This window comes from Pelmatolapia mariae, linkage group LG7, assembly GCF_036321145.2.
Source record: "Pelmatolapia mariae isolate MD_Pm_ZW linkage group LG7, Pm_UMD_F_2, whole genome shotgun sequence".
Classification (NCBI taxonomy): Eukaryota; Metazoa; Chordata; class Actinopteri; order Cichliformes; family Cichlidae; genus Pelmatolapia; species Pelmatolapia mariae.
Genome location: NC_086233.1, coordinates 43511307 through 43654302, shown reverse-complemented (window position 1 = coordinate 43654302; position 142996 = coordinate 43511307). Strand labels below are relative to the sequence as shown.

The 142996-nt window shown below is 39.8% G+C and overlaps 8 protein-coding genes across 22 annotated transcripts in view; 3 read left to right on the top strand and 5 right to left on the bottom strand.

Moving 5' to 3' along the window:
* crabp1a (cellular retinoic acid binding protein 1a) overlaps positions 1-910 on the bottom strand; it is an 18640-nt gene extending 17730 nt beyond the window's left edge. The window contains exon 1 of the mRNA XM_063480984.1: positions 517-910. Coding sequence (XP_063337054.1) covers positions 517-586 — 70 coding nt within the window. The 5' untranslated portion in view covers positions 587-910. The remainder of the gene's footprint in view (positions 1-516) is intronic.
* Positions 911-5328: 4418 nt separating this feature from the next.
* Positions 5329-14227, top strand: skic8 (SKI8 subunit of superkiller complex). The gene is made up of 11 exons (XM_063480982.1): positions 5329-5432; positions 5773-5822; positions 5917-5944; positions 6657-6762; positions 8627-8799; positions 9802-9950; positions 10199-10292; positions 12491-12584; positions 12762-12854; positions 13284-13362; positions 13977-14227. Exons 2-11 carry the CDS (start codon positions 5811-5813, stop codon positions 14064-14066), a joined length of 918 nt encoding a protein of 305 aa, XP_063337052.1. The 5' UTR covers positions 5329-5432; positions 5773-5810; the 3' UTR covers positions 14067-14227.
* A 929-nt stretch (positions 14228-15156) lies between these two features.
* Positions 15157-21220, bottom strand: slc25a44a (solute carrier family 25 member 44a). 3 transcript variants are annotated; one of them, XM_063479218.1, is made up of 6 exons: positions 21172-21220; positions 20703-21009; positions 19691-19798; positions 17958-18653; positions 17630-17757; positions 15157-16814 (listed from the first exon to the last, which is right to left on the bottom strand). In XM_063479218.1, exons 4-6 carry the CDS (start codon positions 18589-18591, stop codon positions 16623-16625), a joined length of 954 nt encoding a protein of 317 aa, XP_063335288.1. In that variant the 5' UTR covers positions 18592-18653; positions 19691-19798; positions 20703-21009; positions 21172-21220; the 3' UTR covers positions 15157-16622. The 3 variants fall into 3 exon arrangements, with proteins under 3 accessions (XP_063335288.1, XP_063335291.1, XP_063335290.1); XM_063479221.1 differs by having other exon boundaries at positions 19719-19798; XM_063479220.1 differs by lacking the exon at positions 19691-19798 and having other exon boundaries at positions 15158-16814.
* A 2382-nt stretch (positions 21221-23602) lies between these two features.
* On the top strand, positions 23603-41152 carry ireb2 (iron-responsive element binding protein 2). Its single transcript, XM_063479217.1, has 22 exons — positions 23603-23743; positions 27614-27700; positions 27979-28144; positions 28399-28536; positions 28686-28922; positions 29251-29320; positions 29470-29653; positions 31189-31328; positions 31900-32071; positions 32161-32261; positions 33361-33477; positions 33591-33750; positions 34610-34745; positions 36086-36170; positions 36251-36407; positions 36686-36810; positions 37115-37219; positions 37319-37461; positions 38344-38491; positions 38745-38867; positions 38987-39172; positions 39406-41152. The coding sequence occupies exons 1-22, from the start codon at positions 23719-23721 to the stop codon at positions 39514-39516; spliced, it is 2916 nt and encodes a 971-aa protein (XP_063335287.1). The 5' UTR covers positions 23603-23718; the 3' UTR covers positions 39517-41152.
* Positions 41153-41337: 185 nt separating this feature from the next.
* Positions 41338-46195, bottom strand: LOC134631173 (sorting nexin-1-like). Its single transcript, XM_063479231.2, has 4 exons — positions 45887-46195; positions 45572-45652; positions 45401-45472; positions 41338-44275 (listed from the first exon to the last, which is right to left on the bottom strand). Exons 1-4 carry the CDS (start codon positions 46070-46072, stop codon positions 44225-44227), a joined length of 390 nt encoding a protein of 129 aa, XP_063335301.1. The 5' UTR covers positions 46073-46195; the 3' UTR covers positions 41338-44224.
* A 2815-nt stretch (positions 46196-49010) lies between these two features.
* Positions 49011-58553, bottom strand: LOC134631169 (sorting nexin-1-like). 3 transcript variants are annotated; one of them, XM_063479227.1, is made up of 16 exons: positions 58276-58553; positions 58054-58185; positions 54910-55714; positions 53989-54131; positions 53248-53323; positions 53076-53119; positions 52734-52875; positions 52558-52636; positions 52274-52349; positions 51875-51988; positions 51553-51646; positions 51042-51247; positions 50730-50873; positions 50415-50495; positions 50244-50315; positions 49011-49118 (listed from the first exon to the last, which is right to left on the bottom strand). In XM_063479227.1, the coding sequence occupies exons 2-16, from the start codon at positions 58174-58176 to the stop codon at positions 49068-49070; spliced, it is 2250 nt and encodes a 749-aa protein (XP_063335297.1). In that variant the 5' UTR covers positions 58177-58185; positions 58276-58553; the 3' UTR covers positions 49011-49067. The 3 variants fall into 3 exon arrangements, with proteins under 3 accessions (XP_063335297.1, XP_063335296.1, XP_063335298.1); XM_063479226.1 differs by having other exon boundaries at positions 58054-58553; XM_063479228.1 differs by having other exon boundaries at positions 53989-54128; positions 58054-58553.
* Positions 58554-58571: 18 nt separating this feature from the next.
* On the top strand, positions 58572-73173 carry sv2 (synaptic vesicle glycoprotein 2). Its single transcript, XM_063479230.1, has 13 exons — positions 58572-58667; positions 61021-61104; positions 61817-61978; positions 62489-62651; positions 63772-63893; positions 64815-64978; positions 65071-65151; positions 65821-65919; positions 69052-69140; positions 69445-69572; positions 70126-70221; positions 71038-71197; positions 71370-73173. Exons 1-13 carry the CDS (start codon positions 58574-58576, stop codon positions 71551-71553), a joined length of 1626 nt encoding a protein of 541 aa, XP_063335300.1. The 5' UTR covers positions 58572-58573; the 3' UTR covers positions 71554-73173.
* Positions 73174-73682: 509 nt separating this feature from the next.
* LOC134631162 (AP-3 complex subunit beta-2) lies at positions 73683-132298 on the bottom strand. 11 transcript variants are annotated; one of them, XM_063479211.1, is made up of 29 exons: positions 132051-132298; positions 116018-116093; positions 114740-114814; positions 114355-114450; positions 113177-113337; positions 111747-111813; positions 111155-111337; positions 107225-107422; positions 104133-104230; positions 102512-102566; positions 102328-102399; positions 102168-102230; positions 101929-102061; positions 100817-100926; positions 100436-100612; positions 96946-97132; positions 95249-95379; positions 91021-91059; positions 90175-90289; positions 85694-85865; positions 85387-85552; positions 84878-84965; positions 84230-84339; positions 83878-84106; positions 82837-82921; positions 81365-81462; positions 80361-80381; positions 78044-78182; positions 73683-76938 (listed from the first exon to the last, which is right to left on the bottom strand). In XM_063479211.1, the coding sequence occupies exons 1-29, from the start codon at positions 132161-132163 to the stop codon at positions 76788-76790; spliced, it is 3408 nt and encodes a 1135-aa protein (XP_063335281.1). In that variant the 5' UTR covers positions 132164-132298; the 3' UTR covers positions 73683-76787. The 11 variants fall into 11 exon arrangements, with proteins under 11 accessions (XP_063335281.1, XP_063335276.1, XP_063335277.1 ...); XM_063479206.1 differs by lacking the exon at positions 132051-132298 and adding an exon at positions 125368-126049; XM_063479207.1 differs by lacking the exon at positions 132051-132298 and adding an exon at positions 125368-126049 and having other exon boundaries at positions 95261-95379.
* Positions 132299-142996: the final 10698 nt, after the last annotated feature.

The following is a 142996-nucleotide window of genomic DNA, read 5'->3' as shown; positions in this document are numbered from 1 at the left end:
CCTGCCTCGGCGCTGCCAGCGTGACTAAACACTGCAACACAATTGAATGACCCAGTTAAACTGGTCTGAACCTAAACCATCACAACTATCAGTTAAGATTAAGAAGGGTGAAAAAAAAAAGAAAAAAGAACAGAGGCAAGAGAAAACACTGGGCTCCAGAGACCTCCCCTGGCATTAATGCATGCCCTACTTAAATGCTTAACATGAATAATGTTGTGCACCCCCCGTTTTCCTCCCCATGTAACAATACAACGTCTGTTTAGGGTGGAATTTAGCATCCACTGTTTCTTATCTCCCTTAAAGCCAAGGGATTCCCTGAGGCAGCATCTCTCCGTTCTCTGCCTCCTGTTCCCAGGCAGCTTCTCCGAACAATATGATGTTGTCGGAAGTCAGGAATGCCATTCCCAAAGAACAAGAAAAGCCTTTTTCCTATATGGGCATGATGGATAGTCAGCCTTGCTCAGGGATGTGGCTCTGGCTGTGGAGGAGACAGAGGGAAGGATAGAGAGGGCTTACCTAGAGCTTTGAGAAGTTCATCAAAATTCTCGCTCTTCTTCATCTTCCAGGTGCCGGCAAAGTTAGGCATGTCTGCTGAGGCTGAGGCTGAGTGCGAGGGCTCCAGAAAGAACCTGTTCCACGCTCTGATGATCTCTCCTCGCTCTTTGCTCTCTCCTCTGTCTCTCTTTGACTCTTTCTCACCCTCCTTCTCCTTCGCTGTGCTCCCGTGTCCTCTGCTCTGGACTCAGCCTCCCGCTCACACTGTTAACACCCAATTGTTTCTGTTTCTTTATTCACACAGACAGACGCTCACTCACACACACATACACACACACACACACCCCTGCCGCTTTTTTCATCCGTGTGTCTCGGTGTGCTGGATGCTGGATGTCTTCAGCTCCTTTTTATTAACTGTCTTTAATGAGAGGCAGTGCAGGTCCCTCCCCCCCTCCACCCACCGCCCGGACGCTCTGTCCCACTAATACAGGAGAACAAGACTGGCACGTCTGCTCTCTCTGGGGATCAGGAAGACTAAATTCATTCTTTTAAAGGGTATTTATAGACCAGCGGTTTGTCAACAGCTGCATTAGGAGTAGCCATAGTGTGAAGGTTTGCTTTCATAGTAATTGACAAGCTGGATCCAAAGGCAGAAAATATATCAGGTCACAGGTTTTATTGATTTTGAAGACAGATTTTTGTGCACTTCTACAGATCCTGTGAAATATTAGGTTAAACCGAATGAGCTTAAAACACATCGTGAACCACAAACACAGATCAAAGATTTTCCTTATTGCTTCAGATAGTTCTTGTGTAATCCCCTCGCAGGCTTTAACAAACAATGTATTCATTATGCATTCTATTGTAATGCATTAATTATGTATTAGCTTTTGAACTTTTGCCTTTTCCAGTCAGAAGTGTGTTGCTGTGAGAAATCTGCTCACATGAGGAAGTAGAACAACCCCAAAAATTGACTAAAAGTGAAAGTTGATGAAAACAGATGTCTGTGTGTCTCTCTAATGCTAATGATATAAACTAAATAACATGAGGGAGTGAGTGGAAATTGTCAGGGTGTGGAGAGAGTGCTGGATCATGAAAGGCCAAAATGCTGTAATATGCTTCCCAGGCAAATGCTGCCTCCATAAATGCAAGTCTCTCTCAGCCAATCATATACAAAATTTTGGTCAGGATGTGACTGCGTCCCATTTTCATGCATGTATGTATACCGATCCGCCACTTCATTAGTAACACCTTGTGATTGCCTTCAAAACTTTAAATTATTCCATGGCACAGGTTCAACAAGGAACCGGGAAAAATTCAGCAGACATCGACTCTCAACATTTCTCCAATCGTCTGCTGGGCATTTTTGGTGAGCCCATATAAATTGTTGCTAGTGAATAAAAATATTCTGACTGTAAAAATACTTTGCTGTTAACAAGTGATTATTGAGAAAGACTCAAAGGTGTCTTGTCATTCTCCTTTTACCTCTGACATCAACGAAGCATTTTCTCCATTGCAACTGACGCATTGCTCACTGGATATTTCCCTGTTCCAGATCCTTTTCTAGAGGTTTTTATGTGGGAAAACACCATTCGAATGGCAGTTTTGCAAAACTCAGACCTGTCCATATATCACCAACAGCCATGCCATATTTCAAGTCACCTAAATCTTCTTTCTTCCCCATTCTGATGCTCAGTTTGAACTTCAGCAGGTCATCTTGACCTGCCTAAATGCACTCAGTTGCTCTCATGTGATTGGCTGATTAGATATTTGCGCAGGGGCGATCGTGGCTCAAGAGTTGGGAGTTCGCCTTGTAATCGGAAGGTTGCCGGTTCGAGCCCTGGCTTGGACAGTCTCGGTCGTTGTGTCCTTGGGCAAGACACTTCACCCATTGCCTACTGGACAGCATGAGATCATATACCAATTAGTTATGTTGTCTAAACCTAACCAAAGAGCAAAAGTAAAAAGTTAATGTGAAAGATACAGTGGTCCCATGCACACCTCTGTCGACTTGCTGGAAGTCACGTATTTGTGCCATTTACAAACCAGCACTCATGTGGTGGATGCATGTTATTGTTGTTTACCCTAGAAAAGGTCCTCTGAAGCAGCACAGCATTATCATGTCCCTACAAACTGCTAACTAAGCAGTGTTTAGTCCCTAAACCTTACCAAAGGATGAAAGCAGGAAAAAAAATTTTAAAAGTTAGTGAGAACAAAGTGCAGTCCAGACAAGACATCAGCCATAGCTGTCCAATTCATAAACCAGCAACTTGTGGCACCACAGTCCCTCTAACCCTCTTGTTTGGGACTTGGTGGTCTCTAAATGTGTCCTGGTAAGACACAGATACTCTGATAAAACAGTTTTACACGACCCCTCCAGGATATATAATCTATATATACATATACAAAAAAATCCACTCTAGCCCCTGCAGGTGGTCTATCCCTCAGGTTCCCAGGCTTCTGGTAAATGACCTGAGCTTGAGGGTCCTGCGCAGTATCTTAGCTGTTCCTGGGACTGCGCTCTTCTAGACAGAGATCTCAGATGTTGTTCCTGGGATCTGCTGGAACCACTCGCCCAGCTTGGGTGTCACCGCATCTAGTGCTCCGGTTACCACTGGGACCACTGTTACCTTCACCCTCCACATCTTCTCGAGTTCTTCTCTTAGCCCTTGGTATTTCTCCAACTTCTCTTCTTCCCGATGTTGCTGTCATTCGATATTGCTACGTCTATCATTATGGCTGTCTTCTTCTGTTTGTCTACCACTACTATGTCTGGTTGGTTAGCCATCACCATTTTGTTGGTCTGGATCTGGAAGTCCCACAGGATCTTAGCTCAGTCATTCTCAACCACCCTACCAGGCGTCTCCTATTTTGTTCTTGTGCTGCCATGATTAGTGCCACTGTGCTGCCTTTCAGTCCAGCTTTGTTAGCCACTAATAGGACTTCTGGATGTCAGCCACTTCCTCTATCTGCTGGTGGTACATACTGTGCAGGGGCCTGTCCTTCCATCATGGTTCCTCCTCTTTCTTGGGTTTCTGCTGCGTGAGGTATCACTGAGCATGCGGTTGGTTGGGGCCATCTTTCTGATGCATTCATGGATGTTTGTTGTCAGACTTGATCTCTTTTTAAATGTAAATGCCACTAATTTTATTCTCTGTTTTCAGTCCACAAGAATTAATAGCAGTTTATTCTTTCCTCGAGACTAAAATAGAAACTCCTGTCTTCATCTAAGAGAATCTTGATCTGATCTACAAACAGGGTTAATAGTAAATTCAATAGACGGATGAATGAGTGTTTTATGCTGCTCTGCTCTTACAATGCTTCGTTTTGTCATGTCAAACATAATGACAACATCGCTGTCCTCCTTCCAGTACACCACATGCAGCCATTGCCACAACAACAGGTTCATTACCCGCCATTATTACTTCCCTGAAAATCATCTATGCTGAAAATAGCTGCATCATTATTATTGCTGCATCAAGTGCCTGAAGAAAAATACATGTGTGCGTTCCAGTTGAGGCTGAGAGAAAAGAATCCAGGTCCACACGTTGTACTGTATGCAGCGTGTTTCAGGTTTAATACTGAAGGCACGGATTCCTATTTGCCGATGTTTGCTTTCCCCTTCTTCTGCATGTATGATGAAGCCCCCCTACAATAAGAGACTGTCCTATAAGTCTATGTCCGTGTTTCCAGTTGTCATCGTCACAAATGTCCAACATTTTAAATATGGTTGAACAAACAATGAAGCAACTGTGACTGGCAAAGAGATTTTTAATTTACTTTTTCTGCATTAGTGAAAAGTAAGTTATAACATTATATCATTACATTTGTATTTTACCGTGTTGTCATTTATTCATACATGAACCTTATAGGAGCCCACACTTAACTGTACATTAAAGATGGAAATATCCTCTGTCTGAAAACTAAAACCAATGCAGAAGAGCTTTAAACCTGCATCCTTTATAATAGCCACTAGGGGTGACTCTTGTGATTTCAGGAGTTCATAGAAGTTTACTGGGAAACAAACCTACTACTCCTGTGACCTATGACCTCTTAAACAGCTTTTCCAATGGGCTCCATTACCAAATTAGAGTCTTACTGAATAAAACATGTTGTTCCTTTAGTCCATTGTGGTCCCCATTAGTGTGCAAAAGGACAGATAAATCAGGACTAATATGGCAATTGCTAAAATGCTCAAGTAAAAGAATTCAAAAAAAGGACTTGATATCAGAGCTGCTACATCCTATAGGTACAGTCTGAGTTTATTCAAGAAAAAAAACATCCTTTGCCGAATATATCCACTATCCTTCGTCTGCACATTTCCAAATTATCTGAGCTTTGCCTCTCTAATTTTGTCTCCAACCTGAGCTGTCTATTTGATGTGCTCATTTCTAATATCGTCCTTGCGATCCCAATGCAAATCTGACATCTTCTACAACTTACATGCAAAGCCACATTATTGTAAGCAGGTCTCACCACTCTTAAGGGTTTTTTTTTGTTTTTGTTTGTTTTACTGCAAACACTATTTAAATTAACTTTAATTTCAGTTTTTACCAGGAAATAAAAAACTGGATACAAAGTCACAAAACAGATTTGGACTATCAATTTTTCTGACTTTGTCTCAAAAGAAAAAAAACTGTTATCCTATGACCACAAATGACCTGTTATTGTGCAAATTTTAAAATATAAATCCCCTTTGCGTTTAAATTCGTATTCAATATGAAAATAATACCCATTGTTTTTTTTAATTGTATGAAGTTCTTCTCCGCTAGCGGCGATAGCGAGCTCTTAAGGTAGAAAAAAGTTAGGGGGGGGAAATGATGCAGAAGAAGAAGTCGGCTGAAAGCGGAAGTTACATCAAATGTTATTATGGCGTCTCACATGTAGCTTTCCTAGCCTCTAAAATTTAATAAAACGTTGTATAAGGGATTTCTGAGGTACGTATTATCGCTTGTATTGCCGCAGTTAGCAGGTTTACACAGTTAGCACATCTAGCTCAGTTTACTCAGCTGTAGCTGACAGGAAGCTGCATTTCATCGCATCGTTAAGCCGCAGTGATACAGTAACCGCTGGTAGACAGAGCTAACAGGCGTTAGCATCAGTTTTTGCCCATTAAGTTCGTTTTTCTAGGTCTTCAGAATTGGGTTAAAGTAGTAGGACTTTAATTTTCGACTGTCCCGGCGTCCAGTGTGTGCGTTGGAGGCTAAATTCATTGCCAGAGTCCATTATTTCAGAGGTTATTTTGGGTTGCTGCCACTGACTCTCATTTAATCTTAGGTTGAAGTGAGTGTAACTGGATATCCAGGACCAAAACAATGAGCACTCAAGTAAGCAGTAAATACAACCAGCCTCATATTTTCATGATTTCTTGTTGTTTTTCTCCGCAATTAGAGTAACTCTAAACTTGTGTTTTGATTTCAGTACAGCATTTTGTTCAAGCAAGAACACGGTGAGTAAACATGCTGGGTCCCACTACGTTATGAGTTATAATATAAGAACGAGTGGGTTTTTTTTCTTTCTTGACAGTGTTGCAGTCTTTATCACGTTTTTTTAAACTGAAAATTGTCTGTTTTATCCAATAGGATATAGTCATGTCATGAAAATGAGATTGTCAAGCCTACCAACAATGTCACTAAAATCTTACGTAAATTTTGCCAGAAGACAGTCAGTCTGCAGCAGTCTGATATCTTATTATTGTCTCTATCTTACAATGCTAAGCTGCTGTTGTGATTGAGCACTATGTAAATAATATTGAATTGAATATCTGCTGAATGGTTCAGTGGGATCATGTTGGTAATTGCATGCAATCAGTTTCTTATATTACGATGATTAATTGTGATAAATAAGGAAAAATACACATCTGTTGCTTTCTGTATAGATAGAAATTCACATTTAATTGTTATATTCACATTTGGCAACCTTCCTGTTCTATAGGAACATAGCCAGAATACCACTCTCTCGAGTTGTGCATATTGACAAAGACACATTCAGACTGATGACAACATGCTGGGAGTCTGTCTGCATTGATAAATCAGATCCCAGCTATTTGCAGTTCTTCAACAATCTCTCTAAGAGTGATTGCAGTCACTCTCCCTGTTGTCATCGTAAAGCACCCCTTTGTTCACATTTATTTAATTTTTTCTGCATTTGTTTCCTCTCAGCACACGATGATGCCATCTGGACAGCAGCGTGGGGTAAAAGTGAAGCAGACGGCTCAGAAACCATCGTCACAGGCTCACTTGATGACATGGTGAAAGTCTGGAAATGGTATGCATTTTATTTAGACGATACTATTGCTGATCACACGTAAAACACTGTACTAACCTTTAAAAAAAAAGAAAAATCAGAAGACATTTAAAAGCCAGTTTCCAGTTTGCTTAAATTCACTTTTTCTGCTCATCACTTTAAGAGCTTCTCTGGAGTTTATTTGACTTGACACGATCTAATAATCAGAGGTGGAAAAAGTAAAGACATTCTGTACTTAAGATATTTGTGTTACAAAATACTCCAGGAAAGGTTGAAGTACTGATTCAATTTCTTCTTTTCTTCTTTCAAAGTAACAAAGTAAAAAGTTGCTCTTTGGCAGATGTTTCTACCACATATTTTTATGCAAAGCTAAGTGAGCCTTGTACTCTATTAATGTAATAATAAAATATTAGAAGATGGGAATACAAACTTTAGCATGATTTCTAATTGTACTCAGTTTGAAATAGAAGAAAAAGAGAGCTATTTTTTTAAAATTTCCTTGTTTTCTGTTGCTGCTTTGTAGAGGGTGACTTTGCCTCTGAACAGGCAAATTAGCACAGTCAGGGGTTAAAGTGGGGTTTTAGCAGGTGGAGGAACCCTAAAATTGGGGAAAAGAATCACAACTCAAAATAATTTCTATTGAGAGCTCCAGTAGATTTTCTTAGTGTACAGGCTGTGATCAGCTGATCTGTGCTATTAGTCCTCTGTGGTTTACTGCTGTTTGTGGCTGTACACAGCTGAGTTCCACAAGATGTCAGCAGATGTTTCAAGAGTTTTCCTGGCTGATTTCCATCCTCTACACTGACACAACACCGTTTACTGTCTTTACATTAGACTGTATAAAGTTGGTATGAAGGTAGAATTTAGTGAAGGAGTCTCAGCATCATCAGTTTAATTTCAGATTAACCTCTGCTGCCCTTTATGTAGCAGAGATATACATAAGGTCACCATGAAACCAAAGCCACTGTGCACCAGACACACACTTTAAATCGTCACTGTACAGCAAACAGACCTGTGTATCCTGCACTAACCTGCAGAAGATTTTCATGCAACCTTTAAATAGCACAGTTAGTCTACTTCAGTTTGTTTTGCAGCACATTTCACAATATGAAAAAACATGATGTCACATGTGCACGAGGTCTTAAGCTTTAAATGAGCAGCCCTTACATTTAAATCTGACCTCTCTTCTTCCTCTCCTGTCTTGTCTTTCTTATTTTCTTCATCTCTGAGTGAAGTTAGCTCTCATTCAGTCCCTGTGAAGTACAGCAGCTGGATCTTTAGCTGCAACACACTGTGAGAGAAACTGCACACAAACAGTTTGTGTGTTTGCTGATGTTTGTTGAGCTGATAGAAATGCTGCATTTGAAATTACCTGACACTTAAAAAAAGTCAGTCTCTTTATGCTCCTCTTCTGTAGGGCTAGCTAGATGCCGAATTACCCCAACCACAAACTTATGGACACCTGAAGTTTTGGTGTTGTGCCAAAAAAACCCACCACCCACTTAACCCCTGACTTTGGCACATGTCATCTCTTTTTATGCAACATCTCCTGGTGATTAAGACACAAACAGAACTGCCTGTCATGTGTCACTAATTAGTCTCAAATCAGTTTGATTTATGAAGGCCCGCAGTAACGTGAAATTATTACTAACCTCAGATCCGTTAAAGCAAAGCTAATGAGCCTGTTTTGAAAATGTAAGGAGTAGAAAGTACAGATATTTGTTTAAAAATGTGGGGAGTAAAAGTAAAAAGTAGTCAGAAAAAAGTACTCTACTCAAGTAAAGTACAGATACCTGAAAACTGTACTTAAGTACAGTAATGGAGTATTTGTACTCCATTACTTCCCACTTCTGCAAATAATCTCAGTGTCGTGCTGTCCGTGCAGGTCAGATGAGAAGCTGGAGCTGCAGTGGACACTGGAGGGCCACCAGCTGGGGGTGGTGTCAGTAGACATCAGTCACAATGGGGCCATCGCTGCCTCCAGCTCCCTCGACGCACACATCCGTCTCTGGGACCTCGAGTCTGGGAAACAGATAAAGTCGATGGACGCTGGGCCAGGTAAGACCCGACCTCACACACTTTGTTTGCTGCTGCCTTTTTTACCACTTGGCACTTAAGTGAGGTCACTACAGAGCAAACTGTTGCCCAGTTTATATTCAACAAACGTGCAGAGGATGGTAGCTTGCCTGCTCTGCTGCGCAGTCTATACACGTTTGTTTCATTTTTTTGTACACTCACCTTCCAGGAACACTTACACCCAGAAATGTCCGCTCTGTTGTGTATCTTCAGCCCAGCTGTTCTTCATCTAAATGCCATGTCACTTTACATTAGTGACACTCTGTTTCACTCAGCAGGCGGTTCTATTGCAGACTTCTTCTGTATTCCCTCCTTAAGACAATTTATTTTACTGTTCTAACTCTTTGTTTCCTTGCTATTTTTATGAATTGATGTTATATTGATTGGATTCTTTAATGATCTTTACGTTAGTGAACAAAGGGCTCGTTTGGTTAAAAGTAGAGTTGTGAAAACACCTGAACCTGTGACACAACGGGGCCGTCGCTGCCTCCAGCTCCCTCGATGCACGCATCCATCTCTGCACTCATCCATTCAGGTCCTGTACAGATAGTGTGAAGGTTTAGAAACTGCAAGAGTACTCTTAGAGCTTTTTCCCATATCATTTTAATAAAAGTAATCCAGGCGCCAACACTTAATTGGTTCTTCCTCCACCACTTTGATAAAGTTCTCCCTTTATCAAAGGTTTAATAAAGCTTTGGGCAGTTTTTCTCACACGTAGCCCCGGAGCAGGAAATAGTTTGACCACATTTGCAGTTTGGGAATACTCGGTATAATCTTAGTTCCTGGGTTAACAGTGTAGCACGCATTAAGATGCACTTTGCCAGGCTAATGTTTGATCTGCTGCTTTTGTATTTTCATGTTGATGGTGTTTGAAAAAATCAGGGTTGTAGTTCATTTGTGGAAATGGCAAACAAAGAGCATTGTGGTGATGCCCAGATTTAAGCAGTTTTTTTGGTTTTAATCTCTCTTTGCTCTCCTCTGTAGTGGATGCATGGACGGTGGCCTTCTCACCAGACTCCAAGTACATTGCCACAGGAAGCCATCTTGGCAAGGTCAACATCTTTGGTGTAGACAGCGGAAAGAAGGAATATTCTTTGGACACGCGAGGAAAGTTCATCCTGAGCATAGCTTACGTAAGGAGCTGTAAATTCTGGTTTTGGTCAGCTCGGTGGTGTTTTGTCAAGCTCAGTCTCTGAGGGACGAGATGTCACCGCTTTAGTTTTCCAGTAACTCATCTTGATTTGCTCATTCACCACAGTGTATCCCTTTGTTTTACCTCTTAACTCATTCTTTCCAGGGCCAAAGGTTATATGTGATCCAGTCTCATTTCGCTACAGTTGTTACATGTAAAGTAATCAGTTTACTGATCCTTGCTTCTCAGAGCCCAGATGGCAAGTATTTGGCCAGCGGAGCTATCGATGGAATCATTAACATCTTTGACATCGCCACTGGAAAGCTACTCCACACGCTGGAAGGTTGGTTCAGTCATCAGAATTCATTTTAAAAGTAACGACCAATTATTTTCATTTCATCTCGTTACTCATTTTGGATGAACTCTGTGAGTCATCACGATTATGATGACTAACACTAAAAATAAGTGTTTATTTAATGATTTACTTTCCTGTTTGGCCCTTTATTGCTAAGAAATTGCAAAACAAGTTTCAGAAGCCAGAAATGACATATTCCTACTGCATTAGGGTTAGGGGTACTTAGACCTCACAGGTATGGGCCTAATTTATAGTAGGGACAGTGAGGCTATATATGTCCCTGTTGCTTTCTTTCAAAGCATGGCAGTGGTGGCATCATGCTCTGGGGCTGTTTTGCTGCCAGTGGCACTGGTATATTGCACAAAGTGGATGGAATAATAAATGAGGAGGAGGAATACCTCCAAATTATTAATTTACATCTCAATGTAACATCTGTATGGTCAAAAGTTGGACACAACCGGGTGTTCCAACAGGACAATGATCCCAAACACACATCAGTACTGGTTTTGGGATGGATAAGGCAGGCTAACATTAAGCCTCTGGATTGGTCTTCCCAAAGCCCCGACCTCAGCCATATTTAAAATTTGTGGACTAAAAGCAGCATTATAAGCGAGGTCAATGCCAGGAAGCCAACCAGTGAACGAAATGAATATTCAGTTTTAGGGGTGGGTTTTTATAATCGACTTATCGATTAAAATCGATTCTGGCTTGGATAACGTGAAATCGATTCATTAAAATCCTGAATCGATTTTTTAATATAAATTTATTTTGCCCGAAATGCCAGAATCTCAGGTGAAACCTCACAAAATTTCAACAACCACCAAACAGCTAAGACAGTAAATGAGAGCAGGAACACAGATTCTGCACAAGGACGTAAACACACAGCGCGGACCCGCGGATCAGAATCAGTGAGATGTCGCCTTTCTCACCTGACGGCACGGACACGGTCGGGGCTGAAAGCCGACAGCTCGCTGATTCTGATCTGTCGGCGGGTCCGCGCTTTGTGTTCACGCCCTTTTTGCGCTGATTCTAAAGCTGTTAGTTTTATCTCTCTCCAAACAATATTGACCGAACCAGCAACAAAAGAAGATCCAAACTACGCTTCACATAAACATCGTCATGAAATCACTCTGACGTTTACTGTTTTGCTTCCACCACGATAAAATCACACTTCATGCACAGCTCTCTCTGTACTTCAAGAACAGTTTCCCGTCTAAAAATCTGTTTTCTGCATTATTCGCTTGCTTGTTACGCACAAGTCTACTGTTGTTTACAGCGCTGTCGGCCGCTGTTTTTTTCCGTTTTACTTACTTCCGAAAAGAAAACCTAATTTCTGCCGTTCAATACTGAACAAATTTAAACTTTTTAAAATTATGCAAAATGCTCAGCCATGTCTCTAATAAAACCGCTGTAACGTCAGAGGTAACGTTCATATGTTGATTAATGGTTTTCTTTCGTTTTTGATGTACTGCAGAATATTTTTATAAAATCCCAGGCCAGGAAAATCACCTTCATGTTTTTCTGTGTTTTATCTTCAGCTACTTTGACACAAAGGCATCTGCTGTGACGCTCACACCTTTGATAAAGTCTTGCGTGTGTCAGCTTCCTTTTTATAGATACAAAAATATGTAAATGTACTGATCTGAATTATAATACTTCTGACTGTCAAAATTTCCCAGATTCAAATCGAATTGAATTGAATTGAATCGAATCAATCAAATCGAATTGAATCGAATCGGGACCTTGTGAATCGGAAACGAATCGATTCTAGAAATCAGTGACAATACCCACCCCTATTCAGTTTGTCTTTGTTGATTGTCAGCACTTAAAACAATGATAGAAAACACAGGAAAGCAGGATATCTCATATAGAAACGCTGGCACAAGGAGTCTGTGAAGGTTCTCAGTCATCCAGGTCATCGTAGTCAAAGGAGTTTGCAAAGAAAAGCGTCTGGACTTCTTTAAGTTAACTTCTTTAAGTTCTTTCTGGATGATAAATAACTAAACACAGTTTAAAATTTAAAAGCTAAACATGATTAAATATTTTTTTAAATTGTGGCTAAACAGTGAAGGAAATGCAGACAGCATAGTCTTAAGAATAAAAAGGGCTTCAAAGTTTTTAAATGCATGTCACAAAGATCACCAACATGTGTGAGGACTCTTACAGAGTGTTTACCATCTCCTCAGGTCATGCCATGCCCATCAGATCCCTCACGTTCTCCCCGGACTCCCAGCTCCTGGTGACAGCTTCAGACGACGGCTACATCAAAATATATGACGTGTGAGTTTGGGAGCTTCTTCCAGACAGCAGCTTTAACTCTGTACATGATATGAGTTCATTGATCCTGAAGGACATGGACTTAAAGCTAGCGCTACTATTACACAGCAAAGTTATGGTATAATAAAGATTACAATGCATTCTGTTTGCTTAATTAACTTTGCTGGAATCACTTCACAGGCAACACGCCAACCTGGCCGGCACACTAAGCGGCCACGGGTCCTGGGTTCTCAGTGTCGCCTTCTCTCCTGATGACACTCATTTTGTCTCAAGGTAACATGAAGCTCCTCAGATGGTAACACAGTGCTAGTTTATACCCTGATAGTTAAAAGCTGCACTTTGGTATAAAACAGATGGAAAAATCACATCTGTTATTACTTGGAGACATCGTGTGATTTAGAAGTTCTGCCTCCAGGTCAATATTTTCTACTTCATGTTCACACAGGATAAATAAAGTGACGATACTATTCAGGAAAGAGACTTGAAACACTATGCTGTTGTGCATGTGTTTGAATATAATGGCAGATCCACCCTTATCAGTTGTATGTCAGGGATTTCAAAGTCTGTTTCCTCATTCTGCTTTCTCATGCTTTGCTCTCGTGTGAAGCTTTAGTCAATGAAAGCTGTTTTTCAGTTTCCAGCTCACAATGCCGAGCCAAGATAAAATCTGTAAGATCTTCGAATTTCTCCCCCCCTTTTCAGCTCGTCTGACAAGAGTGTGAAGGTGTGGGACGCCGGCTCCAGAGCATGCATCAACACATTCTTCGACCATCAAGACCAGGTGACTCTGCGTTTTTTCCTTTAACGTGTTAACAATCAAATTCAAAGTAAGAAAATCCTGTTACTGTCAGTTAAATCAATATGCCTGGTGTCATCCAGCAGCCCGTCACGTGACCTCTGTCTGATGGTTGAGCTGAGGGGAAAACCAATAAGCCTGGCTGTCATTAGATCTCTGGTTGACGCCTGTGGGCAGTTTGATCTGTTTTCCAACAAAGCCTTTAATAAAATAGCACGAGTCCTCAGGGAGGACATCAGAGGCAGCTGCCATTTTTGTTTTTGTGACGGCAAAACCAGAAAATCTACAGGGACAGTTTGCAGCCAATTAACTGCTCAGCTTCACTTTGTTCTCTGCTTAGACGTTTGTCTTTTTAACCTGTTTGCTCTCTTCTGATTCATTTCTGCCTTCTGCACTGCTCAGTTAGGGTCAGGCTGCATTTTTTAGATATTTTTAAAGCTTGCATACACACACATGCACTTCAGCTTAAAAACGGTTAGGAAAACTGAAGTAGTGTTAAATTATAGTACAGTATACAGGGCTGTTGTGGTGTGCGTTGTCATACATATGCAGTAAAGGTGCTCAGAGCTGCCCGTTTTGATCAATCCTCCTCTCCACAGGTGTGGAGTGTAAAGTACAACAGCACCGGCTCAAAGATCATCTCAGCTGGGGACGACCGTGCCATCCACATCTATGACTGTCCCATGTGACGAGACACATCCAGGCTGAGAGAGGACCTCCACAGCTGTCAACTCAAATCACTTATAGAAATTGATAATAAAGGGAGGGAGGGATTAAAGCTGTAAATGTGATGGACTGTTTTGCACCGGCCGAGTGCGGTCAAATAAAAGGGTTGTTTTTGTATTTTGGCGTTCATCGCATTTCTTTCAGAACGGAGCGCTCTCTGTCATGAATCAGTTTCATGGCAGTGTCCGATTTGATGTGATATTTTTATTCATATATGAAACCAGAATTTTGAAACGGAAAATAGGCAGCGTTAACAGTGCAACTGATGACCTTAAACAATCCATCGATAGATTATACATAAAAGATAACGTCACCTTATTTGTTAGTCAAATCTAGTTGTGAAGCCTTGAGCTGAGCATTTCTTTCATCACCTCAGGGCATTTGAAACCAACTGCAACACTGCACGGTCAGTTCAGTAAGGACTTGTAAATCACGATATAGGCATACCTAAAGAATAACCTGCTTTTATTGCTCTTTTTGACTAAAAATGTACAAAATTGTTGTATTCAGTAAGGCTTGAAAGAGGCGATTAAGACCATGAACTTAACAAGTATTAGCTCCGAAACAGCTTCTGTTTTCTTACCCAGGAGCTACATCCACCTTTTAGATATCCTTTACTTAAAATAGTATATAAAGATAAAAAGCTTAAGTGCTTTAAGATTTCTTCTACTCTTTATAATGAAATAAAACTTTTTTTTCTTTCGTTGATTCAATTCCATTATTCATGTGTGGAAATGTACTCATTGCTCAGTGAGTTTGGCAGCTTCATCATGTCAAAATCGTTGCTTTTGTTAAACTACCAAAGTGACAATCAGCAGACTTTTGTCAGCTCCCCAGTTCTGCTGCTGGTTGCTCACTGAAATTAGTGGATGAACTCTACACTTCATGGACCACCATTCATCATTCATCTTCATCCTTTATCCTGCAGCTCTGACGTCACAGAACCTTCTGGCAAAGGCAAAAAGAAACGCACGTTTGGAGAGCAAGCAGACAGGAGGTTATAAAGCTCCCTCTAGTGGGAGAAATTGTGTACTACAACCACAAAACAACACCGAGCCTCACCAGCCACTCTGGTGAATCCAAGTCCTTTATTACTTTTCACCAAATGTCCACAGGTACTCAAAGTTTTTTTTACTGTTCATATTTGGCAGGTAGAAGGTAAATATCTTCCATACAGGTAAAAGTCCACTTTATGTGCTTTTGTGATACTGAAGGACATGTTAAGTCCAATTATTCACAGGAACACCATATTTACACTGAAAAACAATGTTTGCAAATGCTGAAAGAGTTTATTTTAAAAAATAAAATAAGGGTACACAGTATCAGGTGTTGCTGAGACGTGGAGGTTTTTGGGCAGTAATTAAGTCAATTCAAAACATGGCAGCTTTAATCGGAGCATCTCAGCTTACCTCACACTCATTAAATGACCTGTGAACTCTGAAGGCATTTACATAGTTTAGTTTTTGTTTGCTGGTGTGGTGCCAATGCCTTTACTGACTGCTCTCATTTACCAAACAGCAAAATGCCACCTTCTGTAACTGAACAGCAGCAGATTTGTTCCGTATAAATCACATACAGGATTACCACAAAGAAACTACCAGATTTCCATCTCTAATGTTGGTCTAAAGCTCTCCTCACACCCACTTTTGCTTCCTAGAGTCAACCTACAAGAAACCAAAAACAAAAAGCAGAAACTCTTTTCACCTTCCTGATTGGCCCAATCAACATAAACACACATAAAATTCACAATGAAACCTGCACAACCGACTCCACAGACCGCCGGCACATAAATGTCAGCTTACTGAAAGGAGTTAAAAGTAAGCTGCACATAATTATAATAGGCCAGGTTTCACAAGGACCTCTAGACATAAATATAACTGTAACAGAACACTGAGCACATTATAGTTTGGGAATTCTAGTTTGAATTTCCACTCTTGTGTATAATCTAATGACATTTGCATGTTATTTAGGCTTAAACTCCGTAGAGATCCTTTACACTGTTGTTGTCACTGGAATGCGCTCTGGTAACAAGCTCTCTTACGCTTTTTAGTAGAGAAACTAGGCCATTTGTCTCCAGACTTTGGCACACTGAAATCCCCCTGCAGAAATATATTTGTTTTGTTGAGCAGCTCAGTTTTAAAATATGAATTCAGCCAACATACTCCAGCTAAAGAACAAGTAAAAACCCTGATTTTTCTGCATATGTAATCATAAAAAACAAAGACATGCCATATAGGAGCAATCAAATGTAGCATTTTCACGTTTCAGTGGATTTTCTAAAAGTAACCATGATTTCCTTTTTGAAAAGAGTTTAGTTTTGGCAGAAATATTGGTTTCACTTTTCACTTTACGTTCCGCAGCAGCAAACAGAAAAAAAGACAAGATAAGAAAAGCTGTAGTTCCCTAGCGTACCTACAGACAAACATCGCTTTTAAAATGACGCGGCTCCATGTGGCGCCTGTTCAAATCTCTGAGCTGAAGGCTGCTGCAAAGCGAATCTGCTTCCCTCCTGTCTGTTATCACCAGTGTCTGGACTCGATCAGGTCAGCTCGCAGGCTCAGTCTCTTCAGAGTCTCGTATCCGACCACAATGAGCACTGACGTGGGCGTGGAGGAAATGACGCGGGCCGACAGCCCCTTGGTCAGCCCGTACGCCCCCTCCTCCACCAGCAGCTGCTTGAATGTCCCAATAACAGACGTTCGTCCCTCCACCTTAAACAGACAGGACACATCACCTTTGCTAAGTGCAAATAAAACTTACCGTGAGGTTTAAACTCACCAAAACAACAACAAAACATTATTAATGCCTAATTTATGCTTGCTGCTGCAGTATGGATTGTGTCAGAATTACTGATTTGTCAGTAGCTCAGAGACTCCCAGACTATACAGAGGAACATGCTTTAACAACTTTCTGGAGAAAACTTTGAAACAAGACGCAAAGAAATTTCACAGATTTTGTCTCAGAGTAGAGCTGCTGCTCCTTCATATTAAAAGAAGCCAGTCGAGGTGGTTTGGGCATCTAACTAGGAAGCCTAAGGATGCCTCCTGGATACCTCCTAGTGAGGTGCTTCAGGCATGTCCATAGAAAAATGAAGTTCTACATAGAGTTTGCTGACAAGTTCAAACAAAAATGTGTCACACAAAATCTTTATGTTAGTCTGGTCCACACTGAACACTCAACCAGTCACCCCATAATGTTTACTAGTCTTTGTAGCATTTAGTAGAGAAAAATAAAGGATTCTGGTTACATATTTATCATACTTCTTCTTCTCTCACTACTAGAAAAACTCAGTTTGGTCACTCACTCACTGTGCACCATTTCCACATAGCCTCAGGCATTACAAAGACCATGCGCTAATGAGCTGGCAGCGTGAAATCCATTTTTTCTGGATCACACTTAAACGCATATTTGTGTTCTCGCATACAGCTCTGGGAGGTAATGTCTTGAAAAGCTCATGGATGCAGAGGACCTGTGAAACAGCTTTTAGCTTTAGTGTCACGCACAGCTGTGGGTTATCTGAGTTTACCTGGACTCTTGCACGAACAACATCCATGGGGTTGGTGATAGTAGAGGCGGTTGCTGCTGCCATCGGTCCTGCAACAGCCTGCAGAATCAGATGGGGGCACTCACTTGGTGCTAATAGGGATAACTGCTCTGGGAACACAAAAGAAACAAAGTAAACAGCGTAAGGCCAAAGCCGTTCATATCCACAGGTTTTCCTGATCCAACTGTTGAAGCTGCGATCTTCATTAGCAGCTTCCTGCCCACTGAAGACATCCTTCTGACTCTCTTGTATGGTTTTGTTTTTATTTTGCATACTGAGTATTTTACATGATGCTTAAAAAGTGACCTACCTGCATAAAAATGATAAAAAGGCCACCAGAGTGCACTGTTCGGGATGTACGTGAGCAGCGATGCCACGTAGCCCCGGTAAAATCCTCTGAAGCCATCGGCAGAAAATATCTGCACCGTAATGTCACGGGTCTGTCCGAAAATCAGTTTGTGCTTCGTGGTTGCAAGACCCACTTTGGGTTTGGCCTTGAAGCGTGTCAGGTGCTCCCCTTGTCCTTGCATCATCAGATGCTGTGACACTATGTCTATGGGCACGGTGATGGTCTGAGCCACCAGGGACGCCATCCCTCCTGCCACCACAGACTTCACTGTGTTGCTGGGCGAGTACTGGTTCACATACTTGCGCACCAGCTCGTAGGTGGTGATGTAACCCTGTCCCGCGATCAGGGTGAGCGTATTGACCATGAAGCCACGATAAAGGCCGCGCACACCCTCCGTTCGGAGAATCTTGCAGAAGGCATCCAAGGTCCCTGAGTAGAGGCTCTTCCCCTTCTGTACTTGCAGGCGGGTGCGGATGACGCTGGCTGGGTAGACGGTGGCCCTGGTGGTCAAGGTCATGAAGACACCCAGGGAGTAGAACTTCCTCTTGTCCAGGTCCTCCCATTCGATAATCTGGATCGCACCTTTCTGCTGCATGGTGCCGGCCTGGGCAGCGACGCACCACTAAAGCTGCAGATCAGCACTGATCACCATCCTGCCTGCAAGAACCAGAACCACTCACCATTAAAAGTCCTGCAGTCAGATAAGAACACGTATTTGTTCATTCAGAATTTAGACCCCAGATTACTGATAGGAGACATAACCATTTCCTCACAATTTCATGGGAAAAAACAAAAAGTAACAAAAGCTGCAACTGCATTTTGGGACATTACTTTTAGTGTGACTGTTTCATACACTTCCACTGAAAATCAACTGAGAAGAGCTCGAACAAGTGAATATCAGGTACTTTTTCCTTTAAAAGGAGACCTATTCTACTTTTAGCCACATGCCTCTGGCTGTGAAAGCAGCTATCCCACTGGCGTGCTGTTCTAACCTTTCACCTCCAACAGGCAACCAATCAGAAGAGTTCAAAAATAAAAATACTGGCAGATGCCAGTGCAACCCCTCAGCCTCCTGGCAGATGCATCTATGTACATTTTTCTTGAGTTTTGTGTTCACGAGATTTTCAGAAAATTTGACCTCTGACCTTGACCTAGAAATAGAGGTCACCAGTATTCGAACCCCACCAAGATGTTTAGTACATGCAGCTATAATATTAAAATCCTTTTTTCTTGAGTTATTATGTTCATAAAGTTGGGTGTTCACGCCACCTTGCTGGCAGGGTGAACACAGTACCCCCCTCCGCCACGAAAGGTTGTTCACAGTTCACAGGTGATTTCCTTTAAAAAATAAAATGCTGACTTTTAATGGTCTGGGAGTTTTCTTCTATCATCTTATTGTCGCATGCTGCAGTTTCTTTTTTGTATTATAAGTGAGCAAGCCACACAAAAGAAGTGAGCGCACCCTCTGCACCAGGACATAAATGTCAGTGAATCAAAACTATATCATTTTATCCCTGCAAAGCCTGAACCACTGAAATAATTGCCAGAGAGTTCTTATTTTTTTTCTTTTTTCTTTTTCTTTCTTTTTTAAACTGGAAGGCTTAATAAACCTTCTGACAAATTTAAAAAAAAAAATAAAAAATGTAAAACAATTTACATATGAGTTCTAATTTACAGAGTCTTACACAACTTACACAAATTGTGTAAGTTGCACAGTCTTACACAATCTAGCTCTGGGGGCGGGGGGGTAGTTGCTTCAGAGCAGAGGTTTTTCCAGAATTTTCGGTGATAGCTGATAAAGTCTAAAAGGGAAAACAAAAGAACACTGTAAATCACACCTATTTGGATGCCATCCAAGGAAAAAAATAACAACAACAAGACTCAAACCTGCAGTAACATAATGTCATTTTGTCAGATAAGACCAAGAGTAATCTCTTTCACTCAGTAACAAAAGATGAAGCAACTTTTTCCATTGAAAACTTTGATGGGACCTAAATTCTCATCATAGATAAACTCAACTCCTTTTGAAGCTTACATAAGAGAGAGTCCTCTACAGCAGCAGTGTAATTACTCTGAGGTGACAGTTATTTTTTTATTTATGTTTATTTAATATCGACTTTACTCGTTGTTGCACATCAGCAAACAAATCTAAAATTTAAACATGCAAAACTTTTGGCAAAATGACTAATTTATATCATCTGGGCAGGTCACATTAAACTAAAATTTTCAGCAGACACATACAAAATCGAAACAAATAAACAACACAACCCAGACAAGACACAAATTAATCACATATATTACAGTATCCAAGGAGTCTGACACTAAGAAAAACAAATGGTGCCCACCCCTGTTCTGGCGCAACCTCTTAGAAAGAAAAACGTGGGAACGCCCCTGTACACAACGTCGCTTTTCTACTATGTGACGGGGGGTGGTTAAACTAAACAGACCTATTTGCGCCATGTACACTAAGACCTAACACGACCTTGCGTCCACAACAAGAGTCGCAGCACTGCCCTGTGTGAACGTCTAATCTAACTTTAACTCCTTCAAAAAGGCTGGTCGAGAAAAGCGGAAGCACGTGCAAAGGCAGTGTGCACTTGCAGTTTGTTAGCTAGCAAACAACGCTACTGATCCCATGCTGTGCGAATTCGTCCTTTTTAAAGAAACAAGGATTAAACATAATCACCCACAAACACACCAACTAACCTTGCAGGCGGTCACGAAGCTCCTCTTCCGTTGCCACTGCTGCAAACCTGAGTTGTTTTCTTAAACTCGCACGGCCTGCTCTGCTACAAGAAGGGTCATGTCTTCCGTCCATCAGTGCTGCGAACAAATGTCCTCAAACGTGATAGGTCATGACCTGTGTTCTTCCGCAAACTGTTGTTACAAATCTGCTTAAACCTCTGCTAAAGAAATCAGGGGACGGAGAGTTGTTTGCTCTTTCAGGTGACCCCTATAGCTGGTATGTTTACGTAGTTACCTGCTTGTACGACGATGATGGTGCCTTTATGTCCTGAAAAAAGCGTTAGAATTCCAACAAATCACACACAACCAATGAGAAAATTTTAATAATGTAGAAGTTTTTACTCAATCAAAATGAATCCATAAACGTGGTTTATTGTTTGTTTGTTGTGTTTACCGGTGGCAGTCTATAAATGCACAATAAAGTTCTCACCTGTAACTGACAGTTAAAACTTTATCCTTGCATAGTCCGAGGCGCATTGAAGGTCGCAGGCACAGAGACGGTGGTGCTATGCTGTCACGTGGGGCCTGTGCTTTTTAAAGTCACAGTGACTCATATTAGTGCTTCTGTGTGCACAAATGAATTCCTCATTAGTTCATGTATATAAACTAACTATGAAATACATTTTGAATAATTCCTGTTGGACATATGGGACATTTTTTCTTTGTTTTAAGCCGTCGCAAATCCCACCTTATACTAATTTAGAGCACAATTGATATATTTAACAAATATTTTGGTATCAGTTTATGTTGTCTAATTTGCTCCAGTGTGAAAAAAAGCACGAGGTTTTCTCCGACCTGTTTAATAAGTATGACCTCAGCCCAACGGAAGACCCAGTTGGGATAATCTTGAAATATTAAACAAATCAAATGACAGGGCCTTTTTATAAAAGGTAAAATGCTTCAGAATATAGATAGAAATAAAATGAGAGTGTTACCTTGGATGTTAAAATTATTGTTTTTATTAGAAACCACTATTTGGGCGTCAGTAAGCTATTAGATAATGAAAATTCCCCAGTCGATACATATTAAGGCAGTCTGCCAATCATAAGCTAATTCACCCTTAATTTTTACACTGCAATTACAATATTATATTATAATATTATTACAATATTTACAATATGAATCATTACGTGCTAATTTACACAAAAACTACTTATAAAAGATTCATCCAACCGTTATTCAACAATCATCCAGTTTAAGATCGGTGGGGGTGCGACCTATCGCAGCTCACTGTAAAACAGTCACAGTAATATATATTTTGGATGTTTCTTTGTTTTTTTCTATAGTGTATAAACATGTCATCAAATAAAAGTTTGTCTGACATCTAACAACTGCACATGCATGGGATTAAAAATATGATTCCATAAAATATTTATAGTGTATGCTCTTACTGACCCTGACTTACTGAGCTGGAATCAGTGGCTGAGGCAGGTAACAGCATCTCAACTTTTAGAATATTTACAGTATGCGACGCTCCTGATACATTTAAGATAATTTGGAAAGACTTTATGGACCATGTTAAAACATGCACAAACAGCCACACCCTACTCACACACACTCCCTATATTGAAATTTATTAAATAATAACTTTATGGCCTTCATCTCTGTCTTAGCTGCTGATCATAATAAGATTAGAATATGGTTAACAAGATTCTTGTCTATGTCCGCATATAAGTAAATCAGTCAGGCAGTGTTTATTCCAGACTGATGGTGGATAGGAAGAAAATCACATAAAATACAATAAAGAAGATAACAAATAAAATACACCCAAATTACTGTTGTCTCAGTGAAGACTGATAACATGCAGGGCCAAACTTTATATCTGTTAAGCTCACAGTGATTACATTCTCAGAAGGGCCAAGCTTGGAGTTATATTTATACATGACATTTCTTGATAAGCTTTAAATATACTGGCTTCAGCAGTATAACATCTCTGAGCCACCTTAGTCTCTTCAACAACAATCTCATGGAGTCATTATGTGTTACATGAAGTTTTCTTAAGCTTGCTTTCCTGTAGTTCATACACAGGTGTTCTGTGTACAGTATGCTCTAAATAAAGAGATCTTCACTATATCTGTTCTGCTTGTGCATGTGTTATCCAACATTGCTAATAAATATCAGCATCATCTTAATTTACATGTAATAAGAGCTCCAGTATAACTGCTCTCATTACAGACATTCATTTTGAGTTTTATTTTGTTTTTAATTGGATACCACTATTTGGGAGCTAATAAAATTAGCAGATATTACAATGAAACAACTAACATTGAGGTAATTACTTGTTTATGTTTCAGGTTTTCTAAAATGTTATGTTTAAATTTGCAAATGATGCAACTAATTATGACATAATTTACACAACAGTTAAATTGGTAAACACCAAAAACCATTCACCAAATATATATTACGGATGTTTTCTTTTAATTACTCTACAAGCAGATGTATTAGTTATCACTGCATGGGTGAAAAACGATGTTCTTGTTAACAACCCTCACTTAATAAGCTATACAATATGTTTTATAAATGTTGATATAACTCAAAAACCACTATGTTGCAGCTTAAAAGACTGTGTGAAACCTGTCTGTTCACTGCTTACATTAACACAAGTCGTTCGTATGTTGAAAGTTTTCTAAAATTAGGGTTAAAGTTTGCAAATGAGATCTCATTGATTATGTACAAATTTGCAAAAGGATCTCATTGAAAAACACTGAAAAACAGTGAACTAAATATATATTTTGAATGCTTGCTTCCCACTTGTCTGTAAGACATGCTATGGAAGAAAAATAGCACAACATTTTAAAAACGACCAGTGTATGAGATTAAAACAAACAAACAAACAATAAGATTTTGCTGTAAAAATGTTTTAATTTTGTCAGTAGTCGACCGATGGGCGTGGCCATAGATCTCTGTGATCTGATTGGTCGGCTCCGTGCTGCCTGCTCAGTAGTGAGAACGAGTCGTGTTGATTTCAGAAGTCATCATGGCGCACACTTCCCCAGTCAAAGGTAAAGGGATTTCTTCTCTTAACCTTCCGTTAGAGCTGATATCTGATCCACCGTTTAGCCTAAAACACACATGCCGCTTTTATAAACACGTCCATGTACTGAAAACTGCTGTCGTTAGCTTTTTAAGATTATATTCAGTGTACGCGGCGTCACACTGTCAGAGACAGAAAAGCTAACGTTAGCTAGCTCGTTGATGCTCAGTGTACAACTAAACAGGGAAATTAGCTCATACCGCAAAGCAGTGTTGTCTTTTCTCTTCTTCCCGTTTTGTAACAGCTGTAGCGTGCATTATATAACAGTAGAGTTTGTGTCAAGTACCTTGCTTTTTCTTATCGCTTTAAGATGTTCACCCGGTAGAGCGATAAGTAGTTGGTTAGGGAGAGTGTGCTTCACGATAAGAGGCAGCGTTAGCAGCCTGTTAGCATTGAAGCCGTCTTGCTCTGCTTGTCATCAAGAGGCATGCAAAGGTGACATAATGTACGGAGACATTATTGTTATGTCGTTAGTAATTAACATTAGCATTAAAATAATATCGTTACAAAGTGTGATTTCACGGTATATTATCAGTGCGAGCTCTTTGGCTGAGATCTTTTGAATCGAATAGAATAGAATAATCCTTTAATTGTCCCACAAGGGGAAATTTGGTTGTAACAGCAGCCAAAAAGACACATATACAAACAAACAGTACACAGGACACAGAACAGAAACATACAGAATTTTTCTTACATATTTACATTAAGGACAAAATTACTATATACAGAGAGTACTGTACAGTTATTAAATTAAATAAAAATAACTACAGATAATAGGCAAACCAGGTTGTAGTGCGAAAAACGGAAAACGGATTTATAAATACAATACGATACAATGCAGTGACACCGACCGGCAAACACTCCCTATGGAAAAAAATAACAATTAAAAAAAAAGAAAAAAGATCCAGACGATGATTTAGCTTGGGCTGATTTTGCAGTAATTCTGTAGTCTGCGTAGCAGTAATATATTTCTTTCAGGAAGCCCACTGCTTTTATCGGTGGATACAAGTCTCCAAAAGGATCTGTCTCCACTTCTCAGGATTTCATAATGAGCCAGTGTTTGAGTTTAATAGTCTGTAATATGTTCTCTATATTTTCCATCCTCACAGTTTTTGCATACAGTTTGTAAGAGATGAGAATACCTGCTGGGCCTGAAAAGTGAAGCTACTTTGACCTGCTCCAGTAATCACATGGGGTTGGGGTCCGCATATTTGATATGGCTTATTGTTTTTTACACCGGATGCCCTTCCTGACGCAACCCCTCCAAGGGATTTGTGTCTGCTCTTGGGCTCGACCCAGGGATCTTTCATTTGTTAGGGGAATTTTAGAGGTTAAGAACTGAACTGGTGCATAAAAAGAAAAATAAACTGTGATGAAAATGATAGATATAGCACAGATGTTCCAATCATTTGGGTTTCATATTTAGACATATTTTCATTTAATTCCTTACGCTGGAGTTGGAGATGGCCATCCGTTGTTCTTGTGTTAGTATTTTAGTATCTGCATGGATAAAACTGAGCTAAGTTACAACGTCTTGTTTGTTTGCCCTCGTCTCCAGCGGCAGCGATATTGCCCCTGTGCAGTGCTGCAACAGGAGCAATTGGATGCATTTAGAGGAAATATTGCAGATAAGGCTGATAAGAAACCCCCAGTATGCCACTGATGTATATAAACAGATTTGTAGGATTTCACTGAATGGTTTTATATGTGTTTATTTACATTTAATTTTAAAATAAGTGCGGGGCCTTTTACTCCTTTTAGGATTCCTTAAATATACTCTTTGAATTTAGGAATCAAATTCTACAAGGGAGTCTTTATGTTAAAGGTGGATCGTTTTGAGGTAGTTCTGCTGTGTTGAATAACAGTTTTTTTTTAAAAAAAAAAAGAAAAAAAAGAATGTTGCTTTCAAAGTTAGAAACCTGAGCGTTAAAGTTACAGCATGATGTCCTGTTGAGCGACCACTGAGCAATCTTGTGCCAAGAATGCTCTCTGTGTAGAGGTTTACCACTCATTCAGCTTAATTTTTTCACAAATTCAATCAATATTTAACAGGTAAATCCTAATTGGATAGCTCTCAAGATTTTGATCCCAACCTGTCATGTCATGAAGTGCAAATGGGCTTATTCTTAGTTTAGGTTCAGCTAACTACATTCTACAGGGGTCATTTTTACTATGCTTAAAGACTAGAAAAGAAGTATTGAAACTAAATGTATATTGTCTGCTTCTCTTTTTCTGTACTGCATTTTCATGTAGTTCATGTGTAGCATGCATTATGTGGCTTTTCAGTCATAGACTAACCAAGAAACATATGTAAAATATCACTTCACGCAGGGGTGTAAAACATATAGCTAGAGGGCGAGAACCAGCCTTCCAAAGGGACCAGTCTGACCCACTGGATCCACTTTCTAAAGTATGACGCCAGGAAGCTTAGCGTTGTAAGTTGTTAAAAATTGATTAAAGCACTTTTATAGCCATGACCTTTTATACCACATTAAAGGTAGATGGTTAAACCAAAGAGCTGTGCTCACATGTTTTATTTCTCATGACAGTAGACTGGCAGCATGTGGAAAACCCAAGACACGTTTTTCAAATTGCACCTACTGCTCTAAAGACACATCAGGCCGGTTGTTCGTGGTTCATTAAATGGGAACATTTTGAGGCTGCATTTCTTTACTCTAAACAGAAAAGAAATATGTTATTTTTTGTATGTAAAGAATTTGACACCTCTGATCTAAAGTGAAGTTTGAATACACAGCTACTGATTGTGAATGGACTGGTTCTTTGAAGCCCTTTTCAATTCGAGCACTCAAAGCACTTTATACCACACTCATTTACTTAGATGAACACGTTGGAGAGAATTCAGTATCAGTATGTTGCACAATGTTGCAATTGGTATGCTACAGCCCCTCGCTTAATGACCACTAATATCACATGACATGTAAAAACACAATTGTAAGCCTCCTGCCAGTCAGGTGTCTTAATTCTTTCCCTCATAAAGATGACCTCCCCTGTACTCTTAATGATGATTTTTGACAGTGTATGTCAATAAAGTTGTGGTTTGACAACCATTCAATAAGTTCCAGGTTTTTACAAGGGTAGCCCAAGTAAGCAGTGTAGGTACACATTACTCCAACTACTGCACACACAGTCATTTTGTTCTAGAAACAGGTCTGAAATATGACGTCTAGAGAGGAAAGAGTGTGTCCTTGTCCTTAAATAACTCATCATATAAATGATAAATGCGCAGATGCTTATTGGTTAAAAAGTGGGCTTGAAAGAAAGAAAGCAACAGTGGAGATGACCGTTAAGTGGGGAAGCATAGGAAAAAACGAGATCAAAAAAGCAGCACAAGAAGCACAGACAATGGCTTCAGTGGAGAAATTTCGTTGTTTGTAACGCTTCACTTTTTTTTGTTCCCATGCCAGCAGGAGCTAAGCTAAGGGACCGAGAAACAATAGTAGCCAACAAACTGGTTTTTCAACATATTTTTCACGCAGCCCCTTTGATGAGTTTGCAGCTCAAACATGTTGATGATGGTCATCAAAGCTCTGCATGGGACTGTTCTTCAACCTTAGTGGTCCCTTAAGTACTCTAAAGCCTAACCTGATCAAAGTATTAGATGTAATTTTCTAAGTTAAAAAAACAAACTAAAACTAACTGAAACTATTGTTTAGATAAAAATCAATTTTCTTGCCTTCATAACATGGGGTTAGAGCAGATGGAGTACTTCATGTGAGTCAGCAGGTAGTTAAGTTTACTTGACTATTTGTATATTTCTCAGGCATCAGAGTTTTATTTTCATGAGTGTATTTTTATTTCTTTTCCTTTCTTGCTGCAGAGCACCCGTACAGCCATCTAATCGACACACTGAAAGATGGCCAGATCAAGTTCTTCAATCCATACAAATTAAACGATCCCCGATATGGTGAGTTCAGGCCCTCTGACTGAAATGTTTTCACAGGATATGATGTTTTTAAAGACACTGCAAACTCTTTTGTGTCTCAGGATGGTTGTGTAAGGTAAAAGGATTGTCTTGAAGTAACACTTAAGAGGCATCAGTGCGTTGGCGCTTTCATTTGTCAACAAATTCTCAGAGCACATCTCGACAGTTAACAGTTATCTAACAGGGGCGGTTAATAAAGTGTTAGGCCTAATTACCCACTGTTTGCTGTGGGAAATAACTGTTTTGTTTGCTCTGTGCAGACAAGCTGCCTCTATCCATCCGTGTCTTACTGGAGGCAGCAATTCGTAACTGTGATGGCTTTTACACAAAACAAGAAGACGTCCAGAACATCTTGCACTGGCAGCAGGAGCAGAATAAAGCCGAGGTGCCATTTTCTCCCGCTCGGGTCCTCCTGCAGGACTTTACGTGAGTTTCACAGGGCTTTCTTTGCATCAGCGCTGTGGTCTGTGTGTTGGGAAAACATGAGATGAAATCAGTTTATCTTCAGTTAGAGAAAGAAGAAAGAATGGATAGATGAGTGATAAGATGTGGGTGACGCAGGTGACCCGCCAGCAATTAGCTTATCAGATCCTTTGTCATCTTTCTTTGTTTTCTGCCATAAACAAGTATATATATGTGTGTGTGTGTTTATATACATTTCCATTTATGTCCTTTTACAGTGGTATTCCTGCAATGGTGGACCTGGCAGCCATGAGAGACGCTGTGGCCAAACATGGTGTGGATCCCAGCCTGGTCAATCCTAAATGCCCTACAGACCTCATAGTAGATCACTCATTACAGATTGATTATAGCAAGTGGTATGTTTGTGTTTATATTAATCGTTTTTGTGAATGTGAATTCTCTGTTGATTATCATGGAAAGTCAGATTGGTAAAAATATATTCTCGCCATAATTGTGCTGCTTTGCCTCATGAATTTAATGTTTCTTTTTACATTTTTACTCACAGTGCCATACAAAATGCTCCCAACCCTGGTGGAGGGGAGGGTCCAAGCCAGGGGCCCTCTCGCTCAGTACACTCCAGGCCTCCGTCCAGAGGGGGCGCACAGTGTGGAGGCCAGCGGGGCTCCTGCAGTAAAGCGGCCTGCAGCGACCCCCCAGCCTCCCCAGGTGGATCTCCAGCCTCTGTCCAACAGATTGAGAATACACCTCTCCTCTGCCCTTTCCACCTGCAGCCCGTCTCTGAGTAAGTTTTAAAGGATGGGGGGGGGGGGGGGGGGGGGGGGGGGGGCTAATATGCACCATGAGGGTGATTAAATGAAAACAGCAGTTGAATACAGCAACTGAGCTGTTGTGCAGTTATGTTTATGTGTTGATAATACATTAGATCAGATGATTTTACTGGCTGAGGAAATTGTGCAGCCTTTGAAATTCTCGCAGATGTGGCGTTTCTGTTTGCAAAATGACCTGAAGAGCATGAGAACATCTGATTATCATGAGTCGACATACGTCAGTAGAAGTTGAATTCCCCCTTTCGCATGTTTGCTGATGACTTATTCCTTTTTTTTCTGCAGAGTTGAAACAGCTTTGAGAAATCAGGAAATGGAACTGATCAGAAACAAAGAGAGGCTTCAGTTCTTTAAGGTAAAACAAGAAAAATGACTGCTGCTGCAGTATTTATATGATTTGTAGTTTTTATAACCGAGTAAAAAAGAAGTCACAGTTCTGGGTTATGTAGCGAAACAATTTTTAAATGAATGAATGCTAACATTTTTGATACTGTTCCCAAACAGTGGTGTTCAAAAGCATTTAAGAATGTGAACGTGGTTCCTCCGGATGTTGGTGCAGTCCACCAGTTGAACTTGGAGTATCTGTCCAGAGTGGTGCAAGTCAGTGACGGTTTCATCTACCCTGACAGTGTGGTGGGAACCGACTCTCACACCACCATGATTAATGGCTTGGGCATCCTTGGCTGGGGTAAGAGATTTTCCAATATTTTGACAGTTGTTGGCATTTTGTAAACATGAGAAAATGCTCAGTGGCTGTAATGTACACCTGTGTTTGAATAGCTATTCTGAGAAATGAGAAGCGGTGATAAAGAGACACAAAGAAGTCACATACTAAAAGGGCAGCAAATACAAAGACCGGATTATGTCCAAGACAATAACTTTGCAATGCAAACTTCTCTGCTGTTAAAATGCTTCTAAATTTACACTCTAGATAAAAACAAAATGGGACACTGATATGAGTACAGATGCATTACAGATATATCCACCACAGATGTATCCACCACAGAGGATAAGTGGTGCATCAGTATGCAGTACATGTAGGGAATTCAAACAGAAGGTAGTTATGACATTTTAGAAAATCCTGGAATAATGGGTAAATTAAGCACTGTGAAATGATTCTCTTGTGGGGGCACATTGCCTTAAACCTAACATATTTTTGGAGGATGTATTTAAGGCACTTAAACAATTCCTTGGTCAGAAATCTGTGGAAGTTTTGACTCAAATAATACAACATTTTCTAGGGATAATGTAACAATTAATTGCACCACTTAGATGGTTTAAACCTGATCCTTCACCGTGTAATATTTTGGCTGAGAAAGCCCATGGAGACTCTCACTTAGAGAAATGATTAATGAATAATATAAAGATAATAAATTATATAAAGATTAGGTTTTGCAAGCAGGTCAAACTGGTATGATGTTGTAATCGTAGCCATGCGCCGATGGGAGGGTAAAGTTCTCCAGCTGATGATGCACTGATTTACATAATACAGAAGCAGTTAGTTCATTTAGGTAATGACCAACATACTAATGAAAGCTGCACAAATTAGCAGGTCAAAAATGAGCAGATGCATTAAGGGATATAGCAACATGCTAACCTAAATAATCAAGTGTAAGTGTGTGTTTTTATGCATGCACTGTGTTTTAGAAACATTACGACGTTTCAGATTAAAAAAAAGTTGAACGTTGTCTGTAAGGAACTGCTGAAGACTGTGTGTGATCTGATTAAATCTGACTGTTTAGGAGGATTTAGGGGAGTGCTGCTTTATTGTAGACTGTTCCACTGTGTAAACTTTAAATCTTCTCAAATCTCAGTTGACAGTTGTGCAGAAGAAGAAGACAAAATATTTTCTGTCAGATTGATCCATATGCACAGAAAGAAATTATTAATGTACCATGTGTGTAAAGTAGGATTCAGACAATAATCTAACACACTTAAAAAATAAAAGTTGTTCTATGTGTGTGCACTGCTGAGAAAAGACACGCAGAGACGTATTCAATGTGGAACAATTTTAGTAACTAAATGTAGTTACAAATGTAACTAAAAACACTAAAAGAACATCCATATCCACACTTTTCACTCACAATATTGATGCTGCGCCCTTATAGGAAATATTGACCGGAGCTTTTTAACATCAGAAGAGTTTTTTTCGCTGGTGCAGACAGAAAGTGAAATAAAAACTAAGATAAAAACTCTACAATTTTTACCATATTTCTCTCTCAGGAGTCGGGGGAATTGAGTCTGAAGCCATAATGCTGGGCCAACCAATATCTATGACTCTCCCTCAAGTAGTGGGCTGTAAGCTGGTGGGCTCCATTAACCCGTTGACCACATCCATAGACATCGTCCTCGGTATCACAAAGGTCAGTCTTCTCTTATGTTTCTTTATGTGTTGAGAGAGCAGAGCTGTGGTGTGAGGATGCACCGATCTGATGCTTGGATCACCTATAACTCTGACCCTGACTCACAAAGCAAGGTCGACCTTCAATGGCAACAGGCCAATCAGATTTGATTATATATAAATAGTAATGAAATAAAATCTGAAATAAAATATGACCAACTAAATTAATTTTTTACTTTATCTAATTTACTAAATAAAAATGGTGTATTCTTTTATTTGTTTTATGAAGCAAGAGGGTGATACTTAGGTGCCACCTGACACTGAGATACAGCGTGAGAAACACAATTAATCAGTATAACACTGGTATTGGTCAGTACTTTGTAAGACGCCTAAAGGCAAGAATATGTTTCGACACTGGTTTGGTGCATATTTACTTTGTAAGAACCAGGTGTTTGTAAAAGTGTAATTTTATCATTGTAAACTGTAGAAATCAACGAAAAAACTGAAGGATGATTCTGTTGTATAAAAGTCATCTTGTTTCTTTATGTGTAATTATTTCTTGTGCTTTCTTTTTCTAAAAAAAAATTTTCCAGCACTTACGGCAGGCTGGGATCGCTGGGAAGTTCGTTGAGTTTTTTGGACCTGGAGTCTCCCAGCTGTCAGTCCCCGACCGAACCACCATTGCCAACATGTGCCCAGAGTACAATGCTACTGTCAGCTTCTTCCCTGTCGACCAAGTCACACTCAAGCACTTTAAAAAGACAAGTAAGTTAGCCACGGCTTCTGTTTATATATTTACTGTCTTTTTTTTTTTTTTTTAGTTTCCCAGGCTAACATGTAATTTTCCATTCCAGATTTTACCCAGGAAAAACTTGAATTGTTGGAGTCTTACATGAAGGCTGTAAAACTTTTTCGAAGCTATGAAGACCCTTCAGAAGACCCCCAGTACTCTGAGGTAACTTCTCCAAGATGTGATCTCTAAAAGACTTTTAGAGATTTAATTTTCTTAATAATTTTACAGTACATTGCCAAAGGTTGAAATAATGAGGTCATTGTTTTTGCAAATGATCCTTGTGAGCCAAAAACTCAGTTTCAGACCACCACTGTATTCTCCAACTGGTTGGCAAGTTGCTAGGTGAAGTTGGTCGCAAAGAGGTATGTTGTGCTGCACTGAAAACCTCCTTGGGATTGCTTTGGTCGTTAACAGTTTGCCATGGTTGACCATAGTCTGAAGGAAAGACGCCAAATTGTCTGCAAACACTTGCCGACCACTGGCCGAGCATCAGTGGAACTGTGAAACGTGCCCCGCACACTGGAAACAGAGAATGTCCGCCTCCAAAGTAAAATCTGCGCCCTTTGAAACATGTTGGTTGTGCCAATAAGGCACAACTTTTGTTTGAAAGGTAAACGGGTTCGATTTCCACATTTACTTCACCTTTTCAGGTTTCATTACTCAGCAAATAGTTGGCCAGTGTTTAGCAGAGAAGTCTGCTTCATCCATGAAAACTATGGGGAACAGCTGCAGTCTAGCAGAGACCACAGTAATCACAGGGAACCTCAGGGAACCACTCGCCAACCAGTTGGGGAACAAATGGAGCCTTTGGGGGGGCTTACTGACTGGCTTCAAGGCCTGTGTCACCAAGGCCTAATATGATTGTTTTAGCAACACAATTTTGACTGTTGGCACAGAAGCCCCACCCACGCTTTAGCCAGCCAATCAGAAGATGGCTGGCTAGACGAAGAGGAACTAAAACTGGTTGTTTTAGACAGTGGGTAATTCGAGGGGCAAGATATATTTGTAGTTGAAAAAGTAACTGTGAATCATTTAAAGTTAATTAAGTTAAGGCCAAGAATACAAATGTGGAGATATGTGATTTTGAATTAAAAGTAATAGATTGTGGTGTTCTGTTGATATGAATATGTTTTTATGAAGTTAAAAAATGTAGTAATGACACTCTGACAAGCCCTATAAAAGCTGTGTTTGCAAATAGCACCCTAGGGGTCAGAAGTAGAGGTCATAACGAAACAAATTACAACTACTGATCTTTGTGCAGGTGATTGAGTTCAACCTGAGCTCCATGGTGCCCTATGTGAGTGGACCGAAGAGGCCGCAGGACAGAGTGGCAGTCAGCAGTATGAAAGAAGACTTTCAGAGTTGTCTTGATGAGAAGGTAAGATGCAAAAACTAAACAATATAACTTTCAAGTTAACTCTTGTGTATTTTGGTTTTCAGTTAAGCTGAAGGATTTGCAGTGTAATTATATTTTCTGTGGTTTGTCTTTAGGTGGGTTTTAAAGGCTTCCACATCGCTAAGGAGAAGCAGGAGATCCGTGTTCCTTTCTTGCACGGTGGTCAGGAGTACCAGCTGTCCCATGGCTCAGTGGTCATCGCTGCCGTCATCAGCTGTACTAACAACTGCAATCCATCTGTTATGTTGACTGCAGGTAAAGGACTGACTCAAAGAAAGAGCCAGAAAAAGTGCATTTTCCCCTCAATTCTAACATAAAAGCTCTACAAGCTTGGAGCTATTGGTATCGGGGTTTTTTAGGGAATATCAAAGTGTCACATCACAATGTCATAGCAGCATGATGTGTTTACTTTTCCATGTGAACACAACAAGACAAGCCCAGACATGTTCTGACAACAATAGCCGGGTGACAGTCTCTAATGATATTTAGTAAAAATGGAGCTACTTCAGCCGTCTAAGAGAGCACCATGCTTTGCAAATAGAAAGAGCTAACAGTGGATGGAAATTACTGAAGCAGTTAGATGGTGGAAGCACAGCTGGTTAGAAAGTTTGACGCAAGATGCAACATCACAGAAAATAAGTCTCTTTTATTATGTGAGAATATTGTGCAGCTCCTGATGAGTTACAAGGTTAGTTAATGTTAAACTAAAGTGTTAAACAGTAATTTTACACTTCATTATTAATGTTTTATAGCTTCTAGGGAAACAATGGCTACTTTTGTGGTTACATTTAACTTGTGTTGTGTCACTGTCATCCATGCTGACACTTTATTTCAATAGAGTCACACTTCAATAGAGTCACACTTTGAATTAGCAAGCTCAGTGGAAGATGCCCTTCGTTTATTTAAACTTATAAATCCTGCTGCCTGCAAGCATCAACAAAATGTTGTTCATTATTTTATATTGATATGAATATTATTATTGTAAATTTCTTGAAATAATTTTTAAGCTGTATTGCACACCCATATCAGCATCTTGTTGCCTGTTTTCACTGGCACTCTAAATTCTTTTACAGTCTGCAGCACTGCATAACGTACACTTATTTGTGATTGACAGGGCTTCTGGCCAGAAAGGCTGTAGAGGCCGGGCTTCTCGTCAAGCCTTATATTCGGACCAGCCTGGCTCCCGGAAGCGGCATGGTCACGCACTACCTCAATGCCAGTGGAGTCCTGCCTTACTTTAATAAGCTGGGGTAAGTGTATGTACACAGCAAGAACACAGACAGACACAAATATCTCTTTAGCACCAAGGCAATAACCTGGAATAAACAGGTATTTGCAGGTCTGAGGAGGGATGACCTGTAACTGAACATTTTACTACTGCCCAGCTAGTAGTAAACACATAATAAAGTGCTTTGAGTCCTCCAGGAGAGTAGAAAAGCGCTGTATAGGAATCAGTCTATTTAAATGGTTAGAAATGTATTTCCACAAAAACTTAAAAGTTTTTGTGTATGTATTGTGTGAAGTTAGTCTAATGTCTTATCTAAAGCACTTTGTTTTGTCTAGTTAAAAAGAAACGTAAACATGAAGACTCAGTCACACAAGCCTAAATGCTGGCTGGTATCTTTGATCACTAGGGAAAAATTTATATCCCTAACTGACTGGCGAGTGGTTGCTAAAGTTTGCTGGATATCACTGGGTGAACCAGCAGTCTCCGTTTCCAGTCTACGCTGCAGTTTGTCAAGTTTCACTACCATTGGCAGTTGGTATCGTCCATGCAAACTACAGCGAACCTTGTAGTACAGAGGAACCTACAGAGAACAAAGCAATCATAAGGAGGTTTTTGGTGAAGCACAGTTTGTGGTTTCCTGGGTGTGGCTAAGGTTATCAGCACTAGCACCAGCAGGCCTCTTTCCTTTCAGGTTAATGTGGTTGCAAATTGCTCCATTTGAGCGGTTCTGTACCAGTTTACTGAAATAAACCTACATACCAATGAGGATCTGTTTGACTGTTGTTCATGTTGCTTGTGTGAGAGAGAACGGTGCTGTAGGCCGGGCTCTCTAACATCTTAGACGAGTAGTTTAACCGCCGTTTTTATGTAAATAAAAAATGAATAACTAAATGAACTGATCTTGTCTGTTGCCGACTGCTGCAGGGTATAGCAACATTTAATCTAGCCGGGGTGTTTTGTACACATCCAGAATTTATAAAATTGGGTTCACCATGAAAGCATAAGGATAAGCTTCTAAAAGGCATGTTACTGTCACAACACAACCTTTAACAAATCTGCCCAAAATTACTGTTTTAAGAGCCAAACAATACATCAACTTTACCAAAAGCCCTTCATAAATGTATTTATGACTTTATGTTCATTTTAAGTTCTTGCATTAATGTTCATGACCAGATAGCTGCATGGTTTAGAAGTAATAAGTTTGGAGCTTTGTCAGCATTGTGATCTAAACCAGTAAAAACTTTGAGCTTGTGTTAATTACTACCTGTTCAATGCAAGGTTTGTGTGCTAAGGTGGTGACGCAAAAGACGCCGGAATGATTCATATCCTTTAAACAGACCTGTGTTGTCGTTTCCATGACAGGTTTGAGGTGATTGGTTATGGCTGTGCCACATGCGTGGGGAACACGGCGCCATTGCCAGAAGCTGTCGTGGATGCAATCAAACAGGTAGGATCCTCATCGGGCTGAAAGGAGCTGCTGCTGATGCTGTTAGAGCAGTCAGAGCTTCATGATCTCTTTTGTTCTAGGGGGATCTGGTGGCCTGCGGTGTGCTGTCTGGCAACAGGCATTTTGAAGGGCGACTGTGCGACTGTGTGCGTGCCAATTACTTGGCGTCTCCTCCCCTGGTGGTGGCTTATGCTATTGCAGGCACTGTGGGAGTCGACTTTGAGAAGGAGCCTTTAGGTAAGGAATGCGCTCCATTAAAGGGTTTTACCTCAGAGCTGAGGATCGTCAGGATTTGGCAGATTACACTGAAGGGGCATGTTGTGATTCTATGTTTTGTATAGGCCAAAGAAAACCTTTATTGCTAGAAATATTAAACCAAAAACATAAAAAAGACGTTTTTATTTAAACCTTAAGCTGAAGACATCCTGAGGTCTCGTGTTTGTATTTTACATTTTTTTCATTTTCTCAATACAACTTAAATTCTTACAGATTTGGTTTCTTGTTTGTTTGAGTAGGTTTGACATCCGATGGGAAAGAGGTGTATCTGCGAGATATCTGGCCGTCCAGAGAGGAGGTCCAACAGACTGAAGAGGACACAGTATTCTCCTCCATCTTTAAGGATCTAAGGGGAAGGATGGAGGTGAGGATATGAGCTTTATTACTTTTCTTCAACTTCTAATGCAGTTGCTGCACAGTATGAGCAGCAGTACGGTTCTCCTTCTGTCTGTCTGCACATTTGGAAACAATGCACATAAAAAAATGCTTTTTTTTTCAGTAGTTTGAACAGATCTGAAGTAGAACATTTCCTGTTGTGCTTTAGATCTGAGAGAGAGAGACAGAGTGTGGAAACTGATTGATCCTGAATTGCTAAAAGCGTGACACGGATGACTTGAAAACATTCTTTGCTTTTTCTTTTTTTAATGTGATTTATTTCTGTCTTTCAGAAAGGGAACTCATTTTGGAACAATGTTGAATGTTCAGACTCTCTTCTTTTCCCCTGGGATCACAAGTCCACATATATCCGATCACCATCTTTCTTCAGCAAGCTGGTAAGCGCTCTGTGCTGCACATCCTTTGACTGTATGTGGACCTTAGAGGAGATGTTTTTACTTCCCTAGTGTTAAATGTTTGAATGCTTCCTTTTTCAGAGTAAAGAGGTGCCTCCTCCTCAGTCAATAGAAAACGCACATGCCTTACTGTTCCTTGGGGACAAAGTGACCACGGACCACATTTCACCAGCGGGCAGCATTGCAAGGGTCAGCGCTGCTGCCAAGTACCTAATGAGCAAACGGTCAGTTTCAGCCTTCAGCCCTTGTGGACACATACACTTAAATCTTTCACGGCAGCTTTGGTCACACAGCTTTGTGTACAGCTGAGGTCAGGTTTTCAAAGATGATGGCAATGGTTAAAACTTGGGTTTAAATGTTTGACTCTCTAAATGAGAACATTTCAGCACATATTTAAAATCTAAATGAAGAAGTGGTGCAAAGGGATTTGTAGTTAAGTTATCTGCTTCATGGTCTGATCGTCCCCCTGTGACATCATCCATGACTCGGGGCATCGCGTGCATCTGTTTGTGTTAGCACTATCCATCCTCCATAACACACAAACGTAAAACACAAGTTTATTTCTCACCTAACTGTGTGGAGATGCAAAATGAAACTATAGTGAGGCACATTTGATTTATTGGTCTGGTGATAATAACAGTTTAATGCATCAGTGAGGAAATGAACTAAAAATCAGCTCAGCTGGCGAGCCGTCACCATTATTGAATCAACCATAGGAGTATGGAGGGAAATCCAGGGTTTCTTTCAGCGGAGTTCATACATTATGAACCTCGAGCATTTAGAATTTAAAGTAATGTTTGCAGAGACGATCAAAAGAAATCTATCAAGAAAAACAAGTCTTGTAAACCTGCATTATGGTGAGATCTTTTTCACTTTGAAAATTGAAAGATAATTGAACTCGTTTCAATTTTATTTCTATAGCATAAAATCACAGCAACAGTCACCTCAAGGTGTTTTTATTGTAAGAAAATGATTCTACAGTAACAAAGAGAGAACCCCAACAATCAAGACAAACCTCTGAGCAAGCAGTTGGCGACAGTAGGAAGGAAAAACTCCCTTTTAACCTGATATTGACTAATATTGTTGACTTTGAATTTGTTCCTCAGACTGACACCGCGAGAATTTAATTCATATGGCGCTCGCAGAGGGAATGACGCCGTGATGACCAGAGGCACGTTTGCCAGCATCAAGCTCCAAAATCGATTCATCGGAAAACCAGGCCCGAAGACTTTGCACATTCCATCAGGCCAGACAGTAAGTGCAACATAACCTCACTGGTTTCCTTTTAACTTTTGACAAATATTGGGCTGTTTTGGTTTTGCTGATGCACCCACTCGTGCTGCATGAGCTGGCTGTTACCCCGGGCGGGTCTGTGACCTTTGGGTGGCTGCATCTGTGTGTCTAGCACTGCTGATTGCTGCAGGCTCAAGCCAGACTCGGTGCTGTGTTGTTTCTGCTGTGTCAGAGCAGCTACAGATAACTGCTCTCTCTTCCTGTGTCTGCTCAGCTGGATGTCTTCGAGGCAGCTGATCGCTATCAGAGAGACGGCATTCCCCTCATCATCCTGGCAGGCAAAGATTACGGCTCTGGGAACTCCAGGGACTGGGTGGCCAAAGGACCGTACCTGCTGGTAAACAAGCTGCAGTTTTTATAGTTGTAATTTAGCAGAGGAATGTGGAAATGGCCGTGCATGTTCAGCAAACTGTGTTCCACTGTGTTTCTACTTCCTTGCTTTCGTTGTGGTTGCAGGGGGTGCGTGCGGTGATTGCTGAAAGCTTTGAGAAGCTGCATAGGAACCAGCTGGTGGGAATGGGCATCATGCCGCTCCAGTTCCTGTCAGGCCAGAACGCTGACTCACTGGAGCTCAGTGGGAAGGAAAGATTCAGCATCACCCTGCCAGAGAGCCTGAGTCTGGGGCAGGAGCTTACTGTCAAGGTATGCAACACTTGCTGCATTTTAGCCTCTGCAAAGCCAAAGTTATTTTTAAGCTCTAAACTAAATGATGAAACATGTCAGTGACAAATGTGCTAAAATCCTGATTAGAAAAATGTTATTTTAATTCTTAGTCTCACTTTATGTGTTTGTCCACAAATTAGTCCCTCTCTGCAGTTTACCAGTCATGTTTGGGTCTCCTTGCTGACCCGTGTGTTTCGTGTTTTCTTTTGCAGACCAGCCAAGGAAAGTCTTTCTCCGTCACCGCCCTGTTTGACAGCGACACGGACGTTATCTTGTTCCAACACGGAGGGCTCCTCAGATACGTTGCTCGGACTTTGCTCTGAAAGAACAGCAGCCCTCGGCATTTAATGTCTTCATCATGGACGAGAAAAGCTCACAGAGCTGGATTAGCGTCTCCAGACTTTAGCGGAACGTCAGTTTTAAGACCCCCGCAGCTTCTAAATCACTACACACGGCTGTTTCAGCATTTAAAAGGGCACCCTTTCTCCTCAGAAGATCATACAGGCTCGAGAAGAAATGGTGACTGTCACTCAGTAAGGAGATTGTATCCTAGACTAACTGCTGAACATAGTTTTTGGTGTTTTATCATGCTGAAAGGACTTTTCTTTCGACACGGAGATGAGCCAAGAAGAAATTGATCCTCCTTCATTTAACTTAGAAAAAAGAAGAAGAATTTGGCCAAAGGCTGAGATGGTGCTAGGTACGATGGCATGAATACTTTGTTTTTAGAGCGTAGTACTGCTCTTTCACCCCCCAAACAACAACAAAAACCATCCAAGTTGAATTTTATGAATTTCAGAAATTTGCAGAATTGATGTCACTTCCCCGTTTTCAGTGCTGTTAAGATTTTGCTAATCAAACCTGTTGCAGAAAGTACACTTGCCTCACTTTTAATTGTGGAAAAATGTGACATTTCTTCTTTTTGCTGTTACTGGTCTTTTCCCTTCATAAAGATGGCTTGTATTACAACTGACAGTGCTCGGCATCACATTAAAGGTTAATTAAAACACCCTTTCAGCATTACCAGGTAAGCTCTTTGCTCTGTTTCCACTCTTGCTGCTAAGCTAAGCGAAATGACTGCTGGCCAGAGCCCGAAGCTTAATTTAAAGAACTGTGTTGAATCCCCTTAGAGTGACTTTTACAGTGAAGACAGTGATTTATAAACAGTTTTTGCTCAAAAAAAGGTGCTGCAAAACATTTCTGGGCCTTATAATGAAGGAGACGCTGCTTAGTAAAAATGAGCTTTTCTGAAAAGAATTAGGGGAACACTTACATCACACACTCAGTCAGGGTATTGTTGGCTGAAACATGGAGGTCTGTGCAACTCTCCAGGGATAAACTTTCCCTGACAATCACTGACCTGCTGTCAGACCAGTCATGCTGGATGATGGTGTAGGCACAGCTTCTCCAGACTCTGTCACTTGTGCTAAGGATGAAGCTTGCTGTCATCTGCAAAGAGAATAAGGTGCCAGAAACTTCCTGTTTCTGGTGTTTTCTGTTGAATCCCAGTCGAGCTACGCATTGCTGGGCAGAGAGTACTGGTCCCACTAAAGCCATCCTCATGGAGTATGACAGTTGGGACACCTGAGTAGTCTGATGGAGGTCATTTTTTTGGGCTCTGGCAGCGCTTGTCCTGTTCCCCCTCGCATAAAGGAGCAGATAGCGGCCCTGATCTTGTATCAAGGACCTACAACCCTGTCCAGCTCTCGTAGAGTAACTCTCCTGGTATCTCCTCCACACTCTTGAGACTGTGCTGGGAGAGCAAACTTTCTCAGGAGGTATAAAGAGGCCTCCAACCTGTGTTTTGTCATCTCTCCAATGAACCTGTTGGTCTTTGCTCCCTAACAGAAGTGACTGATAATCGTAAAGTTTGCCTGACTTTGTGTTGTAATGTATTGATCAAGTGTTCCCTTAATTTTTTTTTGAGCAGTGTAATTAAAACTTCACCATGTTTGACTACTCTGCAGTGAGACGTTCTTCACTATTTGGCACTTAACTTTTTCATTTGTGTAAAATTAATATTAATGATCACCGAGGCATAAAAACTGCATGTATGAAATCAGTAAAACAAATCTAATTTAAAACTTGCTAAAAAAAAAAGACCTAACCTTGCCTTACCTAGTATAGAATAAATTAGTGTAGTTCTTATAAAAACAGCGTAAGTTTGTTTTCTAGATCTAAATCTCTGCATGGACTAGCTGTTTATTCCATTTCACACTTGTTGAGGCAGCTACTTCTCAAAATCATATTAAAATGACGTCACAGTAAATCAGCATGTCGGAGAAAAAAAATTAGACACTTGAGTCGTATTCTTTATGAAATTTCCAAGTGTAAACAGTGCAACTTTTATTGATTTGAATTAAGTTTCTATGACACAGTGCATATTGCTGACATTGCTCTGCACCTTTAACCACACACCAACAACCTTGTTTTTATTCAATGATGTAAAAATAAAAGCAAAAATAGTTATTTATCTAACCGGCAAAGAAATGTCTGCAAGTTAAAAGAAAGCCGTAATGACGACGAACGATACAGTGAAGCGCAGTCGCTGCACACCTTCAGTTTTTACATGAGTGCAAATGTGACATTAAAGCTGTAATCAAAAGGGATGGCAGTCCTGCCACGTAAAGCTGTGACGCAGGTTTGTTAAAAATACACGATGAGACTAAGAAAGAATACACTCCACCGTCAGCATGCGTACTCAAGCCATCAGCGGCGTCCATCCAGCTCTGAGTAGTCCAGTTCGGCTCTTACAGGACATCTCGTTGCCTCCTTTCTGATAAATCGCGGACAGTATTTTGTGTCTTTACGCCAATCGGCAAGTGAAAAAGTCAAACATCTGGTGGTACCTCCTCTGGGTTTTGTCCTTTGAAATTAAAGGAACTGTGTGGCTACTTTATGTGAACAAACGGGTGTTTACATTCACTGCTTCAAAGAAAACTTCATCTTGGATTTTTTTGATCAAAAGCAATGAATGCCATAAAACACTGACAAAGGCTGCATAAACAAACTGGATAAAAAAAAAGATGGACGTCCATGTGAAGCCTAAACTTCTGCATTTTGCAAGCTTTCACTCAGATGGCACAAATGAAGGGTAAATCTGACTTAGACACAGAACAGTCAAACTGTAGAGTCAAAATTTACCAAAATTACCAAAAAGTTTTAGTAAATAAGATAATAAACCAATTGTGAAGCATTTGCCAACGTAAAAAATGAGTGCATTTTCTTATACACTTCTGTGCAATCTAATTACTTTTTACAACCAAAGGTGGTGCCCCCTGCTGGCCAGTAGAAAGAATGGCAGATTAAAACACTTTCAACAGCACATTTTTAAGATCACAAGGTTACGTCCATCTTTTCTATACAGTCTGTATGACTGCCCTTAGTGCGCTTCACCAACTGTACACCGTTTTATTTGTGTGGCCAAATTTAGAATAAGTGCCCTGGAAAATTCTGCATTACAACAGAAGCTGAACGTGTCCATTATTTTGTAAAAATTCATAAAATTAGAGTGAAAATATCCAGTAAACTGCTGGATGTTCATCAGAAGTAATAAATGAGTGAACAGTAGTGATGTGGGACTCAGCAGTAGTCACCCTTTAATTTGTGCCCACAGTGCTGCACTTGTTAGCAGACATACCACTCTCACGTGTCCAATCACTGGACTTTTTTTCCTTCTGTTTTTTCATAACAAAGGGAGCCAACAGTACACATTATGGGATAGAGAGGACTTTGCACTGTGTTTGAGAACATGCATACGCAACCAAGAACTCCCTATTGCCCTCCGGTGCTACTAGAAGTGAATAACAAAGGGCTAGTTTGGACTGTCAGACGAAAACAGGACTACACCTTGGGACTAATCCACAAGTAAGACTGCTGTGAGTTACAGCTCTATTTACACCACCTCAAAGTTGAATCCTACCATCCAGAAAGCTTCTGGGTGTCATCTGACACAGCATGAAACTGCTTGCTTAGAGTTGCTCGAGTTGGTTAATCCCACACAATCAGCATTTATTTCCTCTAAACTGCGTTTGTTTGCCTTAAAGTGTCTAACATGACGCAACTAGACAGAGTCTGACATGATGTTTAGGGACTAGATTATCCAGTTCATGTCTCTGCAGGTTCATATGCAAGGCAGACTGAAAACATTAAAACCATTTTAGAAATTGGTAGTAAATGGGGCTCAACGGCAGTTCTTAAACATCAGCGCTGAGATGACAAACGATGGCAAGCCCACAGCTCCCTCTACGACTTCCTCCTAAACTGGTGTCTTAAGCCAAAACACCATTCTCGCTTTTATAAAGGCACCGACATAGTTTGCACACTTACTGAAAGAAATTTGAAATTGTTAACCCCACAACCTCAGCACGCGACAAAGCCCTTGACCACAACTGCTAATCTAATGCCGCGCATCACCCTGCACCCATTTCCCCTCAGCATCATAGTACTTCAAATTAGAAAGAAAGAAAAAAAAACATGGATGGTACTTAAGTAGTTTATCCACCTGCTGGAAGCGTTCATAAATCAAATTTGTAACTGTTATTTAATCCCTTTCAGTCACCAATAAGAAACACAGTGAGAATTTAGCCACTTTCTTCATCTGGGTCCCCAGAAATATGTGATGAGAGAGCAGCCAGGCTGTAAACAGTGAACCACAGCTGATGTGAAAGAGCTCCTGATCAACACGAGGGAGGAAATCCTGAGAACGAATGATTCTCCTGTGGAAATTAATAGAATCGTTCATCTACACTTCTTTTTTTCCTCTTTTCATTTGTCCGTATCTTTGTTTATGCAATCTATTTTCATCTATTAAGAAAATATTTGTGGAAGGTTAAATGAAAATATACAATTATTAATACAATAGAATACAGAGCTATGTGTTAAAGGTGATTTAAAAAACAAAAAAACAAAAACAGAATTGATTGTATCTCCCTTTACAATACACACATTTTCCTTGGTTAAAAGGCAAAAGAGGTAAAGTGTATGAGAAAAAGGCAGCCTGTTGTAGTCCAGAGGGCTGGTGTTTGAGGATTAGGCGATTGCTTTTGCTTCTGGTAAGAACGCCTCCCAGTACTTTATCAGCTGGAGAGAGAGGAAAAACCAACAACAAAAACAAACAAAAAACAGGAGTCTTTAGACGCCAAATTAATTGAGAATTTTGAAAAGTAAAACATCACAAAAAAAATGTAGCCTATTATATCTAAAAAACTAGTAAATGACTTGATGCATGCTCAATCATCCAGGATGGAAATCCCAATAGGTTGATTCTGTTCATCTGGACGCAGCGTTTTCAGTGGGAGAAATGTTTCATCACTCATCCAAGTGACTTCTTCAGTCTCAGCTGACTGCAGGTTTCCCCAACCTTATAAACAGTACATTTGCATAATGATTGAAACGAGCCCACTCTAGTTTCAGTCATTGTGCAAAGGTACTGCTTATAAGGTTGGGGAAACCTGCAGTCAGCTGGGTCCAGTAAATGACTTTGTCACTTTTGTGAACCAAAGAAACAATTTAAAGTTGCTACTTTGGGCTCTTTCATATAAATAATCAAAACTCCTAAAATCCAAAGTAAGCACAAAAATACATTTGCATAATATGTATTTCAGTGTATCACAAATCACGAATATCTTTTAAAAAATGAATTTGACAATGATGTGTTACATTAACATTCATGTTTAATTAATTTCTAATATTCATTAACCATTGAAGTGAATGTAAATATTTGGTTATTTGTTAATATTTTGCTCATACTTTTATTTGATAAAAGTTGGGATTAGCCTCAGTTTTCTAACAAACTACTTTACATAGTAACCAGAGCCTCACTGGAATAATGAAAAAGCATGAAGCACATGCATAAAGAATAGTAAAGAAAATACCATTTAGGGAACCAGAGTGAAAAGTGCAAACGTTAAATACAAAATAAAATGTTTGCAGATTTACCGAGTCGTTTACTTATTTTGAATTTTGGGAGTTTTGGTCCACACAGAAACTAAAATATTCTTTAACTGCTTTATTTAACTTTTATATAAAAAAAAAGTATGTAAAGCCTTGTTCCTGTCGTCTTACCCTACTGATTACCTCGTGTATGATTTACTTTTGAAATTGTCAACTTCTGTAGATTATCTGTGATGCTCAACAGTTAAAAACTGACCTAAATCCAGTGCAGTACTTACAGGTTTATGAATATGAAAATGCTGACTCACTCACCTGTTGCTGAGATTGAAGCAGACACTCCAAATACTTGATAATCTGTCTTTTGCAATTCTTGGTCTTTTCTCTCTGTTAGGAGAGATTTTTCAGAAGGATTTATCACTCTCAGCCCGTTCAGCTGTCTGAGCAGTTACTGATGTGGATACCAATAAGAATGAACACTGGTACCTCAAAGCGAATGACTTCCTTGCGAACAGTTGCAGAAACTCTTTCAAAGTCTCGCTCGTACTGCGTCACTTTGGCCTCCCACTGTTTCCAAAGATAAAAATCACAGAGGAGTCTTAAACCAAATACAGTGCTTCACATACAGAGATTGTGCAGCAAAAGCTATGGAGTGATTAACATCAAGCTAAGAATGAACCAAGGATCAGAAAAATTAAAGTTACTACAACGTTGTTCCCAAACTTGAAGAGGCCTCATCAAACGAGGGTTTCAGCCACATCCGAGCTATTTTTACTTTGTTGTTTTTGGCCCATGTCGTACCTCAGCGATCTCCTCCTTGGCCAGCTGCAGCTTATCAGGCTTGTTGGCCCACAGGAGTTTGGCCTCAGTCTCCCTCTTCTTCTGCAGCATGGACTGAGCATCCTGCCAGCGCTGCCACGCCTTCATCCGGTGATCAAAGGACCCCTGCAGGTCACAAAACTCACATCTTTTTACCTTCATGTACATGCTTTTTAATATTTAACAATATTGGACATTTCACTTCCTATGGGGAAAAAAACCCACTTAAAAAAGCAAAACAAAACTTAAACTAAGTTTAAGTAAATTAGTGTAGTTCTTATAAAAACAGCGTAAGTTTGTTTTCTAGATCTAAATCTCTGCATGGACTAGCTGTTTATTCCATTTCACACTTGTTGAGGCAGCTACTTCTCAAAATCATATTAAAATGACGTCACAGTAAATCAGCATGTCGGAGAAAAAAAATTAGACACTTGAGTCGTATTCTTTATGAAATTTCCAAGTGTAAACAGTGCAACTTTTATTGATTTGAATTAAGTTTCTATGACACAGTGCATATTGCTGACATTGCTCTGCACCTTTAACCACACACCAACAACCTTGTTTTTATTCAATGATGTAAAAATAAAAGCAAAAATAGTTATTTATCTAACCGGCAAAGAAATGTCTGCAAGTTAAAAGAAAGCCGTAATGACGACGAACGATACAGTGAAGCGCAGTCGCTGCACACCTTCAGTTTTTACATGAGTGCAAATGTGACATTAAAGCTGTAATCAAAAGGGATGGCAGTCCTGCCACGTAAAGCTGTGACGCAGGTTTGTTAAAAATACACGATGAGACTAAGAAAGAATACACTCCACCGTCAGCATGCGTACTCAAGCCATCAGCGGCGTCCATCCAGCTCTGAGTAGTCCAGTTCGGCTCTTACAGGACATCTCGTTGCCTCCTTTCTGATAAATCGCGGACAGTATTTTGTGTCTTTACGCCAATCGGCAAGTGAAAAAGTCAAACATCTGGTGGTACCTCCTCTGGGTTTTGTCCTTTGAAATTAAAGGAACTGTGTGGCTACTTTATGTGAACAAACGGGTGTTTACATTCACTGCTTCAAAGAAAACTTCATCTTGGATTTTTTTGATCAAAAGCAATGAATGCCATAAAACACTGACAAAGGCTGCATAAACAAACTGGATAAAAAAAAAGATGGACGTCCATGTGAAGCCTAAACTTCTGCATTTTGCAAGCTTTCACTCAGATGGCACAAATGAAGGGTAAATCTGACTTAGACACAGAACAGTCAAACTGTAGAGTCAAAATTTACCAAAATTACCAAAAAGTTTTAGTAAATAAGATAATAAACCAATTGTGAAGCATTTGCCAACGTAAAAAATGAGTGCATTTTCTTATACACTTCTGTGCAATCTAATTACTTTTTACAACCAAAGGTGGTGCCCCCTGCTGGCCAGTAGAAAGAATGGCAGATTAAAACACTTTCAACAGCACATTTTTAAGATCACAAGGTTACGTCCATCTTTTCTATACAGTCTGTATGACTGCCCTTAGTGCGCTTCACCAACTGTACACCGTTTTATTTGTGTGGCCAAATTTAGAATAAGTGCCCTGGAAAATTCTGCATTACAACAGAAGCTGAACGTGTCCATTATTTTGTAAAAATTCATAAAATTAGAGTGAAAATATCCAGTAAACTGCTGGATGTTCATCAGAAGTAATAAATGAGTGAACAGTAGTGATGTGGGACTCAGCAGTAGTCACCCTTTAATTTGTGCCCACAGTGCTGCACTTGTTAGCAGACATACCACTCTCACGTGTCCAATCACTGGACTTTTTTTCCTTCTGTTTTTTCATAACAAAGGGAGCCAACAGTACACATTATGGGATAGAGAGGACTTTGCACTGTGTTTGAGAACATGCATACGCAACCAAGAACTCCCTATTGCCCTCCGGTGCTACTAGAAGTGAATAACAAAGGGCTAGTTTGGACTGTCAGACGAAAACAGGACTACACCTTGGGACTAATCCACAAGTAAGACTGCTGTGAGTTACAGCTCTATTTACACCACCTCAAAGTTGAATCCTACCATCCAGAAAGCTTCTGGGTGTCATCTGACACAGCATGAAACTGCTTGCTTAGAGTTGCTCGAGTTGGTTAATCCCACACAATCAGCATTTATTTCCTCTAAACTGCGTTTGTTTGCCTTAAAGTGTCTAACATGACGCAACTAGACAGAGTCTGACATGATGTTTAGGGACTAGATTATCCAGTTCATGTCTCTGCAGGTTCATATGCAAGGCAGACTGAAAACATTAAAACCATTTTAGAAATTGGTAGTAAATGGGGCTCAACGGCAGTTCTTAAACATCAGCGCTGAGATGACAAACGATGGCAAGCCCACAGCTCCCTCTACGACTTCCTCCTAAACTGGTGTCTTAAGCCAAAACACCATTCTCGCTTTTATAAAGGCACCGACATAGTTTGCACACTTACTGAAAGAAATTTGAAATTGTTAACCCCACAACCTCAGCACGCGACAAAGCCCTTGACCACAACTGCTAATCTAATGCCGCGCATCACCCTGCACCCATTTCCCCTCAGCATCATAGTACTTCAAATTAGAAAGAAAGAAAAAAAAACATGGATGGTACTTAAGTAGTTTATCCACCTGCTGGAAGCGTTCATAAATCAAATTTGTAACTGTTATTTAATCCCTTTCAGTCACCAATAAGAAACACAGTGAGAATTTAGCCACTTTCTTCATCTGGGTCCCCAGAAATATGTGATGAGAGAGCAGCCAGGCTGTAAACAGTGAACCACAGCTGATGTGAAAGAGCTCCTGATCAACACGAGGGAGGAAATCCTGAGAACGAATGATTCTCCTGTGGAAATTAATAGAATCGTTCATCTACACTTCTTTTTTTCCTCTTTTCATTTGTCCGTATCTTTGTTTATGCAATCTATTTTCATCTATTAAGAAAATATTTGTGGAAGGTTAAATGAAAATATACAATTATTAATACAATAGAATACAGAGCTATGTGTTAAAGGTGATTTAAAAAACAAAAAAACAAAAACAGAATTGATTGTATCTCCCTTTACAATACACACATTTTCCTTGGTTAAAAGGCAAAAGAGGTAAAGTGTATGAGAAAAAGGCAGCCTGTTGTAGTCCAGAGGGCTGGTGTTTGAGGATTAGGCGATTGCTTTTGCTTCTGGTAAGAACGCCTCCCAGTACTTTATCAGCTGGAGAGAGAGGAAAAACCAACAACAAAAACAAACAAAAAACAGGAGTCTTTAGACGCCAAATTAATTGAGAATTTTGAAAAGTAAAACATCACAAAAAAAATGTAGCCTATTATATCTAAAAAACTAGTAAATGACTTGATGCATGCTCAATCATCCAGGATGGAAATCCCAATAGGTTGATTCTGTTCATCTGGACGCAGCGTTTTCAGTGGGAGAAATGTTTCATCACTCATCCAAGTGACTTCTTCAGTCTCAGCTGACTGCAGGTTTCCCCAACCTTATAAACAGTACATTTGCATAATGATTGAAACGAGCCCACTCTAGTTTCAGTCATTGTGCAAAGGTACTGCTTATAAGGTTGGGGAAACCTGCAGTCAGCTGGGTCCAGTAAATGACTTTGTCACTTTTGTGAACCAAAGAAACAATTTAAAGTTGCTACTTTGGGCTCTTTCATATAAATAATCAAAACTCCTAAAATCCAAAGTAAGCACAAAAATACATTTGCATAATATGTATTTCAGTGTATCACAAATCACGAATATCTTTTAAAAAATGAATTTGACAATGATGTGTTACATTAACATTCATGTTTAATTAATTTCTAATATTCATTAACCATTGAAGTGAATGTAAATATTTGGTTATTTGTTAATATTTTGCTCATACTTTTATTTGATAAAAGTTGGGATTAGCCTCAGTTTTCTAACAAACTACTTTACATAGTAACCAGAGCCTCACTGGAATAATGAAAAAGCATGAAGCACATGCATAAAGAATAGTAAAGAAAATACCATTTAGGGAACCAGAGTGAAAAGTGCAAACGTTAAATACAAAATAAAATGTTTGCAGATTTACCGAGTCGTTTACTTATTTTGAATTTTGGGAGTTTTGGTCCACACAGAAACTAAAATATTCTTTAACTGCTTTATTTAACTTTTATATAAAAAAAAAGTATGTAAAGCCTTGTTCCTGTCGTCTTACCCTACTGATTACCTCGTGTATGATTTACTTTTGAAATTGTCAACTTCTGTAGATTATCTGTGATGCTCAACAGTTAAAAACTGACCTAAATCCAGTGCAGTACTTACAGGTTTATGAATATGAAAATGCTGACTCACTCACCTGTTGCTGAGATTGAAGCAGACACTCCAAATACTTGATAATCTGTCTTTTGCAATTCTTGGTCTTTTCTCTCTGTTAGGAGAGATTTTTCAGAAGGATTTATCACTCTCAGCCCGTTCAGCTGTCTGAGCAGTTACTGATGTGGATACCAATAAGAATGAACACTGGTACCTCAAAGCGAATGACTTCCTTGCGAACAGTTGCAGAAACTCTTTCAAAGTCTCGCTCGTACTGCGTCACTTTGGCCTCCCACTGTTTCCAAAGATAAAAATCACAGAGGAGTCTTAAACCAAATACAGTGCTTCACATACAGAGATTGTGCAGCAAAAGCTATGGAGTGATTAACATCAAGCTAAGAATGAACCAAGGATCAGAAAAATTAAAGTTACTACAACGTTGTTCCCAAACTTGAAGAGGCCTCATCAAACGAGGGTTTCAGCCACATCCGAGCTATTTTTACTTTGTTGTTTTTGGCCCATGTCGTACCTCAGCGATCTCCTCCTTGGCCAGCTGCAGCTTATCAGGCTTGTTGGCCCACAGGAGTTTGGCCTCAGTCTCCCTCTTCTTCTGCAGCATGGACTGAGCATCCTGCCAGCGCTGCCACGCCTTCATCCGGTGATCAAAGGACCCCTGCAGGTCACAAAACTCACATCTTTTTACCTTCATGTACATGCTTTTTAATATTTAACAATATTGGACATTTCACTTCCTATGGGGAAAAAAACCCACTTAAAAAAGCAAAACAAAACTTAAACAGCTGTGATCTACAGAAACTAGCTAAACAAATTCTCTCCGTACCCTCACAGCACCCAGCAGGCGGATGTAATCTGCAATCATTTCAGCAAAGGTGAAGGTGTCGTTTGCAGCTTGTTCCTGGTGTAGCTGCTCCATCTTGTCCTCCACCTCGGCCAGCTGGGAGAGGGCGCGGGACAAGGCGGTGTTGTCCTCTGCGCTGCCCAGCATGGCCGCACTTTTGGCGAAGCTCGCTGTGTTCAGTGACAGCTCTAGATTTCAATGCAAAGACAAGTGTTCTTCACACAAACATGAATACGAGAACATATACAAGAAATGAAAGCAGCAATTATGGGCTAAAAGGTGCATTCACACATTTTATTTTAGGTGGCATCATTCAAAGCTTTATAAAAGCTTTTATTAGAGGAGGAATAGTAATTAAAAAGTGTTATAATTAACAATGTTTAACATCTGAACACATTTCACTCTGGTGCCCCCAAGTGGCCAAAAACTGTACAAACACATCCGAATGATAACTGATGAGTCACTTTACAGATGGGAAAAAATGATAACGGACCTTTCCTGTGAACCACCAGGGATTCGACCAGCGCGTGGAGCTTCCTGAACTGCTGGTCTGCAGATTCCACCTCCTGCAGCTTCTCCTCGAACCACTGCAGCACAATGCACCATTAGTACGACTCCAACACTAGCTGCAAGGGCTGTGAGCTCTACAGCACTACAAGCATCATTACTGAAGATAAATCCCACAACTGTCAAAAATCAAACCATGAAACTGCAGCTCTGTTTATGCCCGAAAGTTCCACCAAAAGTCTCTGCTTTAGTATAAAGACTGAAAAATGCAGTGAAGAACATGAGCGTGCGTTTACAGCTGAACTTACCACGTCTGACTCGTTCATCTTGATGGTCATCTTGCTGACAGCGTCCGTCGCTTTATTGATCATCTTTAAGAAGCCGGCGCCGCTCAGAGCCTGAGTGCTCACTGCTCGAGGCAACTGCAGATGCATTAGTTATGTTAGCTGTGATGATTTAAAACTCAGGCTGCAAACTGCGATATGAACGTTTTCAATATTTTATTGCAACTCCATCTTCCTCCATCGTCTGCACAGTGACACCCAACCACTAATGCTTAGGTAAAGCACACTAGTGTGATGAAAGTTGTAATGTTTCTAACTACAAATACACCATTCATCCACTACAAAAACAGAGAAGTGAAACAAAACTGCATTACACCTCTTCAGTGCAGTAATTCGAGCTGAAACCAAACAAAATCCTCTTACTTCCTCTCTCTCCAGGAACTCTCTGACATCGGGGTCTTGGAGCAGCGACGGGTGATTTACCACCCTCTGCAGATACCTGTTCAATCAAACAACAGGGACACGCTTGATTTTCACGAGTAGTCTAGGAATTGCAACATCAGAACAGCACGAGAGCATCAATGGGGAAGTGGTGGTGATGCTTTTGCATTAATTATATTCTTGTCACATCACGCTTCCTGTACAAGGGTTGGGACTCTGTGTTAGTGGCGCTAACTGGCAGGCTCATGACATTCTTTCTGTCTTACCTTTCCAGAGCACCTCTTCTTCTCTCAACAAAGTCTGTAGATGATGAATCTTCCTTCCCCACTTTCACCTTTGTCATCCCTGCACAAGATAACGATCATCACCACTTATGATTGAGAGCAGATTTTACATTATAATTCTAAGGAAAGCGTGAGATGCGATGAGTGCGTCAGCCTACCCAGAAGGCTCTTCTCTGGTGGTGGAGGCACAATGAATCCATTTGGTCCATGTTTTTCAGAAAGCTTCTCATAAAGTCCGAGGAAGTCGCTGAAGCGTCGCCTCACTGTGAATGTCTTGTTGCGAAACATGGGCAGTGTGGTCTGAAACAGACATTAATGGAATTTATGTACCCAGCAGGCTCGTGTTTGCTCCAATACGCCACTAAATGTGTGTCGCAACCTTTGTTTTCCCTCTAAGAGCAGAGCACGGGTGTGTCTCCAACAATGCACTCGTCAATATTTCATCTTTGGTAAACTTTAACCAACCTCAAGTAAAATGATGAATAATGACACATTTTTACCTGTGTGGATACTTTGTAGGCCATGTAGGCATTCATACCATCCCCTGAAAAAAACAATACATCCATCATTAAATGTCCCCGACTGTATAAATACATACAAAGATTACTCAGTTAACTGATCTTTAAACATCAGGCAAGCTACATTAAGCAATAAAAAAAAAAGAAGCATCACCTATTTTTTCTGGATCTTTGACAGAGACAAAGATGTCAAATTTGTCTTCCTCCTCTTCCTCTTCCTCCTCTTCCAACTGAAACAAATTTTTAACATGAAAGTGAAACATGACATGAAAACCATGGCTGAACAATCAGCTTCTTCCACCGCATTTTGTTGTGGTGGGATGTTAAACAGGTTAAACCACAGTTGGAAAAAACCATGTGCTGCCCCAGTTTTCTCATTCTGATGTTTGGGCAGAGAGTTAACATTTAACCTTGTTAAAACCAACAGGTTTTAGCAAGGTTAACTATAGATCCAAATCTGTCATTTTAAAAATCAAATGAACAGCTTCTAACCAAATTGAAACTTTAAGTATGTTTTTTAAAAAGAATAAAACTCGTTTCTTCCTCAAGATGAGGAAATGTTTGATTTGAATCTTTACTGGATTAGAGTCTATATGAATGCACCTGACCAGCACCTAAAGATGTTAGACACTCTCTGCCACTGTGCTTTATATTTTATTACTGCTTCAGAAGCTGAATACACCACTGTTTCCTGTTTCCTGCTAATAAGTGTGCATCTCTGTATGTCCTCAGACTTTCCACAGGCTGTTTTGTTCTAATATATAAATCTCAAAGAGACGTTTAGCTGAATAAATAAAGGATAGAATAAACTGGTGTGTATATTTATTAAATACTTGGAAACTATTTCATGCGCTCACACTTGAAATTCTTTGTCTGGGTTTAAATCTGAGCTCACCTCTTCTAGGGCAGGAGGCTGTGGCTTGGCGAGGCTGGCAGCTGCTGGCAGAGAGGTGGGGGCGGGAGCAGATGGCTTGGCCGTCGCCTCCTTTTTTCTCTCATTCCTCGGACTGTCGAGAGAGAGCTCCACCGTGGCCTCTGCTAGAGGGGAAACGTGCAGTAAGATATCCATTATTTCCCTAGTACAGTGGACCTGCTTTTACCACAGTTACCAAAGTCTACCTTTAAGTATTTACAGAGATTCTGAGTTCTGTTCCATGTGTGGTGATCTGGAGCACAAACTGGAGCTGCTTCTGTCATGTCTCAACAGGACCATCTCTGTTGGTTTCTTAATCACTTATTTACACCAGACTGAAACTTGTGTTTTCCATCTCAGGTGTCTGACACAAATATACACCGAGGGTTATGTTAAACCTGTGGATTTTACTGAACTTTGCATTCAGATGGTCCCATTTTCTTAATTGAGATGTCCTCATCCTGGCTTTGGTGTCAGCCATGTGTTAACAGCATGATGCACAGAAAATCATGATAGCTGCTTCTAGTTAAATATTGCTGTGCCTGACTTTTAAGAGGGCTACTACTCAAAGGTTTTTTTCTAAGTAATCTGAGCCACTCTCCCATAACCGGCACAGCCCAGTACAAAGTTTCAAACTCAATGCTGGCAAAACAGTTATTTACAATGAAGCAAACATTACTTTCCATGCTGTTGTTTCAACTTTAGGAGGCGTTCATCAACATTTTTCCAGCCTAGAGCTCATTTTATCTTCTATATAGATGTGATTATGCACAAACCTCTATATGAACTTCACTGAACCTGTCTTGAATCATGACTTTAGTATAAAGACCAACTCTAGGCTTAAAACTTTGGTAACATAAACCAAATGAGAATAAAAAATAGAATAAAATAAGGTGGACCCACCAGCAAATATGTCACCATCCTCCTCAGAGTGGACTCCATTGGTCTTGGAGTTGACGGTGCTGGTGACGCTGGGTGTGGAGGCAGCTGCCTGACTGAAGATATCAGCTGGCTTACTGTCTTGCAGCGGTCCCCCAGCAATGACTTTGGTTGTGACAGATTTCTCCTTCTGCTCTTTAGGGACGGGTTTCTTTGAGATGGCACCCAGCGGCTCGCCAAACACGTCCTCGTCAGGTTCACCGAAGAGGCTTTTCTGCGGCTGCTTGGCAGGCTTGGTCTGCAGCGGCTCTGCGAAAATATCACTCCCTTCCTCGTCATCAAAGAGATCAATGTTTGCGCTGCTGGGTTTTTTGGCTTCAGCAGCTGGTGGAGCATCGCTAAAGAGGTCGACCAAAGGGTCGGCAATTTTGCTAGTAACAGGATGTGAGTCACCACTGAGGTCGATAACTGGAGCGGTGGACGTTTGTTTTGCTTCCTGCTGACTGAGTGGATCTGTAACGCCAGCAGTTACTTCACTTCTATCAATTGTTGCTTCAACAGTAACATCTGCCTTTACTACTTCCCCTCTCTGAGCTCCAGTTTCGCTTCCCAATATGTCAACGAAATCATCGGATTTTGTTGCAGCTGCAGCTACAACGCTAACATTGTTTGTCAGGTCAAAAAAATCATCTGAGGGTTCACTCGCTGGCTTGTTTCCTGTTTGGCTGCTCATTGGCTCCATTAAAGGATCATTCATGATGTCACTGGGAGGCTTCATTGAAACATCACTGGTCGGTGTGGTGTCCATTTCGGTCACTGGTGATGTGCTCTGAAGGCCAAAAGGGGATACTTAATGTCAATTGCTGTCATGTCACGTGTGTGTAGACAACAGACAATTCTTAAAGTAATCCAAGCCTCATGCAACAAGTTGATCAAAGTTTCAAATTTTAAAGACCTTTGGGGTTTTTTTTCTTTTCTTAGATCTCAACAGCTTCACATTACACAATCTGGTAACATCTAAACATCCAATGTCCATCCCAGCTACTGGGTGTGTCACTGACAGCAGAAACAATGTTTTCAAATTAAACCACAAGGACTTTGTCACTGTAAAAAGCTAAGGCAAGTTGCAGGGAACATTTTATGATGCTTGAGAAACAGATTTAACAGACATGTTTTCGCCAAGAACACAAAGCAAATCTCCTCAGTAACCATTTCATTAGATAAGCCTTTACATTAGGGTTAGACTAACGTAACAGTCTAATGCAGGGGTGGGCAATCTCAGTCCACGAGGGCCGGTGTCCCTGCAGGTTTTAGATGTGTCCTCGAACCAACACAGCTGATTTAAATGGCTAAATTAGCTCCTCAACATGTCCTGAAGTTCTCCAGAGGCCTGGTAACGAACTAATCATGTGATTCAGGTGTGTTGACCCAAGGTGAGATCTAAAACCTGCAGGGACACCGGCCCTCGTGGACTGAGATTGCCCACCCCTGGTCTAATGTAACAACGATTGCAGTGTTTAGGTTTTTGGTTACAGGGTAGTGAACAAAATGACTTAACGAACTTAAATGACTTGCTTCAAAGGCTGCTGATTCATAAGATGAAAACAACTCTTGGATCTGTTACTCTGTGACCTTGGCTGGATTAAAGACAATTTTTTCTGATGACTTAATGGGCTTGATGGTTTCAGGTCATACTGACTAAAACATGCAGGATATTATTGTAAGTAATGGTCATCAATGGAGTCAAAAAGGCTATGCCCATTTGCTATTGATGTGTCATTAGCAAATGACTGTGTAGTTTCTTTCACTTCAAAGTCAGATGGACACCTGGTTCATCACATCCAATTTAGGAACGCGATGATCGCCAAGAAAGAAAATTCTCAGCTCAAGGTTTTATAATAGAGTGTTGCTAAATAATGAATGATGTCGTATTGGCTGTTTCCATCTTTTATATACAATCTATAATATCTGCATACCTATACAGTTTAAGAAATAAGCCTGTCAAGCAAGAATGCTAGCATTTATCTGATAACCTACCACTCCACATCATTATTATTATTATTATTATTATTATGTGACATACAGGGAAACTGCCAGTGTTACATTTTTTCAGTACTAGTGGAAAATTAATGTACAGTGACTAATAACTGTATTTAGTGGTCCCAAAAATATTTCCATTTTATCTGTATATCTGTCGCCCCTTATTAAAAATGAAAAATGTGGATGTCCTATTATACTCTTTAGACAAAACATGCTTAAAAAAATGGTAATACATCCCAGAAACTTCTTTTTATAGGAAGATCCATTTCCAAACATCATTTCAGGGATGAGCTCTGACACCTAAAACATCCATAAAATGCTGACTGAGGGTTTCCGTGCAGCAGCAAGTTCAGTGTTGGGAGAAAAAAAATCGAAGACAGCAACTTTCTCATGTGTCCTCTGAACTTTGCCTGTAGGAAAACATCCGGGTTCTGACCATGTGACCACACCACGCTCACATGACAGGAGGCTGCCCGAGCCAGCTTACAATCCTTATTTTAGGGGGAGAAATACGTAACTAAAATGGGAAGCTGACTTAACCCACTAATAAGCATCGTGAAATAACACTATCACCTCCCTTACTGTGTCAGCTCTCACAGAAACCACACACAGACCTCACTGTCTGCAGATTTCACCTCACCTACCTACGCATGGCGTGAAAAGTCTGAACGTCAAAAAAAAATGCTGAGGACACCTTCAGATTTAAAAGTTAGCTCGAGAAAGTTTTAGAAGATTAAAAGAACCCCCACATTCCATGCACCAAAACAGGAAGTACGGCGTTACTTGGTTTGGTTAACTGAATCACTGCGAGGGAGGACTTCAAAGAGCAACTTTCAGGGCGAAATCAATACCAGCGAGGGCGTTTGCAGAACTCCTAAAGCTCGTAGGCAGGTAGTAAGGAGTTTCTACAACAAATGCTTCGAAACATTAGGAAATACTAAGAGTTTTGGAGATGACAATAACTTATGTCAACATTGTTTGTTATTTTTTCCCCTGTGCAACTGCTTAACGTTGGCCAACATCTCCTAAAACTTTTGCCTCATTAGCTTTCCTAGCTAACTCTGCATTAAGTTAACGAGTTATCCAGACCTGACCGCTAACAGCTAGGTCGACTCCACTAGTACATACCGTACTCCCGAAGAGGTCCTCGTCTTCATCACTGTCGCGGCCTCGGACTTCTTCAGTGTCCAGCACATCTTGGTCCTCGGAGTCCGGGAATGGGGGAGGACTGCGCTCCGAGCTGGTCGCCATCTTCACTCTCTTTGAAAACACAAGGGGAGGTAACGTCAACTGCTCCCCTCTGCTCTCTGTCACACAGACGTGTCTCCTTCGGTTAGCAGCTAACGTTACCTTCGCCGTTTCTCACTGTGGTTTACCTCGGCCGGACGGGGGTGTACACCTAAACTGGGCTGACTAGTGGAGAACAGACACTGCTCAGGACGTGCAAACCCGCCGCTGTCTTTTCACTTCCTGGTCCTACTCCTCCTACTTCTTGTCAGGTTAGCTTCAGTGTTAGCTGTAGCCTGTAGACTTGGCAGTCATAGGACCGGACACCTCGCTCGGAGATTTGACGGATCTGGAGAGAAGTTAGCTAATCTACCCAAAGCTTAAGTGCCCAGATTAGAGACACCCGACTTCTCTGGAGGAGATGTCCCGTCATAAGCATGCCGGAGATCCGGAGGCACGCCAGCCGCTTCTCACGGGACATCGCCTGGACCCAAGGGAGCTGGACTCGGATGAAGGTAAAGGCAGACAGTTTGTTTACTTGCATACGAAGATCCATAAAGAGGTCATTCCTATACCCCCCCCCCCCCCCCCCCCCCCACACACACACACACACACAAAGTAATTATATGTGTCAAAATTATTTATTATTGTTATTTTATTTTATTTTATTTTTTACAAAAGTAAGTGGCATCTCTCCTTTTTTTGTTCAAATTCAGTTACCTAATATAGTTGTTTTTTTAAAACGTTATTATTGCTGTATAAGCTTACTAATATTTTACACCTATTTTTTTTATTTAGACTTTTAAAAAAAAATGCTTTAAGTCTTTACAATAAGTTGTGTCCCCCTCATGGGTCCTCTAGTTACTACTCTTTTTTTTTTGTTTTAGGAAACCATCTGTCACTCTTTCATCAATCTTTCAAATGAATATTTCTCTGATGTTTTAAGGCTTCCACTATGTATTCCACAGAATACATAATAAAGCATGCTATTTGTAAAACTCCATTTAAATTGAAAATACTTGCAGCTGCAAAAATTACTTACTTACTACTTTCTCCACCTTTTACATGTTTGTTTGTTTCAAAATTAATTGAATTAAACAAAAGAATATACTAATATGACAAAAATGAATAATTTAAAAAGTGACCAAATTTGTTTAACAAATTCTTTAAAAGAAATTTATTCAAATTACATTTTTGTTTTAAACAGATCATACCTTCTCTTTGATAACACGTGCTTATTAACACACTCCTATTAATTCATTTGCTGAGTAAATTCAGGAACATTTCACGTCGTATAAAATGTAAATATGCTAGTAATAGAGATGAGATACAGTTGGACCAGTATATTTTTTGTAGTAGTTTAAAGCCTAAAAAGTAGTTTTAAGCCCTCTTTCAGATCAAATGTTAAAATATATTTTTTTAGGATGTTACTACTTTGAAATGGCTCTGAAAAGAATTTCCATTTCTGATACTCTGATTACTCTGTACTTTTACTTCTTAATCCTCAACATATATTTACAGCGGTAAACAAATCTGTGCCTGATCAGTAATGGATGACTAACAGTTGATGTATTGATTTTTAAGAAGTAAAAAATGCTCATATTGATGTATCTGCTAATATTCTTACAACAGAAAAAAAGGATGAGGAATTTTTTTGTTTAAAATTACTACAATACATTTCATAATCCATTTACATTTAACTTTAATTTTTTTCCACAAATGCTACTTTGCTGCATGTGCTGCAGAGAGTGCTGAGAGCCTCGTTTTCTGCGTAATATTCTGTGAAAATTGTTTTTGGCTTTGTCAGTGTATCAGCGAATGTTAGCTATTTGACCATATATCAAATCTGCAACAGCTAATATGAAAATAAAAAAGTAAGGAAGAGACAGGAGAAACACCCTTCAACAGTGTTATGCATTTTGATTTTCCATTGTTTGCCCACTAGAGGGCACTGATCCAAGCAAACAATCTATTTTTAAACTGCACTGTCTTATCTTAGTATTGACTCATAAATATCTACACATAATAAACGTCACAGAAATTTGGTTATACTTTGGTATCACTCTAAAAATGTCATCCTACTATGAAACTTTCATTCCCACTTTGGACTAAATTGTGATGTTGTTGTTTTTTTTTTTGTTGTTTTTTTAATGATTTTTTATTATTTTGTGATATTTTGTAGCCAGATAATTATTATAACAATTAGTTACTTGCCAATTATTGCTAATTACATTTTCATTGCAACAATAGAAATGTATCAAATTATAAAACAGATGGAAACAACAACTGTGTCGTAACTTCATTAATATGTTTTAATGAAAGAAATGGTCTAACTGCAAAAAGCCAGTTACATGGCCCAGGCAAGCCTCTTTGTCTTATTAAGTTAAGTTTATGGCTCGATTTATAATAGTGCAATGAAAGTAAAACACTTCACCCTCTGTAAACTTTATACATGTTTGTGTTGTTACGGAATAAATATATATTGTTAGTGCTTATTTAGTGCTTATTGTTACTTGTTTTTAATATAGTTTGCTTCCAGTTTAAGAGAGGGCCAACTTTGAGTATAAATTAGGTGAGAGGCTGACAGGATGTAGACAGAAAGTGAAGCTAGGCAGAGTGCATTGCAGAGTTGTTTTGATCGAAACTATGTGTGACTGTGTGTGATGTATAGCAGAACTATATATACGCATTTGGCTTGTGATTCTTTAGACCTGTGGATGCTTGCTAGAGTCTGCAGCTCTCCTTTTCTGGAAATGTAGAATAAAGATGATTTTTTGAGCTTTGACCACACTGAGTCGGGATCTTTCTCTGTCGGTGAAAGAATTTAAAAGAACTGAATCTGACAGTGTGTGTTTGGCTGCCTTATAGGTGAAGTCATTTTTGACAGAACATCAGAAGCTGGTGGGCACGTACTGCAGAAACTGACGTATGAGGAAGCAGTGGAAAGAGCAGGTAATCTAATGTTTTTTGTTTTGCACTAAGTCATCGTAAATATGAGGAGAAAAGCATATGAAAAATAAGCTTATTTAAGCTTTTAGGTATACACTTTATACCTAAAAGGCTAAATGAAACATTTAGCTCTTATGGCTTGTAATTTAAGCTTGGCCTGCAAGTACATGGCAATTACCTGATATGTGGTTAAGCGACTGTGAATGTCATAAGTGTTAATAAGTAACCAATAAATAGCTACCTTTAGAGGTGTAATACCTAGGTGTTTGTGGTTATGACATAAAACAAATCTCCGAAAGTTAATTCTGTTCATCTGGACGTAGCGTTTTGTGGGAGAAACGTTTCGTCACTCATCCAAGTGACTTCTTCAGTCTCAGCTGACTGCAGGTTTCCAGGTTTGCATAATTATGATTAAGGAACTGACCTCCCAGCCCATTGTTCCTTCAGTGGGCTGGTTTCAGTCATTATGCAAATGTACTGTTTATAAGATTGGGGAAACCTGCAGTCAGACGAGACTGAAGAAGTCACTTGGATGAGTGACGAAACGTTTCTCCCACAAAACGCTACGTCCAGGTGAACAGAATCAACTTTTGGAGATTTACTTTCCTGGATGATTGAGAATGCATCAAGACGACATAAAATGAAGATTTTCAAAGCTATGCAACGAGTCATGAATGAATAGCTTCTCCCCTTTGTTTATTCACTTTGCTCTCAGGTTTTGGTTTGTTCCATTGGCTGCTGCTGGTGGTTTGTGGTTGGGCCAATGCCAGCGATGCTGTGGAGATTCTTTGTGTTTCTTTTCTGCTGCCAACGCTACGCTGTGATCTCCAGCTGAGCTCTTCAGACATGGGCCTGCTGACAGCAAGCGTTTTCCTCGGTGAATCATTTAGTCAACCACCTAAACTCCCCTTCACAGAAAATGAAACAACTGTTTTTTGGTAATAGGTCAACTGTTTGAAGCGGAACTTGGAAATGAGAAGCTTTTTTTTTTTTTTTTTTTTTTTTTTACAGTTTATTGATTTATGTTACACAACACCACAAGACCTTATGAGCCTCTGCTCTCTGCTTTTTTGTAACCTTTTCTTATAAAACTGGAACCATAACTGAATATACGACAATTTTATCAATATTATTAAGCCTCTGAAAATGTTGAACTATCAGTAAAGTCACTTTAATGTAATATTTTTATTAAATCCTTTCAATTAAAGCTGAAAATCTGCACCTAATTCACACGTTGATTGTCAGATTTACAGTCCACTGTATACGGAGCAAAGCTGTCATTGTCCAAATACTTTTTTCCTGACTGTAACTCAGTGTTTTGGGCAACTGACTGAGCCCACTGATTACATCTGGAAAACCAAGTTCATCTTTTTTTCCTGTTTTCCAGGAATGATGGTGGGTGGCTACATGTGGGGTTACTTGGCTGACCAGAAGGGGCGTCGCAGGGTTTTGATTGTGTCTCTGACAGTCAATGGGCTGTTTGGGGGTCTGGCTAGCTTGGCTCCATGGTTCTGGCTCTTCCTGTTGATGCGGTTCATCAGTGGCATTGGGTAAAAACATGATTTTTAATTCTTTTTTCTGTACAAGTTTACATTTTGCTAACACACATTCAACTGTTTCTCAGGGCCATAATACTAGTGAATAATACTAGTAATACTTCACTTTGCAGACATTGTCACTTGAAGGACTGACTTATGAACTTGTACTCATATCCACTTTTGAGTGGATTTGTTTTCATCTGTGATTTGTATATATTGTAATGTTGCTATTTTAGAATATTATATGTCACTGATTTGTGCAAAGTATGAAAATTTGTTGTAAAATGGTTTTATAATGGTGGTAATTCATGAATTTAAGTGATAATTTTAGAATCTATAGGAGACATAGGTGGTGTGGTTTTGACATCAGGCAGTGATTATGAAGGCAGTGAAGGTATTTGGCTTTTTGATGATGATGGCATTGATGTTTTGAGTGGACTCATTGCCTGATTGATAGTCTGCACGTGTGAGATGTCTAATAGCCAGAATCCTTAATTTGCTGAATCTGTATATATGTGCAAATATGCATGAAGACTGTTTCTCTGTAGCAAATAAAGGTCACTGAGACTGAAATGTTGTAACTGAAGAAAAGATTGTGGTAAGTGGGACATTGTGCGGAGGTTATTTTATATATTTTTCCTCTATGCACCTGTCATTGATTCAGGTGTGCAGAGTTTCCTAAAACTGGCTAACACACATTCAACAAAATATGTTTAAATGTTTAGAGCGATAAATCTTGAAGTATTACGATGTGACTTGTATTGCTACAATGCCTAATATTTACTTTGTGGAGGGCAGTTTTCATATATACTACAACCAGAAGAGTTGCCTTCTGTTGACTATTAAAAAAACATTCAAGTTTAGGGCAGTTCCACATTGGGAAGCTGCATCCTTCTTTTAGTTGTTTTAAATGTACCTCTGGTGTCATTAGAGGACAAAAATGCTCCTATTGGGGCACAAAGGTCAGTCAGATTAGTAATTGACTGGTTTGATTTTATTCAGTGTCATCATTTTTGAAATACCCAAGTATAGCACAAGACATGCAGCATCCCTCCACACTGTATTTAAAAACCGTCTACATTTCCTCTGTTAAACAGCTAAAGAATAAACACCATGCTGTTCTCCTCTGCAGGGTCGGTGGGTCAATTCCTGTCATTTTCTCCTACTTCTCAGAGTTTATGCCCCGGCTGAGGAGAGGTGCGATGATCAGTTGTCTGGCCACCTTTTGGATGGCAGGAAACATCCTGGCTGCAGGTGGGAGCAAGGAGTAGTCTCCATATAAAAAATGAACATAACTGTGGTTATGACCCATTTTAACATTTTAGCATTTTAACCCCCTCCATATGGGTTTTAGCCAGATGCTATTATATTTGAATGAACGGTGGAGTGTTAGGTTATCAGCTAATGCTAGCAAGCTTCGTTACCATGTTGCAATATGCAAGTCCAAAGAGACCGGGTAGTGCTAAACATTGCTATGTAAAAGACCAGAAAATACTCAAGTTTCACTCACCAAAACTGAAGTACAAACGTCTTGAACAGGCTGTATCACTAAACAAGAATTCAATTTAAATGCTCCAAAAGGCTCCAAAAGCACAAATACAATCAAGGAGTTCAGTTCAGTAACTCAAAAAGTGAGGCTTACACAGTGACTACAGCTTCCTGTGTCGTGGCACTTATCAGTGTTCCTTCCTGTTAAAAGGAAGTTTTTCCTCCCTACTGTCGCCAAGTGCTTCCTCATAGTGGGTCTGTAGTAGTTGGTGCGAATTGAATTGAATTCAAAGTGACCACACCCCTAACTGCAGTATACAGGTGAATGAGTTATAATAAAATTCACTTTTGAGACAACTGTTTTGAAGGCAGAAACTACAGGCTTAGAAGATTTTAAATTCTATAAAGTTTGACATTTTAACATGGGAGTTAAGCTAGACTCCAGTTAACTGCAGTTTTTTTGGTATTTCTTTGTCAGCTTGATTTTCTTTTAAGTTCCTGATGTTGCTTCTTGAGGATTTCAGAAAAAAATAGCACATACTCAGTGGTGTGTGTTACCGGGTTTTTGGTTTTGGTGTTTCAAATTTTGCACAGACTTGCACAAGATGTTAAACTCAACTTCTCTTAAAATAAACTGTAGTTTTTTTTTGTGAAATACTGACCATCTGTGTTTGCCTTTGTCTGCAGGTCTGGCCTGGCTGGTGATCCCCAGAACCTGGGTACATTTGTCTCTGGGAACACTGGACTTCAAGAGCTGGAGGGTGTTTGTGGTGCTGTGCTCCGTTCCCAGCATCACGTCGGCACTCATTTTCAAGCTGTTCATGCCTGAAAGCCCCAAGTTCCTCATGGAGGTATTGAAAGACCAAAATAATGTTTGTGTTGCTTGCATGCTTTTATTTCTGAGTTGTCTTTAGGATGATTTTTTGTGTTCTGTCTTTTCCAGGCTGCCCGTGAGAAAGAAGCAATCCATGTTTTCAGACTGATGTTTAAGCTGAACATGAAAGGAAAAGAAAAGGCTCTTCCGGTATGAAATAAGTATACTAATATATGTTTAATTTTTGCTGCACATATCCAATAATTTTTTAAAACAAAAATAAAGCCAACTTAAGTCCACAAAAAGCAAAGCCAAAGTGATGCAACTGACAAAGATAAGGTAAAAGCTACTGTGTGTGTTTATATTTCACATGTGGTATTCTACAGTTTTGTTGAATCAGTAGCAAGCAGTGACTTTTACAGGAAGGTGAGCAGAAACAATGGCCACCCCTTTTCCACCTCCAAACAAAGAGAACAAACATTTCTCCAGTGTTCAACACAACAACAAGAAAACTTGGACCAGATTAGAAATACCAATTCATGATTTTGTGCTGCATGACTATCCTTTTGTATATGCTGACATCCTTGTACATATTGCTGCAATCTGCACAAACATCTTCACCTTTCTGAACTCCTTCCTGGCTGAAAAATTGTGAATTGTTAGCGCTTCTATAGTTATGTTTAAAAAATGTTTAAAGCTAGCTGACAATAGCAAGTACTATAATGTACTTGTAATGTATATTTTTAGATTTCACTGGGCAAGCACTGCTTGCCTTGCTTGCCTTTACGAAACATCAGTCATCAGTCAACATTTCCTTCCTTCATGCAATTGTATAAAAGTACTGTAAGTGTAACAACTGTCCTCTGAACCTTTTTGTAGGAATTTGGTTTGCGTACAAGTTCTACCCAAAAAAGTGACAAAGACAAGACCAGAAGCTTGGGTTCAAGTAAAGAACGTCTTGCAAATATTTTGAAAAAGGTGATGTAATTGTTATTATTAATAGTTTAACTGATTTTTAGAATGTCTGGTAGTACTGGTTTCTAGATTTAGGGTTTTGTTTATTTTAAAAAAGAATGGCTGAAAATGGTAAGATATGAGTATAAGATACTCAAGCCTGAAAGATTTTAAAAAGGAGAGAAAAGTAGCAAAACACAAAAAAATACTCCCGTGTGACGATTGTTTTGTGTTTTGATTTGAAAAATTACCAGAAATAGTTGTAAATTAATTTGAACTGGTTTGTTAGGAATACTCAGAACTGGATTTGACCTTCTTAGCCCTTTCCCTGCCATAATATTATTATACAGTCAGGTCCATAAATATTGGGACATCGACACAATTCTAACATTTTTGGCTCTATACACAACCACAATGGATTCCAAATGAAACGAACAAGATGTGCTTTAACTGCAGACTGTCAGCTTTTATTTGAGGGTATTTACATCCAAATCAGGTGAACAGTAAAGGAATTATGACAGTTTGTATATGTGCCTCACACTTCTTAAGGGACCAAAAGTAATGGGACAATTGGCTTCTCAGCTGTTCCATGGCCAGGTGTGTGTTATTCTTTCATTATCCCAATTACAATGAACAAATAAAAGGTCCAGAGTTCATTTCAAGTGTGCTGTTTGCTTTTTGAACCTGTTGCTGTCAACTGCCAGGATGAGATCCAAAGAGCTGTCACTACCAGTGAAGCAAGCCATCATTAGGCTGAAAAAAACAAAACAAACCCATCAGAGAGATTGCAAAAAACATCAGGCGTGGCCAGAACAACTGTTTAGAACATTCCCAAAAAGAAGGAACGCACTGGTGAGCTCAGCAACACTAAAAGACTAGGAAGACCATGGAACACAACTGTGGTAGATGACCAAAGAATCCTTTCCCTGGTGAAGAAAACACCCTTCACAACAGTTGGCCAGATCAAGAACACTCTCTAGGAGGTAGGTGTATGTGTGTCAAAGTCAACAATCAAGAGAAGACTCCACCAGTGTGAATACAGAGGGTTCACCACAAGATGTAAACCTTTGGTGAGCCCCAAAAACAGGCAGGCCAGATTAGAGTTTGCCAAATGACATCTGAAAAAGCCGTCGCAGTTCTGGAACAACATCCTATGGACAGATGAGACCAACATCAACTTGTACCAGAGTGATGGGAAGAGAAGAGTATGGAGAAGGAAAGGAACTGCTCATGATCCTAAGCATACCACCTCATCAGTGAAGCATTGTGGTGGAAGTGTCATGGCGTGGGCATGTATGGCTGCCAGTGGAACTTGTTCTCTTGTATTTATTGATGATGTGACTGCTGACAAAAGCAGCACAATGAATTCTGAAGTGTTTCGTGCAATATTATCTGCTCATATTCAGACAAATGCTTCAAAACTCATTGGACGGCGCTTCACAGTGCAGATGGACAACGACCCAAAGCATACTGCAAAAGCAACCAAAGAGTTTTTGAAGGGAAAGAAGTGGACTGTTTTGCAATGGCCAAGTCAATCACCTGACCTGAATCCGATTGAGCATGCATTTCACTTGCTGAAGACAAAACTGAAGGGAAAATGCCCCAAGAACAAGCAGGAACTGAAGACTGTTGCAGTAGAGGCCTGGCAGAGCATCACCAGGGATGAAACCCGGCGTCTGGTGATGTCTATGTGTTCCAGACTTCAGGCTGTGATTGACTGTAAAGGATTTGCAACCAAGTATTAAAAATGAATGTTTGATTTATGGTTCTTATTCTGTCCCATTACTTTTGGTCCCTCAAGAAGTGGGAGGCACATTTGCAAACTGTTGTAATTCCTACACCGTTCACCTGATTTGGATGTAAATACCCTCAAATAAAAGCTGACACTCTGCAGTTAAAGCACATCTTGTTCGTTTCATTTGGAATCCATTGTGGTGTTGTATAGAGCCAAAAATGTTAGAATTGTGTCGATGTCCCAATATTTATGGACCTGACTGTATATCACCCAACATTGCTAATACTTTTTCAACAAATCATTTCAGATACCCAAAATGTTTTATGAACGCAGCTCTGAACTTTGGAAAGTGCATTTTTTTAAATCATTTGGCCTCTGTACACCAAGATGTGATTTAAGTGAAGCATTTTTAATTCAAGGGTTTAACAAAAATATTCCATTAACTTTAGGAATTAACAACACATTTTTATATACATCTGGCAATTTCAGTGGGATGAAAGTAACATGGGGGGTGTTTCTAATATTTTAATGAAAATACTTTATAGCCAGTGATTGCTGTTGCTGCTTGTTTGTTGGTATTTGTGCCTTCACTTTTGTCTTCAGTAACTGTAAATTATGCAGTTTTAGGCTAACATGAGGTGGCTGACCGGGCCACTGAAGAATATCCCATTTATGGCCTTGAGTTCTTGAGCGTAACCTGTGCTTTGCACCTTGTTGTACACCCTCTGTGTTTACATTAATGACGGCATCCTTTTTTGTACATATGAAAATTATATGCCTAACTTCTTGAGAGTGTTCTTGACTTGGTTAGCTGTTGTGTCATCCTTCTCTTGATTTGTTTTCTGTGATTTTTCCCGGCCTTTTGTTCAGTGAATTAACAATACACCAGATTGTTCATTTGGCCACTCGTAAATTTGTGCCATCTTTTCAATAGGTTTATTTTGTTTTGTCTTTTTTTTAGTCTAGTGATCCCTGCCTTCACTTTCAAAGACCTCTCTTTGGAATTCACATTGAGCGTTACCTTGAACAGTTACCGGATGGTTTATCTGCTTAATTAGTCACGGAAAAATGAGGGAACAAGCCTTATCTTGCAATAAAACTGCACAGCAGTAAATTGTTCAATTGCTTTAAGCATCTGAAAACGGGGGACTTTGTATAGAAATGGCTTAATTCCTAAACAGTTAATATAACACTTCTGTGAACCCCTTGAACTAAGGTGGAAATCTTGACTTTAGTCAAGTTGTGATTATTTGGTTAATAGTATCCACTTGGACCTAACTCTATATATAACAAAAAGGAAAAGAGCTTTTGTTTGTTAAGCTATTGAGTAAATGTGAAAACACTGACAGTGCATGAGTAATTTAGGCATTTCCTTTGGTTTTGTTGGTTTACTTATGAATAATTTTCTTGTTAACTTGCAGGCTTTGGCACCCATTAAAAAGATATTTCAGAGCCCTTTCAAATCCAGGAGTATCCCTCTTCTCATCATTTTCTACTCAATATCTTTTGGGTAAGAAATGGGCACCTATACATTCAAGCTTTGCTTCAGCTCTGTTCACACTGTTCAGCCGCTGAGGGATTGTATCAGACTTATAAAAATAATACTACTAATGTGAGATAACCATTTGATAGGCATCACATCAAGTGATAGGGAACAATTAAATGGCAAACTCATATTTTCATGTTCTATTGTGGTTTTCTTATTTCTTCTTTTTTTACATTTTAAAACTTTCACACTTCATCCTTTATTCTAAATCAAAAGTTAAAATCTTTTGTTTATGTGTGTGTGTGTGTGTGTGTGTGGGTGTGTGTAGTTACTACGGGCTGTGGATGTGGTTTCCTGAGCTGTTTGAGAGAACCGAAGACGGCGGCTCGCCCTGCGCAAATGTGTCCCGCCCGTCTGCAATGCTCAATGAAACCTGTGACACGGTCAAGACAGCAGGTATGTTTCAGAGGATTCATGCTCATATTAGTGTTTTCGTCCAGGCATCAAACACTGCTCACGGAGGCCAAGAAATCAGCTTTAACATTGACAGGAGTCAGTTTTTACAATACTTGAAAGGAAGAGAAAAGCAAATATTTGAAACTTACAAAAAGTGCAGGACACTTCTGCTTTACTTTTTAACCTGCTTTAATGTGACTTCCTAACAAGCTTAAAGCAGCAGCTGACACTGGACATCTCAGGAAATCTCAGGAAATAACTATTAATGTGTTGTTTTTTTTGTTGCTTCTGCTTTGTCTTTTAGTCCTGTACCTGCTGTATCAGTAGCTTTTTATTTTACCAATGCACGGTTGTCGAAGGATGTTTGCTCAAAAGACCCAAGTTAATCTAATATGGAAAAATTTTGCAGTATTTATTTTTTATAATCAAATTTAAATGTTTATTTCAGTTTATATTGAGTTGTTTTTTATTTGTTTTTTCTGGTCCATCCATATCTCGCCATGTCTTTCTCCTGTCCACACTCGTCTTCCTGTATTGGTCTGTTACCTCACAGTATATACGGATGGCTTCATCATAGCCGCGGCAAACCTGCCGGGTAACATCTTCACTATTCTTGTGATGGACAGCACCGGAGGAAAGGCTCTGCTTTGTGAGTTTTTTTTTTCTTTCACAAATCAATATGTTTTCATGCCTTAACACTCTCCCATACATGTTGCATATAATCATAGGTTGTGTATAAAAAAAAAAAGATCATAGCAGAGCCATTCCACTTCACAGTAACCCACAGAATTTGTGGCCACAGCAAGTGGTGCTCAAGAAACAGTCCATGGAGTGAATGGAGCTACACAGCTAAAATAATTGACATCTTGCTAGATTTTATTTAAGTTTTTGCAAATTTAATACCAATCATACATCCGAGGCAAAATAGAACAACACGTGTTTTTATTAATTTTTATTTTATTTTATTTTATTTTTTAGATGAATGGATTAAAGATACTCCAGAAACAACTGGGAGGTCCAGTTCAGTCCATGAATTAAGCTGTAACTAAAACTCTCATAATCATGCTTAATAATAAAAAAAAAAAAAGGTTTATAGGAAATTCTATTATCGTAACAGTCTGTTCTGCTGTAACGTTGTAACATAGAAGTTAGAGAGGATTTTTTTTCGTGGCTTTTTTCTTGTATATAATTTATTCTCTAAATTTGTCAGTGAGTTGACACTTAATAGCATAAAATTCGTCCTTTTAGAGTTCATCACTGCATATCACTGTCTTTAACACAACCCATTCACAGTTAATTAAACGCTCAGTCTTCATCTTTAAAAGCTTCGAGTCATGATTAAAGAAGCTCTCACACTACAAACAAATGTAGAAAATCAGAAAACTGAGCTGCTACAGAACGCCCACCTTTAAGTCAGTGCTTAACAAAAAATAATACATCTCTTCATCTTTGTTACTTTCTCCAGCTGGCAGCCTGTTGTTGTCCAGTCTGAGTGTCTTCTTCATCTATATGGTTCAGACCAAAGCTCAGAGTCTGATCCTGTCCTGCGTCTTCAGCGGGGTGTCCGTGATCGCCTGGAATGCGCTGGATGTCGTAGGAACTGAGCTCTACCCGACAAAGCTACGGTAACCAGTCTCGAAACTCAGATTCAGCCATGAATAGAAATGTAGATCAAACTAAGATTTCTTTTTTGTATTTTTTTTAATTGATTCACTCATCCATCGAGGTGTTTTATTCTAACTCGGAGAGGTCACATGCACATATATTGAATCTCTTTTCTTTCCATTTTTCTCTCAGGTCCTCTGCTCTTGGTTTCTTCACAGGCGTGGGCCGAGTGGCAGCGATCATGGGTAACTTGGTCTTTGGAAGGTTGGTGGATGCAAACTGTGCTGTCCCCATCCTGCTGGTGTCAGCCCTGCTGCTCACTGGAGGACTGGTGGGTCTTCTACTTCCACAAACCAGGAAGACAGAGCTCACGTGAACACTTGCGTTGTTTTAAATGGATTCAGCTTCCTCTTAACATCCTCACAGATGGGTAGAACGACTTGAAGCTCTGTAATCTCTGTATTTTCTGGTTGAATCCTGTGCCTTCTGTCATCTTTTTCTATGGTGCCTAATTTAAAAATTCCACTGCTAAGACAAATTGTTAAACAACAGTCGCCTCTCTCTGCCTTCCAAGAATTACTGTTTTGGAAAGCTGAGAAAGAAGTGCCAGTGTGTTATTAAAATCCTGGACACCTGTAAAAAAGTTTGTATGTAAATGACAAAACCCTATATTCAAAGTGAGAAAATGGGGCCTTATTATCTGGTTTACTGAAGAGTGATGGATTGACTGTAGGTCTTGTGTTTTTCCTTTCCTGTCATGTTTAAGAAACTAGTTTTGTATAGTGAGTACACTGTGCTCATAAAGGGGTGAACGTGGACAGCAACAATACTCAGGTACTCTCTGTCATATAAATGATGCTCAGTTGGTACTAAGGGGCCCAAAGTGTGCCAAGAAAATATCCCTCACATGTTTGCACCATCACCACCATCCCAAACTGTTGATACAATGCAGGATGGATCCATGCTTTCATGTCGTTTACACTAAATTCTGACCCTACCAGCCAGATGTTGCAGCAGATATTGAGACTCATCAGGTCAGCCAACACTTCTGTTTTCTAATTTTGATGAACCTATTTTGATATAGCCTCAGCCTCCTGTTCTTATCCGACAGGAAAATCAATTAAAACAGCTGCCTGTCCAGATGTTCAGTTTGAACTTAAGTAGGTCGTCTTGACCGTGTCTACATGCCGAAATGCAATCAGGTGGTGCCATGTGATTGGCTGATTAGATATTTGTCTTAAGAAGCAGTTGACCAAGTGTACTCAATAATGTGGCCAGTGAATGTATATTATGTCACAGTGGAGGATGCTCAAATTTAGTCTTATGCCTTGTCCCTAATAGGATCTACTCGGGGACACGACTCTGGCTTTGAGCACACAAACCCTTACTCAGGCTGCATTCAAATCTTCTGGATGTGAGGTTCAGCCAATCAAACAAGGCTGACTTAAAGCAGCTGCAGTTTTTTGTCATGTCTCTTTTGAATTGTGAAAAAACAAGACCAAGGCCAAGTGTAAGATAAGTGCTATTAGTTTTTTTTAAATCATTTTTAACTGTGAATCATGCTAAGCTGCATTAGTGCAATCTAAGAATAAAACCATGCAACTAGAAAAAAGCGTTTTAATAAGTTGCCTTCAAATATATGTCTGAATAAATGGCCTTATATGATGTTTTTGGAGGTTCATGACCTGCATAGGTGGTGTAAGCAGCCAACGTATCATAGCAAATGGTTTCCAAAAAGTCTATACTTACGCACAGAATAGATTTTAGTAGGTTCAGTCTGATATTTTCCTGCACAAACTGGATCGGGCAAGTTTAGTTCAGTTTGAGTGAAAACCAAAGATTTCAGAGTGCAGTGATGGGAAAAGGACCAAATCATTTACAGACTACCTTAATATCTGCCTGAGAGACTACATTGATGATCCTATCAGGGATTTTGTAAAAATTTAAAGCAGATTTACAATTATTTTGTAATGCCTTAATCAGGTTTTTAAATAAATGCAGCTTTTTCTTCATCTCATACATGTGTGTTTTTGCTGTTTTGTTGTAAAAACAAAAAAAACAAGAAAGACTTCCCACATCCTTCCTACGTCTCTTTACCATGACATCAATGAACAACTTCATGAGGTCGAGGAAAGGCGTGAAGGAAAGTTTATAAGGTCTTAGGAAAAGAGAAGCAGTCATGCTAGTGTTGCTAGCTAACCTCATTATTTGCAAAATGTTCCTCCAGCTGTTTCTCTTTAATACCACTTTGTTTACCAGCTTTTTGTTACTTTTAACTTTAGCGCTGAACTTTAGTAAATAAGAAATTGTGCTCCAGGGTTTTAAATGTCACTACAAAGATGCCAAACAGATGGACGAGTTCGATTTCAGCAAATACAGCAGGCTTTTTACAACTTCTGTTTTACTCCTCATTATTCAAACTGTCAGTCTTGCTTCCTTCAGTTAAGGCAGCTGTCTGTGGTCGATTTGACTAAAGTCAACAGACCATAAAAAAGTAGACACACGTAACACCATATCTGTACTTTTATTTGTATAATAAATATACTTGTTATACCTCAGGACCACATTTCACAACCACACACGGGTATGAGGAACTGTACTTTGGGTATTTTGAAAGCAGATGAAACAGATGGCCCTACGTATGATTTGGAGAATAGAGTTCACTCTTTTCTGTATTTTTACTTTTGAAAGTAGACTTTCTTATTGTTTACTTTCATCATCATGGCTGCTGGAGCGAACGGGCAAATAACAGACAATGCGAGAGGTACGTTAAAGGCCAAAATTAAGTCCTTTCACCACTGCTGTAGCTTTGGAAGATTACAGTTACAGTTTCCAACAGTAAAAAGAAGTACACAGATACTGCTAGAGTTAAGAAACATGCGTCTGCAGCACAGATGAGGATATTAAAAGGAAAAAAAAGGGGCATCAAATGTAATTAGCCACGAAACCAGCCTGACTACTGAGATGAAAAGCAACACTTAACTTGAAAATCACGCACATTATCTTCAGCACATACTCAAACATAATCTAAATGTTTCTTTACTAAATCAACTTTATGGAAAGCTGAATGGGTTGAGTTTTGTTATAAGCTTTTGCGAACCTTTCACTTCAAAGCTTCATTGTGTTATTTACTGGTAAATATAGGCTGAGCTTTCTGAAAATAGAAATCTAAATGAATACTTTGATATTTTTGACAAATATTTATCTTTGCTGTATTGCCAAAAGTCTCATTTTGTACAGATAGCAACCCATTAGCTTGACACAAAACACGAAAACTGCTAGCTTTGCCTTCTCGGAAGTTAATAAAAATTAGAAAAATATGCTACAGCTCTATGGTCAATATATTACTTCCTTTATGCACACAAACAAACTGAAGACACCACAACTTCCACCTCATTAAATCCATGTAGTATGACTTAGAGTAAACGCTTTTCTACAAGACTCAGTTGAGAATTTAGTGGGCAAAAATCCTGTTTTTTACAGTCCCGATCACAATTCACTTATACGAGAATATCACCAGTAGATAAATCATTTATCAAAATGATCATTAGGAAAATAATTTGCTGATATTCGTTAAGTATTTTTGTTGGAGTTGGGGTTAAACGCTGGGTTTAATTCACAGAAATTTGAAATCAGAGAAAAGAAACCAAAAAAACATTTCTGTATTATCAGCATGATGATTTTTGTGATTTTAATGTGCTTCATGATGATGTCAAGTCAAGTGTTACAGTTTTTAATGAAAAGCGCTACTTCATATTGTTAGGCTGATACTCAGTGTCATCACCTCCACACACAGACACACACCACACCTTACAGTAGTACTGCATTGCATGTTGCAATAAAACAGCATGTATACATTTCAGCTTTTATCAATGCCCCACTTACTGTGATGAACATGTGCACTTTGACAGCTAGCCACATGCTAAAAATCACCAAATTATGAGATAAAACTCTGGGGAATTGTTCATTAATATTATACCAAAATCACATAGTTGAGGTTGAATGGTAGCCGTCTTAGATCAGCTATCTTCTTGTATCTTGTAATGAATTCAAATAACTGTGACAGTGCCACCTGATTTGAGGGAATATAATGATAGTCTTTTACCCATTTCGTCTATCTCAGAGTATCTCTCCATCTTAAAACAGTTTGATAGCCCCTCAAACCAGTTGCAGCAGATGGCTGCCCATCCTTGAGCCTGATTCTGCCAGAGGAAAAGGGAGTTTTTCTTGCTCACAGGGGGCATCTGATTGTGGGATTTACTCTATATTGTTGTAAGATTTTTATCTTACAATATAAAGCACCCTGAGGCAACTTTTGTTGTGAATTGTAGCTATATAAATAAAATGAACTGAACTGAAAGTTGTTACATCTTCATGTTAACACCATAGAAAGACCTCCTTTAGTTCCGACGAAAACCTGTGGAGGTCCAGTCTTTCCCCAGCATATGACGTTGCTCATTTGTCATAGAGATGGTTTAGTCATTACCTGACATACATAAAGTTGGAATAAAAGCAAAAAGTATATAAAACCAGCAGTCGCAATTTAAATGTCTTGACTTGTTCATCTGGGATTATTTCATCCCTAAAATATGAAATAATTTTAGGAAATGTGTAGGAAAATAATTTGTTTCCTACACATGGATTTAATCTAGTCTGAGATTTAAAAAAAAAAAAATCAAGGGAGATTGTGAGTGAGCAAAGTTTATGGTGTAGGACCACTTTATTGGGAAAATAAAGTGCCCTGATTGCCAAGACTCACATATTCTTACTGCACAGTGTTAATACCCCTTTCATCGCCGCCAGCCTGAACCTAGTGAACATCTTACTGCACATGTTTTTGTTATTTTTTGCTCACCTAATCTTTGTAAAGCCTGACTACAGCATTAACAGAAGGTGGATGAGTCCAGTTACTACTACTGATTGAAGATTCTTCTGCATTTATTTTAAAGATGTGTCCTACTCCAGATTTTATTATGTACCAGGTGAGAGCACAGAAAAATCTAGCATCACAAATTGGATTTGAATATCATGGATGACTTTGTCCTCCTCCTAGTCGTCGCTGTAGCTGATTTTGATTTCACAAATGATGAAAAATGCAATTTATTCAGTCTTTGTCCATGACAACTGAGCAAGTGCCTCCACTGAGGAAGATCACAGGCTGTGGCTGAACGTTTCAGAGCCACTGTTTTTTTCCCCAAAGTCAAGAATAAACCTGCAGCCTTGATTAATGTTTATCCAGGAAACAAATTCTGACATTAACTTTATACTAAAGAAAAAAAGTTTTAGATTAAGTAAATGTGAGTCCAGTAAGTCCAATTAGCTCCTCGAGGAAAGAAAAAAAAAACCCAAAACGTTCGGAAATTAGTATTTTTGGATAGTCAAGTAAAGACATTCAGGTTCAGTTTTAATTGTCAGGTCCGGGTGTGGCATTCACTGTCTCTGGGAGTCATTTCTAAAAGTTTGGGGCTCATCTAACAAAACAAATGTTGTGGAAGCTTCCTCACTGACACGGCTTGCAGGAGATGCTACACTGACAAGTCTTAGATGATATGTGAGGGATGGCTGAAGTGCGGGTGGGGGCGGAGTTCAAAGCTGGAGAGCTGGTTCGCGTCACTGCGTTAGAGCCTGGAGGATGTCTTTCACCAGCATCGTGCCGATCACCATTTTCTCACAGTTGACCGTCAGCTGGGCGGCTCCTTCCTCTTTGGTTGCCACGGTGACCAGCACCAAGCTGGCACTGGTCACCGTCCTGCCGGCAAACCTGTGGACAGGATGATCAGGAGGAGGAAGAGGAGGACTGAGGTCAAGGCAGTAAAGATCAAGAAGTAAAGATGAAGCCACAGAACAAAGAAGGGATACACGTCGTGTGAGTCAGCGTGACAAAAATATCATCTGTGAAACACAACAATGAGTGCAAAGTTTGAGTGAGTGCAAAAAATTTTTTTTTGGTTTTCTTTTCTAGAAATTTTCTAGAATACTCTGATCAATATTCTAGAACTGCATCAAGTCAGCTGATTGTGAATATATGTGCACCCTTTTCCCCCCTAAAAGCTTGAACGGCTGATGCTGTATCAGTTTGTACAGATGATGTACTGGTTCCTGAATGTCACAGTCACAGGCTTTTGTCATGTATTTCCTGTGTTTTGTGTTTCTGTTAGATCTGTTGGTTTTGTTACTTTCTTCTGCTTTCTGTGTTTCCTGGTCTCTGTCATCATGTTTAACGTCCACACAGGAAGCAACTTTTTTCTAGTGTTTCCTTCTATTATTGTAGGATCTTTACCTTACAATATAAAGCACCTTGATGCAGCTGTTGTTATAATTTGATTGTATATAAATAAAACCGAACTGAACTTAAACTAACAACAGTCCAACTACTTATGACCTTAAGATTTTCAGATTTCCTCTCACTCAAACACACATTGTAATTTAAATAGGACTAAATGTTATTAGTTCTGTGATGTAGATAATGTTGTTGTGGTCATTAATGGTAATCCCCTTATATCTTGGATTTTTGAGACCAGATGTCACAAAGGAGGAGTGGATCTGACGGAGGAATAAAGAACACAGCCTACTTATTGTCATGTCAAGGTAGATCCTCCTGACAGCATGTGCTTCTTTATCATTTATTTTACTCAAGCTGGAACTAAAATTTATAGGTGTCTGAAAAATGTACACTTTGTTCCTTTAGTGGATTTTTAAAATCTGCGTAAAATACGTGAAGCCACACTTTTAAGCTGATCTTGGCAAAGATCTTGTTCCCAAATGATTCCGTGTCCTTTGCAGAAGACAAACACCACACAGAGCGCAATTTGCATTAAAACGTGGCTCAGATAACAAGGAGTTTGCTCAGGAGTGATTTTTCTCACCTGCACTCTTTATCTGACCCACAGGGCACTCGGCTGAGGTTGGCAGCGGTGGTCACTCTCTGGACGATGGCGTGTTCGTTTCGGCACTTGACGTCCAAAGTTAGTTTCTCTGTGATCTCGTTCATGCCCATCAGCTGACCTGTGGAGGTTTTAGGAGCAGAGCACTGGTCAGACAGGAATCCTCTCCCTCCCAGCAGCAAAACAAGCAAAGCAGTTAATAATCTTAATAATAATAGTAGTAATAATAATAATAATAATAAGAAGACGACAACATGTACAGTAACAGAGTTTATTTTTTTAACCATTGCTATTCTTTTTCAGGGTATCTGCTAGCTTCAGACATGTACAGTATTATATACATATACTGTACAATGCAGTGAACATTGCTAAAGTTCTCAGAGGGACTGATGTAATATTCAGTACATCAAGAACTGTAAATGCTACTAACACTTAACACGGGAATGTACTCATGCTTCCCACTGAACACAGGATTTTGTTGGTGAATTTACAGTACAAAAGAAGCAAATTTCTGACTGCTAACCAACTCTAGTCACCATTTTCCAGAGTATTTCCAAAGACAGAAATTCTGGTTGAAAGAGGTATTCAGTACTAATTTTCTCACTTGTGCAAAGATGGCTCATAGAGAGCAACTGTTTGGTGATTTGCTGGTCAAAAGATGCCTGGATGTCCAGGTTAAAACTAGTATTTCAGTATTATATATCAATACTGCTCTGATGTAAAACAAGTCCTAAAATGGCTGCAATAATAAGTCAAGTGACAGAAAACTTAAATTCAGAAAATTTAGCTAAAACAGACTGCAGTCCGTTCGTATTGTTAGTGTCTATGCATGCTTCATTTGAACTTTTTTATAACACCAACCCAAATTTAATAAAATCGTAGCTCCTTGCCAAGACGTTGTGCAGTAAGTTGTGTGAGGGAGCACAAAAAAACAAAATAGGGGAAAAAAATTAAAATTGCACAAAATGTTGTGGGTCCCACAGAAAACCAGTCAAACGTTTACTTTAACTGCTCCCCCCACACAGAAATTTATGTTTTCTGTATTGCACTTACAAGTAGATATACAGTGTTTCCACAGCAGGAACTTTTTGTAGTATTTAAGAACTAAACCTGCATAAGGATTGTTTCAAGTCACAGCACAGGCATTGTAAAACAGATATTTAAGGAACAACCACAAAGTCCCTCCCCCTAACTACGTACTTTTATTTTGCTGTGAGAATGGTTCCCATTTTTATTAAAACTGTCACCACCAGGGGGCAGTGTTATACCAGTGAGTGTGGTGAAATGTTTTTGGATGTGTGCTGCTCTCTCAGACTTTAGCTACTTTTGGCCTTTTTCTCAAGGGGTCACCACAGATGGATCCACATGCTTGATCTCTCATGTATACGAGTGAATATACTGAACAGTGTATAGAATCAGACTGCCAATGTAAATAAAAATGCAAGGAATGAAAGGTTACGTGGAGTTATTGCGCCATCTTGTGGTATGACCTGGTATTACAGGAGAGTAGGTCCTGCACTAGTTCAACTTTGACTGATATCTCAACGCAACACACAGATGTTTTGGACCTAAAGTCACAGCTAATCTGTTTCTTTAGATTAGGTCAATATCTTTGGCTCATTTTGAAAGGGTGTAAATCACTATTTAACAAACGTATTAACAATAGTTTGTTAAATAGGTTCCTTCAGTTCCCAGATCCTGTCTTAGTTCCTGGAACTTTTTGGTTAAAAAGGGGTTGAAGTTTTGTTTAAAAGTGACCAAAGTCAAAAGTCTGAACTAAATCAAATATTTGCTGATTTAAAAACTAGACCTCAATACGAATTAAAGACATTATAATTTCCTCTTGAATGACTATAACCTGGTTTTAACTGAGATGTCAAGACCTCTTTTGACCTGCAAAACAAAACCCAGTGCCTGTTAGACCGATGCACTACAAGATGACCAACAGTTCAAACTCCCAGCATGGTTGGTGGTTATCAGAAAGCACATGATCGAGTGCTGCTGTGAGCCAGATGTATATGTGGAAGAGTAAATGAGGATCAGTGGATGAGCATTTCCAGCCATTCCTGGTGGAGCAGGAGAGTGTGAGCGGCAGGTTTGCAGGTGTCTGCAGCTACAGACCCGGAGATGCAGTTAAGTGTTGATTACCCAGGCAAGAAGGGAGGAGGGGGAGTCAGCACGAGGTGTTAAAGGAGGAGGGAAATGGGAGGAGGGGGTGGTCTGTGTGAGGATGAGTTTGGCTATAGGAAAGGTGGCACACAGACAGCTGGGAACAACAAATCTATTAAAGCCAACTTACCTAGATTGTGTAATAGCTTCTCTATTGGGGAGAGTATGGAGAGGGAGGAACCGTGGATATGACACATGTTTAAAGAGTCATTGTGGGCTTGTTAGAGCTCAAAACTCGATCACTGTTAGGATGGAAAACGAACACCAGAAACCAGAAACATGCTGGTAACCGCTGTCTGCAGCTGGTCTACCATACACCGTCTAATGCAAACCTTTGGTTTGTATTGGTGGATTTAACGTAGCTGATGGACAAAAAACTGTTTCCTGCTCTGGAGGAACGATGATGTGGAGATTTAGAAACATCAGGCAGTTACTTTGATGTTTACTGCATGTGGCAAATGACTTGCTCGCAATGTTATAAAAGAAAAACAAAACAAAACACACATTTGGAAAAGTGAAATATACTTTCTAATTAAAAGGTCCTCATTTCATCGTGTCACACTATATGATGCACATTATCAACGGGTGACTGAGCATCACTGCATGCTTTCCTCTCTGCGTAACTGTTAAAGATCAAAGTGCAGATCTCAATGTCTTTGATCAGCAGCAATTTTTTCATTTGTATTTTCATTGATTGACTGTTCAAAAGTTGCAGCTATCAAATCAAGTCAAACACAATGACAGAACAAGCCTAGTGGCCTCCATCATGTCAGCTTTTTCCTGAAGTTTCATGTATGTGCTAACTTTTTAACTTTAGATACTCAGCATGTGGTTCCCACATGACTTCAAGCATCTAACCCCATCACAACAGTTATTCACAGTCTAATGAAATTAGCCCTATATTTGAACAGAATATATGAAGTGTATATACAGAGTAGACTACTAACACTCATGGTCAAAACTTACGAGTTGCAGCGCTGCAGCATTAGCTCACTGGTTAACATGTTAACAAGCTCCCTGTTTGGACTATGCAACATTTAAAGATGTGTTGGTGTTAAAGCAGCAACTGAGACAGTGGTTTAGGGTCGCAACATTCAGGACATCAGAAATATTTTGTGGCCTATTTTCACTCACCTTGTTCCTTTTTAAACTCGTTCTCTGTCAGGAAGACGGGCCTCATCAGCTCCCCGACAGGTGGTTGGATCGACACGAAGAATTTCCTGGTGTGAGTGCTGAAAAAGGAGGAACGGTAGTGTCAGGGATTTTCATTTTGTCTTTTGTTCTTAAACTTCAAAGTTTCCCAAAGAGCACTGACCCTGGTGGGATGACAGAGGTGGAATAAGATTTTTTAAATTATACAAGTAAAATATCTGATCTGACAGTCTGATGGTAATTTTATGACTGTTTTCAAAACAACAGGAAACTGAAAAATGTCCATCAGTATTTCTCAAAGCTTCAGTAGGTGTCATTAATATGTTATGCAAAACCCCCAAAGATTCAAATCAGTAAAGATTAGTAAAGAGTCAATGCAAACTTTCAAAAGCTGCAACTATTAAAGCTTGTGTCCGATAACAGTGATACTTGGGTGAGTTGTTGAGCTTTTTAGTCAGTTAAGTTAGGGTGACCATATTTTGATTTCCAAAAAAGAGGACACTTGGCTCAGTCATGAAGAACTTGCTTAAAGAAACATATTTAACATATTTAAACGATGCCCTCTCTGTGCGGTTAGTGAATTGTGAAATAAAATCTGTCATATAGGACTTTACAAGTCAACATGTGCAAAAAAAATAACTTAAAAGCCTCTGGAATTAAATAATGGTACAGAAATAATGCCTCATGTGCATAAGAAAAATTACCAGTACTGGGTCGGTACGAGGGAAATTTCTTTTGCAGTTCGTCTGAAAAGATGCACTTGCGTTTTGGGATCTTTTAAACATCATTAGGCGCGTTGCTGCGCGCTGTCTGTCCCGTCTGTGAGCGCAGAAAAACTTACAAGCGCTCACAAAGCAGCAGTTCGGGGATGACTTCAAACACATGGGTCCTCTGTTGGAATGTAGGAAAACCCAGACATTTTTATCAATCTCGAAAATCCCCCCGGACGCCCTGGACAGAACGTGAAAAGTGGACGGTTGGTCACGCTAGTCAAGTGTTGATGCTAGCCTCAGTTAGCTGCTTTTAACTGATGTTAGTGAAACTTTCTTTGAAGCAGATCCAAGTGTTGGGCTTGGACCGGAGCCGGTCTTATATACTTATTAATGAAAAGCGCATCAGTTTGTTGGAAGACATAATTGCACAATAATCTGTGTATATTTATAAGTACAACAATTTTTTCCCATTAACCTCAAAAAATGACTGCCTGAAGCTTTAAAGAAATTCAGAAAGTGGAGTGTTTTCTCTGATATTATTAAACGTGAACTGAATCAAATCAAGAGTTTTTCCAAATAATTAACTAACTTTCTGTCTGTGCATCAACGTATCAGTTGCGTAGCAGACTAACTGCTGCAGCTCAAATGCAAATCTAGCAAATCCCAAAAATGAAGCAGACCAGCAACCAGAAGCAGGACTGCACAGGAGGTCTACCCTCTGTAATCAAGAGTCTGTCTCACCACAGCTGGAAGTTTGCTGCTTGCGTTGAATCACAGAAATCAATGCCCATCACAGCTGTGGCCGTCTCACCTGCCGGAAGTAGCTCTGTGGACATGGAGGAAAGAAAAAGCCTTTAGTGTTTCCACACAAAAAACAGGCACAACTCTTAAAAGTCACATGAAAAACCGAGACAAAGATGTGAATGTTCATACTGAAACATCTGAGACGTCCTTGTACAAAAAGTGTCCTCTAAGAAAACTGAGATGGAGGAGCTGCTGACAACTTTAAAACTGCCACACTTTGTTTTTCTCTAAGTCAAGTCAACCCTGATGGACATGTTAAAATGCCCAACTCGAGTGATGAAGGCAACATAATTTACAGACTGGGTTTTATTAAGGTTTAAATTTAAAGGCACATAACTCATGGCATGTGTGCCGGCACAGTCAGCTGTACCTGATGTCAGGCCTCAGGTAGGGCCATTCAAGTCACTGAACTGTAACCACTGCGTCCATATTTATGGTGTTTTGCAGCTTTTTGATAGAATTATATGAGTAATATTATTGGTTACTGAGTGGCAGAGCTAGTTCAAGACATTTTGGTGAACAAAGTTCTAGTGTTTTATCAGTCTGTGGCTTAACACTAATTATCAGGATACTGGTGTCTATGTGGTTGCCCGTGTACAGGTCATAGAGGCAGCTTGCTACCTGGTGCTGTTAGGTGAAAGGACAGAAATCCATCAAACTTGTATTTCATGTTAATAGTAAGTTTAATGGAGGAATTTAAATGAGCTGATATGTATATTTTAATATGTAGCAAGCTGACGGTCCCCTTCTTGTCTATGAACAACCTTAAATTAGAATTTTCAACTTCATAGTCACAAAAATTCAGCATCTTATTTACAGCTTTCCCTGAAGCAAAATTATTGTAATAGAAAAAACACCGACATCTGCGACAAGTACGCCTGTTTTATCTGGTGTAATGAACAGTGCAGTTTCCAAGCACTGCCAGCAGGGTTGTATTTTATATGCCCGTGCATGTACACAGTGGACAATCTCACGCACCAATCTCTGGGAACTCCTTGACCCTCATCCCAGACTGGAGCTTCACATCCTCTATGTGCAGGTTCTTGGTGTCGGAAGAGGCGTTGTTGGTGAACTGCATCTGCACCGCCACCATGTTGGCGTCAGGGCTGAAAGGCTGCCGGCTGAAGCAGTACTCCACCGACAGACCCTCACCCGTGATCCGGTGAAGCAGCTCGTAGCTCTTCAGCGCGCTGGAGGGAGCAATGGTCTGTAAAAAGACCCCTCTGGTTTGTCATCTGCTTTAGTTCCCCCCCCTCCTCCTCTTTTTCATTTCATCGCTTCACTAACAGAGAATAAAGATGTCAACAAGCAAATAATATGAAACACTTACTGCTGGGGAGAGGACAGAGTCAGACAAAGACAGCCCCTCCAGGTCGGTCACTAGGCTGTTGGATAGGAAGGTGTTGACGGGTGTGACTTGTGGTGAGGGAGCAGGTTCAACTAAGAAAGAAAGAAACAAGACACGGGACGATGTTCCCAAATTCAGACCAGTGTGCAGTCATCTAATGGATTTTTTTTCCTTTGGCATCTTTGTAGACTGTGAAGGGGTTTAGGCGCGAATTAGCATCCAAGTCTGGTTGAGAGATTAAGTATCTTGGACGGTTTGTTTATAAATGAGGGCAGAGCATCGGTTTAATAGAAGCTCTACTTTCCTACCTATTCTGTGGACACATCTGTGGGTGGTGACCAAACCCTTGAGCTCAGTCATCTAAAAGGGGCTCAGATTATAGCTGCTGCTCCTCAAAAAGAGCTAATGAGATGGTTCAGGCATCTGAACTGGATCTAATTCAGAAGTGGTTTGTCCATTTTGAAATGGGATGAGAATCTGAGATGAAAGAGATGAAGACGGTTCTGGGAAGAGGTAGATGTGGACATCTCTGCTTAGGCTGCTTTCCGTGCTAAAGAGAGTACCATACATTTACTACTGTCTGAGAAGAAAAGCTGGAAAGATCGAGAAAAACCCCCAAAAACAACTTACAATCATCAAGGTCGAGCAGAGACATTTCTTTCTTTTCTTTCTTGCTTTCTTTCTTGAGAGGCTTGGGAGGAGGTTTAGATTCAGCCGTCTGGAGAACAAAGAAAAACTGTCATGAATAGACGCTGTTCATGCTGCTGTATAGGAAAAGGGGCACAACTGCGCTCTCTTGTATTTTGAAATGCTAAGGTTATAAGAATTTTAGTGGCTTCTTAGATACAGGCTGTATCAAAAAGAATAATCTGGTTTAAAAGTGCTTTTATTCGCCGCTAACGATAGAAACACGCACTGATGGAAAGAGCGGATTCATTAGCTTCACATGGTTGGTGGTAGGTAGCATAACAACAGCAGGGGCTGTGTGAAACCTTATATTGAGTCATGTACTTCTATATTTATTGCAAGCTTCTATGTGCATTACTTAAAAAAGAAAACCCAGCCTTTTTAAATCTGATGATTGTTTTTGCTACACCCTGCTCCTGTGGTCTTCCTCTGTAGTTAACCCTGGTTTGCACCTTTTTTTTCTTCTTGACCTCAGCCTCTGACTCGGAGTCTTCAGACTCTGACTGGCTGCTTTCAGACTCGCTTTCCTCATCTTCGTCAGATTCGGACTCTGACTCGCTCTTGCGCGGTTTACTCTTCCTCTGGTGCTTCCTGTCTTCTTCTTCGCTGCTCTGCTCACTGTCAAAGGAAACCAGAGGTCAAACTTCCCCCAAGGAGTCAAACTTTATTTTCTACAAACAAAGCGACCACCAATTCTAATAATAACATACATAGTCCAGCAAATATGCCTGACATGGCATGCAGTTTAAAGCAGTCTACCTTTCGCTTTCTTGCACTGGCTTCTTTAGATCTTTCTTTTTTTTCTTCTTCTCTTCCTCCTCCTCTTCTTCTTCCTCAGACTCGGAGGCTTCCTTACTCTCTTCGCTCTCTGATCCCGACCCGCTCTCCTCGCTGCCACTGCTGCTTTCCGAGCCACTGGCAGAGTCTGACTCTGTGGAGGGAGAGGTCAGAGGGAGAGCAGGTTAGAGAGGCTACACAGAGTAAGTGTGATCTGAAGGCTGTTGGTATTCATATCTTACACAGCGTCCTCTGACAAACAAAGCAGCTGGGACTGAGTGAGATGTCTGCGTTTTAAACTGTTTTACCATCAAAAAGAGTCGAGATCATCAAAAGTTTTTCACCAGAGAGGAGATCAAATTTTTATTATGCTTTGTATTATTGATGCCCCAGACACTTTTTTCCTCCAGAGGCGAGAAAAAAGAAAAAAAAGATAAAGCAGAACTTTTAACTGACATTCTCAGATTTTCTTTCAGCGTGAAGCTGAGGCAGACACATCAGAAAGAACTAAAGACAGAGGTGTTTTATGCTTCACCCGCACTCACAAAACTGTATATTGTCTATAATATTATTGTACCCGATGATAGTTTCTGCAGCAGTAATAGTGAGGAATATTGATAATCTTCTTAAAAGAAGATTATCAATTAAAGATAGAATCAGACATTTAGGGGTTACTTTCTGTTTAATTTGAAATACTGTTGAGGTCAACAGATATTCAAAAGCTAGTAACAGCAGCGAAGTTTCAGTCAGTACTGCTAAAAGTAAGAATAATATGAAGCTCTTAAAAGAATATAAAACTATATTCAGAGTACAGGGATAATATCCAAATTAGCACTTCATACAGTAAAGGCCACAACTTATTTTGCAATTTCCCAAAAGTTACTAAACTCTGGATGTAGGATGTAACTTTCAGTGCCTAAACTTGAGGCTTAATAACTCTTGAAGCAAATTTGTAATATGTTTTGGGCTTTTTAGCCTTTATTTAAACAGGACGGGGGAGAGAAGATGGGAAGGCTGGGAGGAAGAGCAGGAGGACGACATGCAGCAACTGGCGATATACCTCACCCTATTTGTATTTTTAAGTGATTTTGGTGTATTTTAGACAATAAGAGACAAAATTATACTGGAAGTAATGGGGCTTTTCTATATTTCCCCATCTTAAGGTGTTATTAGAGTTATTTTAAGGTTGAGGGATGTATTCCTTAGTAGCTCTACTTCCGCATCTCACACTGTAATTAATGGGAAATATTTTTATGTACTGAAAATTCCACACTAAACTCAGAAAACATTTTGGAAAATTACACAGGCAGCATTATAAACTGCTACCTAGTTTCTTATTTTACTCATATGATTCAGATCTATTTTTAAAAAATAACATCGTGGCTTCACTAACGTTCACAGAACTGCTTTTACCTGTTAAAATAAGATAATAATGCACTACATTAGGAAATCAGGATCAGTATAATTAGACAGGCGTGCTTGTTGCTGTTAATGCACTTGCAGAATAAAGCAGGTGAAAACATTTGGATGAACAGATTTGTGCACTGGGAGTGAATGAGGTCCATGTATGAACAAGACAAGTTTTGTTTCTTTTCAGTTCTGCCTTGAGTCACCTCCAAATGTGGTCCTCAGATAATGGTCCTCAATAAGAGCAGAATTGATTTGACTTTTGCTGCCTCACGATACATCATGAGGTCCTGAAACCTCATGAGAAGTCATGAGCCAGCACCATATATACGCAGGTTAAAAGCAGCCGTTGACATTCTGAAATTCTTCATTACATCTTTTTCATTTATGTCACGATGTCACCACCCCTGGCATTGACTAGCTCTCCACACACACTCCTATATAAAAATTAGCAGCTGCTCCCTCACAAATTTTGCTGTCTGTCTCCACATCCTCATCATCACACACTCATTTGAATTTGCTGGAAAATCGCTGCACATCGACTTGTAACCATCAACCCTTGATTGGTCTCTGTGTTTACTTTTATGCAACATATTTAAACAATAGATTCAAACTCAGTACTGATACTTTCATCTGGTAACATTCTATATTTTTTTCCATTGCCAATAAATCAAAGTAGAATATATTTCTTCTGTTCTTCTGTTAATGCATTAAATGTGCATTAACCCCCCCGAGAAATAGTCTGCAGCCAATATTGTTATTGCTGTTGAAGTCTCTAGTTGTCTTAGGGCATTATGACCAATTTTAAAGATTTATATCCATCACTGGATTCAGGCCAACCAACAGCAGGGGAGCTGAGGGAGGTGAGAATAGAGCTAATGAGTTGAATCTGTTTTTCAATAGATTCGACACCACAGTGTCTGCTCACACCCCCACAACCTCACCTGTGGTCAGCCTGGAACCCAGAGCCACACCACTGTGCCAGCCTCTCTCTTCACATGGCGCTGTTGCCTCCTGTGAGATTCCTGACACCCCTCCCCCACCCATCACCTTCACTCAATACCAGGTTGAGATGCAAATGAGGAGACTTCACTCAGGCAAGTCTGCTGGACCAGACGGAGTGAGTCCCCGCGTCCTCAAGGCCTGTGCCCCCCAGCTGTGTGGAGTCTTTCATAAACTGTTTATGCTGAGTTTGAGTCTGCAGAGGGTACCAGTGATGTGGAAGACATCATGCCTCGTCCCTGTACCAAAGACGCCACGTCCCAGTGGCCCCCAGGATTACAGGCCCGTGGCACTGACCTCCCACGTCATGAAGACCCTGGAAAGACTCATCCTGGACCAGCTGCGACCCATAGTAAGACCACATCTGGATCCCCTTCAATTCGCTTATCAGCCTCGTCTCAGAACTGAGGACGCCATCATCTACCTGCTCGATCGTGTCTACACCCATCTGGACCAGCTGGCGAGCACTGTGAGGGTCATGTTTTTTGACTTTTCCAGTGCTTTCAATACCATCAGGCCGACCCTCCTGGGTGATAAGTTAGCAGCGATGCAGGTGGATGCTTCTCTGGTGTCCTGGATTGTTGATTACCTGACAGGAAGACCACAATATGTACGTCTCCCACAGTGTGTGTCTGACAAGGTAATCAGCAACACAGGGGCACCACAGGGGACTGTCCTCTCCCCCTTCCTCTTCACCCTCTACACCACAGACTTCAGCCACTGCACAGAGACCTGCCATCTTCAGAAGTTTTCTGATGACTCTGCGGTGGTTGGATGCATCAGCAGGGATGATGAGACAGAGTACCGGGCTGTGGTCGACATCTTTGTCACGTGGTGTGAGCAGAATCATCTGCAGCTCAACATGGCAAAGACCAAGGAACTGATCGTGGACTTCAGGAAGACCAGGAAACACTTGACCCCTGTTTCAATCCAAGGGGTCAGTGTTGACATTGTGGATGACTATAAATACCTTGGAGTACACATTGACAATAAACTGGACTGGGCTAAAAACACCAAAGCACTTTACAGAAAGGGCCAGAGTCGTCTCTATTTTTTGAGGCGACTGAGGTCCTTCAACATCTGCCAGAAAATGCTGAGGATTTTCTATGAGTCTGTTGTGGCCAGTGCGATCCTCTATGCTGTGGCATGCTGGGGGAGCAGGCTGAGGGTCGCAGATGCCAACAGACTCAATAAACTGATCTGTAAGGCCAGTAATGTTGTGGGGATGGAGCTGGACTCCCTCAAGGTGGTGTCGGAGAGGCGGATGTTGTCCAAAATAAAGACAATGTTGGATAACACCTCCCACCCTCTCCATGACATGCTGGTCAGTCACAGGAGCACGTTCAGTGAGAGACTGAGAGTACCGAAAAGCACCACTGAACGACACAGGAAATCTTTCCTGCCTTTGGCCATCTCCCTGTACAACGCATCCACTTAACACACTGGTTACTGCTACAACTACACGTTTCTTTTCCAGCTATTTCTTAATATGTGACTTATGTATATATATATATTTTTATATATTGTACTATTCTTAGTTAGTGTGTTGTCTGTTTTGTTAATGTTGGTTTATAATGGAGCACTGTAACAAAAAAATAATTTCCCCCTGGGATCAATAAAGTATTCTAATTCTGATTCTGATTATACAGCTGGACTTGGACCTGAGTGCCACAAACAGGGTATGAAAGTTAGAAAGGATTGAGAGGTGGACCCTATTTCTTTAGATTTTATAGAATTGGTCAACAACACAAATCTCAAGGGCTTGCTCAAAGGGGGTGATATGATTATTAGGACTTTCTCTGTATTATTGTAGGGTCTTTACAATATAAAGCACATTGAGGTAACAGTTGTTGTGATTTGAAATAAAATTCAATTGATAATGAGCTTATTCTTTGAGACTGTCTCGTTTTACCAACCCCTACCAAGATCATTCACACTGACTCAAAAGTCTCTCACACAAACACACAAAAACATAAACACACACCCCTGTTGTGAGCACTACTCATTTAGTCAAAAAAGTGAGCATGCTATCAGTGCCAGCAGCCTAAAGTTACCACTGTCAGCAGACTCCGTAGGACCAGACTCTCCCTCTGAGTCGGTGTAGAACGGCTTTTCTACTTTCTTCTCCTTCCTCTTCTCACGGCTACTGCATTTGGTCCACTCAGGCACCTGGCATAAAACAAAACAGAAAAAGCGAGAGTACAAACAGTAAGCCTCCAGCCCTGCCTCAGAGAGAAAACCCTCAGACAGAAGCAAAAACGTGGGCAGATAGCATGGCCATGAGTGCCTCTGCCTGGGCGTGATGCAGCCAAAAGAAGCCAGCCATCGCTGCTGCAGATCTGCTCTCAGATCCCACAGTCAGGGAGCAAATTTACACCAATGCTTCAATGGAGCGAGTCGTTTACTTGTTTTCATTAGAGTCTTCTGTTTTTGCACACAGACACGTTAGCACCAGGTGTTGCCTTCATGACCAGTTGCAGAAATGCTTTTCTTGTAATAATAAGGGAGCAGTTCCATTAAGAGAAGTGATATCTTTGAGGAGCAGTAACTATCCTCCTACACTTAAAAAGAAAAGGCCATCTGCTTTTTCTGTGACCAAACTCATTAACCAGAGCCATCTGCTAATGAGCACGGACATCTCAGCCCCACTTAATACCCACAAAGAGCCTAATGCTGCGTGACGTGCCTGAGCACCGATCTGCCTGCTGAAAGAATCACTTCTTTAATGGTAGAGACTGAGGAACAGGGTGCTGTGTTTCAGGTAGCTTTGGCTGAGCTAAGCACAGAACAGCGACTACTATATGCGGGAGGGAGGCGTTCAGTTTAAAAGCACTTGGGTTTTTGCGGCTATATGGGTTGAGGCTCAAGAACGTGTGGCTGTTTGCCGCTAACTGACTCACACTTGTTAATGTTGTGACTCTTTCAAGCAGCGTAAAAACCTGGCAGACGTAGGGAAAAAAAAGATTGGGATGGAGATGAGGAAAAAAGAAGGAAGAGGTTTCTTTTAGAATAAAAGTCAGGAGAGCAAGAGAAACAGGCACAGGAAGGTTTCAGGGGCTAAAAAATAAGAACGTGTGAGAACAGTTTTGGATATCACAGAGACAAAATAATAAGAATAATCCTAAATTTAATTACATGATAACTTTTAAACACAGTATTTGATAAAAGTAATCAAAAGGACAACTTCTGTTGGTAAAAAAAAATCAACATACTCCAATATAACTACTGGATATACCTTAATACGTACTCATACTGTCAAATTAAAAGTCAACATTAGCATTCACTACTTCACCAATACATCAAAAAAAATACATGAAATGCACTTAGTCTTCACCAGCAACAAAGTATGGTATGCTAGCATGGGTTAGATGGGCTGAATGAAGAGCAGCACAGGTGGAGCAACAGAGGGGTAGAGGAAGAAATCTGAGAACAAATCACATCAATCAAAAATAAAAAAAAAATATCACGTGACAACATTTGTGACGCGCTCAGCAAGCGAGTCACAAACTTCATGAAGAAAACCAAGCAGATGGACAGGAGGAGACCTGGAGGAGTCCCCGTCAGCGGGTCAAAATCTGTTAAGTAGACTGTAAATATTTTCATTTGCTTTAAGCTCTCACAAGGCTTCTGTTCTATGTTGGCGTCACTAAAAAGCGCAACTGAGTGAAAGAGAAACAATAAAATAAACAGATCTGTTCCTTAGTAGTGTAGATTCATTCATACATTTTCTTGAACATTTAGAAACTTAAAAAAGGAGGTTTTAGCTAACCCCAAAGGGAAACACCCTTCATCCTTCCACTACTGTACAAGCTTCACGTGTCACATGACCACTCCTACGATGTCTATTTTCTATAGACGGAGATTCTGCATGATTTTCTTCCTATGGAAGCTCCCTGAGCTTCTACAATGTAGCATAATGTTCATTTCAGTAATCTACCCTGTCTAAATGTTGGCTGCTTATCAAAAGGCACTGAGGCAGAACTAGCCTGGCAATGAGCATCAGCACTTCTGCTTTCTAAAGCAAAGCCTGGAAAAAGTCTTTAAGAATGAATAACTTTCTGTCAGAGGATTAACTTCTACAGCTCTGCTCTCACGATATACCTTCCTGCCAAATATTAATCTTTTCCAGTTCTTGTAGGTCCTTTAATTTCACTCCTGCCACTAAATTACTGCTTCAAACTCGTTTTAGGGCAGTGTTTGGACAAACGAACAAAAATCTCATGTGCGGGAGGCACTCATCAGGTGGGTTTGGAGAATCCAGCTTGGACAGCGTGCACTTGTAAGCTTCACAGGTACATGTTTTCCAAGCTGGCAGGTGGAGAGGTTTAAGATAAGAACATGAAGATTTTTTCTCATGAAACTCGCTGTATATTTAAATTTTTCAGCCAATATGAAAGAGAAGTCCCAAAACTGCTGATAAAGACAGTGTGATATGTTTGGAAGCCCCTGTTGGAGCTTAATGATTAAGTAAATCTTGAGACTAGAAGATTTTTTCCTGAGATTAAGAATTGATTTTGACTGATCTCATTTACAAATTTGAATCAGCTTTGTTTATAAATTTAAAGAAACTTCTATCCCACTGCTTATTACTAACCAATTTATTGGACCCCTTAAAGCTGAACTCTGTCTGCTTGAAACATACACAGTGGTCAGCCTTACTTCGTGTGAACTGACAGAGGATTTATTTCTATGATGTCACCTAAATCATTTTGTATAAATGCCAGCATCAGCAGTTTAGACGTTAACTGACAGGCAGGGAAGAAACAGAGAGAGCAGTCATCAACGCAAACACCACTGCATTTCCAAACTCAAAGGGAGGGGCACCTCTCGCCAGTCTCCTAGTAAGCCGATCCGCCCCTCTCCGGTGGTTATGACCTCCTCTGTCTGTGGAGGACCGTATAGCAGAGGGAGAGTCTGTCAGAGAGGCTGAGGCTTCAGAAGATTCACTGACCCTCCCAGCTTTAACAGCCACAACATTAGTGGATGCAATGCGAGACTTTCAGAATAACCCAGAGAGGTTTTTCCAGCAGCTAAACTTCAGAGGACAGTACTGAGTGTTTCACAGCTAGGCTTGTTTTTGCTCTTTAATTACAAATGATGTATAATAATGATTTGAAAGGCACACTATAGCTTTTCGGTCTGATTCCTTCCCTCAGCACTCCCTATGTTCTGAAATTTGTGAAATTTAGCTTTGCTGCTGATTATAACTACATTTTAGCCACGAGACATCAAGAGGGGAATTAAACGAGTCTGACTGGATATAAAAACACAGCACTAACTGAACCTAATCAGTATTAATTAGCTTAAATATACTCTTAAAACAAGGAAAACTGGCAGATCCCAGCTTTTGGAAGGCTGGCCACAAATATTGTTTGGAATTTTAGCTAAAAAAATAACTTGTTGACTAATTTGCATGCATTTATATCTTCATGTAACAGCTCATAAATCACTCTAGTAATCTACTGCTCATAACCTTTTTTACTTTTGCTTTAGTGAGTCCTTAATTTTTACACTTACAGAGTGCTAGTTTAGCCCACTGGTTGAGCAGGTGACGATATGCAATGCAGCAGAAACGCAGTGGTTTTAGTCCAATATCAAATAAAGGCAAAAATGGCCCCCCTGAAATTCTTTTTCATTTTTTCTTCTTTTTTTTTCAACTATATATAGATATTTACGAATTTGACAGGTTCAAGCAAAGGCAAGTGATGAGCCTGTTGCACCCGCCGCTCTCGCCCTGGCAAAGCTGTCATTTCAGCTGGTCGTGCACAGCTCCGTGTTTGTAACCTCGTGCAGGTGTCACGGCCGGTGCGACTGGGTGCGACTCAGTTTGTGTATATAAACACAGACGCTGAGAGATTCCCAGATCACTCAGAGGGAGAAAACTAGCCGAGCAGCAATGAAACTGCGAGAAATATGACGCGTACTGGAAAAGTAGAGACCTCTCCTTCAAAGTAAAAAATTGTGCCTTACTGCTGTGACCAGCACATTTCAAAAGGCTCAGCTTTTACCTTGAAGGCAAACAGTCTCTGGTTCATGTTTCACTACCACCGTGCAAGTAAGTCCTCCACAGACTAAGCAAACAGTCAGCAGCCTACACACGTATTTTTCCCTAGTCACAGCTGCATTACCACACGATAAAAGGCCATCCTGATGACAAAACAACAATTTTCTAAAATCATGGAGTCCACTTGGGAAAACACTCGAAAACACTGACGTGTTTAGTCGGCTAAACTGTACAAACATCATGGTCAAGAACATGAAAGGCGCCTGTAGCACCACACTGAAATGTGCTTCACACTTAAAGAGACACGACATGGATTTCCGTGCTGTGTTAAAAAGCAACATTATTGTTAAGAAACACATGTCACAACAAAATCAAGCCTTGAGGTCACTACTGAAATTTAAAGTTTTGACTCCTTTTCTTCTTTTTTTAGATGGAGTAGTGAAAACACTCAAGTCTTGATTTCATGTCTTAATTTAACTGATGAACCGATGGCACATGGAGTGAATGGGATGGAGAAGAAGAGGAGGCTTTGGAGATTTGGGCTGACAGACTTTTGTGTTTTAAGTATTGACTAAACATTAATACTACTGTCAGCATGCTGCTGTTAAAATCTGTTCTCTTCTCTATCGCATGTGCTATTGGCTCAAACAGCTGTCAGGAAACATCTGGATGGGGCGAGTGAGCTGCTGCTGAACAGAAGCGAGTGCAGCAGAGAGGATGAGGTGGAGCTTCATGGCACTGACTGTTTCTATAATGATTCGGGTGTTCTCAAATTAGGCACTTTCTGTCTAACATGTTCTCTTATTAATATGAAAATAATCCTCTTTTCTCCTTTGTGACTCATTCTCCTCCATGGATGGGGAATTTGTTAAGCGGCATCCATTTTGAAGTAGATGGAGACCAAAAAGGATGAGCTGTTAATGCTAATGAGCTGTAAGCAAATGAAAGATGACCAGTGAAAGAGGAATCAATGTTATATTGGAGTTAGTGTCAGGCTCTGGTGACTCTGTCCAACCCCTCTGAGGCACTGCTCTGGGGAAGGAGCAACTCTCGCTCCCCTCCATTCTTTGGGGCCCCCAGAGGGCCCCTGTGTCTCTGTGTGTTACTGTTCCCACTGCACGCACAGACTCCTTCACCTCCACGTTGCGCACGGAGGGGTCAGGGGCAGCTTCAGGCCAGTCAGGCAACTCCTGGTAGCCCCCAGCCTTGGCATTCAACAGGTGGGAGAGTGAACCCAACTGGAAGTGGTCTCGATCTGCAAAAAGAAGAAAAGAAATGCAAGCACACACAGAGATCAGTGCAACAGAAAGAGCAGAGTCACTCTTATCATAACACAGAATCACAAAGTTCTGAGAAAGAACTTCAGCAGCTTTAAATTTAGTTAAGCTCCACTTCAAAGTCATCTCTTTGTGCACCTCTGGACCCAATTCTTTTTTTGACTACATGCATGTGAACTCAAACTGAAGAAAACATTAACTTCTGTGTAGACTGACTCAACATCCCAACATGTCTGTGATGACCACCGGACCACTTCCATTTACAGCCCAGAGACCAAACAGGAGTTATTAGTGGAATTCAATTCAATTCAGTTTTACTTATATTACACCAAATCACAACAACAGTCACCTCAAGGCACTTTATACTATACAAAATTCAGACGGAAACCTCAACAGCTGGATGACACCCCATGAGCAAGCACTAGGCAAAGGTGGGAAGGAAAAACTCCTTTTACAGGAAGAAACCCCAGGCAGAACCAGGGCCTGGTAGGGACAGCCATTGAGCCTGACAGGTTGAGGGAGAGGGGAGGGAGACAGAACAAAGGACAAACAGCTAGAAGAGTGTCTAAGTGTTAACTGTGTCCTTCGTCCCAAAGTTGGAGGATCGCTGTTTCAAAGAAGAAGAGGGTGTATCACAGAGGGTACAACGTGGCAAACAGGGAATTAAACCAAGGGAGAGTTCTGGAAATACAGACACCCTGGAAGTGATCCAGAGGAGCACAGGGAGATGACCTCAAAGAGGAAATCGGGATGAACTTTTAAAATCTCAAATCTCAAGACTTTGCTCTGTAATATGAGGATGAATGGATTCTCCTTTCTTTGTTGTGGTTACTGTCAGGCTGCTGCCACGTGAAGATCAGAAAGCTGAGCTGTAGGCAAAACCGCTGGATGTACTTTAGATGAATAAAAAGATGGACAGAATGTTCATGTGAAGAATAAAAATGCTCCCGGTGTAAGGACAGAATCACAGTTACAAAAAAGATGTGTGAATGCTCTGGATGACCTTTGGATGACCTGTAATTTTGTAAAACTGTATCCTCAAACAGCTCTTGGACACATGGAAAAAAATCCCAAGTTGATGATTTCCAAGCTGTTTTGTAGATTTAAAATTGGAATAAATTGAGATAATAATCCCTGGAAGCTTAAATCACAATACTTGTGGAAAAAAAGGGCCTTATTTGTGTTGATATCTGACTGAGTTATGACTCTGAGAAGGATACGTTATATCTGATGCAGAGCCGCTGCTGCAGCTGCATCTGCTGGCTGTGTAGACCTAAACAGCCCATAACTTCCTCTTTCTTTCACTTTAGCTGTTTTTGCCTCAGGTGTCTCCCACGTACAGAGAGACACCGAGCAGCAGGAAATTATGGCTCAATTTTGTGTTTAATTGATTGTGACTGTCTCATTTTTGTTAAGGCGGTTCATGACTGATGGTAATTAAACGCTAATAACATTGCTCAAACTATTTCTGCCATTATAATTTTCAGCCGCAATACAAGTTCACAAACTAGAAAACAAAACTTACTGTTGACTTGCTTCTGTACCTTTAAAAGGAGACTCAAGGACGGGTGCAGGTTTGAGGGCGAGGAACAGCTTTTTAGCATACTTGCTTAGGGCTCCACTCTTCTCGGTGGGCACGATGAGTTGGCGAATGAAACGTGCCCGGTCGCGGATGTCGTAGTTCTGGTCGTATTTGGCCAAGTTGAGAACATACTGCGTCAGCAGTTTAGTCTGAGGGGTGAAGGGACACGAAAGGAAGGTGGAAGATGAGAACAGTAAAACAACACCTTATCTACTGCGTTACATGCATGTGCAGTGTGGGAGTGTATGAAGCTGTGGACTTGTTTGAGAGGGTCTAAGAGGATAGGACTACTGCATTAGTCTTGAGCCACCCCTCGTGTCGTAATATTTTATTAGAACATAAAAAAAGATGTGACTCACTGAAATGTGCAAACATACATGGGAATTCTGTATATAAGGCAAAATCAAGAAGGTCGAAAATCAGTATTTGGTATCACTATTCAAGAACAGTTCTCCTTGTTTCTTGAAGGACATTCAAAGCCCTTCTATGGATGTTGGCTGACTTTTGGTGCAGTTTTCTGTCATGATGATCTCACACTGCTTCAGAAGTGCTGAGGCCCAAGCTCTAGGAAGGCCAATCCATAATTGACAATTTCAAGGACACACCTGTGTGTTTTCTTATCCAGGTATGATTTTACTGTACAGGAAATGTGTTTGGTGTCCTGCTAAAAGGAACTAAGCCATTGCCAGTCAGACAATCAGATGGTACTGCATGGTGGATCAAAGTTGACAATCCTTTTCTGCATTCATAATTCCATTATGGCACCGGTTCTGACATAAACGGTAGTAACCAGACCGAAAAGCAGCGCACATTTTGGTGCTTCATTTCGGTGCTTTTTTTTACTGAGATGTCATACACTTTGGATTCTAGCCAATCATTTTACCTTTGCAAGCGTAGTAGGCGGGCCCAGGTACGTACGTTCTTTTAGAGCAGAGCTACAGATTAAAAATGCCCAAGGCGAAGCGGTCAAAAGTCTGGCTGTACTTCACAGCAAAAGATGCAAACTCAGCAGCCTGCAACAAGTGCTATTATGCTGATACTGTGATACTGTGCAAAGGAGGTAACACATCGAATCTGATGAAACACCTGGCGACGCATAGCGTTTTTTTAAAAGCCGAGAAATGCACCGTATTTGATAGCTTGGTGCAAGACCTCACACCGGCACATCTACTGCGGGTGTGGTGCCTGTTATCGGACCCGGAGTTAGCAACATCCCCCAAGAACCCGAAGAGTAGAGCCCTGGCCCCTAGCCCTGCCAGTGTAGCAGAAATGATGACGGATGATGATGGCAGCAGCAGCCGTTCTTCTCTGGGTCAGTAGCTTAATGTTGTTCGTGTGTAATTTACGTTGAGTAGGCTAACCACGTTATTACATTAATGCATGTAAGGTGAACTAGCAAACACCGTCGTAGTTACATGCGGCTGTCTTCTTGTTTGATGGCAGATCCTCCCTTCACCCTGGCCAAAAAGGCTAAAATGACCCAAAAAAAAAAAGTGGGAAACAGCTAAACATGAGAAGTTTTTGGACAAAGTTGGTGTTTTTTTTCCATTGTTTAAGCACTTCTTCCAGCCAAGAGTGATACCATATATGCCCTATAGCTACAGAAAAGGCTAACATTGTTATCTTTTTTACAAAAAAAACAGCTAAACATGAGAGGTTTTAGGACAAAGTTTGTGTTCTTGATTCTTTAAGCACCGGTTCGAGCACCGTTTAAGCACCGGCACCGTTTCAAAAGTACTGGTTTGGTACTGGTATCGGATAAAACCTAAACGATACCCATCCCTAATCACCACTGGCTGAAATGCAGCCCCATACCATGACAGAGCCTCCATGATGTTTTACAGGTACTTGAAAGCAGTCAGAAACGAGAACTGGACTGAAAATAAGTGGAAAAAAAATACCTCCAGAAAGCCTGGAGAACTTTTGCTGAAGACCACTTTAAAAAACGACTCTTTAGAAATAGGAAAAACTCAAAGTCTGTTTGTTAAATGAATGAACACATTTTAAACACAGACAGACTCCCTGGTATGAAACTTTCACAAAGAAAAACCAAAGGCATGTAAATATCTGGATACAATGACATGTTTCTGGTTTCATGGATTCCTGTAAGACCTCATCACATTAAAAGAAAAAAACATAATTGGTGATAGGAGATTGGTGAAGTGTCTGTGAAGGTTCTCAGTCATCCAGGTCATCGTAGTCTAAGGAGCTTGGAAAGAAAAGCGTCTGGACTTCTTAAAGTTGCTTGAATACGTTGGTGAAGGTTTGCAACTAGTCTGCAACTATTTATAAAAAGACAGAGTCCCTGATTGAAAGCTTACTCAAATGATAAAGCTCAACACTTTTTTTGGAAATCATTTGAAAATTGACTCTGAATGTGACATATTTATTTGAGTTTTCTTTAACTTGGTCTGCATTGCAAAGAGCACTTTTAATGAAGATATGCAGCGTAATGACTGTGTGAGAGCGTCACTGGCTTTATTTCTAGACTGCAAATTTACACAGTGCATAAGTGTAGGTGGCAACAATGTCCCAGGTGAGACTGGAGAAGGCAGGAAGAAGAGTGCGTGTGGAAGCCACAGAGGTGTGTTTAGTGCGTTCTGTCACCTGACAGCAGCCTTGTTCACACAAACTAAATGAAAGCCAACATCATGCTCAGTCATTTATGCACAATACTGCAAGATAATTTGTAAAAACAACAGGTTGGATATTGAATGTAATCTCAAATGTTTCTTTTTTTGATGATGATGATGATTTGAATCAGCAGACCTTGTTGATGTGGAAGGACTCTGTATATTCACACTTATTATCAGGGAAAGGCAGCCAGACTATTACCATCCTGAATCCTCCCAGCTGCACTCTGCTGCTGTAAGCAGTGAGCCTAATTTAATTAAAGATTAGATTTGGCCTTTACAACAGTGTCTTTGCTCACTAGCACAAATATCACTGCTGACTTGAATTTTCAAGACAAAGTGGATATTTGAGTAATTTATTCTGTGAAGTGAAATTAAATGTGTGAGTTGAAATGTTTTTATTCTGGATTAAATTCCTCTTCCTCTAAAATGTTCATACAAATGGGTCAGACTTCCCTTTTAGGTGTACCTTCTCCCAACAAGTTTGTTTCTAATAAATTCAAACTTTTGGGGTTGAAACTGGTGTATTTATAACACCAAAACAAAACAACAGTCACCTTAAGGTGCTTTTTATTGTAAGGTAAAGAGCCTACAATAAGAGAGAAGACCCCAACAATCAGACGACCCCCTATCAGCAAGCACTTGGTGAAAGTGAGAAGGAAAAACTCCCGTTTAACAGGGAGAAACCTGCAGAAGAACCAGGCTCAGGGCAGGGCAGCCATTTGTTGTGTTGTTGTGACCGATTTGTGGGTGAGGGAAGGGAGACAGAACAAAAGGACAGCCATAAATACTAGTGACAGAAAAACATGCCATTCCCACCTGTTTGGAGTTGGTCAGATATAGTTTGGCTGCCAAATTGATGATCTGAAGCTTCACAATGTCCTCTTCATTAGTGAATGACTTGGCCATCTTCCTTAGAACATCTGGGGCGATCTTAGGTACATGCTCACAGTATTCTCCAATCAGCCACAGGATACTGGCCCGTGCCATTGGCACCTGAGAACACAGGTTGATAGCAAACTAACACTGCTACTACAGAGGGATATGACTGGCAGAAACAGGTTTACCGTGCATGTAAACAGTGGTTCAAGAGCTCGAGTCAATTAGTGAACACTTAGTTGACACCTGGTTTATAGTAATAGATATTGAATGAGGCACTGAGGTAAGATATTATCTGCAGGTCATGAAAGAGACTCTTACCTGAATGTTGTCGGTCAGTTTCGCCATGTGCTTTATGATGTCGCTGTGCTTCTCCGGCTGCATCTGCAGCAGCTTCTTGATAACGACCACTGACTCGGCAACCACCAACTCTGCACAAAAGAAAGAAGAGTCACTCGTTGAAATCAGAAATGAACAATAAATACATACTTTTAAACATCACTAATGCTCCGAGTCAATGAGTGGAAAGTATTCAGCATTCATTTACCAGTTCATTCACACTAGAAATTCACGCTGTTCACTTCATTTGGTATATTTGTTCAACTGTCATGACATTAAGACATGACCAAGACAACCTGCTGAAGTTAAAACCGAGCAAAGCAGTGAGGAAGAAAGGTGATTTAAATGATTTTGAATGTGGTATGGGTCTTGATGCCAGACGTGCTGGTTTGAGTATCAGAAAGTGCTGATCTACTGGGATTTTCCTGCATAACCAGTAACCTATAACCAAGTTACGCTGAATGCATAACACAGATGGGCCACAGCAGCTTCAGACCACAACAGGTGACTGTACTGACACCCAAGAACAAGAAACTGAAGCTGTAATTCACACGGGATAAAACTGGACAATAGAAGGGTGGAAAAATGTTGCCTGGGCCGATGACTCTCCATTAATGAAACAACATCCAACAACAATCAGAGCATGAAAAACAACATGAAAACACAGATTCAACCTGCCTTGTATCAACAGTTCAGGATCCTGGTGGTAAAATGGTGTTGGGGGATATTTTCTCGACACATTTTAATCCCCTTAGTATCAACTGAGCACCATTTAAATGCCACATCCTACCTGATTATTGTTGCTGGCCATGTCTACCACTTTCATGACCACAGTGTACCCATCTCCTGATGGCTGCTTCCAGCAGGATAACATGCCATCACACACATCAAACAATCTCAAACTCATATCTAGAACATGAGAATGAGTTCACCGTACTCCACAGTCATCAGGTCTCGATCTATTTGATTAGATTTTTTGGAATGTATTTTTCTCTTTTTACTTTTAAGTCTTGTTTTTGATGTTATTTTGCCATCTGTTCATACAATATGTACAGTTTAAAGAGTGTCTTATACTAACAAATAAAAAGACTCACCATCTCGGTTGGAGAGCAGCTGCACAAGACCGTTCAGACATGTGTCCCTCACCTCGCTGATGTTGGTAGCACAGCGACCAATGGCTTGGATTGTTGCAGCCACAAAGTCTTTATCCATGCTTTTAATATATGTCTGCCAGAAAAAAGCAGCCACTCTGCATATTAATTCATACGGGAAGACAAAGTTGGTGCTGACTGACTGCTCTTCCTAAAACATGACTTATATTTTTTAATTGTACCTGAAATTCTCTGAGGATGGTGGAAATGTTTGTCTCGTTGGCCAGATTGGTTAGAACCTCCAGCTGCAAATAACAATAATAAGAATCCATCATGTTCTCATATCTCCACAAACTGCTAAAAACTTCTGACCATCTTCAAAAAAAGAGAACAGAAAGCAACCTTTAGGACTTTGATCTGAGTTGGATCTGTTGAGCGGATGTAGAAACTCTTCAGATATGGTTCAAACATCCCCTGTGACACACAAAGACAGGAAGAACCTCCGTGAAGCTTCGTTATAATAAAAATACCATTTATACACAAAAATATAAAACAGAAGAAAACAGAAACACCAGCTTTAGCTCACCCGTCTCTTAATGGACATTGTTGCCACGTTCTGAAGAACAACATACTGGACTTCACTAAAAGAAGAAGACACAGAGTAAGTAGCGATCGAGGATTATGATCCTGATAATTGGTAATTATTTTGCTGTCTTAAGAAAACAAAATTTTTGTCTGAGATAGCTTAAGAAGCGAGGGACCAGGAGGAGCTTTCAGAGGGTCTCTAAAAAACTGACAATATGCAATCCTGATTCTTTTTTTATCATCATTTCAACATCCTCATTACTTTTCTGTCACTGATCATGACTGAAATCACACCATCACAGACGCAGGATGCATGCATCAAGTGCATCGGCCATTAAATTGTTCCCCTGTTGTTATTTAACCCACTTTAGTGCCTTGTTTGGGACCTCTCTCCATCAATACATGGCACTTTAAACAAATGAATTGTATCCTGTACCTCTCAGTTTTTAAGTGATTGATAGAGTTTTTAGATTTTACATGGACCTCCTCTGACTTGTTCTTTTTCCCTTGGTATGTCATTACAAAAAACAAAAACAAACAAAACTCTTCTGCAGCTGTATCAAGGAAATCATTAGTATTAAGAGAAGTATTAAATTTCAAGATTCATAAAGATGTTATTCTCACTTATAATTGAAACTGCTTGCAGTGCTTAGCCGCCATAGTGCTAACAGGTGAATTTCTAGTTTTGAGGCAGAACAAGTGGCATCTCTACGAGTTGTGTTTTCTGTTTATTTTAACTTTTTTTTTGTCCGATCTGTCAGAAAGAACATATTGTTATTGCTAGTAACAGCTTCAACATCTGGATTTCAAAATTAAGTTCATGTTAGCTGATAAAAATGTTGAGGGTAACGTGACCTAGCTTACTTTTTCAAGCAATAATTCTTAATCTTATGCAAAAACTAAAAGAATTCCAAGAGACGTTTCACAATTGGCCTCTACTTGAAATTTTAACTGAAGATAGAAACTTCTGGCACGTGTGTAGCTACCCCTGTACGCCACAAAACGTAGCAAGTACAAATGTTTTAAAAACATTCCTGTTAAACATCAGCGCATTATTATTTAAGCCAGTAAATCCATGTGGTTATTATGTGAGCCCAGACGCCACAGAGTCAATAGCAATAAGTCTAATGAAAGCTAAGGTATGGTACAATGAATTTTGGACGACTCTCCCACAGAGAGACGCTGGTGTTTGGTCGCTGCTGAATGATGATCCCATTACAGCACACCCTGAGCCACAGGACCACTTGTTCAATAAAAAGCTGACAGTGTGCAGGACTTACAGCCAACAGGCCACCGATGTGCGATCATCACTCCTCATGGTTTATGATTTCATGCTTACTTCAGCTTCACTGGGCTCCCTGTTTAATTTTACTTTCTGCTTCTAGGCATTAGCGATCCATTTTATTACGCTCACTTGTTATTTTGTTGTCATACTGTTTTCCACTTTGCTGAGTTTTGTGGTTGTTAAATCTTTTTTCCCTCCCATTTAGCTGTGTATTTTTTCGACATTTCAACTTGTTTCCTGTTACTTTCTCCAGAGGGGAGGCTGTTTTAATTTTGGAAAATGGCGATATAGTGATTTGAAAGCAATTTCTTTTGAAATTATAGACTGTAAAGCTCACCTGTGGCTCCTCAGGAGACGGACCAGGGCCTTGGCAATCACACCAACCTCCGCTTTAGGGGCCAGATGGAAATACAGCTGAGCCACAGCCATCACCACCTGGATTGTGTAAAGAATGAGAAAACAGAAACTTTTAAATCTCAACAGTGACATAACCTCCCAATGTAAAAAAACAAAGAGGTGTAATGGTGAGTGTTGGGTCATTAATGAGTTTTGTTCTCTATTGAAAATTTATTCATTTTCAGCAGTTAATTACCAAGGCATCACTACCTTATGCTTATGTTGCACTGGAGATGACGAATGTGTTTGGATTTATTCTGCTCATGTGTTAAATATACATGAACGAACTAAAGCAAATACAGATTTGCTCTCATTTTACTACTCTAGCAGTAAAAAGTTAATTCAAGAGGCAGGAGTTTTAAGATGCTCAATCTGCATTGGAAACAGTTCTTACAAAGCAGAATTAATTGTGTAGATCCAATGCAGCATGTTAAAAAAAAAAAAAAAACAACCCAAAAGAGCATATGCACTGGAATGCTGACTGGTTGAAAAGTGGGTCTGAATAGGAAATGGAGCAATAGTGGAGTTCCCCATGAAGAAGACAAAGTACAAAAAAGCTCAAAAAGCAGCATGAGAAGCACCAAGAGCAGTGGACAGCTTTAATTGTTTCACTTTATGACAAGGTTTCCTATGTTTTCACTCCTGTATGGTGGCCCTGAGAGTTCAAAAGCACTGCAACTTAAGAAAACACCAGCAAATAGAAAAATGCTGCGAAACTGAATAACAAACAATGGAAGTAGAAAAAAACAAAAACTCACAAAACACAAGAGAGGTTTTTGAATGTTTGCTATTAGCTGTTTACTGTTAGCTTGTCACTTTCACAGCTGTTGACTGTTTTGTGAGGTTCTTTGTGACATTTTGTGGCATTTGTTCTGTTTACATTGAGTTTTATTCTAATTGTGTCGCAGCCATCATCATTTATTCCACATATTTTTAACAATGAGTCCTGTTGACTCTACAACATGTAGACAATGGCTGGATCACACAGGACCAACGCATAACCACGCTGGTCTTTTGAGAGAAAATAATGTTTGAGGCGTTCATAGGTGTGGTTAATTTCATGTGTAATTCACAAAACTTGCTCTGTTTTTAGTTAGTTTCATATCAAGCTCAAATATTAATAGATTCTTTAGTTCGGCATTAAATATCAGCTGTAAATTGCATGTCATAAACATAACTATGCGGACCTGATTCTCCTCCTTATATTTCGTGTTTTGAGTTCTCACCTCTTGCACATGCTGATAATCCTTTTTTTTTTTTTTTTTTTACACCCAAACACAGTTCGCGTTGGTGCAATGCGTTAGTAAATCTGGCCCTAAACCCTTTACAGGATGCTTCCTCATCAGTCAGTCACTTCAGCCACCTCTAAACAAGAACTCTGAACAATGTTGGGAGAAACAGGTCAGAGTATTGTCCTTGTCCTTTCTTATATGTAGCACACAGCAGGAGACAACTGGAAATGTTCTATTTGTTTCTAGAAAGGCAGCCGCATGGGTAGACACCTGAATCTCAGTTGATATTCATGAAAGGAGTTTGAATTCACACAGACCATTTCTGATTGTTTACTGGTAGATTTATGGGCTGTAAAGACACGCAGAGCTGAAAAAAAATGATAGTCTGTAGGTTTGTCACCATGAGACTAAGCTTCAATGCTGGAAACTTTAAAGTAAAAAAGACCAGGTTGTTGGTCTGCATCAAAGTCAGAGCAGTCAGACTGGAACCAATGACACTTATTCATACCTTCATCACCTCTAGACTGGACTACTGCAATTCTCTATATTTGGGTCTTCAACACTCGTCTCTCCATCGCTTGCAGTTTGTCCAAAATGCCGCTGCGCGTCTTTTAACAGGTGTTAGAATGTATGAACACATCACTCCAGTTTTAGCAAATTTACACTGGCTCCCTGTAAAATATTGTATTAATTTTAAGATTCTTTTACATACTTTCAAAGTTTTAAATAATATGGCGCCGAGTTATTTAAATGAATTCCTCAACATGTATGACCCCAAAAGAGCACTGAGATCATCTAGCCAGATGCTTTTAGCACAACCAAGGTCTCGATTGAAACATAGAGGAGATCGGGCCTTCACAGTAGCAGCACCCAGACTCTGGAATAATCTGCCAGAGGAGATTCGTACTTCAGAGTCTATTCAGTCTTTTAAATCACATCTTAAAACTCACTTTTTTACTTTGGCTTTTAATTCGAGTTCAGTATGAGTACCATCAGGCCTGTTTTATGTTTTTATTGTTAATTCACTGTCTTCTTATTTATCTGTATTTGTTTCTAATTAATCTATATTTGTTTCTCTATTGTTTTCTCTTGTTTTTAACCAATTGTGAAGCACTTTGGTCAACTCTGTTGTTTTTGAATGTGCTATTCAAATACATTTTGAATTGAACTGAATTTGAATTGACTGTAGAAAACTTTATATACAGTCATTGGTTGGAACTGAGACCTGCAAAAATGCAACTGTATGAAGTCATCACTGGAAAAGGAAACTATTTGGTTTTGCATTTCATTGGTTTGATGCAAAACAGGTAACCACATAAAGAGCAATTACAGCTCCATGATTGACTTTTCCACTTCATGCAAGATAAGCGAACACTTGTTGGCTCAGGAATGGGAAAAGTGTTTCATATTTTATTTCACCACAAGAAACCAGCTTGCCTGCAGCAGTACAAAGGTTGGATAATGTGTGTGACGGCAGAATTTCACAATATCTAACATGGGTCAAAACAGGCTACTCAAGGTGACCACAGCAGCACTAATGCATTGTGATGCTTTATTAATTTCCTTGGGGAAATTGCCCTCATTTTTGAGCAAGAGGTCAGCTCAGATTAAATGCTGTACACAAGGACACTTAACCATTAAAATGCTTAAGTGTCAGAGGCTTTATAACTTGAATGAAGACCTCATCTACTCATTAAGAAATGATTTTAGAGGGCACAGTCACTTTCCATGGTAGTAAGTCAATAGACTGAGTTTTACTGCAGGAATGTGTGTGTATAATTCAAAAGAGCAGAGGTCTCACAGCTGCGTTGCGGCTCTGCAGGAGCGGTTTGGTATTCCTTAGTAGCAGCCGGTGGTCTGGATCCATCACATATGGCTTCCTCTTAGCCATGGCAGCAGCCTCAGCCTTCTTCTCCTTCTCCTCTTCGTCTTCATCCTCATCTTCATCTGAGCCGTAGAAGGTCTTATCGCCGCTGCCTCCCTCCTCCAGCAGGGACTCCTGCAGAGAAAGTGATTCTTGAGGAGTGCTTTCAAGTTATAATAAAATTTTCACTGCAAGATGCAAGTAGATGTAGACTTAAGAGTTCTGCTGTCTCATCCTTCCCAATTCAAGTGTTTAATCCTAGCTACTATGGCCCCTGTAGGACTAATGTCTCAGTTAAGAGAGATAAAAAGCATTAAATTTACACTGCACCCATTAATGGCTGTGGGCAGCCGGCTTGATCTGATATTGTTTGGATCACATCTTCATCTGCCCCAGAGTTTTCGTGTATCTCTAGAAGGCTGTCAGCCCACGCTTTACCTTAGCTGTCAATGCTGTGTGAGAGGTGTCTGCATCTATTTAATCTGGAAAAGGCTATATAACTTTGTGAAAGGAGTTTAAGGTCAATCAGTCAGAGAAGCTCCCGTCTGACCGATGACAGAGATACTGGGTTGAATTGTTAAGGATACTTGAACTTTTCTGTGTGAAAGACTGCTGTTTTTGCTACTGTTAACCTGTTAGCCTCTGTTAGATACTGTTAGCTGCTGTTAGCCGGTGTTAGTAAAACTGTTGTTGTAGTGGATGCAATTTTTTGGACCCTGATGCTTAGGGAATAAACTCATACAATGTGAGAATGTAATCAAACTGTTTATCAGATGTATATTGAGCTTCAAATGTATCAGTGTGATTTTTATGATACTCAAGCTTATCATTAGCTACCATTATGTTAGCTTAAAACTAGCTGCTGTTGCTCTTTAGCTGGCTCTTTTCATCTGTCGACTGCTTATGTTATACTTGAGCCCTCAGTTCATCATCTGTATGCTTTTAGCTCCTCCTCTCTTTATCCTCCATTTAAGCCAACTTTCTGCTGATTGGCTGCCCCTTGCAAAAACATGGTTTGCTCTCATCGATATCACAACGAGGCAAGAGCAGAGAATGTGTCTGAAACTGAGCTCAAAGAGCAGTCTGGGGTTTTGGCTCACAGGGATTACTTGACCTTACATGAAACTTCAGCCATGTTTAACCTTCGAGCGACCAAACTTCTTCTTGTTAGAATGGTTTCATTAAATACTTTTATTTTTATATCTTCTTCTTAAATGCGTTTGTACTGAACCTACGCTGTTTCCTTTATATATGAGACATATTTCAAGATATTCTAATGACACCGAATTTGGTTTTTAATATTTTTTATGTTAGGACTTAAAAAATTTTAATTATATAAGACAAATTATATTATCTAGACATACCTTGCATGCTATCTCTTGCAAAACAAACCATCTGCATTTCAATAACACTTTAAATCTTGAGGTCCGTTTGAGTGAATTATATATGCAATATGCAAATATACAGTGGAAAAACTACACTGATCAACAACAAGTCATAGTCGGGGTGCTTTTTTCCTACTTTATTGTCTCCATTTAAACCTAAATCTAAACAATTCAATGCCAATATAAATTTTATAGCTGCACATATAATTATACAGCTGGTTTGGTAGTTCAGGATTCTCATCGCTGCACTTTGCAGATGATGTGGTCCTTCTGGCCACATGAAGAACTGATCTCAGTTCAATTTATTTATATAATGTCTATTGCCGCACGGTGCTTTATATTATAAGGTCTTAATAGAGAGCAACCCCCACAAGATAATTCTTCACGAGCAAGCAGCTGGCAACAGGGGGAAAGAAAAAACTCCCTTTAACAATAAGAAACCTCTGCCAGACCCAACCTCAGGGAGGGGCAGCCATCAGGTTTGTGTGACATACATATCAGTCTTGTTCACAAGTCGGGAACAAAGCTTAGCAATAGAGTGTGGAGCTCTAGTCTCTTTCATTCAGGAGACTAGAGCAGCGGTCCCCAACCTTTGTTGCGCCACGGACCGGTTTATGCCCGACAATATTTTCACGGACGGGCCTTTAAGGTGTCGCGGATAAATACAACAAAATAAAACTAGTACCGGTACCGAAAAAAAGAAGATTTATTCATAACACACGTGAAAAGACCCAGGAAAACCGAGTTAACGATAAAAACGATAACAAAATAACGCTGAAAACCGATAAAAACCCTGAAAACCATACATTTCACACCTGAGCCTCAACTCTCGCGGCCCGGTACCAAACGACTCACGGACCGGTACCGGTCCGAGGCCCGGGGGTTGGGGACCGCTGGACTAGAGGACTCAAACTAGAGGGACTACTCCTTCGCACTGAAAGGAGCTAGTTGAGGTGTTTCCTGACATATCCTACTGTCAGGAGGCCCACGATATGCTGGACAGATTATATCTCTTGGCTTTGGCTTTAGTAATGCCTCAGTGTCCTCTCAGAAGAGCTCGAGGAGGTGGCCGGGAAAAGGAAGGTCTGGATGTCTATGCTTAGACTGCTGCTGCGACCCAGAAAAACAGCAGAAAATTGGATGGATGGATAATAGGTCCTTTTTAAATGGTCTATGCAAGTCATGAAATGGTAAAAAAGAAGCAGCAGTGTGGAAAAATGTCCTTATTGTAAAATGGCTGCAGCACATTTATGGGTAATTACTACAATAACAATGTTGTGAAAAAAAATTGTTCCATTTGGGCCTAGTCACTTTTGACAAAAATAAGTCAACAGGTGTGTTTGAAAAACTGATAAATATACTGAAATCAGGTGGCAGTGAGAGAGGAAAATAAATGACAGGATGATTGTACCACTGCATAGTCACAATAGTAGAAAATTAAAGACGTATTATTGCAAGACATGTACCTATACACCTCTGCTGCACCGTAGTCGCCCAATATGTGATTCATATGCAAATTAGAAAGTAGTGACAAAACATAATGGCTAAACTTATTTCTAGGGTTGTAAGTTTGCATGGAGCGCTGCAACGCGCAGTGATGACGCCGGCGATATTTTGTTTATATTATGTACTAGAATTCATCGATACAAGTAGAGTCTGCATGTAAGGTGTTACTGCTCCTCAGTATAAATTCATGTTTCTGTAACACACAAATTAGTCATGAAAGTATTTGATGAGGCTCTAACCTATGAATCTCTTATTCTACCTGTTCAAGTGTGAACATCTGCTGCTTCTCTGTTTCTTACTTCACTCTCAGTTAAATAAAAACTGAAGACTGTCAGACTGAGGAATTGTTTAACCCAAGTGCAAGCAGAAAACTTGATGTATTTACAGAGAGTGAAAAAGGCCACAAAAGGCTGTACAACAATGAAAAGAAAATGAACATCTCAAAATGGTCAATAAGATTAAATCCCCTAAACTGAGGGCGTCAACGACAGAACGCATGGCAATCTGACAAAGACAGACTAAACATACACCAAGAGGAAAGGATAATAAGGATTAGATGAATCAGACTTTTTAAATTCTCGACCGTGATCTCATGAACTCTTCCAATGAAGTCAAGTAAACGTGATTAGGAAAAGGAGGATAGAAGATTGGAAAGAGCAAAGTTGGAAATTGGAAATTTTTTGGACTGCTCTTCAATTACTCACCTGCACCTACAGAATAAATTTGCACAAGTAAGTGAGGTTAGGTTAGGTAAGGAGCACTTGAACCAAGTAGGGTGGGAACAGATCGAAGGAGGGAAGTCACAACATAGAAAACCACATTCAAAAAGTGAAAGACGGACAAGGAAAAAACTCACATAGAACCGAGAATAACCAAGGATAATAAGAACAGTTTCACATTAGGCTATATGTTACTCATCAAAAATGTAACACCTGTTGGCCTGCTTGCTTTCTCGTGCTTTGTGTTTCTTACTTACATTGATGTTTGGGTTGAGAAACTGCGTTCTGGCGTAGCGGGTTAGCATGTTGATGATGACGACCTGCCCCCACTCCTCAACATCAATCAAGAGATTACACAGCTTCCTGTAGTTCTTGTGGATCAGATCAATGCGCTCCGGACACACCTCTTCAAAAGCCATCACAACGCTTCCTGCCACCAACTACAGTGCATTTCAGACCACACACATTAAGATAAAGTTCATGAATCTTCCTTTAGGAGGTTACAAGTTAGCCCTGTGGATTTTAACAATATCCATGCATTGTACAATTAAATCTTCAACGGTACAAAAAACCCGTAACTACTGACTGACATCTGCAGTCTGTTTCTGGTTTTGGTGCATTTCCCAGAGAACGAGCTAATGCAAAAACTGCAAGGTGAAAAAGGAGACTGGTTAAACAAATGATAAGCCTTGAAACAACCGGGGCGTTAAATGCAATCTGGTGCTGTGCACAGCAGCTGGTCCCTGATATTTTGTGCACTGTGTGGTTTGCAAAATTGTATTTGCCTTTGCTGGAAATAAAATCTGGAGAAAACACTGAACCAACAAAGAGAAGAGAGGAAAAACACACCGTGGTTTTGTCAGCGAGGAGTTTCTCTATGACTTCAATCAGCTGGTCTTTTTGTTCAGGATCCAAACTGAGAGGAGAGAAGAATAAATCAGTAAAAATGCATGAAAAATTGTTCCAGGAACTGTAAGTAATAATCCTCAAGGGTATAAAGAAAATGGATTTTACTGCTAGAGCAGCAATGGGTTCTCAGGAGTCTATTTTTTACTGCTAAAGTTTTACAGTGGCAGCAAGTCATATCAACATTTGATCTAGCAGGCCTAGCAGTTCTCAGACTGGGAATCAAGGCTCCCACAAAGAAAAAACAACAAAGAATTCATAAAAAATGGAATGTAATCACAGTATTACTTAATGATTGTTTGATTCTAAATGTCTTAAATAGAAAACAGGACACATACTGTGTTTTTCGCTATCAAATTTATATATTTCCTACTGTGTTAAAGTTTGTGAAAAAGAGAAATGGTCATATGAAAAATAAAGTTTCTATAGGACTGTACGCAGTCCTGTGAAAAACTAAGCACACTCTTACTGCTTCCACTGGAATTAAGAGGGTAAGTAGCAGACAGGTGCTGCTAATCAAATGCACTTGATGAATTATGACCACCTCCATAAAAGCAGACAAGTTGTTAGTTTGCTGGTCTGGAGAATTCAGATGTATGTTAACACAATATTGAAATCCTCCCAGGAGTGGACACCCCAACAAATTTGTTCTCTATTGTATGAATGTCTGTTTGGGCTCCTAAAAAACAAGACGCTACATCTCAAAGGGTTTATCCTGATACAATAAAGCCGTGCAATGCTCAGAGAAGTTGCTAAAATCCCAAGACTATACTGGAACCTCTGCAGTGGCTAGCTGGAACATTAACATTGCAGCACTTTCCAGTTGACCATTTACTTCTCTGTATATCAACGTAGTTTATAGTCAGTTATGAGGCCATCTGACTAACAGCAAACTCTTGTCCCAAATTGGACCATGAACTTGGAAAATGAGCCCAAACACACCAGAAAATCAGAATGAGTGACAAAGATAAGAATCAAGGTGTTGCAATGACCCAGTAGAGTCCAGATCTCAACCCAATTCAAATTTAGTGGTGAGACCTTTGGAGAGCTGTGGATAAACACATTTCAGCAAACCTCAATGAACTGAAGAAATGTTGTAAAGAAGAAGGGGATAAAATTCTTCCACAATGGTGTAAAAGATTGACAAATTCACACAGAGAACAACTACTTCACGTTACGGCTGCTTCAGGAGTTTTCTGTTCTTTGCGTTCTTCACTCTTAATTCAATTTAAAAAAAACAACAACTTTATAATGACTGTGAGAAAAAAATATGATCATTAGTCGTTATAATAACTGATACACAAAGAGCTAGCAACTCAATAATCATGATAACTTTGTTTTATAAACCCAAAACTGTCCTTTTGAGTTTGTACCTGTATAGTTTAGGGATTGCATGTGCTGCGGTCTTCCTGACATACGGAGACATATCCGAAGCAGCTTCTTTGATGGCCAACATCATTATTGGAACGATGATTGTTACTCTTATGCTGGAGAGGACTCGCAGGGCGCTGGCTCTGATCAGCTGGTTCGGATCCTGGAGAAATACAAAGTGGTGGAAAAATAAACTTTTAGAGGTGGTGAAATGTTGCATTTTGTTCATTGCAAAATAGTAATAAAATCTAAAAAAGGAATCTGTAGTTATGCTAGCAGCTCTGTGGTGCTGTTCCCAGGGCTAGTAGTTCCTGCAGTTTTATGCTAAACTCAGCATGCTAACATGATCACAATGAATAATATAAAGGTCAGTCAGTAATGAAATACAAAACTGTTAAGTAAAGTAGCTTACCACTTTTAGGAAATTAGCACTAAAACACATAAATTTTATTTATTTGGTCGTGATTTCAGGTCAATTTATCCAGTAATTCCAGATATTTAAATCAATTCATTTTCATTTCATTTATATAGCGCAAAATCACAACAACAGTTGCCTCAAGGCACTTTATTTTGTAAGGTAAAAACCCTACAATAATACAAGGAAAACAGAAAGCCCCAACAATCATATGACCCCTATGAGCAAGCGCTTTGGTGACAGCGGGAAGGAAAAACTCCCTTTTAAGAGGAAGAAACTGCACAAAGAATCAGGCTCAGTGAGGGGCGACCATCTGCTGTGACCAGTTGGGGGTAAGTGGATGACGACAGAAGAGAGACATGGTGTGAAAGAGAACCAGAGGTGAATAATAACTAATAATTCAATTAGTGCTGTCAGCGTTAATCTCGTTAAAATGACGTTAACGCCATAACCGCATTAAATCTCGGTTAGTGAGTTAGTGCGGATCGCCCCGTGCGTGGGGCTGGACGGCGCTAACGCGTTAATGAGCTAACCGCGCTAACGCGTTAATTTAAGCAATCTATTCAATTTCATTTCAGCTTTTTTTGTCCAAATGTTGTAAACAAGTTAGGCTTTTAGAGCCATTCACTCATAGTTAACGAGGACTATCGTGCAAGCCAGGTGAATTGCAGCTAATTTTTGTATAATATGAAGACAAGAGGCTTTACAAAAATGGTTTATATTATCTCAAATCTGAAAAATTGTCACATATATAAACTGCTGTACCTTCAGACCTCGCTGAAACGTGGAAATTGAAAGCAGAGCAAGATCCTGCTGCTCCTCAGCGTAACGCACCAAGTAAACATAGACCAGCTTCTTCACCTGGAAAGACGAACAGTAAGAGGGAAAGAAGAAACAAATGTAATCATTTAAATTTTAACAATTTCATCCAACCCATGTATATTAGCTTAATTATTTTCATTGAGATGAGTCCAGTAAGGCACAGTTATTAAAACATGCAAAAGTGGAGAAGGAAATTGCAATTTTGTTTATATGAGATAAAACTGCACTCCACGGAGGTTTGGAAAACGTGATAAGATAATAGGAAGGAAAATGAAGAATGCAGAGCCTGTAGCACATGAAGCAACATGAGACTAGGTTCATTACCAACCTCTATGTTTTTACAAGCCACGTTTTTCACCACAGCGGGGAAGAGATCTGATGCATTTTTACCTCGGGCAATCATCTGCAGAGAAAAGACGCATCCAAAAAGCATAATAAAGATTTCACAAGATGGCATTTTTCAAGCATTTCAATTGTTGGCAAGAAAAAATACATTTTTTTAATGTTTTATTTTATCTTTTGATGCTTTTTTTTTCGTGCTCTTGGCCCGGCAGGAATGATGAATGAAAAGATGGGTGTGGAGCCTCAGAAGTATGAATATTTAACAGCTGACTGCACAGTTTGCATCTCTTATCACAGTAGTTAAATCATTGGAGGCAGCCTTTGTCTTATGGCTCAGAGCACAGTTTTATAAAATGACTGCATTTTGACAATAATACCATGAGATTAATCGCCAGTTTTGGTATAGAGAGCATGCTTCTGGCCTTTTCTTAGTCTCAGAATAAGTAAAACTTGATGCATTGTATGTTTTGCATTTAAAGGTTTGACCTTGTGCACCTGTGTACCCGCTGATCAGTGAAATCTCAAGGGGGGGAAATCTGCCCCTTTCTGCAATGTTAATGTTCCAGCTAGTCACTTACTTTAGTTAAAAAATAAAATAAAGATTTCTAGGTTTTTATGTGAATCTACACCCACTGGCCACTTCATTAGGCCAATGAGTTAACTGTTCATCAGCTCATTACAGCATCAGTGACATAGTTATCAGACAAGATCAGTTATATAATAACTAAAGTAATTTTTAAAAAATTATGGTCATTATTAGAGTCAGAAAGGAGGATTATGGGTATGCTCACTGGCTAATCAGATGTCAGCTGTGTGCCTTGGTTTCACAGTTAACACTACCTGTTGCTAATCATCAAGATGGAGACTGCAAAGACACTCAGCTCAGCTCAAGGCTTCAAAATTGAAGTAATGACAGACATGGTGGCTATGAGGATCTTTTGTTTATTGTCCACAGTAAACGTGACTTTCTCTTATTTTTGTATATATTTTTTTGTTTTGTATATATCCCTCTTGACTGTACGTTTTTCTCCTGTTTGCTATTTATTCCTGTTGTCTACTATTTATATTCTATTACGGCACAGTTGGTGTGGAGCACCCACAATTTCATTGTACATATACATTCTATTCTATTCTGTCCTCTGTTCTGAAATAGCGTTATACAACAGTATTATCCATGACATTTTTTAAAGCATGATAATAAACTTCATGGCTCACTCTTGATGTGATCCCAATTTCCCATTGTGTCCATTTGATTTATACTCACAGCTACAATCCGCTTCATTGCCTCCAGCTTCAGGGAGTCTTTGTTGCTGTCCAGCATCTCTTTCAAGTCGTCATGTCTGTGGGAAGAAAACATTATAAAAATATATTTCACAGCATGGAAACCACAAAACACCCAGAATGCAACAAGCAGTACCGATATGTTTTACTTTTAAAGCTCAAAATTGATCAAAGACTACAGCTGTGACCCCCAAATTATTCTCTTTGAAGTAGGAAAGCCTCACAAAATAAAGAAACGTTTGAACATAAAATACCTGGATAATTGTAAAGTGACATAATCGCTAAAACAAAATGACTTCTCAAACACAGACTGTTGATAAATGGGTAGAAACGAGTGTTAGAAATATTTTGGATGTGGCGAAGTAGAACAATACATAAAATAGAATACATTAGGTCTATCAGTATCATAGACAGTTGTTTATTATTTAAATAAACAGTCTAGTGATTTTATTAGCCAAATGATGGGCCAGTCAGCTGATGTGTGAATTAATCAGCAGCTTGTTTGATAAATGATATTATTTCTTCAGCATTTTCTAATTGCAGAGCGTCATATGCAAGGGTTTATCGCTTTTCTTTGGTTTCATACAGGTACTTTGCTTTTTTATAAGCATCCTGATTTTTGATGTTGCAGTTTAATGAACATATGATTACCACGTTAAATCAACAAAACGATGACCAAATCAAGTAAAATATTTTGTTATCACTTGCAGAGTTGAAAAGTATTACTAATTCAAAAAAATTATAATTTATCATATTTGTACTTGACCAAAAAATATAAACATAAGATTGTAAAGCAATTGTCATCTTCTCCAGTTGACTCTATATAAACTTTAATGATGGTTCTTGCTATTAAACCACAAGATTTTAAACCATAGCAGAGAATGTCTACTTGCTTTTTCCTATTAACTTGTTCTTTGGGTATAAAAGCTTTTGCTGTTTTATTTTATTCAAGCAAAGTTGTACTTTGGCTAATCTTCATTTTCCACTTCAGGTTTTTAGATTACTAAGCAGAAACCAAATAAAGATTTGAGGTGTTCGGATTTAGCTTGTAGGACTCAAGCTAAAGCTAGTTTTAGATTTAGCTTTTACTACTTTTATTACTTTTGATATCAGTTTTTTACGGAAGAGGATTAGGGCCACTGGAAAAAAAAAGTGGGCAAGTCTTTTTTTTTTCGTTTCCAGAATTTTGAGATTAAAGTCAGAATTCTGACTTTTTTCTAAGAATTTTCACTTTTTTCTCAGAATTCTGGAAAAGAAGAAAAAATAAACGTGCCCACTTTTTTTCCCATTCGCCCTAATCCTCTTCCTTAGTTTCTGTCATCTGATACTGTAATATTAACAATTTTTAATGTGTATTATATATTTTATTAACATTTGCTGCATCTAGACATAATACTATTTTTGGCTTTGCAATAAGCTCTGCTAGCATACTTGCCTCTATCACCTGTCGCATCTATTGTACAGTTTGTCCATCGTTGAGTGCCAACGAAATACTGATACAGCAAACTGAAAACGCATTCTCTAGTTTTAATCCAGGAGCCACATGTGGATGACACAAAATTCCATCTAACTTGGACTTGGCAAAGTATATCATGTAAAAGCACCTCTACTGTATTATCACCAGTATATATATTTTTTATTGTTTTATTGTATATTATTTTCTAACAGCTGTGCTTTGTATCTGCATACAGACTACTGTATAACAGTGCTTTGTTCTCCAGCTTTGCTCATCCATCATTGCTGTCAGAAACAACAGAGCGGTCAGCTCACACAGCAGTCTGAGTAGATCTAAGCCGACATCTCCACCCAGCTGCAAAACAAACACAAATAAACGGCAGTGACAGTTTCCACCAAACCTGCCTGTAGGAGAACCTGCAAACACTGGTTTCAGTAAGACAACACAACAATACAGACAGGAACAACTGCTGCAGCTGTCAAGATAAACACACCAGGCTAATTGAATTCTGAAATACTGATGGATGGCATTTTCAAGCAACCTTAGCATTCATTCTGCTGCTTCCCCATAATTAAGATACAAAAAGACTTCACATATTTTCATTCCACAAAGACAGAAATGCATGACAACTTTGAGGAGTTGTCTATATAATACCCTCAATCATAACCACTTTAAATCAACTTTTAAGTCTTATTTTCTTTTAATAGTAACAGTGTACATATATATAAATTTGGCAGTGTTATGTGGGTATCATTCAATTTCTGCCTTTCAGCCAGCTGTTTAATTACCCACAATAACAATATGATTCAATAAAAGCAGCTTCTGAAATGTTTTCACGTCTAATTATGGAATCAGTTACACTCATACAGTAAGTTTCTTTAAATCTGACCCTACTTAGCACAAAAGGAAGACTGTAAACTACTCTAAAACCACCAAACAGGACAACTCTCCCAGCAGACAGACCTTTCATTAGGAATCAGGGTCTTGTCATTTGGTGGTATGGGAAATGAAGGGTGGAGTTCAGTTGGTGGTGGGTGGAGTGATTGCTGCACATTTCCCCCAGCGAGTTTCCAAGGCAACAAAGAATGCAATAAAATGAAGTTAAGTGATTTCCCGGTTTCCCGGAGAGCCTTTGTTGCATCTGACAGTATTACCACGTGGGATCATCATCGACTCTAACAACCGAGTCCAGAGTCTCTGAAAATTATTGAGTGACTGCACACTTGTTTTAGAACAGGTGAGAGATGGGAGGCTCAGATGTGGCAAAACTGGGGTTTCCCCTCACACACACAACCTCACTGCTGGCATTGAGAGTATTTCTTAAAGCTTCTCTTTTAACTGAAGTATATCTGAAAAATAGAGGGATCTATATTGTATTGTAGTGCAGGCCTTCGAATTTGGCTAATACCCCCTAAACTGTGAGATGCAAATGTAAAATATTGTTCTTTATTTATATCACTACAACATGCAGGTTGCAATATACAGCTTCTGCTACCAAAGTTTAAATATGTTATTAGTTGTATGAGCTTTTAAAAGACATCATTACACTTCTTCATGTCAGATCCATTCATCCTTCTCCAGATCAGACTGGAGGTGGCTGGAGCCTATCCCAGCTGCAATAGGTGGTACACTCTGTAGAGGCTCACCTACATGTGAGACCCTTCAATTTAATAAATTAAATCAACAGATATACTGATGTGCAGTTATATGTATTCTCCATATCTTATGGCCACAACTGGGAAACACAACCCCTCGGCTGTACTTTTCCAGCTTTCGGTTAAAGTGCCAACAAAATTTTCGCTAGAGCTCCTTGTTGCCAGGAACAGTAAACCGCACAATCATAGACTCAGCCCATCCTTGTTGGTGCCTCATTGGCAGATTTGTATAAGAATGTATATGACTGTGTGGTCTGCATTTGAGTTACAAGTCAAAACACATTGGTCAAGCAGTACTGCAAATACTGCTAGAGCTGTAACTTCTTCAGATCTTGTCCTCTTCTCCGTAAGTGAAGTTGTGTCCAAAATGCTTTGAATTAAAAAAAATCAAAACATTTTCCTTCAGATTAAAATGAAAGCTATTGAGATATTGGATCCCCTTGGTTTATATACTCTCTCAGTCATTAGACATTGGGGACCTGTCAAGTGTGCCTCACGCCCTAAGACAGCTGGGATAGACTCCAGCTCCACATGATCCTGAGCTAGAGAAGCAGTTAATAAAATGGATGGACTGGGAGATGGAGTTTTATAATTCATAACTTTAAAATTTAGCCTTATGAGGGTTAACCTTCAAGTGATTGAGCCATAAATTTATATGTGCACATGTGATATTTTTAGCCATAAAAAGTATATCCTACCAGAAATGTGTCAGTCTACTTCTCCTACAACCTTTTCTTTCTAGTTTCTTTTTACAAGTAAGAAATTGGTCCTTTGGTGTAACAAGGATAAATGTACAATGTGTTTTCATTGTACATTTTATCGTAGTTTTAAATGTTTTGTCATTAACCATGGCTTACACACCTAGATTAGAAATATTTGCTGCTGCAAAAGCCTTGAGGCAGATGCTTAATGTCCAAAGTGACAATGTAAACAGCTCAGCTGACAAAAATAAGTCAAGGGTAACAAATGTAAACATTATAGAATATCTGTTACAGGTAAATGAATCAGAACAGGCATGATGAGAGCCAGGAGAGCCTGAAAGATTCAAAAATCAAAGAACGTATGAGGAAATGATCTTAAAACAATGTTGCGATTAATTCATCATCTTCCTGTGCAGTGTGAATGTATCTCCCAACACTGTGCATGTTATTTAAATCAGGCTCCAACCAGTGCTACAAATGACTTCCAAAAAAAATAATCAAACTGCAGGCAGAACTTTTACTTACTCTGCTATGAGAGTGGGAGGCTGCTGGGGTGCACGATATAATTCATCTGTTTTGGTCATGTGACAGCAGTGAATGGAGGCTTGCAGTCTGTGAGGAGGTGGCTGCTGCAGAACACAGTCGGTTTATCACGACTCTGCCCCGAGTTTAAAGTGTGTGTGTGCGCAGGCGTTTGTGTGTCTGTGTGCTAAGAAAAGCCTCTGCTTTTTGCTCCGCCAAGCATCAAAGTGTTAATAATTGCACTGCATTGCAAATAATATAGTTCACTCTGTCACACACTTCAAAAACCTGCACTCATCAAAGACTGTCAAATTAAGCCACCACAGCAAGGATTATTTTTGGATGCAAGTGCAGAACTCTTGCTGGGGTTTTTTTTTTAAATATTTTGGTCAAAACAAACAAGAAAATAAATGAATGGATATTGCAAATATAATTTGCCAAAAATACTGGTATACAGATGAGTGAGCCTAATGTTGATTTACAGCAGAAAAGGAAGGAAGTGGCTCATTTCATCCTTTAAAATAATGAAAATGAATCACAGCCTTTGGCTAAAACAAGTGATCATTTCTATCAACACAGCCTGAAACCTCAACTTCTACTTACTTTGATGTGGGAAAAACCTGTTTGTCTTTAAAAGTGAAAAACAGAGAAAAATATTACAAGGCAAGTCTCAAAATGGTAAATGCACTGGTTCTTTTATAGTTTATTTCTGCTATAACTGAGGACTCAAACTGGCGTATAAAACAAAATGCCAACTGTTTTATTCATGTCTCATTCACCCATTCACAAACACATTGATACAAGCAATATTTTCTATGCCTAAGTGCTTTCTATCTAACATTTATACTCCAATGAATGCAGTGGGAGCAACTCAGGGTTCAGTATCTTGCTCAAGGATACTTAAGTATACTGAAGCAGGCAGGGATCGAACCACTAACCTTCCGGTTAGTCAATGACCTGCTCTAGCTCCTCAAAAGACATCCAACAGTTATAAAAGCGTCTAATGCCAGAATATGTACCTTATATACAGTTATCAAGTGCTATCAGAGCACACATCAGGCCACATATGTGGTTTACCATGCCAACAGTCAGGTCATAGTGCAAACAGGTTTGTCACAATAACTGTGTACTGTCGATAACGGTGTTTTTAAGCAAATAAATCACAAAAATGTCTCAACAATGTAAATTTAAAAATATAGTAAGTCAAAGAGTGATTGTTTTTTGTATGCTTTTGTACAGTCATGGTCACAGACTCTTGCCAACTTTGGTAAAAAAAAAAAAAAAATCGAACGCTGACTCTGAATGACAGCATTATTGCAATTTCTTTTGGAAGTGAAAAATTTGATTTCATGACAGTGCAAATTTGTCTAAATGTCTAGAGTCTAAATGAAGACTTCACAGGGTATCAAAGTCATTATCCTTTATCTGGTGGGAGGTACGACTGTGATTTCAAATCAGTTATCAGTTTGTCTAAATGTCACATATGGATATGAAGCAAATGTTAACCTCATGGTTGTGCTGAAACCAGAGGATCACCAAAGTCATTCAGATTCATCCTCTGGGAACCATCCAAGCAGTGGTTGCAGAGATATTTCACTGGAAAAGTAAACCTTAACCTGCTGATGGCACGAAAGGAAAGTCAGCAAATTATTTAAGTCATTAGGATTAATCCTAGTCGAACCCAAGTCCTACTGGACTGTGAAGGTAAATATGTTCATATGGGAGATGAAGTTCTGTATTTTCATAACAGAAATTAACCATATATGAGACAAATTTCCACTGCTTAAATTACACATTCTTTTTACCTCTAATTAAAGCCTGTGGCTGAAAGCAAAGAGATGGTACTTCTACTGATTGTTATCAGCAACAATTCTAGAAAATAGGAAACCAGTAAATTATGACTTAAAGACAAAGTCAATTTTAAAATTTAGCAGATCAATTTGCCCCGATCAGCCTAACTAATTAATAAAGTGACAGGGATTAATGTGGCCTGTTTGATGACAAACAAGCCTTTAGAAGATCTAATTAAAACTGAACCTGCACCATTCATTACATTTGCTGTAGCTGTGGCCAAACATTGAATGTGTCAAACAGGAATTATCAGTTATTTGCACACACACACACACACACACACACACACACACACACACACACACACACACACACACACACACACACACACACACACACACAGTCACAAGTCACATATGCACTATTAGCAATTAACTGGCTGAAGGTGTGGCGGCATATATGGTCAAACTCATAGAGGGAGGGAGGTCTTTCTATCTAACATTCAAAGCCCAGCTGAAAAGTTATAACTGGAAGGCAAAAGTGTTCATAGTGCTATATAACAAATGTTTGGCCTAACTGTATGTATGTATGTATGTATGTATGTATTATCATAAAATTAAAAGACTATATTGAGAAACTGCAGGACAAATAAACCTCTAACTGGTTTTAGACGTCCCAGCTTGAGCTCAAAGGACCTGCAGTAATTCAATACCAGCACTAGGTTTCTCATTTCTCTGGAAACCCTGTCCTGCTGAACAACAGATGAATTTACAAACCAGCGCTGAATTATTTAGCCCAGTGTGGTACAACAGAGCTGACGGGCGGTCAGGTTACCTGTCACCATCGCCAAGAGATCAGCGGGACTCCTCCTTCTGGAAAGTCTCCATGGGATTTGGCCAATGTTTCATGTGTTTAATGACACACTTTTAGGTGTAATGTCAGTTTGATCATCAAGAACAGGGTGCAATAACACCAAAAGCAAAAGATATGAAAATGTATTTGCATGAATCAGCGGCGAGTGAAAGATTGAGGAGTTGCAGCTTGAATTTATAAGCAGCTGTTTTACATAAGCCGACTCTCTTAGCAGAGCTGCGTCTTGTTTTTCCACAGTTACAGATGCAGAATTTGCCTCTTAAAGCCAACCAGAAGTGAATTTCTGTGCCTCTCCAGTCTTGTAAAATTAAAAGAAACTGCTCTAGCAGGTAGCTATGACCCAATAAAAATCTGAAAGTATAATTACATCTCCCTTGAAGAAAAAACAGCTTCTGAAGAGCGCTACACTGACTTTACATTTTAGTGGTTTGCAGTCTAATTACTTATAGTAGCTCCATGGCCTTTAATTCATACACTCAGTCTAATTCCAATAAACAACTGCACTCCTTTTTCTAATTTCTTTAATAAATCCACCTGCATTTATACCAACCTGGTCCCCGGGGCACCATGACATGTGATAGCAGTCCCCATCTTTTTAAAACCAAGTCCACTCTGCACTGCACCACTGCACATGTTGCATATGTCCATGAAATGCTCCCTTATGATTCTTATAGACTTGAACCTAGATAGTGCGCTTTTATTTCATTAGTGCATCAGTAGGAAATTAACGAGTAACTAGCTTAATAATTAATTCCTTTAGACATTTTCTGTTTCCGCCTTTTCCAGGTCAAGCATTTTCTACTCGTCTCTTTTTTTTAAATGTTTTTGTAAGCTGAATATCTTCTGATTTGAGGCCATCAGACAAGGCCATTAGTGGAGAAAACAACCAGCAGATTGATGATAATGATGCCAATTTTCAGAAGCAGGCCTACAGTCTATTTATTCACTCTACGTACTAGTTATCTCAGAATGTGCAGTAAACTTTTTCTGCACAATACTGTGCAAAAGTATTGCCATCTCATTTGTTTATGTTTTGTGTCAAAGGAGCCAGACTTTCTTGTAATATTTTAAAGTGTTCTTAAGCAGCAGTTCTCCAGACTTTCTTCAGTTTTCCTTTGGACATTAGCTGCTTTTCCACACATTTTTTGTCCTTGTAACTGACAATGTTCAAGGGAATGATTTTGTTTGTTAAGCCACTTAACGCTAAATCATTTGAGCGTTAAAAAGGCACCAGGGATGAACCAGTGTTGTGTCTACATATTACAGACAAATTGGTAAATTTGAAGTTGTATCCTTAGGCACTTCACATTACTTGATCTATGAAAAATGCCAAAGAAAACATAGTTTGACAGTCATTAAATAGCATTACTGCACTCACAAGGTGATTTCCAAAGAACTACTATCTTAAAACTTGGTATATTTTGGTACGGTGTGCTTTCCATCTTTCCAAAAATTTAGGAAACAACTATTTACAGCAGCTGAATAATATCTGAAAGTGATGTTCTTAAGAAATAGGACAAAAATCCAACAAAGAGCTAATACATGACCTGAGAGATACATCTGGTCCTTTAACTGGTCCATCTATCGTTTGCCAAAGCATCATCAGAGACTGTATTTCCATGTATATCTGTACGTTTCTATAAATTGCTGCACCTATTGCCATTTTTCAGTGGCTCAAGACTTTTCCACAGTACTGCGTGTTTATTTATTTCTATTTAAAAAGTGGTAACATTTAGCCACACAGACTAATCTTCATCTGCAGTCCCTGGCAGGTTGTTGTATTTCAAGGAGAATAAAAGAAAACCAAAATATGTAAATGTGTCGATATATAGACAAGAGCCAGAAGCTTATGAATGCAAAAACAGTGACATAAATATATGATATATTACACAAACTTTAAAGATCAGATCTTTAAAGAACATAAAGCTTGGATTACTGCTCAACCAGCTAAGTGGCAAGTATGGAGAAGTATTTGAGTGAGTCAACATAATCAGGTGACATTGAGATCAGTTCGGCTAAATCAATTAATTTTCCATGGGTGTTCCTGGAAAAGATTTCCTCCATGTTTAACCAGTAGACTAATGCCTTGCTGTAAAGCCCATGCCATTTGTTCTACAGGACGTCTAAGCAACAGGAGGCAAACAAAGTATTTCACATGAGAAAAAAAGACTGGATCGGGCTGCTAACACTCACTTTTACACTGTTAAGCACCCTGTTAGCCCATTTTTGACATTTTAATCTTGTTCTCAAGTTGCATTCACTGAAATCTGCCCTGGAAGAGAAGCAGCTAAATACTCTCATATTTAACTCTAGCACTGATGTGTTCTCATCCTACCGCAGCGGTTGAGTTTGGAAACCACCACCTCCACCACCTTCCTCCAGTGGGGCTCGTTCCTCCTGGTCACCTCCGCCTCCTCCTCCTCCACCTGTACCTCCAGATCGGAGGTGGCGCAGCTCATCAGGCTGGAGGGCGCTGTACCAAGCCTGCTGCCCGCTATCGGGAGTCAGTACGGGGCTCTTGTCCTCCTCCTGGCCTTGGACCTGACTTTGCACGGTCTTCACCATGTTCACCGCGTTCACCGGCAACTGCAGCAGCTTTTGCATGGCGGTCATGTTTTAAACTTCGCCTTGACCTGTGGAACCACAGGTTGGATCACGTGGAGGGAAAAAACAAAGAAAAAAAAAAGCTGCGAGAAGATTGAAGCTTTCTGGTTAATCGGAGGAAATTCTCCTGGAGCTCCTCACACAGTTTTCATGCCACAAAGAGCAGCGTCAGCTACTCTGTTAGAAATCCTCCTTCCCTCTAAGGCTAAGTATGTGGACATTTCCTGCAAGACTGGCACAGCAAGCCTCCTCATAAATGCTCCATCCTGAGGAGAGGTTGCTGCCTATTCCCCATTAAAAATCCAGCGGTAGCTCCAGAGCTCTGTTGTATTTTTTTTCTCGCTGTCTTCTGTTACCGCTGAGTGAAGCAGCAGACATCAGCTGCTCAGTAAATGGATGCTCGGCAGCGAGGGGCGTGGAGTTTTATCTGCCGTGACGCCTCTCCTTTCGCGACTCCTCCCTGCTGCTCATGTGGTTCCTGTTGCCGCACCAGTCACTCTCTTCCTCTGTACGCGTGTGTGTGTGTGTGTGTGTGTGTGTGTGTGTGTGTGTGTACAATATATTTATATCCCAGCTCACCAACAATGACACAGCCTCTCCCCACCTTTTGCCACGTTATCACTCGCTTCTCCTCGTGCATGTCATCACTGCTCCGAATCTTCACATTAACAGCTAGAAACTGCACGTCTCCCCTCCACGCTATCACGCCGTCTATCACAGCTTCTTTTATCTGCCCTCACCTGGACTCAACGCCAGCGAGCCTTTGCAGAAATATTTCCTCCCTCCGCTCGCGCATTACGTTTAAAAACCTTCCGTCCTATTCATTTTTTATAGCCATCGTTGTGCCTCTTTTTTTCTCTCATCTTACATGACTCAGCTTTCTTGGCAGTGTCGTGATGAGGACATCTCTCTCGCTCTCTCTCTCTCACTCTCCCAGTTATATTTCTATGTGGCTCTAACCAAAAAAAAAAGAAACTGCCTTGAAGCACAACTGACATAACGCGCTTCCTGTGATCTGCAGTAGCTCAGTGACAATTTGTTGACATTTGCTTAAGACTAATAAGATTTTTATCCATGATGTCATCAAGAGCAAACCCTGGGCTTGCTGCGCCGGCAGCATCTTTACAGTAAACAAAAAAACAAAAACAAACGGAGAAGATTTACAGATATCTGCAATTTGCTGTAGTTTTTTCAGAAAATACATTTGACAGTTTAACACATTTCAAACTCTGATCTCCTGATTCTCGGTTTAAAGCACTCAAAAAAGCCAAAAGCTGAACATCACATTTTCTTCTTTCAAACATCCAAATACAGTTGATTTGTGACAGCAACAACACAGCACTGCTGCTGGCTTTTCTTAACTTAGATTGTCTTTTTTTCTCTGTCTGGTCTTTAGGTGCAGTGCAGTGCTATCGCACCCTCTAAATGAAGGAGGATGAGAGCAAAATTATATATGAAGACATAAATTAATAAACTCTCATATAGTCTAAAGTTGGATGATTCATATTCATGCTCTGTGTGGCCACAATGGAGATAAGGCTGGTACCTACATTGTGTTTGAGTTCGATGAAAAGATTATTAACAATGTCATTACTATGCTAAATATAAGATTACAGCCAGTAGTCAAGCCTTAAAATCCAAGGAAGCACTGGTCACTACTGGCTATCACTGATATAGCACTTGTGTTGCCTGACAGTCAGTCAATTTAGGAGCTGTTTTTTAACAAATCAAACTGTGGAAAAAGACGCATGCATCCATTTTCATAGCTGCTTATCCAAATTAATTTCAAGGGGAAGAGTGAAGCCATCCCAGTCACTGATTACCTTAACATGCATTTCTTTGTTCTGCGGGAGGAAACGGATGAACCATGAGGAAAACTACGTAAGGAAGAACTGGAAGAACATGCAAACTCCACACAGCAATGCTCCAGTCGACCAGAAGATTCAGGGTTGAGCCAAGTCAAATCCCAAAAGCCCATTCAGAGCCAGTAGTACAGTATAGTACAGACTAGTAAATGCAAACAATAATATTTAACACTGTTCAGTTTGAACAAAAACTTTAAAGACAATACTGAGCATTGCAGTATTAACACAACCTGGTTGTGTTTTACAACGTCACATTTTAGGAAACTCACGTTGTTTTGCTTTGTGAAGATATCATGTTCATATCTTAGTTTAACTATTTCACTCTTTTTGTCATAAAGATGGCATTTTATGACCTCCACTCAGTATACATCAATGAAAACATGGCTTGACAACCATTAGAATAGGTGGTTTTCAAAGGCGAGCTGGTAAGGTGTATGGGCACAGATCAATCTCAGTAACTTCAGAGGCACACCCATTTACTTTGTTATAGAAGCAGGCCTGAAATATTACAGAACCCATTCAATTTAGTAAGAGAAACAAGGATCACTCCTATTAGCCATCCAAACAAGAAAGAATTAACACAAAGCTCAGGAGTGCAAGGACATAAACTCGCTGAGAACAACTAATGCTACAACTAGAAATGTAACATGGTGATAAAAGATAATATATCCTCTATGATAAGCTAAAGTGTACTTCTCAAAATGCCAAACAAGTTCTTAAAAACAAACAGTCTTTAAAATAAACTGGGGGGGCAAGTAAACCAGAGACAACCCTGGTGACCAGCAGAATATCAGTAGCAGAATTAGAGTTTGAATCTCGCGTTGCACAATGCTGTAGTAACAATGATGTAGTAACTGGAAATGATGAGTAAAAATCCCACTGGAGACTACAGATTAATGCCAGGATGATGGAGGAAACAGCAGGCAGCGTTGCAGAGAAGCAGCAGCACTGACATGACAAGAAGAAAGTGAAGCTGAAGTTATCGCCATGTGAGATGCAGTCCAGGTTAAGTTCCCTATGTGACCTATATCACAGGATTGATTTTTGCTGTCTGACAGAGATGTAAAAACCAAAAAGGTGATCCCGCGGATGTATGAGGAAGGGCAACGGTCCCATAAATATGAAATTATAAGACTTGACTTTCTGTGGCTTTATTAGACAGATACAGTGAAGACTGACAGGGAAAGAGAGAGGGGGAGACACGCAGCAAAGGGCCACAGGTCAGACTCGAACCCGGGCCGGCGGCTCTTAGCCATGTAGTATGTGGGCACCTGCGCATCCAACTGAGCTAAACTGGCGCCCAACACTTTTGATTTTATTGTTTAAGAACACTGCCCTACAATAATAATAATAAAAAAGAAACCAAGGCCTTTTTCGTTAAGTCTTGCAAACCTGCATCAGTCTCTGGTCCTTTCAAAGTCATAATTTATTTGTCTTAAGTGCTGAAGGACAGTGTACACTTTTAAACGGAAGAAAGCCGATCTTTTCTCTGGATGATAATATACAAACAGATTGGCACGATCTGAGGACCGAAGCAACGTTTCACATCCAACATGTCTCCAAGGCAACAACAGTGAAGGTCGTGTCAGTGTGCTTCCACCATTATGTTTGCAGACAAACCGGTTAACTCACCTTCACTGAGCAAATTTTGACTTCTGCACACACACACACACACATCTCTATATCAACAATGTCCAGCCCACACTGGAAAAAACAGTAATGAGGGTGGAATTTAATCACAAGTAGTTTTGCACTAATGACTAATGTTTGCCAGACAGACTCGAGACAAAACCTCCTCCTCCTCCACATCCAAAAGTCATAGCTCAGAGCCTGAAATTCTGCCATCTATAGACACGCGGCTCCCTCTGCTGGTGAATTATGGTGACGCTGAAGGCATTAGAAACTGAGCGGGGGATGTTCTTGCTTCACCCACACAGTCTTCTTATGCTTACTGCCCTTTCCATTGGAGCAACAAGTCGCCAGTCAGGGTTAACACAGATACAATATCCTCATTTCTTGTATCGTATCTTGTATCCTCAGTTCCTCTCCTTGTGTCTCTGTCCCTTTTCACCAAAGATGTGAGTAGAGGAGAAGCAGAAGAGACACGAGGAGAGAGAAACCAAGGTAACAGGGATTTAATAAATGAGACATCCTTTGCTTTGGAGCCTCATTTTAAAAGCATTGCTGAGTTTGATGCGTGGCACAACCGCATCATGAATTGTTTTATTTAAAACCCCACTACTGTTGTCGTTCACGCTATCAGATTTAATAGTGCACGTGGGAGTTTTTTATATTTAGGACCCACATGGCACAATGTGAAAGATTTACCTTTTCTAATCAAACACAGAAGCAGTTTGATCAGCTTAAATAATGGAAACAACATTCAAAACAAGTTATTCAATGAGTCTTCCTCTTGCAGTGGTTTGTACATTGCAGCTAGGTGTCACGACTCATGTACATGCTGCAGGTACACTTGCCCACCCTTGAATTTAGCTCCTGCAGCAAGCTTCCTCTTTCTTCTCGCCTCCAGATGCATTTTACAGATTGATAGACCCTTTAGCATGGCATACTGAGATTGATATCTAGTTCACAGGCAAAAGGACAGAGGAGGTATACGTTAGTGAAATTAGCAATGCCCATTCATTCACACTGACATTCATACTCCCATCCAATTTAGGATCCAAGTGACCTAGTCTAAGCTAACATGTATGTCTTGGATCTGTGGGAGGAAGCCAGAGGGAACCCACAGAGGCACATGGATAAAATACAAACTCCACACAGGAAGGCCCCAGCTGGCCAGTGAATTTGAGTCCAGGATGTCTTTGCTGTGACACAACAGTGCTAACCACTGCACTAATGTGTCACCTTTGTGCTCATCATGTCCAAAATGAAAAATACTCTCAGCAGCCAGTGGTACACCTCAGCCTCCTAGTAGATACACATAGGTATTAATTTCAAAATCCTAGGTGACTTTTTTCTTGAGTTATTGCATTCACAAGATTCTCATTTTTCACACATGACAATTTGACTTTGCATGCTATTGAAAAAAATTATTTTGCAAATAATAACTTTCTGAAATTTGTCTGTAATTAAGCAGTAGTTTCAATAAAAACAAACAAAACAAAGAAAGAAAAAAACTATTGTTAAATGACTAAATGCTTTAAGCTATGAGCCTCTATAAGATGTTGTTAGCTGGTATTAGTGAAACTTGAGGAGGTAATTTAGCCATTTATATAGCGCTTATCTACTCTCCTGGAGTACTCAGAGCACTCTATACAACATGCCACATTCACCCAATCACCTCCATTCATACAAGCACTTTCTTCTATAACCCTCTTTACTTTAGTGCTGTTTAGCTAACATTCACACACATTCACGCTCCGATGGATGCATTGGAGAGCAACTGGGGATTAGGATATTTGGCATCACCACCAACCTTCCAATCAGTAACTGACCTGCTCTACCACCTGAGCTACAGCCACCCCCGCAATCAGCTGTGTTGAATCAAAGACACATCTAAAACCTGCAGGACACCGGCCTATGAGACCTGGAGTTCCCCCACCCCTGCTCTAATCTGCTGACAATAAGTAACTGTGATGAATACGTTCTTTTTTTTTCAATTAAAAATGTGGAAAAAATTACTTGCTGTAACTTTAAACACTAACCTTAAATTAAATAAACATGTAGAAGGAGCTGGAGCATGCTGACCAGGAAACAGGTGTATACCATTAAATTAAAAATGGCTTAATTAACAAGTTCATTGTCTAATGTGCAATCACAGACTGCCTCTGTACAGCTGTGTGTACCTCTTTCCCTGTTTGTGTGCCCCAGTAAAGGTCAAAGTTTTCCAGATTACCAGTTATTATGCCCTATGTTATTTAAAAACATTTTTAAACACATTTTTCACAGTTGTTCAGGATGCAATATTCCTGAAAAAATGCGAATCAATGTAGTTGCAGTCAGGACTGATGACTGATGATTATTTAGCTGGTTTTGCTTTGTCTGTGATGACCTCATGATGTTTTATTTTCATGTATTAGTACTCTCTCTTGTAATGTGGAACTTCCTTCCGGTCCGGGCCTGTGTGCCGCCACCAGGCTGAGCTGCTGCCGCTGTCCAGCAGGGGTGGTGCTGAAACCTTGGAGCTCAGGCCTCGTATCCCCCCTGTGACAGGCCTTTCGCATCCCACTTCACAAACATGACGTATAAACACCGTAACCTTAAAAGCCTCACACACGTGAGCAAAGAAATGTAATAACAGGAGCGAACAACAAAGAGCAGCGAGCCCACACCGCAGCCTTATAGCGGCCAAATCACAGCCCGAGACTCAGAACTAGAAAACGAAGGCGCTGCTTTCAATCACGGGCCTGTAGCAACAAACTAAGTTCAACATGCTGTCCGTTATCTACTGACGTTACAGCATACTTTATGTACGTGTTAGCGGACATAAGGCTGCCCCTCCCCCACCATAAGCTGGCCCATAACACCCCTCCCCACAATATGACAAACAGAAACAGCAGCAGGCAGCACCGAGGCAGGTAGCTCGTACCTTTTGTAGTCGGAGGAGAAAATCCCTCCGCTCGCCGGATCGTGACCGTACTCTGGCTCCCCCACGCTGGACGAGCCGCCCTTCTCATCGTTAAAAGCGGAGCTGGCGGACATAGCCGTGTCTTTCAGTGTGTTTGTGTTTTTGTTCTTGTCGCTCTCAAAGAGCAGCAGCGACGGCAATTCAGTGCAGAAGGCAGCGGGATACACGGCTCTTAAAGGCGCATGCACACCGCCGTTATCTCCGGGATGCTCGGCTGGGGGGGGGGGGTGTTATGAGGTCACGTGACTTTTCCGGATTCCTCCCCCCCTCCCCCTTCCTCCCCCTATACATACATATTTTTTTCATACAATTTTATATAATATATATATTTGTTCAACAGGCAGTTGAAAACTTGTATTATCTCAACTATTAACTCTAGAAACCTGTTATTATCAAAACACACGCACACACACAACTTCTTATGTGGCAGAGTATAGTAGATAGTCTTTCACGGCCCCGTTCTCCCCTACTCTGCTAAAACTAGTGGTCTCTCTCACAGTCAGGCTGTACTTCCAAAATAAACTGAAATAAATGAAACGGATATAGCTGGAAAATAAATAAAAAATGATGTGAAACTAATTCAGGAAGAAAACATTGCCATTAACTTTAAAGTTGTTGAAAAGTTCAGTGTCATGATACACAAGTGAATCTGGTTAGTCGCTCACAATCACGGTGGATTTATGACTTCAAAGTTTGACCTGATGGTAGCCTGGCTGTCCCTAACCTGCTGTATGGGGCTATTATTGCAGCAAACGCATTTGTGCCTGTGAATCTCAGTCCACATGTGTGTATTTTGATCTGTGTGAGGATTTATGTGTGGGATTGTTAGAAAATCAACCCAGCAGAGGTATAAATTTTTTTCAAATTGTTGGAAAAACCAGGAATGATGATCTTCAATATCTTGCAGTAAGCTTACACTGTCAGTTCCAGGTGCATCACTCTGATTTCTAGCTAGAGATCAAATCCACTGACTTGTATACAGTGAGTTTGTTTTTACCTAACTGCTTCAGCTAGCTCCTTTCTGTCTGTTCCTATAAAAGAGTGTACCCAGTGTGCAGCGGTGTTTGGGTACAGGCACATGCGGGGGGCTTGAGCACCTGCCCCTTTCCTGATGGATGCCCCAAGTGCCCTTTTCTTGAGGTATTTTTTTTTATGTGTGTGTACATATGGAGCCCTGCCTGTGCCCCTCAACAATAACATAATAATCACAATTTTGCTAAATAAAAAGATCTGGCTTGTATCAGTCACATGACAACCATTAACCAATGCTCACCCTTGACAGCAGAGCGTGCTGGTATTACTTTATTTTTTCATTCTGATTACTTTATTGTTATAGCACTAGGAATAAATAATAAGGGAAGGATTCTGGATCAGCACCATGATGCAAACTTGTGGCCATAGTATATACAGTATTCAGGAGAAGATATAAAAATGTCACTGTATGTGCATGTGTATGTGTTTTATGTGTATAGATTTTTACAAATTATTACCGATGATATGTGACATGGTTCAGCTATGTCCTGTAAGGACATGAGGAGAAAACAGTGACAAAGGTAGCTATGTGAGGCTGTTAAAGGCAAACAATAATAAACACAATTGCAATGTTTTGGTTCTATAACATTATTCCATCATTACTTAATTATTACTTTATAACTATTAATGCAATAGCAAATTGTGCCCTTTTCTCAGATGAAAAGCAAGTGGAGAGTGATACATGAGATGAGGAGATGGAAGGAGGAAGAGAGGCAAAGAGTGAGTCACAGGCAGAGCCTAATTTATTCCCCACAGTTTGTTCGTTTGTTTGTTTTTAATCTGTTGCATTATGGTTCCAAGTGCTTTCCCCAATCTTTGCATTTTATTATTATCTCATAACACTTGTTTAATCAACTACCATCTCTCCTATGGACTTTTTAATGTCTACAGTCTCAGACCAACACAGCCCTGCCCTCCAGCGCTATCAGCAGCAGGAGCAGCAGCAACCCCTCAACAGCAACATTGTACCCCATTAGGTAAAACATAGGCATAAGTTTACTTTGCATTGTCCCCATCTGATCACAATGATGTAGTATGATGCGATTCCGTATTAGATCCTTGATGTATGTGAGCTGTTGTCATTCAGCCTGGTTCTGTGTGCCCCTTTTTAACTTTGAGCAGAACTAAACTAGAGAATAGCTTTATTGTTGGATTTTACAGGAAGATATCCGAAACTAGGAAAACACTAGGAACTGAACAAGGAATTACTAACCAGTTAAAATTGTTAAATAGCAATCATGTGGGGCTTAGTTACACCTAATAGTGAGACCTCTCTGACTGCCTGAGACAGTTTGCTCAAGTAAAAAAGTTTTTTTTCTAGCAAAGGTAGCCTTTAGGTGCTGCAGTTCAACTGCCTGAAACCAGCATGTGATCAATCACTCTACAAACGTCAGTTGTGCATCTTTTGAATGAAAAAAACAGTTTATGATATCTATGAGTAAATCATATGAGCACAGACACACAGACCCTACAATGTTTTTAATCTAGCTTTTCACTGACACCTAGTGGACACTGATACAAAAGTAAACAAGATTTAAAGTGTTTGAAAAAATGTTTTTATTGGAATGCTTCATAGGATCAGTAAAATTAGTGTAATGAAGCAGCATAAATAAAATAAGTTGTATAATATTCATGAAACAAAATCTACATGACAATTAGCTCTTCTGTATCCTCTCATTAACAGAAGCCTCTTTTGTTTTTGTTTTTTTATTTAATTACAAAAATAAAGAGGCCAAAATAAGAAGTAATAACACATTTGAATTCAATTCAGCTTCATACAATTTATATTGCAACAATCCACAACAGTTACCTCAAGGTGCTTCATATCATAAGGTGAAGACCCAACAATAATAGAGAGAAAACCCAGCAATCATATGACCCCCTGTGAACAAGCCCCTTGGCGATAATAGCCAGAGTTTAATAATAACTAATTATTAAGTACAAGGTAGTTTATAATCACATAGTGAGTGAAGATGAAACTCTCGGTGCATCATGGGAAGAACCAGAAGCCTAGCCTTATTGCAATGCAACTGAAGGAGGATTCAGGTTCACCTGTTAAGGGGCCTGGAGGCCAGTATGTGGACCCAAAAGAAGATTCAAATACAGGAAGCAATAGTAAGGTGTTCTCACAAACTTTATTGAGCGACACAGTGTAAAACTAAGGAACAAGGAGTGAATGTTTGGCATGGAGGCTCTGTAAATGGAGAGAGAGAGGTTGGTTAATGAAAGCACACGATGTTCCAGCACTGACTGACAGCAGGTCTTTACCAGTGTTTCTGATAAAGGTGGTCTCTGTCTGGAGCTGAAGGGGTGCAGCAGAAGAGGATGTGGATGCAGGGAGGTGTAGATGTGTGTTGTTTAGCGTCTCTGTGTTTGTCAGCTGCACACACACTGACTGCAGGTGAGGCAGGTAAGTAACACCTGGCTCTGTCTGTGGCTGCTGATGCGGCTCTGTCACAAATGAATAAGAACATGATGGCTTTATCTGAGCTGGCCTCATGGAAAGCTTCTTGGTTTTCTGAACTTCCTGTTCAGGTTTAGATGCCGACGCTGCAACACAAACAATAAGTAATAAAACGCAATAAGTGTTCTTTTTCTAACACGTTTTTGTCTCAATTTTATCACATATCACATGAAAAAACGCTGCGATTCTCAGAAATCTTCTCTCACATCTGTCTCTTTGCATGTGTGCAGATGTGAGAGAAGATTTCTTTATGAAGATGCAGATGTTCAGCAGCTGTGTTCACTTATGTGTTTGTGTGTTTTACATACGGTTCTCCAACAGGATGCAGGTACTGAACCAAGTTGTTGGGAATCTTCAGTATTTTACACTTGAAATGGTGATGAGACAAGCTGCAATACTATCATGTATCCACTAGGTGGAGGAAGTGATCAGTGGGAGGAGAACGTGCGCAAAACTACATTCATACATAGCTTGACTTTGTTCTCCTGAGTTATTCTTTTGAATTATGATTTACAGACAGTGATTAAGTTTACTGATCAGCGAAGCTTCGCAGCACAGTTACACAAAGGTAAAATACAAGGAAGGTGACAGCAGATTGATTTTACATTCAGACACAACTGTTCTTCTTTTATTTGGCCTGAAGCATCCAACACTTTTAAGCACCTTTATCAATACAACTATAATGACTCTGTCTCTACCTCTGGGTCTCTCACCTTTTTCCGGATATCAGCCCCTGGCCGACTGTTCAGGTGAGCTGGTACCATGTTGATGGGAGTAACCATCACTAGTCCAGCCGGCAAAGCAGGAGGAGAGGGTGGAGGGTTGGGTGCTTGCCCTTCTGACTCCATACTTTTTACTACTTGTTTGAGTTCTTCCCTGACGTCCATCTTACAGACAGAGTCGGTTTTATGCGGCGTTTTTGTCTGAACTCGTCCAGAAGAATGATAAAGTGATTCTGACTGGGATCCTGTGGCGCACATTCATAGGAGGTTTTGATCCTCTTAGACTGGGACTGACATATAACACAGAACTAAGTGGGAACAAGGTGTGACTTTCCAGTTACAATCAGTCAGTTTTAATTAACATATGATACTTAGCCAAAGAATACAAAGGTTATTCGTTTTATAGAGAAGTCAAATACATGAAAAGTGCTGTATTTATAAACTAATTAAAACCAAACTGATAAATATGAAAAATTAAATCTAATTAATACACAAAACAATTAACTCTGTGAACTCTCATGACTTTACTGCATTTATAAAACTGCAGTAGTTCCTACTTTGTTATTTAACACGATCAGAGATTAGGATCAGAGTTGCACATGTAGTTACTCAGTTATACAGAATAAAGTTAACAGGTTTCAACTGTTGACCAGAAACATTTAAATATGTTACATGTTTATGTTCAAGAATCTTTGTTAATTATCATATATATAATATTTAATAACACTAACAAGGAACTTGTAATTTGATTTAATTCAACAAATATTCTTTACTTTTAGATCAGCTTCAGCTCAACCAGTTACAACATTAAAATGCTGACTTCTGTGATTTAATACCCAATTAAGCTGAACTATACTGCAAAGAGAAATATTGTACATTTATTTAACAGCAGTGGAATAACGTTATTCTGCAGTTTCAGGTTTTACAGGGTTTCCTTTGACAAAGTAATATAATATGATACATTGTTAGAGATTTAATCATCCCAAAGTCTGATGAATCTGTACCAACAATGTGCTGTGTAAAGCTCACAGATTTATCCAAACACTGCAGATATATATTTTACAGTTTTTTCATGATGTGAATCACTCAGTTCACTGCTCCATCACGCAACATTTTAATAATTCAAACTTTCTACACTTTGTGTTCAAGTTAAAGGACGAAGGGCATTCAGGGAAAATGTAGAAACACAAATTGTGGGGTTGAAGAGTCAAGTTTACTGTTTAGATGTTCCACTGTATCAACCACAATGACTTAAAACTATCAATGTAATAATGTGATGGTTCAGTTCTATGTTGTAAAATGTTGTTTAAAAGTGATTTTTGGAGATTTCGATGTGAGAAGTGAATGATGTCATGTTCTATAGAAAGTTACTGTTTAACTTAATGTGACCTGCTCAGGGATCCCAGGGCCGAAAGTTGTTGTTGGGCCCCACTGAGCCCACAGTACATGTCAGATTCCTTATTCCTTTAATAACCAAATTATAAACGCAGACACAAAACAATCCTCCGAAACGTTCATGCTTGTTTTCTGCCTTGAGCAGTTTTGTGAGTGAGTGAATGTATTAAATATGTCTGATGCAATATGCCAAAAATCCATCATTTATTGAAGGAAACAGCTGTCAGATGTTGCTTTACTATTGTTTTAAAAAGGATAAATCCTACATTTCCACATGTTTGTGTCTGTTAAACACTTCAAATGTGTATTGGTGCTTAATAAATCAAACTTTAAAACAAATATAATCTAAATCAAAAGTACTTAAACTAGATTTTGACTCAAATTACAGAGTACGTAAAGTTTGCTTAGTTCACTTGTGGGGCTGAGCCTCCATTCTTTGAGAAACCGGAATACAAAAATGGCTCAACCTGTACACCAAGAATCATTTTACAAGTACAATTCAACTATATAATTAAGGTTTAAGAATAAAAGTACTTGTTTGGCATGTGAACAGTGATCTAATAGACACTCAGGGGCCACCTACTTCATGTTCAACTGATTGTTAATTGTTTATTAATCATCCAATCATATGTCAGCTGCTCAAAGATTTCGACATGTAGACATGTTCAAGATGAAAGTGACTTTGATGGTTTTTGGTGCCAGATTGACTGGTCTGAGTATTACTGAATTTACCTGCATTTGTGTATTCTTCACAGACTTTGCACCCCGTAGAGTCAACTGAGCTGCCTCGTTTAAACACCATCTCCATCCCTTTATGCCCACAGTGTACAGATCTTTGCCTTATCCTACTGGTGCTATGTCACAAAGTTCAAATCATCTCACAGTGATTATAACAAGCTGCAGTAAACAGGCTATTCTTAAATGAGGAATCTACAAAAGAGTTTTGTAATAATATATAAAACTTTATTCTTTCACAAAAGGCTCATCTAGTAGTTATAAAACAGAGCAACAGTTGCATGTTTACATCTAGAAGTGCAAAAACAACAAGAGCCTAGAGAAATTGATGACACTGCTGACTGAAATGTTAGATTACAATCAATGAGAAAACTGTGTTGTCTCTCTTACAGGGTAACAAAGAACACTATTGTTTACAGTCATACAGAGGAGCTCCATTAAGGACACTAATGGGAACCAAGTCTTCAATAGCAGGTCAAAGTGCAAAGTGTTGCTGTTTCATTTTGAAGTCTGCGTGAGGCTCCGGTGTATATGTGGATGTGCTCTTTCATTATGTAGCGGTAAACAGCTTCCAGTCCAACCTTGCACAAAATTCAAGAATGCGTCAGCTAACATAGTTATTCTGGATGACAGTGCTTTCTTTCATTCACGCACTGGTTTGCACAAATGCATCACGCTCCCAAGACCAGCTGGTATGTCTGTCAGTGACAAACTTCAGTTTGTGAAGTTGTGGAGATTCGCCTCCACATTCCACAGTGGAGAGCTTCAAAAGGAGGGACACAAAACACACAAATTCATGAGGAAACATCACGTGCAAAAGCATTTTTACACTGACGCACCCAAATGTAGAGGCTCAGATTTCAGTCCATGCAGACATGAGCCAAAACGAGTTTGTTTTCATGATATTAAGCTACACCATTTCCCCCAAATGAACCTTTATGTGATTATGTGTGTATTTTCTGTCATATATTTATAAAACTTCAATGATGGATGTTTAAACACAGACTAATTTTTTAACTTTCTAAAAAAAAAAAAGGGTCAGCACACGCACAAAAATTGTTGTTTCTACTCCTGGTTTTGTATATTGTAAAAAAAAAGACACTATTCCTAATATGGTCAACACATGCACACAGATCTGGCTGTGGGCACAGAAGCTCCACCCCCCCTGCTGTTTGTTCAAACCTGTTGTTTACAAAGGTCAAACATCATAACATGGCCACAGCTACGCTGACTCACAATTAAATACAAGGTGCGGTACAGGTGCGTCATAAATGGTATAAATTTATTATAGCCCAACCAGAGCTGTACTTTAGACCTCAGATGTGCCAGTATGTGCCACGCTGTATATTTAAGTAAACTTTGCACAGTGTGACAAAACATTAGCTACATTTTTTATATCATTAAACAGTGAAGGGCACAAAGTAAGATCACGTTAAATAATTGGAACAACATATAAAATAATTTAAAGGATGTCATGGTTTGTATATTGCAGCTGTGTCTCTTTGATACCCTCAGGTAAAAACAATGGATACACCTCTGCTCCTGCTGCTGCCTCCTCTGGGGTGATTTTCAGGATTTGTGCCGACTTTCAACATGGCAGACGGAGCTTGATTTCAGGGTCACAGACAGAAAATCGAGGAGGAACAGAAAAAAGGAAGCAATAAAACCCTGAAGTATGACAGTGCAGACCTGGGAGCACGGACAGTACGAAAGATGGACATGCAGTCAAAAAAAACAAAAAAAAAACAATTCTTGGCAATATTATAGAGTAAAATGTAAGTGAATGATATAAAGTCAAAGTTTTTTTTTAATTATTACAGAAAATATGCTTGCCAAAGACCTACTGTATACCAACCCACCAACATTTCATTTGACCAGATTCCATTAAATGTAACATTTTACATTGTACTTATTTAAAAGAATTACATGGAAATATTTGCAAATTTTAAAGTAAGAATTTTGGACATATATTTTTTGTAGCTACCTTTAAGTTTTTTGAAACCCATTTTGAAACCTTGAGATGAACGTTTCTTTTGTTGCCATTTTAGTCTAAAATGGCAACAAAAGTGGTGGCCTTCAGATAGAATGCAGGACTTTAGGCATTTTTTAGGGTTGGAAGCTTTTCTTTTCCAACCCGGAAACGACATCCGTATTTTAACCAGTGTCACAATTTCACAGTGACATGGAAACCAGAGACCATAAAAGGTAGACGATATCTGGCAACTTCAAGCAACTGCTGACGATGTGAAGTGGCGAGACACGAGTGACTTAAGCATCTACCAATGAGGGTAAAGAATACTGTTGATTGACCATACTGACCGTATGACCTGATCGTAAATGCTATGGGTTACCTCGGCAACAAAAAGATGACAAGCACAAGATTATTTTATTTGTCTGAAAAGTTGGTGTGTTACAGCATTAAAAAGAACATGTAAAACAGCAGCTTTGATAATATATGTGAGATGGAAAGTAGAATTTCAGTTAGTAAAGGAGCTCACTAAGTAAAACTCTAAAAAATACAATTAAAAGTAAAAGTAGAATTCAATAAAATCCTGTATAAAAAGCAGCCCTATAAAATAAAATTATTCAAAAGCTCATCAGAATGTTTTCAGTGAGTTTGGATTCTTTAAATTCAATCCAACAGGAGAACTATTAAAAAAAAATGGTGTTACAGCTATAAAACCAACCACTTCCTGTTTGTTATTGTATTCGGCCTGTGTGTGTGTGTGTGTGTGTGTGTGTGTGTGTGTGTGTGTGTGTGTGTGTGTGTGTGTGTGTGTGTGTGTGTGTGTGTGTGTGTGTGTGTGTGTGTGTGTGTGTGTGCTGACGCCAGGATTTCAGGCACAGTGAGTTTCTCCTAGCAGGCAGAAGACTCACCACAGTTAAACGTGTGATGACGTGACCGGCAGACGAGTGTGTTATATTTTTCCCTACTCTGATCTATGACTGTAAGTCACACATCCTCACGTAATGTTGCTTAAGTCAGCTCTGCTGTCTGCATACATTTAAACGCAGTGAGCAACAACGGAGATGGGAAGATATTAATCCCATGATGACAGGTCACACACAGAGCATGTGATTGTGGAGGAGATGAAAACATGAAGCATAGCTGCATGTGGTGGAAGAACTTGGCGGAGGTGTTGTTGTTTGTTGAGGGAAAAAGGATTTGGGCGTTCAGTCTGGTTTTCATGTTTAAGCTGTGATTTTCAGAGGATTTGAGTACAGTTGTGTGCTGCGTGTGGTCCGGGGTTACATCCCTTTTTATGTCCAGCAGTTTTTTGTTTTACTTTGAGTTTCAGAAAACAACAGGAAGTGAACCTGGATTTGAAAGTGACATGTGATCGTGTCACTTTCTGAGAGCTGGTAGACTTAGACTGTGATAATCTTTTTACACAGGGAATGCACCCACCTCCAAAGCTTTTATAGTTTTTCTATAGCAATAGCTATAGCTCTTAACTCACGGCCCTCTTATTAGTTTTTACCAGTAAAAACAAAGATAAAAACATATCCTTAGACATTTGCATGCCCTCATCTGGCTTTTACAAGTTTACAGTTTTATATTACTGTGAAAGCTTTAACGTAGATGTTTTCAGCCCTGCATAAAACCCCAGTGTAATCTACCTGTCTGTGACAAAAATAAATAAAAGTCATGAGGTTAGAGAAGTCAGATATTTCTAACAAGAGTTCATAGAGACCTAAGTGGAACCACTGGGATAGTAAAATGTGCACAGATTTTTGCATGAAGCACAACTTCTTCTTCTTGTTTTGACTTCTTCTTTTAGGTGTGAGCACATCAAATCACCTGCCTCAGCCTCACCATGTCTCTATCCTTAGCATCCTCCTCTTTCACACCAGCCTTCTGCGTGTCCTCCTTCACTCCATCCATAAATCTTCTCAGTGGTCTTCTGAGGTTTAGGATTTATGACTGTGTTCATAAACCATAATCTATAACAGAGGTAGGCAACTCCAGGCCTCATGGGCCGGTGTCCTGCAGGTTTTAGATGTGTCCTTGATCCAACACACCTGATTCAAATTGCTAAATTACCTCCTCAACATGTCTTGAAGCTCTCCAGAGGCCTGATAATGAACTAATCATCTGATTTAGGTGTGTTGACCCAGGGTGATATCTAAAACCTGTAGGACACCAGCACTTGAGGCCTGGAGTTGCCCACCCCTGACCTATAAACATATAACTGACTGATAGCATAATTGTGTTTGCAGCTGAATCTAAGCTGGATTTAATTGGCCAAAACATCAGTGAAACATGACATAAAATAACACTGTCCATTGTTTGAACTGCATGTTATTATGCCATTATCCATTTATTAAACAGTTAGTTTAAACACAGATTGTTATATGCATGGATCAGCTGATTCAGCTTTACTAGAGAAAGGTAGCTTGGGGTGCTTTTAAACTTTTGAGTGAGGTTATTGTTTTATCCAAACCTAATCAGAATGTTTGAATTTCTAATCTAATCACATGGCAGCAGCTCAATTCATTTAGGCATGTAGACATGGTCAAGACAATGTGTTGAAGTTCAAACTGAGCATCAGAATGGG

Coding starts and splice junctions, on each gene's coding strand:
- skic8 (XM_063480982.1), top strand. Junction 8,800..9,801: donor GTCGATGGACGCTGGGCCAG/GTAAGACCCGAC, acceptor TCTCCTCTGTAG/TGGATGCATGGACGGTGGCC. Junction 10,293..12,490: donor GCTACTCCACACGCTGGAAG/GTTGGTTCAGTC, acceptor CCATCTCCTCAG/GTCATGCCATGCCCATCAGA.
- slc25a44a (XM_063479218.1), bottom strand. CDS start 18,591: ATGCAGCAGAAAGGTGCGATCCAGATTATCGAATGGGAGGACCTGGAC. Junction 17,758..17,957: donor TTTTTATCATTTTTATGCAG/GTAGGTCACTTT, acceptor TTGTGTTCCCAG/AGCAGTTATCCCTATTAGCA. Junction 16,815..17,629: donor TTGTTCGTGCAAGAGTCCAG/GTAAACTCAGAT, acceptor TGTCTGTTTAAG/GTGGAGGGACGAACGTCTGT.
- ireb2 (XM_063479217.1), top strand. CDS start 23,719: ATGGCGCACACTTCCCCAGTCAAAG. Junction 37,220..37,318: donor CATCTTTCTTCAGCAAGCTG/GTAAGCGCTCTG, acceptor TTCCTTTTTCAG/AGTAAAGAGGTGCCTCCTCC. Junction 39,173..39,405: donor GGCAGGAGCTTACTGTCAAG/GTATGCAACACT, acceptor TTTCTTTTGCAG/ACCAGCCAAGGAAAGTCTTT.
- LOC134631173 (XM_063479231.2), bottom strand. CDS start 46,072: ATGTACATGAAGGTAAAAAGATGTGAGTTTTGTGACCTGCAGGGGTCC. Junction 45,653..45,886: donor CCAAGGAGGAGATCGCTGAG/GTACGACATGGG, acceptor CTTTGGAAACAG/TGGGAGGCCAAAGTGACGCA. Junction 45,473..45,571: donor AGGAAGTCATTCGCTTTGAG/GTACCAGTGTTC, acceptor CTCTCCTAACAG/AGAGAAAAGACCAAGAATTG.
- LOC134631169 (XM_063479226.1), bottom strand. CDS start 58,176: ATGGCGACCAGCTCGGAGCGCAGTCCTCCCCCATTCCCGGACTCCGAG. Junction 50,874..51,041: donor GCCTGCTGGGTGCTGTGAGG/GTACGGAGAGAA, acceptor TGTGACCTGCAG/GGGTCCTTTGATCACCGGAT. Junction 50,316..50,414: donor AGGAAGTCATTCGCTTTGAG/GTACCAGTGTTC, acceptor CTCTCCTAACAG/AGAGAAAAGACCAAGAATTG.
- sv2 (XM_063479230.1), top strand. CDS start 58,574: ATGTCCCGTCATAAGCATGCCGGAGATCCGGAGGCACGCCAGCCGCTT. Junction 62,652..63,771: donor CGGTTCATCAGTGGCATTGG/GTAAAAACATGA, acceptor TCTCCTCTGCAG/GGTCGGTGGGTCAATTCCTG. Junction 69,573..70,125: donor TGACACGGTCAAGACAGCAG/GTATGTTTCAGA, acceptor GTTACCTCACAG/TATATACGGATGGCTTCATC.
- LOC134631162 (XM_063479206.1), bottom strand. CDS start 125,645: ATGACCGCCATGCAAAAGCTGCTGCAGTTGCCGGTGAACGCGGTGAAC. Junction 100,927..101,928: donor GCTGCTCTCCAACCGAGATG/GTGAGTCTTTTT, acceptor TCTTTTGTGCAG/AGTTGGTGGTTGCCGAGTCA. Junction 91,060..95,248: donor ACGTGGAGGTGAAGGAGTCT/GTGCGTGCAGTG, acceptor TACGTCTGCCAG/GTTTTTACGCTGCTTGAAAG.